Consider the following 112,998-nt stretch of genomic DNA (forward strand, 5'->3'; position numbering starts at 1 on the left):
TCACTCTGAGAATAAGGAGAGAGTAGTCTCCATGACCCATTCAGTCCTTGGCCCTCATGGATGGATCCTTAGTTACTTTAATGTTGTTTCTAAGGATTTTTGTGATAGGGACAGGACATTTGCCCACTAGGAACTGGACTCAGACCACCAGATTTCACATGCAGCTCTCTGAGGCTGTTCAGTTTGTTGTTCTAGACACGGGTGGGACAGAACTAGTTTAGAAATGACATTGAAATGGTCTCACTGCCACACACTTGAGTGACCTCAGTTCCGAACAAATAGGTCAGGTGCTCAACCTGTGTAAGTCAGTATAGCAGTAGTGAAGTCATTGCAGTTCTGCTGATTTACACTAGTGGAAGGTCCAGTGTTCTTTTGAGCCTTGTAAATGAGTCTGCAGCACCATCAAACTAACTGGAGATATTAAGAGTAGATGGAAATGTTTTGAACAGTTCTATCAAATTCACTAATTTGCTATTTTTTAATCTCAATGATTAAAGGCTTTTTTTCCTCTCAGATCTTCTTGAGAAATTTTCCTTTTGTTCAAGGAATTTTTCTGTGTTTTCACAAATATCAAAAACCTCAAAATGTGAATTTTTTTTTTCATTTTAAACAAAGGAAATATCTATGTTGGGGGTGGGGAGGTTGTGTTACTTTTTTTGTTTTTTTGAAACCCTGGTATACCCCCAAAACACTAAAAAAGTGTAAAAGTGAAGATTTTATTTTCTTCAATAAGTTTTATGGAAAATATAATATATTTTTGACTTGCTCTGGTAACAGTTGAGAGAGATTTGCAATTATTATAACTGGACTGAACCCTCAAACCCTTCTTCCATTGCAGAAATACAAAAATTTGAAACACAACTAAGCTAACAATGGTAGCCATACCCCCCTGTGTTGCTTTAAATCTACCTGGTGTATCTCGTGTGAGGCTTTAGGGCTAATGAACATGTAAGTCAGCATTGTCTCATTACTTACACATTTGCAGAAAGGACGGTCGAAGAAAGCACCTAGGGGTGGATGTTATATGCAGAGATGGCTCAACAGTGTATGCTCCTTTCAGTGGCATGATTGAGAGACGAATTAACCCCCATGGAGGGAGCAGTGTCATTGATAATGGTGTCCAACTTCGTGGATCAGGTAACTGAGCTCCCATACACTAATATTTAAATATTTAATAAAGATTTGTCATTAAACAAGATTACCTTCTGTTCTTAACCAATTGGAGAGCTACGGTAGAAGCACAATCTAAACAAACTTAGACGGTAAGCAAATCATAACTGTGTAAAGTAGGCCAATGTCAACGTTTCACTCAAAACTATCTGGTCCTATATTTGAATACAGGTACAACTCTAACTCAAACACAAGGCAGGCCAAATTCTCCAACAAAAGGACCAGCACCACACTCCTTTTCCCCTCTAGCTCTCCACCCACTTAGACAAAGGAACAAAAATGAGGGCCTAAAGTGAAGGAAAAAAAGATGAAAATAAAAAGGAGCTTGAAATACATGGTAGTTTGGTTCCGTAAGAAAAAAATTCCTCCCCTGACCTCCCAAAGACACCAGTCTAATAACACCAACTTCATGAATACTGTTAGCTGGACTGCACTAGTACTCCCAGCAGTGCTAACACCAATGACAGTACAAGATTGGAAGATAATCAGAAAATTGTCAGAGTAAAATCAACCAAGGAGATCAGATGATGATCAAAGTTTGATGTTTCCTTTATCCTTCCTAAATCTTTTTCCCCCCTCTCCTCCTCCTCTCAAGGTTTCTGTGTCCAGATGTTCTATATCAGGCCTGTTAAATACAGAGGTCGGATCAACAAGGGGCAAACCATTGGAGAAATGATGCCAATGCAGAGAGTATATCCTGGTATAACATCTCATGTTCATGTCCAGAAATGTAACCGCTTTAATGTCACTCGCTACTTATAAATGGAAATGTATATTAAATGGAAATGTACAAAATCCCAAATAAAATCATCTGAGCAAACAAAAGCAAGTTTCTTCCGCCCCCTACTCAGATAGGGTAAATTTAAAAAGGTAGTCCATGGGAAAAGACATTTTATACATACAGCAAAATAAAAATGTATATTACTCCCGGGGAAATTCTGCGCCACTGCACGCCCACAGAATTCATGTCCCCCACAGATTTCTTTGCTTCCCCATAGAAAAATGACTTTCTGATAGGAAAGCAAAGGGAAGCCACAAGAGCAGTCACACGTGTCTCCCCAGTGAAGAGGTAAATCACTTTGGGGGTGGGGATGCCGTGGCCAGTGGCTCCTACCCTGCGCTGGGCTCAACTGCTAGATTTGGCTGGGCTGCAGGGGGAGGGAGGATGATGGGATGTCCTCTTTCCCTGCATGAAACAGCCAGGGCCAGGGGCTGGGCCTAAACTAAAATATGACTTAATTAGCTTCACAGAGACTTAGAGGGATAAATTTTGGGGTGACTCAAATATTGGAATAGAGCAGGATAGTTTTTTTAAGAAAGACAGGCAGGAAATAAAGGAAGGAGGGGTTGCATTATACAACAAGAATATGTATACTTGTTTTGAGGTCCAGAAGGAGCTGAGAGGCAGACTAGTTGAAAACCTCTGGGTAAAGATAAAATGTGGATGTTAGGGGTGACGTTATGGTAAGGGTCTACATCAAATCAGGAAGAGGAGGCGGATGAGGCATTTCTAAAACAAACAACAAAAATATCAAAAACAAATGACCTGGTAGTTACAGGGAACTTTAATTACTGAGGCATCTTTTGGAAAAGTAATAAGGCAAAACATAAAATTTCCAATAATTTCTTGGAATACATTGGGGAACACTTTCTGTTTCAGAAAGTGAAGGAAGTAAGCGGGGAGACAGCCATTTTAGACTTGATTCTGCCTAACAGGGAGGAATTGATTGTGAATCTGAAGGTAGAAGGTAATTTGGGTGAAAGTGATCATGAAATGATGGACGTCATGGTTCATGCTGTTAGTCTTCTTGGCAACAAGGGCACACTGTTGACTCATATCCAGCTTCTCATCCACTGTAATCCCCTGGTCTTTTACTGCAGAACTGCCGCTTAGCCAGTCGATTCCCAGCCTGTAGCAGTGCATGGGATTCTTCTGTCCTAAGTGCAGGACTCTGCACTTGTCCTTGTCATCAGATTTCTTCTGTCCCAATCTTCTGCCCCAACCTCATCAGATTTTTTCTGCCCCAATCCTCCAATTTCTCTAGGTCACTGTAGCCCTACCCTCCAGCGTATCTACCTTTCTCCGCAGCTTAGTGTCATCCACAAACTTGCTGATGGTGCAATCCATCCCATTATTCAGATAATTAATGAAGATGTTCAACAAAACCAGCCCCAGGACCGACCCCTGGGGCACTCCACTTGATACTGGCTGCAAATTAGACATTGAACTGTTGATCACTACCCGTAGAGTCCAACGATCTTGCCAGCTTTCTATCCACCTTATAGTCGATTCATCCAGCCCATACCTCTTTAACTGGCTGGCAAGAACACTGTGGGAGACCGTGCCAAAAGCCTTGCTAAAGTCAAGGAATAACATGTCCACCACTTTCCCCTCATCTACAGAGCCAGTTATCTTGTCATAGAAGACAATTAGATTAGTCAGGCATGACTTGCCCTTGGTGAATCCATGCTGACTGTTCCTGATCACTTTCCTCTCCTCTAAGTGCTTCAGAATTGATTCCTTGAGGACCTGCTCCATGATTTTTCCAGGGACTGAGGTGAGGCTGACTGGCCTGTAGTTCCCTGGATCCTCCTCCTTCCCTTTTTTAAAGATGGGCACTACATTAGCCTTTCTCCAGTTGTCCAGGACCTCCGCCGATCGCCATGAGTTTTCAAAGATAATTGCCAATGGCTCTGCAATCACATCCAACTCCTTTAGCACTCTTGGATGCAGCGCATCCGGCCCCACGGACCTGTGCTCGTCCAGTTTTTCTAAATAGTCCTGAACACTTCTTTCTCCACAGAGGGCTGGTCACCTCCTCCCCATCCTGTGCTGCCCAGTGCAGTAGTCTGGAAGCTGACCTTCTTCGTGAAGACAGAGGCAAAAAAAGCATTGAGTACATTAGCTTTGTCCACATCCTCTGTCACTAGGTTGCCTCCCTCATTCAGTAAAGGCCCACACTTTCTTTCACTTTCTTCTTGTTGCTAACACACCTGAAGAAACCCTTCTTGTTACTCTTAACATCTCTTGCTAGCTGCAACTCCAAGTGTGATTTGGCCTTCCTGATTTCACTCCTGCACGCCAAAGCAATATTTTTATACTTTTCCCTGGTCATTTGTCCAATCTTCCACTTCTTGGAAGCTTCTTTTTTGTGTTGAAGATCATCAAGGATTTCACTGTTAAGCCAAGCTGGTTGCCTGCCATATTTACTATTCTTTCTACACATTGGGATGGTTTGTTCCTGCGTCCTCAACAAGGCTTCTTTAAAATACAGCCAGCTCTCTGGACTCCTTTCCCCCTCATATTAGCCTCCTAGGGGATCCTGCCCATCAGTTCCCTGAGGGAGTCAAAGTCTGCTTTTCTGAAGTCCAGGGTCCATAACCTGATCTGGAGTGCACTGAAGTCTAAGAATAGGCTTCAGGAGGCTTTAGATGAGGGCTGCATGGAAGAAGGGGCTTGGAGCTGCTCGCTTCTTTCCTAGCAATAGTGGAACACTTGCAAACTGCAAATCCCCAGTTGTTATTCATTATTTATATTACAAAAGCACCCAGGAGTCCCAGTCATGGGCCAGAGCCGCATTCTGCCGTGGGCTGTACAAACAACAGACAGAGATTCCCTGCTCCAAAGATTTTACAATCTAAGTCAAGCATGGAAATTCTTTCAAAGTTCTGTAAGACAGACTTGGTGGTTGGATCAGTTATTCCTATGTCAGATAATATCAAAATCTTCTCTTCCAAAGTATGTATTCTACTTAAAAGTAAAAGGAAAGGGGACATGAAAGGAAGAGGGCTGAGAGTACATCCACCATGTCTGAAAGTCCCATAATAAAATTATATGTGACCTAATTTTTCTCTTCCCCCCCTCTTTTTTTTTTTTTTTTTTTTTTTTACAGCTAGGCCATTTGGGAAATAATAACTCCCTAAAGGCATACCCCTGGCAGAGGAAGAGCCAAGAATACAAACTTAGCTCTCAGTCCTCAGCTATCAGCAATAGATCACATTCCCTCCCTTCCCCAAAATAGCTTCAGTTTGCCTTATTCATTACTCAGTGGTCACCTTGTGAAGTACATAATTGTCCAAGTAGCTGAATTTCTCCCCAAAGGGTGTAGGGGGGGGGAGCGGTGTTTGTCTGCAGACCTGCCCAAGTAGCTTTACAAATCACTTTGAATTCTCTTCCCACCTTCCATCCAATTAAATTCCTGATTTCAGAAAGATAACTACAGACTGCTGAGTGCAGAGAAAGATGTCTGCCATTTGTCCTTGAATTCTCCCCTTATTATTTTTAAACCCCTTGTTCAGTTGTTAAAAACACCCCAAACAAGTTAATTGCATTGCATTCTCCTATACCACATAAGTACTTTTGCCAAAGGGTTTGGCGATGCCACACTGTTTATTATCTGCCCTGCTGGGACACCACGAGAGAAAAGGCTCTGTTCCCAGTCAAGATAACTGACGCTCCTTAAATTTCCCTGATAATGACTGATTGGCTCGGAAATGAGACAACAACCTCTTTTGGAGTGCATAAATTGAAAGCAATGTATTTTAGATCCTTCACTTGAAACCACAACTCTGGTGATACAGACGAAGATGCTCATCGTCAGAACAATCATTGTTGCCACCTTGATTTCATCTGGTAAGTCAAAATAATTTTGTAATATTGCTGATTTTAAACTAGAATTTTTTTGCTGGAAAAACCACTCTTCAGGAAGTAGGGGCAGATCCGGTCTTAACTGCTACTTGTGCTTTTGAAAATCAGCATCTTAATTTTGTATAAATACTTTAACAGCAAAATCCTTAGAAGTTACTGAAAGATTACAGTAAAATAAAGTATTAATCTATGTCTATCGCATAAGAGAGACTATAGACAGGTAACAGTATATTAACTCCATCAGCAATTTGGGGTTTCTCCCAAAAGCCTCTAAATGGTTTTAAATAATGACAAAGATCGAAAGGCTTAGACCATTTTAAACTGTTTCTCTATCTGCAGTCCTGTAAGGGCCAGAACCATGGAAGAGGAAACATTCTCTGTTTTTAAATGAATTGCTGTCATTAAATGTAAGTCTGTTGGGTGTAATTACATTTATGTATTTTTCAGTTACTACTGTATAAAGGGCCTTTCCTCCAAGTGATCAAGTCCTATGCAAGAAAACAGGTTTGAGTGAAATATACACTTTTTACCCCAACATTTGCTCTATCATAGAATCACAGAATCATAGAATATCAGGGTTGGAAGGGACCTCAGGAGGTCATCTAGTCCAACCCCCTGCTCAAAAGCAGGACCCATCCCCAATTAAATCATCCCAGCCAGGGCTTTGTCAAGCCTGACCTTAAAAACTTCTAAGGAAGGAGATTCCACCACCTCCTTAAGCAACGCATTCCAGTGTTTCACCACCCTCCTAGTGAAAAAGTTTTTCCTAATATCCAAACCTCCCCCACTGCAACTTGAGACCATTACTCCTTGTCCTGTTCTCTTCCACCACTGAGAATAGTCTAGAACCATCCTCTCTGGAACCACCTCTCAGGTAGTTGAAAGCAGCTATCAAATCCACCCTCATTCTTCTCTTCCGCAGACTAAACAATCCCAGTTCCCTCAGCCTCTCCTCATAAGTCATGTGTTCCAGACCCCTAATCATTTTTGTTGCCCTTCGCTGGACTCTCTCCAATTTATCCACATCCTTCTTGAAGTGTGGGGCCCAAAACTGGACACAGTACTCCAGATGAGGCCTCACCAATGTCGAATAGAGGAGGATGATCACGTCCCTCGATCTGCTCGCTATGCCCCTACTTATACATCCCAAAATGCCATTAGCCTTCTTGGCAACAAGGGCACACTGCTGACTCATATCCAGCTTCTCATCCACTGTCACCCCTAGGTCCTTTTCCGCAGAACTGCTGCCTAGCCATTCGGTCCCTAGTCTGTAGCTGTGCATTGGGTTCTTCCGTCCTAAGTGCAGGACCCTGCACTTATCGTTATTGAACCTCATCAGATTTCTTTTGGCCCAATCCTCCAATTTGTCTAGGTCCTTCTGTATCCCATCCCTGCCCTCCAGCGTATCTACCACTCCTCCCAGTTTAGTATCATCCGCAAATTTGCTGAGAGTGCAATCCACACCATCCTCCAGATCATTTATGAAGATATTGAACAAAACCGGCCCCAGGACCGACCCCTGGGGCACTCCACTTGACACCGGCTGCCAACTAGACATGGAGCCATTGATCACTACCCGTTGAGCCCGACAATCTAGCCAACTTTCTACCCACCTTATAGTGCATTCATCCAGCCCATACTTTAACTTGCTGACAAGAATACTGTGGGAGACCGTGTCAAAAGCTTTGCTAAAGTCAAGAAACAATACATCCACTGCTTTCCCTTCATCCACAGAACCAGTAATCATAGAAGGCGATTAGATTAGTCAGGCATGACCTTCCCTTGGTGAATCCATGCTGACTGTTCCTGATCACTTTCCTCTCATGTAAGTGCTTCAGGATTGATTCTTTGAGGACCTGCTCCATGATTTTTCCGGGGACTGAAGTGAGGCTGACTGGCCTGTAGTTCCCAGGATCCTCCTTCTTCCCTTTTTTAAAGATTGGCACTACATTAGCCTTTTTCCAGTCATCTGGGACTTCCCCCGTTCGCCACGAGTTTTCAAAGATAATGGCCAACGGCTCTGCAATCACAGCCGCCAGTTCCTTTAGCACTCTCGGATGCAACTCGTCCGGCCCCATGGACTTGTGCACGTCCAGCTTTTCTAAATAGTCCCTAACCACCTCTTTCTCCATAGAGGGCTGGCCATCTATTCCCCATGTTGTGATGCCCAGCGCAGCAGTCTGGGAGCTGACCTTGTTCGTGAAGACAGAGGCAAAAAAAGCATTGAGTACATTAGCTTTTTCCACATCCTCTGTCACTAGGTTGCCTCCCTCATTCATTAAGGGGCCCACGCTTTCCTTGGCTTTCTTCTTTTTGCCAACATACCTGAAGAAACCCTTCTTGTTACTCTTGACATCTCTTGCTAGCTGCAGCTCCAGGTGCGATTTGGCCCTCCTAATTTCATTCCTACATGCCCGAGCAATATTTTTATACTCTTCCCTGGTCATATGTCCAACCTTCCACTTCTTGTAAGCTTCTTTTTTATGCTTAAGATCCGCTAGGATTTCACCATTGAGCCAAGCTGGTCGCCTGCCATATTTACTATTCTTTCGATACATCGGGATGGTTTGTCCCTGTAACCTCAACAGGGATTCCTTGAAATACAGCCAGCTCTCCTGGACTCCTTTCCCCTTCATGTTAGTCCCCCAGGGGATCCTACCCATCCGTTCCCTGAGGGAGTCGAAGTCTGCTTTCCTGAAGTCCAGGGTCCGTATCCTGCTGCTTACCTTTCTTCCCTGTGTCAGGATCCTGAACTCAACCAACTCATGGTCACTGCCTCCCAGATTCCCATCCACTTTTGCTTCCCCCACTAATTCTTCCCGGTTTGTGAGCAGCAGGTCAAGAAAAGCTCCCCCCTAGTTGGCTCCTCTAGCACTTGCACCTCTATGTTCATTGTGAAGGCCTTTGCAGAACCATTAGTAGCTCAGACATATTTCTCACATCTCTTCTTTATTACTGATTCAGTGGATGTATCCACTTCTGTATAGCCGTTGGATATCGTTGTCACCACCGTAACACCCATTTAACCATAAATTGCTTTATTAAATCTAAAGGCCAAATTGTATTTGTGCAATTGCCCCAAACATGTTTAAAAGCTTAAGCAGTAAGCAGTTACATCCATACAATAATACACATCCGTAAGTATTTGATCAGAATACTCATGAAAGGATCAGTCTCGGGATAACTCTTGCATCCTGGCTTGCTTCAGCATGTTTGGATAGGATCTGATAAATACCCTTAGCAATCCTGGTTCCTTTATATAGTGCAGCAAACAAGTGGCTGTTACTGTATAACATGTTGCTGTTACTATCCTAGCTAAAACCCACATTTTGGACTGTTTGGAGTCATTACTGGTTCACTACGCACACGCCTCCTTTGTTGTTAGAACCATCCCGGATAATCTGGACCTTTTCCAAGGACTTTTCCTCTTATGTTATCAGTTACCTTTTAGGTCCAATTTTTCCAGTTAAGCCACATTTCAAGCGCAGTATTTCCAACCAAGAGTAACATTTTTCAAGGCCTTCCCATGACTGTTAACTGCAAGCTATAATTTTTTTTAACCAAGCTAATTTAACCCCTTATATACCTATATAATCCTATAGTACCTATACCTACAGTATCTCTCTCTATAATCATTTTTATCAGGAAATAATAAATGCTCTTGGAAGTTCAACTGGATTCTTTGAATAATTGTAGAGGATTTAAAAATACAATTAAAGTGTGAAACCATAGAACTGTACTCTCCTGTGTGTAGATAAAGGCATGTTATTCTTTTCCATACATCAGCTACATGATTTCTAGGCGTACTCATCATGGACATGGCATATATGATTAATTTGTTGTGAGTATCAGATATTGTAACCTTTTTCCTCTTCTGCAAATAGTAATAACATGGCTGAAGAGGCATCATTCCATTCAGCACAAGAATATGTCTATAGGTTTGTTTCTCTATTAAATTGCGAAGGGGCAGATTCTGCTACCTATACTCACATTGAAAAATACATTATTCCACAAAGAGTCCATAAAAATAAATGGAGTATATCTGAATAAAGTACTGTTATGAGCTGGATGGAACCTTGTTAAACATAAAACTGCCACCTAGGACAAAAGGACCGTGAGAAACCGCTAGGGAGCTTTTGCCTGAGTACTATTTTGGACAGCTGTGCAGTACGGGGCAAAACTCGGAATATGAAAGAGAGAGCGTGTGCCTAAAGAACTAGGGGTCCCCAAATGAAATTAATAGGCAGCAGGTTTAAAACAAACAATGGAACTCCTTGACAGCGGATGTTGTGAAGGCCAAGACTATAACAGGGTTCAAAAAAGAACTAAGTAAATTCATGGAGGATAGGTCCATCAATGGCTATTAGCAAGGATGGGCAGGGATGGTGTCCCTAGCCTCTGTTTGCCAGTGGCTGGGAGTGAGTGACATGGGTGGATCACTTGATGATTGCTTCTTCTGTTCATTCCCTCTGGGGCACCTGGCATTGGCCACTGTCGGAAGACAGAATACTGGGCTGAATGGACCTTTGGTCTGACCCAGTATGATCATTCTAATGTACTTATGTAAAGAAGTATCTGAAAGTGCAGTGGCTGACCCTTGCAAAAAATCGGAGAAAGGTTTCTTGAGTCAGGGAGCTGGCTGAAAAGGGTGCTCCTGCTGTTTCCTGCTATTCGATTCCTTCTGTGTTCAGAGACACAGGACTTTATACACTCTTTGTAAAGAAACAAAACTGCATCAGAAAAAATACCAGATCCTATCAAGTTCTACTTCCAACTGGAACATCCCCGGAGCCCCGAAACTTGGACTAGCTGCTTGGGTAAAAAGGGGTAACATTGATGCTAGGAGCAGGATCTAGCTTCTAAGGAGAGAGATTGTGAACTGGTATTCTTATTGGACCAAGATGGAACAAATAACGGAGGCACCAGCAGAATTGTATTGACCTTCTTTAGTGTGGTCAGTAGATGCCTTTCCCAACCTGCACAAATACTATATATAGATTCCAAACTCATCTCCTTGCTGGGGTCTGCCTTTCTTTAAAAAAAGAGAACAGTAAGGAGCAGCTCAAACCATCTTTCTCTGATTCCTCCCTCAGGACTGCTTTCCCTAGACAGAGCTATGCCCACATCTCTTCTCTCTAGGTGGGATAACAAGTCATTGCCCACTTACCCCTTTCCCAGCAGGGTAATAGGATGATATGTTTCAGGCCAATGACAGCCTTTTACAAGGATCTTCAAGGACTACGTCATATTGCAAGTACTGTGATGACATAGTTACTTATTGACCAAACTCCAGCCTCGGATATGCCCAGCAGTTACTTCAGTGGGTGCCGCACATGTATCTAAAGGCAGAATTTATTCCTTATACAGGAAAGAGACTCCATAACGATATTTATTTCTTCATATTATTAGTTCTTATTCTACACATTCACTCACCTCTTCATTTCACCCATTTTGTTCTTTTATCTGAACTACAAAGGAGTACGAGAGCTGGGGAAAAAAACAACTTTCTGGACACAATTTTTTCTCCCCCCAAAAATGCAGACTTGGGTTGTCATAAACATACAGCTAAGGGTAGTCTAGAATTCCTCCTTACCTGTAAGGGATTAAGAAACTCAAATAGCCTGGCTAGCACCTGACCAACAGGACCAATGGGGAAAGAAGATACTTTCAAATCTTGGGAGGGGGGGAAGGTTTTGTTTGTGCTCTTTGTTTTGTGTGGGGGTTCTCTCTTGGGACTGAGAGGGGCCAGACAGAAATCCATCTTCTCCAACCCATCCCCATCTAAGTCTCCAATATTGCAACCAGTAGAGGTAAGCCAGGCAAGGTGGATTAATTTATCTTTTGTTTTTCTTGTGAATTTTCCCTGTGCTAAGAGGGAGGTTTATTCCTGTTTTCTGTAACTTTAAGGTTGTGCCCAGAGGGGAATCCTCTGTGTTTTGAATCTGAATACCCTGTAAAGTATTTTCCATCCTGATTTTACAGAGATAATTTTTACCTTTTTTTTTTTTTTCATAAAATCCTTCTTTTAAGAACCTGACTGATTTTTCCATTGTTCCAAGACCCAGGGGTTTGGGTCTTTGATCATTTTGTAACCAATTGGTTAGGATATTATTCTCAAGCCTCCCCAGGAAAGGGGGTGTAAGGGCTTGAGGGAATTGCTGGGGGAAGAGGAACTCCAAGTGGTCCTTTTCCCTGGTTCTTTGTTAAATCACTTGGTGGTGGCAGCGTTAGTTAAACCCAAGGTACAAGGGAGAATTTGTGCCTGGGGAGTTTTTAGCCTCAACTGGTAGAAATAAGCTTAGGGGGTCTTTCATGTGGGTTCCCAAATCTGTACCCTAGAGTTCAGGGTGGGAAGGAAACCCTGACATGGTGGTAGCTGTGGGATCATTTTGAATCAGAAGCACAGGGGGTTTAAACAAAACTTTTCTCTCTCTCTCTCTCTCTCTCTCCTTTTGGCTGCCTGGAAGCAGAGAGAGGTTTTGAGCTGAGAGCAGCTGGAGTTCTTCTCTGCCTAAAGGCAGGGTAGTTAACCTCCTGCAGGGAACCCTGACAGGTTGACTGAAACATTTCAGGAACATATGATGAATTCACAGAGTGGTTTAAAAAAAAAAGTTCCATTTTGACATTTTCAGAACTAAATTTTTGAGTCCAAATTATTTTGTTTGGAAATTTACTGCAGTTTTATTTAAAAATAAAAAATTAAAAAGTTTAAAAAAATGTTAATGGCCAGCAAACCAAAAATAAAAAAAACAGTTACTCTCTCAGCTTTAATCAGCACATCCCCCTACATGTTTCATAACAAGATTTGTGCAACCTGGAGCTCCACACCTCCTTCCCTAGAGGCTTACTAGAGAAGATCAATTTTTCTTGTATGTAACCCTTCCAAAATGTTGGGGCACACCTCCTGTGCTTGACGCCAATTTTCAATACAACCCTAGTTGCTAGTTAAGCTAGTGAGAGACACCCTCAAAATTTGCATACCTGATTTCTAGGTCAATGTTTTGAAGTTAATCAGGGTTAACCCACACACTCAAACCTGCATCAGAATTTGCAATAAAAGAAAACAGGACACCACCATTCCCATGATGCACAAATAGTATACAGTGGTGGCTACCCTGAAGAAGCCTGCTAAGAAGTATGGACAGCCTGACTATAGTTCAGCAATGCAACTAGATTGGCATACATGACTGTTGGCATCTCCCTGGTCACTGACAAAGGCCCTTGCAAGACTCAGAGCCTAAATATTTTCATTTGGATGGGACTGAGCGATCAGTAGAAATCTTCCACAAGTCAATGGCTGGGAGTATGATAGCACCAAAATGTATGACTGATTATGGATATTATCTTCAGAAAGAGAGAATGAGAGTAAGCGTGGATCAAATTTAAGCTCCTTGTTCTTGCTTTCAGGGCAATGAACAAACTGGACTCTAACACCTGGTGTGCACACAGTTTTTGTACCAATATAACTATGTCAGTTAGGAGTGAGATTTTTTTTTTTTAATTGAAATAGTTATACTGGTACAATCTCTAATGTGGATGCAGTTATACAAGTATAATGGTGCCCTAAACAAGTATATCTTATTCCCCTTCCTCTACAGGAATGCCTATAAGCACCATTATCGTTTATATGAATAGAATTACACCTGTACAAGAGGGTTGATACCCATTTAATTACACTGGTTACTTTTAGGAGTAGACAGGCCCTAACACTTTGCTTTTTTGTCTTCCCACATGCCATACTCCCCATTTATAAAAATCCACCACTTTCCTGTTGACGGAGACCTATGTTCCCTTCACCCGGTAGCTAGTTTAACCTACTGAATACGAGCATATAAAAACTCCTTCCCCATTCTGTACAAACGACATGGAAGTACAAAGCGTGGGCTCTGTTGCACAGCTTTTCAGTGCTCCCTTTCCTGCCGCTTGGTTTGTTTGTATGTTGTCTGTTAAATGGCAAGCTCACAGGGATAGGGACCCTTCCTTCTTACCTAACTGTAAAGTACTTAACATGCTGCTAATGCAACACAAATAATAGACTAGATGCTTCACCCTTTGCACTGCTCTGGCCTGGAAGCACAAAGGACACAGAAACCTGGTTTAATCAGCCAGTTAGGAAAACCCCTTGGATAGGAACACCTGGAGGGCACAGTCAGCTCCATGCCACCCCTTCCTGCTCCCTGGTCCTCCAAGCATAAAAGAGGTTCTGAAGGGTTAAAACAGACTCTGTTGAGAGAAGGGGCCACCAAAAGTCAGTTTCACACTCCCCACCTCCTCAGCTACACCAAGCAGAGCTCAGTCCCACAAAGTGTGATCCTAACGAACTAAAGAACCCCCAAATGGAGCAGTTGAAATCAATATTTTCATCAGAATAGGGCCTGACCTTCCGATTATACTCCCCGGAGAAATGGAGGTTACAAACAACGCAAATACTTGGCAGTTCCAGAGTATATTATAGCTTCATATGACTTGTGAGCAAATGCATTGGCTGGTAAACTGAACAATGAACGCAGCCTGCTGGTTCCTAATGAAAACTACAATAGAAGTAATTGGTGGTGCAATTATGCAAGCTTTTTGGACACAGCTTATTTAGTCCTCTATTGGTCTTCATCTCTGTTCACCTCTATCCTAGCATTATTGGAACTCTTGCAAGCTGCAAATCCCCAGCTCCACGGGTCCCCTGCCTTGAGGGTCAGGGCTAGGAAAGCTGGAAAAGCAGAAAAAATATTTACATGTGATCTCATGAAGCTGTCAGGCAGCTTCTCAACTTGAAGCTACAGAGGAATATACTTCTGTTTTCTGACTCTCTCCATGAGCTAAGCTGATATCAGAATAGATCGCCTGATGGAAAGCCAACATCCATAATCACCTAGGACCTCATATGCGGCACTTCTACTTCAGAGTGAAATAATGCCTTCAAATCCTTGACTATCATTAATTAATTTGAATTGAAGGTGTTGGGTAGTCTCTGATCCTTAGCTTCAGTTGCTATACACTATTTGTATTGCAGTAGCAGCTAGGTTCCCTAGTCATTGAGCAGGACCCCACTGTGCCAGGTGCTGTATAAACATAAGATTGGAGCAGGGACCGACTAACAGTTTATGATCTAAGTGGAGCACGGGAATCCTTTTAGAGTCCTCTAAGGAAAACTTTTTTGTAGGATCATTTACTCTTTATGACAAAAAAATATCAAAATCTTGTCTTCTGAACAGAGTATTCTACTGGAAAGAAAAATAACCCACCATTCTGCTTATATTAACGCAAAGAAATGCAGAGCCATTAGTTTGTGGGATGCACACAAGCAACGTGTATGGGAAAGTGACACATTTTAACACAGATTACTCATGAAATTCTAGAGTCCTCCTATAAACTTCATTAGTTGCACAGCAAACATTTTCTATATAACATTTCTGTCCTGTTTAAGACTAGAAAATTTGCTTCACTTTTGTATATTCCATTTGTTTTTAAGTTGCTGCAGGGAGAGGGATAGCTCAGTGGTTTGAGCATTGGCCTGCTAAACCCAGGGTTGCGAGTTCAATCCTTGAGGGGGCCATTTAGGATCTGGGGCAAAAATTGGGGATTGGTCCTGCTTTGAGCAGGGGGTTGGACTAGATGACCTCCTAAGGTCTCTTCCAACCCTGATATTCTATGATTCTATGACCATGGGGACAGATATGTGCTGGGAATCCTAGGAACAAGACACGGGGCTGTGACAGATTTGGCTGTGGATATTATGGGAGTATACTGACAGCACTTTTTGTGAAGGGGGCAGGACATTTGTCAAATAGGAACTGGACTCAGACTACCAAATAATTGTATATGCAGTTCTTTGAGGCTATTCACTTTGTTGCTCTAGACATGGACAGAGCAGAACTAGTTAAGAAATAACATTGAAATGATTTCACTTCCACACACTTGAGTGACCCCAGTCCCCAGCTCAGAGGTCATATGCTCAGCTGGTATACATCAGCATAGCTGCAATGAAGTCACTGGAGTTACACTGCTTTACACCAGTGGAAGGTCCAGTGTTCTTTTGAGCCTTGTAAGTGAATTGACAGCCTGCAGCACCAAGAAACTAGTGAGAGATTTTAAGAGTAGGGCTGGTCAAAACATTTCGATCCATTTTATTTATTCATATTTAATAAAAAAAGGCTTTTTCCTCCCATATCTTCTTGAGGAAATTTCCCTTTTGTTCAAGGAATTTCTCTGGGTTTTCACTGAAAAATCAAAAACCTCACATTCTTTTTTATTTTTCATTTCCAGCAAAGGAAAACATTTCCACTTCTGAGGTGGTTGTTGTGCGTGGGGGTGGGCAATATTTTCTTTTCCTTTGTTTGAAATCCTGGTATACTCCAAGAAAATGTAAAAAGTTTAAAAGTAACAACTTTTTTCCCAATAATTTTCTTGAACAATTAAATGGAATTTTTGACCAGCTCTGATTAAGAATTGAGAGGGATTTGCCATTATTACAACTGGAATGAAACCTCAAACCCTTCTACCTCCACTGTAGAAATACAAATCTGGAACCCAACTAAGCTAACAATGGTAGCCATAGCCTCTGTGTTGCCTTAAATAATCTACATGGTGTATCTAATATCAGGCTTTAAGACTAATGAATATGTCAATCAGCATTGCCTCATTACTTGCACATGTACACATTTTCAGACCTAAAGGAAGAAAGCACCTGGGGGTGGACGTAATGTGCAGAGACAGATCAGCAGTGTATGCACCTTTTAGTGGCATGATTGATGGACAAGTTAAACCCCATGTGAAGAATAATGCCATTAATAATGGCATCCAACTTCGTGGATCAGGTAACTGAGCTACAATATATAAATCTTTGATCAACTTTAAAGATTAGTCATTGAATAAGTTCACCTTCCATTCTTAACCAACTGGAGAGCTATGGAAGAAGCACAACCTAAATGAAGTTGAGCAAAACATAACTGTATAGAGGAGGCCAAGGTCCATGTTTCACTCAGAAGGGTCTGGTCCTGTATTCAAATCCAAGTACAACTCATTCACTCTTAAATACATAACAGGCCAAGTTATCCATCAACAGAATCAGCAAACCACTCCATGTCCCCTACAGCTCTGCACCCATATAGATAATGGGAGAAAAATAAGGGTCTAAAGTGAAGAAGAAAAGAGCCGGGGGTTGAGGGGTGGGGGGGTGGAATATTTAAAGAGGGAGCTTGAAATATACTGTAGTTCAGGTCTTTAAGAAAACATTTCTTCACCTCTTCTTCCCACCCCATCCCCCGAGAAAAGCCCCAGAAATGCCGGTTTCATGAATGAGTCCTGTTGGCTGGACTGCAGTAGTGATGGCAGCCCTGCTAGCACAATGGCAGTACGAGACTGGAAAACAATCTGAAAATTGCCATAGTATAACCAGCCAAGCAGACCAGATGATCAAAATTTGATGTTTCCTTTATCCGCCCTGTGACCAGGGTCCTAGCGGGGAGCCAGCTGTGGTCACCCAGTTAGGGTGAACTGCAAAGAATGGGGCAGACAAACCCCATAAAGCTGGTGGATATTCCAATACTTCGATTTACCAAGCCAGCATAAAACAGCTTCTTTATTACCTTACTGGTTACTCAGAAGTCCAAACAACACAGTTCCCTGAAAGTGAACCAGCCGCAGGCCTCCATCCAGGTATCCACATCAAATATGATGAAAATTTCTGTAAATCCTATTTCATCATATAAAAGAAAAGGTTCTACCAATCCCAAAGGATTAGACACATGACCTCCTAGGTTATTGAATATTTTTTTTTTGCTTTTGCTTTTTTCCTTCAACTACATCAAATTCAATCTGAATGGCACCCAGGGGGGAAAACGCTGACAGACTTTTGAGAACGTTCTCTTGTAAGCAGGCAGATGCTACGGCAACCCCCACTATGACCAAGTATGCAGTGGTTGTAAGCAGGCACAGGACTGGTATCTCTCCCTCGAAAGAAGTGAGTGCTGAAGGACTGGTGAGGTAGGGCAGGGGAGCAGGCAGCTGTCAAGGTGTTTCTCACATGATGTCACACCTCAACATTCATCAATCCCATAATGGCCTGCTTTTAAAGGAACAGCAGAACTATTGCTGATGCCATAAGCACACCAACTTGTGTTTCAAAGTTTGCTTTTGCTTTCTAACATTTAAAACTCCACATTAACAGTTTAGGGAAATTTTCCTAGACCCATTTTTTATTAATAATAAAGCTTTACAAGTTTAATGTTTCTTTTGGGCCAGAGATTATACATGGAGAAAACAAACTAGTTTTGGGTATTTTAGTGTATAAAGGAGCATGGGTGTGAGACGGGAGAGGTGATTATATTTTTAATTAGAAAACACCCTTTTCATAGAACACCTACTAGAACCAAAATATTTAAATATTGAAAAAAAAGAAAATGAAAATATTTAAGAGCCTTTTCTCCAAACCAGCCCTGACACTGTAATGACGGACGATACTCGGGGGAGGAGGGGAAAGATAACAGAGATCTGACGTTCTGTTCTGATAAGCATCCAATAGCTCTAATGCTTGTCCAGATTCTCAGAGCTTCAGTGCATCTATTGTATCCCAGGCTCCGTCTGGTAGCTTCAATACCCTGCACAGTACACTCTTCAGGACTGGGCCAACTAGCACATGGGAGTTTCTCTCACTAGTGACAGCATGATGTTTTGGGAGCAGTTTGTCCATATGCTCAATAAAACAGGAACTGGAGCCAATGCAGCTGCAGGGGGAGTAAAAAGGGGTCCAGTTAGGGCCATACCTCTCCCTGCAAGGATCCCTTGAACCCAGAACAAACTGTGCGGGAAAGACACCCACCCACCCACCCACGAGACATTAGGACCCAAGCGGTGCCTCCCCTCCTCACCACCACCTGGTCTTCTTGGAGAACTGCGAAGAGCAGCCAGCCAGAGATGCCAGTCACAGACTCCAGCTGTTACCAACAAGAACAGCCAAAGCAGGGACCTTCAGACATTTCAGGAAAAACTGCTGCAATTTTTCTACCTTTCTCTGCCCTGTAACTGTTAGCTCCAGCCCTCCACTGACAACAGGGTATGTCAACACTGTAGTCAGGAAGTGTGACTATAGAGACATGCCCAAGCTAGCTCTGATCTAGCATGGTAGCTGCATGGGCTAGACCCTCCTGCCCAGGATACTGGGTAAACACTCCCATGGTTGCTGGACATGTTGCAGCGGGTTCAGTGCCGTTGTTACTTGAGCTACCTTTGATCTAATTAGAGCAAGGCTAGGTCAGATATGTCTACGCATGCTGCAATTACACCTCCCAATTTCAGTACAGACACATCCACAATCTCTTCACCTTCCCTTCACTCCACATCAGGTCATCCCACCTCTCCTGTCCTGCCCTCTCCCACTCAGCCCCTTTCCTTTCCCTTCAGCGGATCCCTTCTTAAGTAACCTCCCCAAACACACACACACAAATCATTGAACTAAGACGTTGTTTGCCACCATCCCATTGCTCACGCTGTGTGGTATTCCCTTTGCCCCAGCCTGTCTCTCTCTTCTCTACCTAGACAATATTCTCTCTTGGTCACTTTGTACTCCCCTGCCAATCTGTTGTCACGTCTTATTCTTGGATTGGAAGCTCTTTGGGGTAGGGACCATCTGTTTGTTCTGTGGTTGTACAGCCCCTAGCACCATGGGGTTCTGCTCCCCAACTGGGGCTCCTAAATGCTACAGGAATAGAAGTGATTAATAATAATGACAAGGATATCCATACAACACAGTAAGCGACCACCAGATAAACTGCATTTATGCAGGTTTCATCCTGGTACGTTGCCAATGCCACATCAACAACGGGTTCTCTTATTTCCTTCCCAAACGACAAGCTGCTTCAGATAAACTGTCATGAGTTTCTTTCATTTGTTCTGCTGCAGAGAAGCAACAACCGCCCCTTGCTTGACTAGCCCAGGGGAAGTTAGAGAATGTGTCTTCACTCTTGCCTTTATATTTGTCATTCATTGATCTCAAAGCCTTCAGCCTTCTTTGTGGTTTCAATATTCACATTCCACAGATGGGGAAAATGCAGCCTAGAATGGTGAAATGATTTACCCAGGTAACAGCTAGTGAGTGACAGTGTCAGGGATAGAACCCAAGGCCATCAGGTTAGTCCGGTCTCCACAGGAGCATGCTGCTCCTGATGTTGAAATAAAGCATGGACTTTTTCTTTTAAACACACAGGACTTTCATTTCACTGAACTGTTGGCAAAGTTACAATATAAAAATACTTTATTAAGAAGATGCAGGTACATACAACGGCTCTTCTGTGGAGGCAAAGAAGAAAACTGCCCAACCAGCTTTGTTAACATTCAATCAAAAATGTGGTGTGAACTGACCAACTCTGATAGGATGAGGCCAATGGGGTTAAAGGCGTTTTCATGTTATAAAAGCTTGAAAATCAGTGTTCATCAGAGTAAGAATTCCAAACCTATTCTTAGCACAGTCTAGAGCTGAAACAGGGTCTGATGTTTAGTTTTAGGGCACAACAAAGTCTTGAGATATTTTGTCACTTTGTGGGGTTGTTTATGAAAATACTTAAATATACAAAAAAGTCTAAACCAGGACTAAAAATGAATGCCGGTGGCTACATAAAACTCAAAACCAGCTAAACATAAATTCCCAAAAATGAAATTAATAAATCCCTCAAAACTATGAAGGGTTGTTTCTGGAGGTTACAATGAGGTCAATAGTTCTCAGCTTTACAACAGTTAATGATACCCCTAACTGCTGTCAAATAAATCTCTTCATGACAAAATTTAGTGCAAAATATAAAATGAAATTCTACTTAGAAAAGTGGCTAAGTAAATATGCAGCCTTCTTACTTCACAGTTCTGCTCCCTTGGCTTCTTCAAAACTGCTTATTTCACAGTGATTATTCCTTTCCTCTTCCCCCACCCCCACCCCCAGGGGTTTTTACTCCTGTTAGCCCAGCCATCTGTAAGAGAGTGAACTGAATTCTAGCCTACTTGTGTGCAAAGTTACTAAGTTTCATTCACTCATACTTGTAAAAAAAACACAAAAGGTGATGAATTTGGACCAGTATTAGTCAGGCATAATCTAGTGAGCAGAAATTGTACTCTTGTAACTAAGGGCAGAATTTGGCCTGTAGATTTGTACAGATTTGCAATGATATTTAAGAATGCAGCTTGATTTTCACATTTGCAAATTCCACCTGTGATCTGGGGTTAAGAAACATCTTTCATATCTGAACAAATTTAGTACTGGAGCCACACTAACTTTATTTTTAAGTGACTTTAGTAAGTTTTATTTAGACCCAGGACATGCAGAATTTGTTGCTGTTAAAGTTATAACCCTTCTGCCAGATGGAGTTGGCAGCAACAAAGGCCAGGTTCATTATTTAGGTGTTCCTCTTAAAAATACAAAACAGTACCAGCTCAAGCCCCCATCCACTAATCAGGGAAAACCTAACAAGACCCCATGGGTTCCTCTAAGAGGGAATACTTCCCCACTTGTGAGCACTGAGTCAGTGTATAAAAAAGCGAACTATTATTAAAAGGGAAAGGGAACCAAGTGTTAATCTGGGAAAACACCAACCACATTCAAAAGCACATGACCGTAAGCAAACCTGATCCCACAGCGCATTGGGCAGTGTCCTTTGCCTTAGTTCCCCACTTTGCAGAGGGCAAGTCCCATGAATTAATGGCCCTTTAACACATCACTCCCCTATCCCTCCACGGCACCCCATTCACAGTTGGCTGGCCTTGGTTAGTGAAGACCCAGAGTTCAGAGTTGTCATCAGAATAGGGCCTGGCCTTCTGATTGTACTTCCCCGAGAACAGGGAGGTTACAACAAAGCCAAACAATTCCACAGCACATTATAGCTTCAAAGTGACTTGTGACCAAATCTAGTGACTGGAAAACTGATCAACGAGGGCAGCCTGCTGGTTCTTAGTGAAAACTACAATACTAACTGCTGGTGAAAGTGCACAAGCTTTTTAGACACAGCTTATTCAGTCCTACATTGGCGCTTGTCTCCTCTTCATGGGTGGGGGGAGGTGGAGAAGGGGACAATCAACGAAGTCTTGGTCCTTTGATATTTCACAGTGGCTCATTTGGTTTCAATGGGTCTTGTTTGCAGGACCAACACTATTCATTAATTAAGGCTTCTTTCCTGGTTGGTGGGTTACACAGTTACAGAATTCAGAGTAGCAGCTGTGTTAGTCTGTATTCACAAAAAGAAAAGGAGGACTTGTGGCACCTTAGAGACTAACAAATTTATTAGAGCATAAGCTTTCGTGAGCTACAGCTCACTTCATCTGATACATTCAGTGGAAAATACAGTGGGCAGATTTATATACATAGAGAACATGAAACAATAGGTGTTACCATACACACGGTAATGAGAGTGATCACTTAAGGTGAGCTATTACCAACAGAAAGAAAAGGAGTACACACTTCTCACAAAAGCTTATGCTCAAATAAATTTGTTAGTCTCTAAGGTGCCACAAGTACTCCTTTTGTTTTTGTGAATACAGACTAACACGGCTGCTACTCTGAAATCTATTACCAGCAGGAGAGCGGGGGGAAAAAACCTTTTGTAGTGATAATCAAGGTGGGCCATTTCCAGCAATTGACAAGAACGTCCGAGGAACAGTGGGGAGTGAGGGGGGGGGAAATAAACATGGGGAAATAGTTTTACTTTCTGTAATGACCCATCCACTCCCACTCTTTATTCAAGCCTAAGTTAATTGTATCCAGTTTGCAAATTAATTCCAACTCAGCAGAGTCTCGTTGGAGTCTGTTTTTGAAGTTTTTTTGTTGAAGAATTGCAACTTTTAGGTCTGTAATCGAGTGATCAAAGAGATTGAAGTGTTCTCCAACAGAAGTTTTACAATGCAAACACTCATGAGATACCATAGAATACAGATGTTATAAGTGAGACCAATACATGCATTTCATCAACTCTAAACACATTCTTATAAACTGAACTTCTATTTCAGCAATGCTAACATGCCAGTGAGCCAGACTGGTTTCCAGCTGTGCATTTGTCAGTGCTAAGTGAGGCCTTGGGGCCTTGTCATGAGCTGGCACCTGGTCTAGCAGTGTCATATGGGCTACTTCTCCAAACCACTAGCAGATGGTTGCAACCATGGAACAAAGTATAACAATAGCTTAAGCCTTGCTCTTCAAACAACCACATATAGGTGATCCCTATGCTCCAAGCACTGCACTGGGAAAGAGGAAACGTAATTAATTACTGGATATAACCAGGCAGCCACCACCAGTTTCTCCACACCATTTATGTGCCATGCCCCAGCACCAGTGGAAAGGATGAGCAACTGGCTGGCCAGAATAATGGCATTTTCCATCTAAAAGTTGCAGAATATCTACAGAATTTTTAAGTGCAGTTTTATACTAACCCAACCAGCAATAACTTTGCCTGCTATAATTTCTGTGACCCCACTGAAAGGGTTATAAGGAACACACACATCAAGGGAAGGCAGCAGTGGTTTAGTAGGAGCAGTAGGAGCAACAAGTAAAACAGACATATTGGCTGTGCATAAAAGACCTAGGACATTTCACTGCATTTGGCTCCTCTCTTCAACTCTTGTGGATCCTCAAGGCCCGGGCAACATATTTCTAGTACCGCCCCCGCCCAGCCCCTCTCTGCAGCTCTCTTGGCCCCAGCTTTTGCAGCTGGAGGAAGATGTGGTATAACTGTACCTCCTCAAGAGCTGTGCTATTTTTGAGGCCGTTGTTTCATTTCCGTTTGCTTTTATGTTGCAAGGGGCTAATTATTCCATTTCACAACTGGACACATCAATGCTTATATTTTTTCTTGACATCAGAGTTGCGTAATCTGAAAATTCTGCCTTCTATAGTTCTAAACTCTAATTTGCTGGGCAAACAGACTCAGCCTTTCTAGAACATATAAATAGCAGAGACGTTGTATATTATAACTTTAATTTGGGCAGAGAACTCCGGTGAAACATCTGCAAAATGTTCCCACTCAAATTGATTGTTTTTATTGCCTTGGTTTCCATTGGTAAGTTAAGATTACTATTTCATTCATTTTCTTGAGTCTTGTTTTCAAACAGACTTTTTAGCAGATGGTGGAATATCAGCTTAATATTCTTGAAGCAAAATCCATCCTTTAAAGATTAGATAATTGACAAAATATAAAATTATTCATGTGCATCTATTTTAGCAGCAATTTGTAGTGACTACTATAATACACTACATGGTTTAAAGGGGGTAGCCAACAGGTGGACCGCCACACAAATCTGGACCACCAGACGCTTTTGAACAGACCGTGAAGTCTTATTTACTATCATCATTGTTATTTTTGTATTATTTTCTCTGAAGTCTAGACTTTGATTATAGCTTGACCAAGAAATTTGAACCTTGACAAAAAATAAATGATTATCCCTGGCTTAAAGTAACACCACATTAATTTCAAAATTAAGATGATTTTAAATTAGTCTTAATAGGTCTGAAAACTAGAGTATATGCAATCACTCAAGTTATTAGCTCTACATTATTTCTAGAGGAATTTACCTTTTACTGTGTCTTTGTAACACGATATTAGAGAAAGTCATATTGAGCAACTAACCTTCAAAGGTTGAAGAGACGTGACCCAATTCTGATCTCACTTACACCAGTGTAATTTCATTGATTTTAAACAGAATGAGATCAGAATCAGTCCCAGAGTCTCTGGTCTTGTCTGCACTAGGTTTTTTCTTCTTAAGACTTCCTAGAGTTGGTTCCATTGGGGCAGCTAAATGAGTGGCAAACTCAGGGAGGAGTACTACTTTAGACCAGCTAACAGCAGCGGTTCGCATTTTAACCACCCTGTCATCTAAATTCACACTGGGCTAGTTAGATAACAGGAGGTAAAAACACCAGTGACTGCTCTACACTATCTCTTCTGCTGTTCCTACCGCTAGTAGAAGTAACCATGGGAAATATTAGGAAAAATCTAGCACAGATGGAACCTCTTTGTGAAAAATGGGGCTGGGAGAAACCAGAGCCTGAGAAGGTTTTTTTGCTGGCACTCAGCAGCTTTTTCTAAGGATTGTGTTTCCAATGAACGAAAGTTCTTCCTCTAACTAGATAAAACATACATTTCAATTTCAACAACGCTTGGCTGTCTAGATCCTACATCCTGTTTGCACTGGATGAAATTTATATACTAAATACAGTACTCCAAGTATTCCTGCTTCCAAGTGACACTACCATCTTCTGAATTACGGAGTCTGGGTTGTCCATCTCGAAATAGAGAACTGAGTAAGGGTTGAACAACAGCCAAGATGATGGAAACAATGCTATTTATGTTAATATCTGCTTATGAATATATGTATTCTCTATATAAAAAAGATCTTTTCTTCTTAGATGTCTGTCAGATTCCCACCAGCCTTCAATAACTTCTCCATTATCAACATACACAAACAAGTGAAGGAGGAAATAGGTTCATTTTAACTCAGTACACTCAAGTAATTTACTTCTTTTCAGCCTTGCCAAGAACCTGATCTGGAGTGCACTGAAGTCCAAGAACAGGCTTCAGGAGGCTTCAGAAGTTGGGGCTTGGAGCTGCTCGCTTCTTTCCTAGCAATAATGGAACACTTGCAAACTGCAAATCCCCAGCTCTGCAGGTTAACTGTCCTGAGAGTCAGGGTTAGGCAAGCTGGAAAGGCCAAAATATTATTTATACGTGGTCTCCTGCTGCCCTGAGGCAGCTGCTCAACTTGCAGCTACAAAGGAGAATTCTTTCATTTTTTGACTTCATGTGCTAAGCTTTCCTGTGAATAGGTCAGCCTGATGGAAAGCCAACATCCATAGCCTCCTGTGACCCCACGTGTTCTCTTCTACTTCAGAGCTAAATAATGCCCTCAAATGCTTTATTACCATCATTAAATTTCCCCAATCAAGGAGGAGGATAGAATCTGATCCTTAGCCTCAGTTGTTATTCATTACTTACATTACAGTAGCACGTAGGAGTCCCAGTCATAGGCCAGGACCCCATTGCACTGTGGGCTGTTCAAACAACAGACAGAGATTCCCTGCTCCAAAGATTTTACAATCTAAGTCAAGCATGGGAATTCTTTTCGAGTTCTGTAAAAAAAAAAAAAAAAAAAAAGGGTTGGTTGGATCAGTTATCCCTATATCAAATCTCAAAATCTTCTCTTCTAAAGTAAAAAACACCACTATGCTTACATTAAAGCAGGAGTCCCAAACTAGGGGTCGGGACCCCTCAGGGGGTCACGAGGTTATTACATGGGGGGTCGCGAGCTGTCAGCCTTCACTCCAAACCCAGCAATGCCTCCTGCATTTATAATGGTGTTAAATATATTTTAAAGTGTTTTTAATTTATAAGGGGGGTTGCACTTAGAGGCTTGCTATGTGAAAGGGGTCACCAGTACAAAAGTTTGAGAACCACTGCATTGAAGTAAAGAATGACAGAGCCACTAGTTTCAGGGACTCACACAAGCAATTTGTATTGGAAAGTGTCACTGTACAAAGCAGATTACTAATTAATTCCAATGTCCTCCAATTTTATCCCATTAGTAGCATAGCAAATACTTAATATGTAACTTTCTATCACAGAAAAATAGAAAATATGCTTAAATTTTCTATATTTTTTTAAGTTTTTGCAGGACCATGGGGACAAATATGTGCTGGGAATCCTTCAAACAAAGTAAGGGGCTGTGATATCAAAGGATGTGGAAATTACGGCGCTCCAAGGAAATCAAGGTAGTATACTTATTAACACCTTTTTTGGCAATGCATTTTTTTCTTGGTTCATTGTTGTTGCTAAAATAACTAAATGTTCACTTAGAACAAAAAAATCTGAGTTTAGCAGCCATCATTTAAAGCACTTAAGCCTTGTGAAGTGTGTCAGAATGACACCACTGTAGACCAACTGATGAAAAAAGAATGTGTCAATGTCCTTCTTCTGTGCAATAACCCTCATGTGATAGACTCACACTGAGCATGGGAGATAGCGGACTCCATGACCCATTTAGTCCTTGACCTTCATATCGTTGGGACTTTCAAGAAGGATCCTTACATACATTAGTGCTACTTCTAAGTATTTTTGTGATGGGAACAGGATATTTGCCCACTAGGAATTGGACTCAGACCACCAGATGATTATACACACAGCTCTAGACATGGGAAGGACAGAACTAGTTAAGAAATAACATTGAAATGGTCTCAATTCCAAGTGCTTGAGTGATCTGAGTCTCCAGCTCATAGGTCATATGCTCAGCTGGTGTAAGTCAGCAAAGCTCCTATGAAGTCAACTGGAGTTCCGCTGATTTGTACCAGTGTAAGGTCAAGTGTTCTTTTTAGCCTTGTAAGTGATCAGTCTGCTAGCAACATGAGGCTAACTAAGGATATTAACAGTAGAGATGGTCAAAATATTTCCATCAAATTTATTTTTTTTTAATGACAAAAGATTTTTCCTCCCATGTCCCTGTGAGAAAATTTGCATATTGTTTATACATTTTTTCTGGGTTTTCATATAAAAACAAAATCCCCTAGGCATGGGTTATATTCCACCTCCTAAAAAATGTGAAAGTGAATATTTTGATTTTTAAAATATTTTGCATGGAAATTGAAACCTATGGTTTTTTTTTAAAAACAGATCTGATTAACTTTTGAGAGTTTTTCAGCTATTGAAGCTGGACTGAAGCCTCAAATATTTCTACTTGCATTACAAAGCTACAAAATTAAAATACAACTAAGTTAATAATAAAAAGCTGCAGCCCCAGTGTTGCTTTAAATAATCTACATGGTATAAGATATCAGACATTATGGCTATAGAATATGTAAATCAGCAATGCTTCATTACTTACACATGTGTACATTTTCAGAGATGGCACCATAAGACGACATCTAGGGGTGGATGTTGTATGCAACGATGGATCAACAGTGTATGCTCCTTTTAGTGGTACTATTGAGAGACAAGTTATCCCCTATAAAATCAATAATGCCATTAATAATGGAATCCTACTCCGTGGATCAGGTAACTTAGCTACCATAGTATTGATCTTTGATAAACATTAAATATTTCTCATGAAATAATTTTCCCTTCATGATTCTTTACCAATTGGAGAGTTGTGGAAGAAGCACAACCTAAACACAGTTGGATGGTAAACAAAGCAAAACTGTACAGAATAGGTCAAAGCCTGTATTTCAATCAGAACTGTCTGTTCCTGTATTTGAATCCAAGCACAACTTATTCACTCTTCAAAACATGACAGGCCAAGTTCTCCATAAACAGGACCATCAACACAATCCTTTTCCCTTATAGCTCTCCACCCACTTAGACAATGGGACAAAATGATGATCTAAAGTGAAAAAAACAAAGAGGAAAAACAAAGTATTAGAACATGGATCTTGAAATATACTGTAGTTCAATTCTTTTAGAGAAAATTCTTCCCCACTTTCCATCAAAGGACAACAGCCCTGAAAACCTCAATTTCATGGATACTGTAGACTGGACTGGACTTGTGCTGAAAGCACTTTTAGCACCAATGAATAGTACTAGAGTGGAAGATATTTTGACTCTGGCCAGAGTAGAAACAGCCAAGGAGATCAGATGATGAAACGTTGACGGTTCCTTTATCCTTCCTTAATCTCTCTTTTATTTTTGTTCCTCCCATCAAGGTTTCTGCGTAAAAATGTTCTATATCAAGCCTGTTAAATACCAAGGCCAGATCGCAAAAGGCAACAAAATTGGAGTAATGCTGCCAATGCAAAGAGTGTATCCTCGTATAACATCTCACGTTCACATTGAGAACTGTAACAAATCAGATCCTACTGGTAACTTATAAATGCAAAGTTACATGAAATGAAAACGTACAAAATTTCAAACAAAATCAACTGAGCAAACAAAAACAAGTTTCTTTCCTCCTTCCCAGAGACACTGCCAAAAAAATGTAATCCACGGGAAAGGAAAAGATGTATTATGTATACAGCAAAATAAAAATGTATATGTCAACCACAGTAGCCATGTGTCTCACTGCCAGTTTAACAGGCTAGTGCTTATCTGCACATGACAACATTGTAATCTCAGGCTCAGCAATAAACTATCCCAAAATTACCAGCCCATCCAATTGCAACCTTTTTTGGTATCAATACTTGTTTTAATATTGCATCTTTGTCTAATATGTAAACTGTGAACTCTTCATTAGATGCATGGACTCTTGATGTGAAATATTAGAGAAGAAAAGTGCTCGCTCTCTATTTCTAAATAAGTCCAGGTAATAAAACAGGCAGGACAACCTCTTCATTCAGTAGACAAGCAGAGAGAATAGTGGAGTCTAAGAGAATAGTTTATCCATAATGGGAACAGAAAGGTAACATTTCCTTTATCTTCTCATTGTGACGGAAATTGATAGAATAGCCCACAAAACCTCTTACACCCCATATGTGGCAGACATGATTTATATTCTGTGTTCTAGTGGTTCTCCCCTGGGCTTTAATAGGATGTGTTTTACTCTGTCTTCACCTAAGTGTGGTGTTTAGATGTTGCTTGTAATTATTAGAATTGGGAGCATTGGCTGTTGGGAGTCTGAAAGGACAGGAAACAGGAAGGAGCGGGGAGGAGTTGAGAGGCTGGGAGAAAGCTACAGAGGGCGCAGCAGCAGCTTGGTAAAGAGGTTTCCACTTTGAAAATAAAGTCCTATTGAAGCTTGTTAGTACCTTGCCTGGTTGACACAACACGAAGTGGATCTGAATTGTAGCCTGGGGGAAAAAACACTGACAGACTTTTGAGAACACTCTCTTACAAGGCAGATCCCATAAAGGCCCTTTTCTATTACTCCAGTTTAGAAGGTCCTCCAGATCTTCTTGTATGATATTCTTGTCCTCCTCCATATTGGCAATATCTCCCAATCTTGTGTCATCTGCAAATTTTATTAGCACACTCCCACTTTTAGTGCCAAAGTCATGAATTGGTCCCAAGACCAATCCCTGACAAACTCCACTAGTAACCTCCTTCCAGCCTGACAGTTCACCTTTCAGTACGACCTATTGTAGTCTCCCCTTCAACCAGTACCTTATCCACCTTTCAAGTCTCATATTAATCCCCATCTTCTCCAATTTCACTCAGTTTCCCATGTGGAATTGTATAAAATGCCTTACTAAAATCCAGGTAGATTAGATATTTGTCTAAAAAATCTGTTACCTTTTCAAAGAAAGATCAGGTTGTTCTGGCACAATCTATTGTTTGTAAAACCGTATTGTATTTTATCCCAATTACTTTTTAGTTCAATGTCCTTAGCTATGCTCTTTTTCAAAAATTGTTCTAAAACCTTGCATACAATTGAGGTCAAACTAACAGACCTGTAGTTTTCCCGATCACTTTTTTCCATTTCTTAAAAATAAGTACTATATTGGCAATTATCCAGTCATAGGGTATGACCCCCAAGTTTACGGATTCATTAAAAATCCCTGCTGTTGTGCTTCAAATTTCATACGCCAGTTCCTTTAATATTCTTGGGTGGAGATTATTGAGACGCTCCTTATTTGGTCTCATTAAGTTGTCTGAGTTTCACTTCCACCTGGGATGTGGAAATTTCTCCCTCCATATCCTCATTTGTCCCTGCCATTACCCCATAGCTCCCCATTATGCTTATTAAAAGCTGAGGCAAAGTATTCTTTTAGCTGTTGGACCATGCCTAGGTTATCTTTAATCTCCAGCCATCCTCAATGCTCAACAGTCCCACTTCTTTCCTTGTTTTCTTTTTGTTGATATGGTTATAGAACAGTGGTCCCCAAACTCTTCATGTGTCGCCCCCGCTAACCCCTGTCCAAACCCTCCCCTCCCCCTGGGAACAGACAGGGGTAAGGGGGCAGCGGCTGGGCCCAGAACCAGGAGCTGAGGCCAGGGCCACAGCTGGGGGCAGGTCTGAGGCTGAGAACAGGACCAGGAGCCAAGGCTGGGGGCAGGACCGGGGACACGGTCAGGGCTGGCAGCAGAGCCATGGCCGGGGGCAGAGCCAGCAACTGGGACCATGACAGCAGCTGGGAGATGGTGCCACCGCTGTGGGCAGGGCTGCAGCAGAGCTGGGCGGTGCTCCCTCCCTGCCCTCCACGGGGGCTGGCCCAGGCCCTACTGCACCCCCTGAAACATCCCTCTGCACATCCGTAGAGGGGCATACCTCACAGTTTGGGACCACTGGTATAGAACCTTCTACTATTGATTTCAATTTCCTTTACAAGGTCCATCGCTGCCTGGCCTTCAACAGTTCTCACTTTTTCCTCTATGCTTTCTGACCTCTGAGAGATAGCTTTCCTTATAGATCCTTCACATTCCTTGTAGGCTTTCTGCTTTCCTCTCAGTAACTTGTTTCAGATGCTTGCTCATCCAGTTTGGCCAGCAATCCTTCCCTATGAATTTTTTCCCCTTGCTTGGGATGCAGGCTTCAGATAGCTTCTGCAACTTCGACTTAAAATAATTCCAAGCCTCCTCCACATTCAGATTTTTGAGTTCTTCAGTCCAGGCCCCTTCCCTAACTAATTCCCTTAATTTTTTTTAAGTTTGCCCTTTTGAAATGAAAGACCTGGTTGGAGACCTATTTAGTTGAAACTGAATTAGCTCATGATCATTTGAACCAAGGCTTTCCTTTACAACCAGTTTTCTACGAGGTCCTCACTACTTATTAATCTAAACGGTCATCACCTCTTGTTGGTTTAAGAGACTATTCGGTGAAGAAAACGGTCAGGTATCACATCCAGGGATAGCTGGGCCCTACCATTATTAGTAGTGCTTGTCCTCCAACCTATATCTGGGAAGTTAAAGTCTCCCATAATCACACAATTTCCAGTAATATGTATTTCATTAAAAATATTAAAGCAGTCTTTCCATATTCAAATCAGATTCTGGGGGTCTGCAGCAAACCCTAAGCACTATCTCAGTGGAACCACTGTTAGTTTTCTTCCCCAAAGTGATTTTGACCCAAACAGATTCTGTTTTATCCATTCTGTCATTTCTAATTTCTTTCCAGTCTACCTCATTAATATACAATGCTACTCCATCACCTTTACTTTTATTTCGGTCTTTCCTGAACAGCACATACCCTTCAATACCTGTACTCCACTCGTGACTACTATTCCACCATGTTTCTCTAATCCCTATAATATCTGGTTTCAATTCCTACACTAGTAGTTTTAGTTCCTCCATGCTGTTACCCAGAATCCTTGCATTGGTATACAGACAACACCTTAGTTGTTTCTGCTTGACTTCACCTGATTAGGTACAGTCATTCCATTGCCAGTATCGTCTACCTGACTGTCACCGGCATTAGCATTATTTTTCCTTTGGACATCCATTCTCCTCCCCTCTGTTGTTCCTCTCTCCATTGTTGTATCCCCTCTTACTTGATTCCCCCCTCCACCCTCCCACACACACACTCAGTGTTAGAATCAGGCATGGAGATTACATGAGCATCTCCCAACCATCTCTCCTGAATTCCTAGTTTAGAGCTTTTTTAATTAGTTGTGCTAACCTCCGTCCCAGAAGTCTATTTCCCTCCCTCGTCAGGTGGAGCCCATCTCGGGCTAGTCCTGTCACCACAGAAGCATGCTGCTTCCTGATGTTGCAGTAGAGTATGGACTTCAAAACAACAACAAAAAACACAGGACTATCATTTCACGGAACTGCTGGCAAAGCTGAAAGATAAAAATACATTGTAGGTACATAAGTAAGTTAAGATTACTATTTCATTCATTTTCTTGAGTCTTTTTTTCAAGCACACTTTTTAGCAGAAGGTGGAATATACATTGTAGGTACATAAAATAGCTCCCCTGTGGAGGCAAAGGAGAAAACGGCTCATCCGGTTTTGTTAACGTTTAGTTAAAAATGTGGTATTAGCTGACCAACTCTGACAGGCAGAGGCCAGAGTGATTACAAGTGTTGCCATGTAACAATCCCTTGAAATCAGAGTTCATAAAAGCAATAATTCCAAAGCCTTTTTTAGAACAGTCTAGAGCTGAAACAGGGTCTCCTGCTTAGTTTTAGGGAACCACAAAGTCTTGAGATAATTGGTCCCTTTTGGGGGTTCTTTATGAAAATACTTAAAAATATTCAAAAAAAGGTCTAAATCAGAAGTAAATATTAATGCCTGTAGTTATCGTGAGTTACCACACACAGCATGAAATACAGCATGTTGCTAACAAATGAGTGAGTAGGAGGAATTTTAGAGGTAAAAGTTTGAGCAGGTTCCATTTTAACACATTTTTTTCAGATTCAGGGTTTGAGGCACTCCCACCCAGCTGCTGCATTGCGGGCAAAGAATGGTGGAAGCAGAGAGTGACTAAAATCCTACAGTATGAGAGTCAGCTCTTTCCAGTCTCCCCCCACAAACAACTTGGACATTTGAGATCAAATAGAAGGTGTGGAGTTTAAGGATGGGATTGTATCCAGGTTAATTTTCCAAACATCCATCCAGTTGCCATTACTTCAGAAGTCTAAGGAACTCAGCCTTTCCCTGTAATTTCACTGCAGCCCCAACAACAAACCAAATTTCTTCCCTTTGGTTTGTGCATGTATGTGCTGGCCTGGGGGAGGAAAGGAATGGAGACGGACAATAAATGGGGGAAAGCCAGCAATTAATTAAGCAAGAATATCAATTACGTAAGACTGCCATCACCCCTGTCTTGGCAACATTCTTTATCTCAGTCCTATCCTGGCTGTGCATGGCTAATGGGTCAATGCATGGGACCATCATCCACTGCCCTGCTCCCTACTTACAGTTTGTTGTCCAAGAAAGTTGGGCAGGTCCATCTCCAGCCCTAAGGGAAGAGCTGCCTGGACAGCTCTGAGGGCTCTACCACCTCCCCCAGCTGGAACCATTGCAGTATTGATTGCTGGGGAAGGAGCCTGCAAGGAGTCCCTCAGCAAGCCTGCTGCTGCTGTCCAAGCCATCTCAGTGATGCCTCTGTGTCACCTGCTACCTCGAAACTGCAGCAGCCCAGCGCCATACACCCCCTCAAAGCTGCCTCAGTCAGCCCAGCCCTGTCCACTGCCTCCGTTCAGCATGGCCCACTGCCTCAAAGAAACCTCAGCTCACCACACAGCCTTAGCTCTGTGCTGTTTCTTCAGAGATCCATCAACCCTTTCCCCTTGCTCACCCACACCTCTGGAGCCTCTTTCTAGCTGGAGTTCTAAAGCAACTCCGGGCTGTTCCTCACCCTATTCACACACCGGTGTCAACAACCAGCTCCCTCCCGCTACGGCTTCTGATTTTCGGTTTTAACCAACACACTGAGATTTAAAAAGGGAAATTAGAATTTAACAACATAAGGCTGGAAGGGACCTTGAGAGATCATCAAGTCCAGCCCCTTGCTGTAATGCAGGGGTAAACAAACCTCGACCATCACTGACAGGTATTTGTCCAACCTGTTCTTAAAAACCTCCAATGATGGGCGTTCAATCTGTGATTCATTATAATCCCCAGATCCTTTTCGGGAGTACTACAAGCTAGCCACTTATTCCCCATTTTGTAGATAGGCATTTGATTTTTCCTTTGTAAGTGTAGCACTTTGCTCATCTTGATTGCACTTTATCTTGTTGATTTGAGACCTATTCTCTAATTTGTCAAGGTTGTTTTGAATTTTAAATCCTGTCCTCCAGAATGTTTGCAACTCCTCCCAATTTGATGCCATCCACACATTTTATAAGCACACTCCCTTATCCAAGCCATTAATGAAATATTGATTTGTACCGGATCCAGGGCCGACTCTGGCAAGTTCCCACTATAGACTCAATTTGACAGTGAGCCACTGATAACTATTCTTTGAGTACAGCCTTTCAACCAATTTTGATCCACCTCGTAGTAATTTCATGCAGACCACATTTCCCTAGTTTGAGTATGAGAATGTCCTATGGGACTGTGTCAAAATCCTTAGTAATCCTTACTTACAAAATCCTAAATAAAAGCAAGATATATCATCTTGACTGCTTCTCCCCCTATCCACTAGGTAACCTTTGAAAGAAGGACATGAAGTTGGTTTGGCATGATTTGCTCTTGATAAATCTGTGCTGGCTATTCCTTAAAACCTGATTATCCTGTAGGTGCTTACAAATTGATTGTTTAACGCTTTGTTCCAGTATCTTTCATATTATCAAAGTTACACTGTCTAGTTCCTTGGATCCTCTGTTCCCCTTTTAAACAGAGTTTTCCTTTTTTTCCTCTGGGACCTCACCATCCTCTGTGAGTTCTCAAAAATAATTGCTAACAGTTTCGAGATTGCTTCAGATAGTTCCTTAAGTAGCCTAGGATGGATTTAACCTGACCCTGTTTATCAAAATATTCTTTAATCTGTTCTTTCCCTAGTTTGGTTTGTGTTCCTTCCACCTTGTTAATGTTATTTGTGTTGAGTACTTGGTCACCATTAATCTTTTTAGTGAAGACTGAAGCACAATAGGTATTGAACCCCTCAATCTTCTTGATGTCAGTTATTAGATCTCATTCCTCACTAAGTAGAGGCCTATTGTTTCTTTCATGTTTCCCTTACTCCTAATGTACTTAAAGAACTTTTTCTTACTGCTTTTATATCCCTTGCTAGCATTGATTCTACTTTTTCTAGGATTCCTTTTTGATTTTCAGGTCATTAAAGAGCTCCTGATGGAGCCATATTGGCCTCTTCCTATTCCTCCTATCTTTCCTTTGCATCAGGATATTTTGCAATTATTCCTTTAATATTGTCTTCTGGAGAAACTCTGAGCTCTCTTCAACAGCTTTGTCTCTTCATATTGTCTTCCCATGGGACCTTACTGTCCAGATTTCCGCGTTTGCTAAGGCCTGCCTTTTTTTTTTTTTTTTTTTTTTTAAGGTGACTGTCCTTATTCTGCTGTTTTCACTCCTTCTCTTCCTTAGAATCAGGACATCTACCATTTCATGATCACTTTCATCCAAACTGCCTTCCACCTTCAGATTCACAACCAATTCCTTCCTGTTGGTCAAGAATCAAGTCTAAAATGGCTGTCTCCTTGGTTACTTCCTCCACTTTCTGAAACAAAGTTATCTCCAACACATTCCAAGAAATTACTGGAAATTTTGTTTTGCTGTATTACTTTTCCAACAGATGCCTCAGTAATTAAAGTTTTCCATTACTACCAGGGCTTTGGTCAATAATCTGCTTTAGAAATGCCTCTCCACCTCCTCTTTCTGATTTGGTGTAGACCCTTACCATAACATCACCCCTAATATCCCCCTCTCATCTTTACCCAGAGACTTTCAACTGGTCTGCCTTTCACCTCTTTCTGAACCTCAAAACAAGTGTATATATTCTTGCTGTATAATGCATCACCTCTTCCCTTTATTCCCTGCCTGCCTTTCCTAAAAAAGCTATCCTGCTTTATTCCACTATTCCAATCACAAGATTTATCCCACCAAGTCTCTGTAAAACTAATTAAGTCATAATTTAGCTTAGGTACTAATACGTCCAGTTATTCCTATTTATTCCCCATACTACTTGCATTAGTGTATAGATATCTAAGATATTGAACAGATTCCCCCACTGATTTCCCTCTTGTTGCTCCTATGGCTCTACTGTAATTTTCCACATTTCTCTCCCCCTTCTCCCCTCTCCCGTCACCCAAAACACCTAGCCCTCTGTTAAGGTTGCCTTTTTAATGCTTACCTGTGGGCTTTTGTCACCTGCCCCCTTTGAACCTAGTTTAAAGCTCTCCTCACTAGATTGGAGAGTCAGGGCACAAAGATGCTCTTCCCCTTCTTGGTCAGGCGGACCCCATCTTTTCTCAGCAGTGCTTCTTCCCAGAACAGCATCCCATGGTTGAGGAAGTCAAAATCCTTCTGTCAACACCATCTGAGAAACTGTGCATTCATCTCCGGGATGCACGTATCCCTGCCTGGGCCTTTAGCCTCAACAGGAAGGATGGGCGGGAATTCCACCTGTGCCCGACTCCTTCACCCGCACTCTCAGAGCCCCGTAGCCACTGATGATCTGCTCAGGGTCACACCTGGCAGTATCATTAGCACTCACATGGATGACAAGCTCAGAGCAGTTGTCAGAGGGAAGGTTGAGCCTCAGCAACCTTCCCATAACATCTCCATTGTGGGCTCCAGGAAGGCAGCATACCTCCCTGAGACATCATGTCAGGTTGGCGAATTAATGACTGTGTCCCTCTCACAAGGGAGTCCCCAACCAACAGAACCCTAAGCCTCCTCCTCTTGGGTGTGGTGGCAGCGAGAAGATGACACTTCCTTCAGACCTCAGCCATAGGGGTCTGCTCCTCACCTCCTGTTCCCGGTGCAGCATACTGCGATGGTTGGGGGACCTGGGTGGAGGGTGGAGCACTGTCTACTGCCTGAGGTGACCAAGAGCCACCTCCTCCCCATAGAGCAACAAGTTCTCCTTCCTCCTCTGGTGCCTCTGTAGTTATGGATAGTTGGCTAGCGTCCTCCATCCCAGATATTTCCATGTGTGTCCTGTGAATTAAGTCCTCGTGCTCCCAAACTGTGTAGATGAGCCAACTCCTCCTAGAGTTCTCTTGCCTGCTTCCTGAGGGATTCCACCAACATACACCTCTCATACCGGGTGGTCTCCAGCATGGCTTTAGTCAGCAGGGACATGCAGGCTGAAAACACCAGAAAAAACACCAGAAATGGTTACTTGATCTAAGGGCTTGTCTCCATAAAGCAATGTAACGTGCATTATGGGGTGTGATTTCTAAAGCACACTAACATGTTTCACATTAATTGGTCCATGTAGACTGTTGGTGCACACTAAAGGTTCCCTACTGTGCTTTAACTTAGTGCTCTTTGAAACAGTACTAAATTAAGACGCACACATTACAAAGAGATTACTCATGACAGAATATAATGTACATATATACACACACACATTATTCATTATAGTATATACAAAGAGAAAGTTCTGAAAAACCCTGATATTGTGGCAGCTACATAAAACTCAGGAACAGCTAAATATAAATCCCCCAAAATGAAATTAAGAAATGCCTCAAAACTATGAAGGGTTGTTTCTGGAGGTTTCAATGAGGTCAATAGTTCTCAGCTTTACAACAATTAGGGGTGTCATCAACTATTAACTGCTGTCAAATAAATCTCTTCATGACAAAATTTAGTGCAAAATATAAAATGAAATTCTACTTTGAAAAGTGGCTAAGTAAATACACAACCTTCTTACTTCACAATTCTGCTCCCTTGGCTTCTTCAGAACTGCTTATTTCAGTGATAATTCCCCCCAGGCTTTTTACTCCTGTTAGCCCTAGACTGACAGCTACCACTATAAGAGACTGAACTGAATTCTAGCCCGCTTGTGTACCAACAGAACTGTTTACTAGGTTTCATTCACTCATACTTATAAAAAGCCACTAACAGAACTGAATAAGGACAGGACAAGTATTACTGAGGCATAATCTGGTGACCATGGGTTGTATCTTTGCAACTCAGGGCAGAATCTGGCCTACAGATTTTTAACTGGTGATGATATACAAGACTACAGTTTAAATTTCATGTTTGCAAATTTCACCTGTGATCTGGGGTTAAGAAACAACTTCCACAGTTGAACAAATTTAGTATTCGAGCCCCACCAACTTTTGTTTTTAAGTGATGTTACAGAGTTTGTTACTGTTAGAGTCACACACTTACCCATGGTCAAAAAACAGTCACATTTACCATAGCCACCTCAACATTCAGCTACAAGACAAGTGTATTTAACATTTTCATTCAGTTGCACAGTTTTTCAGTGCTCCCTTTCCCATCACTAATTATGTTGTCTGTTAAACTACAACCTCTCAGAGGCAGGGACCTTGTCCTGTTACCTACATTTACAGCATCTAGCAAAGAGATAATGCAATTAATAATGCTGGTCTAGATCCTTGGCCATTTGCACAGTCCTGGAAGCACAAAGGATATAGAAACCTGTCCTAAAGAGCCAGCTAGGAAATACTCTTGCACAGAGACAGAGACAACACTGCAAATGAATACAGAACATTTCTTTCTCAATCTCATAATTACACAAACTTCAAGAATAAACTATTTTATTGCCCTAATGAGAAGAACATAAATGGAAAAAACCTCAAATTGTTTGATTCTATCAGAGAAGCTAACAATAAAGTGACAGATTGTGAAAAAAATTTGTTTAGGGCTATTTTTCAAAACCACCAGCTAATAACTGCTGCCATGGAATAAGGTAGACCAATAGCTTGAGCCCTGCTCTTCAAACAACCACATTTGGTGGTCCCTATGCTTCAAGAAGTGCACTGGGAAAGGAGAAAGGGAATTAATTACCTGATATCACCAGGCAGCCACCACCTGCTGCTCCACACAGTATACATGTCACCACTGGAAAGGAAGAACACCTGGCAGGCCGGGATAATGGCACTTTCCCTCTGAAAGCAGCAGAATATCTATGGAATTTTTAAGTGCAAGTTTATACAAATCCACCCAGCATTTAACATTGCCTGCTACATTCTCTGTGATCCCACTGGAAGGGTTATAATGAGCAGACACATAAAGAGAAGGTAATAGTGGGTATAGGAGCTACAAAGTAAGAGAGACACATAGGTTATGCGTAAAAGACCCAAGGTTTGGCTCATCTGCTCTACTTCTGATGGATCCACAGGGCCTAGGCAATGTGTTCTTGGTACCCTTCCCTTTTCTGCACTTCTCTTGGTCTCAACAGACGTAGCTGGGAGGACATGTCACAACTGTAGCTGCTCAAGAGCTATGCAATTTTTCAGGTTGTTGTTCAATTTCCATCTGTTTTTATGTGACAAGGGGCTAATTATTACATTTCACAACTGGACATACCAACGATTATCTTTTTTCTTAACATCCCAGTTGCCTAATCTGGGAATACTGCCCTCCAAAGTTCTAAACTCTGATTTGCTAGGCAGAAAGACTAAGACTTTCCAGAATACATCAATAGCAAAGAGATACTGTACATTATAACTTCAACTCGGGCAGAGAACTCTGGTGAAACGTCTGGAAGGTGTTCCCACTCAAAGTGATTGTTTTTGTTGCCTTGGTTTCCATTGGCAAGTTAAGATTACTATTTCATGCCTTGTCTTGAGCTTTTTTTCTAACAGACTTTTTAGCAGAAGGTTCAATACCAGCTAAATATTCTTGCATCAGAATCCATCCTGACGTATTTAGTTTTTGAAGAGTTAATGGAACATATCATATTCTCATGAACTATTAACTGACAATATACAAAAGCATCCATATGCATCTATTTTATCAACTATTTGGTGTGACTATTATAGCTCACTATGTGATTTAAAGAAATGCCATGAAAACTGCAAAGTTAAGGTGGTTTTAAATTACTCTTTAGAGGTCTGAAAATGAGAGTATATACAAACAAGCAAATTACTAACTTTGCTTGGTTTCTAGGTGACTTTGTAATCCAAGTGCTACTGTACAGCAACAAGTCACATTGAGCATTTAATCTTCCAGGTTTGGAGAGAGATGACCTAATTCTGACCTCCCTTACACCAGTGTAATTTCACGTATTACAACCAGCATGAGATCAGAATCAGACCCAGAATCTCTACCTTGTCTGCACTAGGCTTTTTCTTCTTAAGACTTCATAGAGTTGATTCTATTGTGGCATCAGTGTTAGACTCTGGGGGGATGAGAGTTTAAACCAGACAACAGCTGCTATAGCTATTGTAACCATCCTGTCATCTGGATCCACCCTGGGTCAATTAGATAATAGAATGGAAAAGGCACCAGTGACCGGTCTACACTATCTGGTCTGCTGTTCCTACCACTAGTGGAAATAACTATGGGAAATATAAAGAGAAATCTAGCATAGATGGAGCCTCTTTTTTTGAAAACTGGGGCTGGGAGAAACCAGAGACAAAGAAGGTTTGGTGAAGCAGTCAAAGGTTTGTTCTAAGGACTGTATTTCCAATGTAAGAAAATTCTTATTCTAGCTAGAAAAACAAACAAACATATTTCAAGTTCTATAATATTTCACTATCCAGATGCTATGAAAGTGTAAAAACTCCTGTTTATATTGCATGTAGATTTATATGCTACATTCAGACTGCAGCAGGTTGAGTAGCTCCTCCTCCCCCAAAATTAATATAATACACATGGAAAAGAAACCTTTGCTGGAGTTCAACATAATACTGGGACTTGCTCTTACAAGTTTAGCATGTATTGATTCCAGTCTGTCAACCAGTCATCCTACCTCCCACTGAAGTTGAACTTCTGAGGCTGCTGTTACCGTTTAGAGCTGCACCAGTTCTCTGAATGCCCAGCTCTGGAACATGGTGCTGGGTGCAGCTGACACCAGCTCGCACACACAGGCAATGTCTTCTGTACAGATAATCCTACTGAAGGAACCAACCAGGGAAAGGGAGAGCAAAGTACTCTGAGGAATGCATCTCTTACTCTCCATAATCTTCCGAGTTATGGGTTCTGGGTTTTCCATCTCTAAATAGACAGCTGAGTAAGGCCTGTATAATAGCAATGGAAACACCACTACTGATATGAGTATCTACCAACGAATATAGATCTTTTCTAGATAAAGAGATTTTGTAGGAACAGAGGGCTCTGCTTCACACCACTTTGATAATTTTCCCTCTATCAACACACACAAACAAGCGAAGGAGGCAACAGGTTCTCTTTTCCTCAATAAACTCAGGTAACTTACTTTTCTTTTTGGCCTGGCTCAGAACCTGATCTAGAGTCCATTGAAGTCCATGAATGGGCTCCAGGGGAGTTTAGATGAAGGCTGTATAGAAGTAGGGACTTGGAGCTGCTTACTTCTCACTTAGCATTAATGAAACTCTTGCAAGCTGCAAATCCCCAGTTCCGCGGGTCAACTGTGTTGAGAGTCAGGGCTAGTAAAGCTGGAAAAGCAGAAAAGTTATTTATGTGAACTCTCATGCTGCGCTTTGGCAAATTCTCAACATGCAGCTACAGAAAACTATTCTTTTGTTTTCTGACTCCAACAGTGATATAAGTTGACATCTGAATAGGGCAGCATAATAGAAAGCCAACATCCATGGTGTCTTATGACCTCATATGTGTACATTCTTCTACTTCAGAGTGAAATAATGCCCTCAAATCCTCAACTGTTATCAATAAATTTGCATTGAAGGTGGAAGGTAGTGTCTGATCCTTAGCCTCACTTACGGTACACTATTTGGATTGCCGTAGCATCCTTTTAGAGTTCCGTCAGGAAAACTTGTTGGTAGGGTCAGTTACTCCTACCACACACACAAAAAAATTAAATCAATCTTTTCTTCTGAACAGTGTATTCTACTTAAAACTAAAAACCAGCCATTCTACTTATATTAAAGAAATGCAGAGCCATTAGTTTGAGAGAGTCACACACGCAACGTGTATTGGAAAGTGACACATTATAACACAGATTTCTAATAAAATACTAGCATCCACCTAGATTAGCTTCATTAGTTGCACAGCAAACATTTTATATAAACATTTCTGTCCTGTTTAAGGCTAGAAAATTTGCTTCACTTCTGTATATTCCATTTCTTTTCAAGTTGCTGCAGGACCACGGGGACAGATATATGCTAGGAATCCCAGTAACAGAATAAGGAGCTGTGACAGACATGGCTGTGGACATTATGGAGCTCCGAGGTGGTATGCTGAGAGCCCTTTTTTTTTGTGAAGAACGGGATGTTTTGTTTGTTCATTGCTGTTGCTAAAATAATGAAATGTTGACTAAGAACAAAAACTTCTGAGTTTAGCCATCATTTATAGCACTCAGGGCTTGTGAAGTGTGTCAGAAGGACACCACTGCTAAACAATTCGCTGAACATGAACCATGGCAACATCCTTCCAATGTGCATTAATCCCTCATATGATAGAATCACATGGAGAATGGGAGAACTCTGATTAAGAATGGAGAGAGATTTGCAATTATTACAACTGGACTGGAACCTCAAACCCTTCAATCTCCATTGCAGAAAATACAAATCCGAAACACAACTAAGCTAATGATGGTAGCCATAGCTCCTGTGTTGCTTTAATAATCTACATCAGAGGTTCTCAAACTGAGTTGCACTCAGGTGGTCCATGGATAGTTCCCTCTAAGGTGCATGCCTGGGCAGCTGCACACAAGAGAATGAAGGGTCACCCACCTAATTAGCGGAGTCACACAGGCGTGGCTCCACTAATTAGGTGCCTGGATCCTGGAGAAGATGCACATTTAAGGTGAGATGCTGGCTTTGAGGTGAATATGGGGCAGGTGGGAGGGGGCAGTGAGGTGAGAAGAGGAGGTGGGGGGGAATTTGGGACATGCAGGGCTGTGGCGGCCAGAGAAAGAGGTGACTTTCTCCAGCTCCAGGGCTGCGGCTGCCGGGGAGAGATGACCCTCCTTCCCAGCCTCAGATCTCTGGTTGCTGCGGTGGGGGAGAGAGGGAGAGACACCACTCCTTCCCAGCCCAAGCTCGGGGGCTGCCATGGCAGGAGAGAGAGGGCACATCCATCGCATTAGAAAGGTAAGACTACTGATATTAAAATATGAGTTGTGTGCTTTTATTTGTAGAACAAAAAACCCAATTATTATTAAGGTGTTTTTTAAATATAGTGCTTTTCTCCAAAGCACTTTACAATAGTTAGCTAACGGTACAAACAAAATTTGGAAAGATCATTAAGTGGTCTGCCGAGACCCTCAGCAATTTTCAAGTGATCCGCGAAAAAAAGAAACATTGAGAACTGCTGATCTACATGGCGTATCCAGTATCAGGCTTTAAGGCTAATGAATACATGAATCAGCATTGTCTCATTACTTGCACATTTACACATTTTCAGACTTGGAGGAAGAAAGCACCTGGGGATGGACGTAATATGCAGAGACAGATCAACAGTGTATGCACCTTTTAGTGGCATAATTGGGGGACCAGTTAACTCTTATAGAAAGAATAATGCTATTAATAATGGCCTCTTCCTCCGTGGATCAGGAAACTGAAGCTATCATATCTAAATCTTTGATCATCTTTAAATATTAGTCATTAAATACATTCACCTTCCATTCTTAACCAACTGGAGAGCTATGAAAGAAGCACAATCTAAACGAATTTAAGCAAAAGAACTGTACTGAGTAGGCCAAGGCTTGTGTTTCACTTAAAAGGGTCTGGTCCCGTATTAAAATCCAAGTACAATTCATTCACCCTTAAAAACGTAACAGGCCACGTTCTCCATCAACAGGACCAGCAAAATACTCCTTTTCCTCCATAGCTCTCCACCCACTTAAATAATGGGAGAACAATGAGGATCTAAAGCAGGGATCTCAAATTCAAATCATCACAAGGGCCATGTGAGGACTAGTACATTGGCCCGAGGGCCGCATCACTGACACCTGTTCATATAAAGGTACAAAAGCCCCCCACTGCCTCAGCCCCACCCGCCCCACCCCTTCGGCCCTGCCCCACCTCTTCCCACCCCTTCCCCGCCCCCATTCCAACCCCTTCGCCAAAGTCCCCACCCCAACTCCACCCCCTCCCTCCTCCTATTCCAACCCCTTCCCCAAATCTCTACCCCTCCTCTTCTCTGCCTCCTCCCCTGAGTGCGCGGCTCCCTGCTCCTCCCCACTCTCTCCTGGACAGTGCTGAGCACCACCAAACAGCTGTTTGGTGGCAGGAAGCGCCTGGAGGTAGGCAGAGGAGCGGGGACGTGGTGCGCTGGTGGGGGAAGGGGGACAGCAGGTGAGGGGAACTTGGCAGCCGCAGGAAATAACTCTGGAGGGTTGGAGGGGGGTGCGAGGACCTTGGCGGGCTGTAGCAAATAACTCCATGGGCCGTGTGTTTGAGACCCCTGATCTAAAGTGAGGAAACCACAGAGGAAAAAATAGCACAGGGGGAGGAGCATGAAAACATGAAGCTTGAAATATACTGTAGTTTGGGTCCATAAGAAAAAAATCTTCACCTTTTCTCCCTCCTCAAATTGCCCCGCTAATCCCAGTTTCATGAATGCTGTTGGCCAGACTGCAGTAGTGCTGCCAGCACCCATGGCAGTATGAGACTGGAAGACAATCCTCAAATTGCCATAGTACAACCAGCCAAGGAGATCAGATGATGATAAACTTTGATGTTTTCTTTACCCTCCCTAAATCTTTTTGTTTTTCCTCTGCTCCCCTCAAAGTTTCTGCACATATATGTTCTACATCAGGCTGGTTACATACAGAGTTTGAATCAAGAAGGGGCAAAAACTTGGAGTAATGCTGCCAATGCAAAGTGTATATCCTGGTATGATATCTCATGTAAACCCCTCTCACAATTTATAAAACGGAAATGTACATTAAATGGAAATGTACAAAATCCCAAATAAAATTACTTCCCCACCTCCCCAGACAGGCTACATTACAAAAGTATAGTGCATGGGAAACAAAAAGATGTTTTAGACATACAGCAAAATAGAAATGTATATGTCAGTCACAGTAGCCATGTGTCTATCAGTTTGGCTTGCTGGTGCTTATGTCACTATAATCTCATGCTCTGCAATAAACTATGCCAGAAATACCAACCTGTCCATTGCAACCTTTTTTGATATGAATACTTGTTTTAATGTTGTATCTTTGTCTAATACCTAAACTACAATTGCTTCATTATATGCACGGACTTTTGGTATGAGCTCTTTAAGAAGAGAAGTGCTCTCTCTTTTTGCATTTCTAAATGAGTCCAGGTAATAAGAGAAGCAGGACAACCTCTTTATTCCGTTGAAAGGCAGAGAGATTTGTAGAGTCTAAGGGAACAGTTTATCCATCATGCGAACAAAAAGATAATATTTCTATTATCTTTTCATTGTAACTGAAGTTTATAGAGAAGCCCATAAAAATCACTTACACCCCAAGCCAGGCAGTCAGGATTTATATCCTGTGTGTTCTAGTGGTTCTCCCCTGTGCTTTAAAAGGATGCATTTTCCTTCGCCTAATTAGATCAAGGCTAGGTCAGGTATGTCTCCACATGCTGCAATTACACTCACAGTCTCCTCACCTTCCCTTCACTCCACATCTGGTCATCCCACCTCTCCTCTCCTGCCCTGTCCCACTCAGCCCCCTCCCTTTCCCTTTAGCTGACCCCTTCCTAAGTAATCCCCCGCCTACACACACCAATACCACATCAACAACAGGTTCTCTGACTTCTTTCCCAGGCTACAAGCAGCTTCTGTCAAACTGCCATGTGTTTCTTTCATTTCTTCTGCTCTAGAGAAGCAACAACCACCTCTTGCATTGAGTAGCTCAGCAAAGATTAAAGAAAGTGCTCTCACACATGCTTTTCTACTTGTCATCATCAATCTCAAAGCACCTGAGCCTTCTTTGTGCATTCATTATCTCCATTGCACAGATAGGGAACACGCAGCCTGGAATGGCAAAGTGATTTTCCCAAGCTAACAGATGGAGCCGTTTACAATCAATATTTGCATCAGAATAGGGCTTTGTCTTTTGATTATACTTCCCTGAGAACAACAGTAAAACCAATAAAGCCGAACACTTACAATTCCAAAACAAATTATAGCTTCAAAGTGACTTGTGACCAAATCTAGAGGCTGGAAAACTGATCAACGAGGGAAGACTACTGGTTCTTAGTGAAAACCACAATACAAGCAATTGGTGTAACTATCCAAGCTTTTTGAACACAGCTTATTTAGTCCTATATTGGAGTTAAATTTCATTTAGTTTAGTTTTATTTTTGTTGGGTTTTGAGTTTTATTTTTTCTTATTGTTTCTCCTTTTGTATTTTATCATTCTACTAAATCCTAATATAGGAAACAGAAATCACTAAATCTTGTTCTAGTAGCTGTACACATGGTTAGATATTGAGCCCTAATTATTTTTTTAAATTCAACCAATTCACTTTTAAAGGTACAGAATTGAAAATTTACCCTGTGTGATCTGTGCATGGGTGCAATGAATCCTTCTATAAAATCTATTGCTAAAGATAACAAGCTTCCTATTGAGTAACTGCTCAAGACAGAAGCAGCCTTCACAAAACCCCTTTTCATGGGAATCACCTTTTTTAAAATTCTTAAACCAGATTAGGAAAGCATTGAATACAGCTCAGAGGAAAAGTGGTGCTCAGAATCAGTTTCTGTGCCACACTAAACACATTTGACTTACTATCATGAGGTAAAAATCAATACACGCTTCAAAATGTTTAAATCTCCACAGAAGATGGCATTTGTTAAATAACCTCACAAGCACTAGAGGCTTGTTACTAGGGTATCAAATCAAATACCTTCAGTGAAGTGGATGTGTAGGTCTTGGAAGTTATGTTGCATCTAGTAAAGAATAAGGTAAACTCTTAGAATGGCTGTGAACTCTTATGAACTGGCCAGATCCTCAGGTGCTGTAAATTGGTGTTGATCTACTGACTATCCACATATGTAAAGAAGGATCTCAAAAAAAATTCTCCTCGGGGCTGAAATCAAACCAGCAGGCTGGCATTCTAGTCACATTACGTTGTGTAGATTGGCTGGTGTGACTTTGATGAGCTATGTCAGGGGTTGGCAATCTATGGCACGCGTGCACGCTGCGGTCTGCCGGGGACAGCAACGTGCCATTAAAAATCCGGCCCGGCCCGGCCCACTCTTCTCCGCCCACCGTTCTCTCCTTGCAGGGCAGGCAAGCTTCCCCCTGCCCCCGCCTCTTTCCCGAGCCTGCAGGGTTCCTGCCCCTCCTCCTCTTCCTCCCTGCGGCCAATCAGCTGACGGCCCTTGCTACGGAGGGGGAAAGGGCAAAGCGGAGCCGCAGCGGGCTCTCTGCTCCGGGGACCTTAGGGAAGGGGGTGGAATCGGCGTATCCCCTCCAGCCCCCTGCCGTGAGCCGCTCAGGGCAGAGGGCTGGGAGCACCCCCACGACCCCTGCCCGCACCCCCAGCCCTCTGCCCCGACCCCTCCTCACACACACCTGCACCCCCCCACACCCCAGCCCCGTGCCTGACCCCTGCACCCCCCCCACAAACCCAGTCCTGACTCTTGCACCCCCCACACATAGCCAGCCCCCCCACACCCCATGCCCTGACTCTTGCACCCCCCACATCCCCACCACCAAATGAGAGCTCCTGCACACATACACCCACATTCCCACCTCCACCCCTCGCACCAAATGGGAGCTGCCTAGGTAAGCGCTCCACACCCAAACCTCCTGCCCCAACCCTGAGCCCCCTCCCTCATTCTAGCTCCTGGCCAGACCCTGCACCCCCAGACCTGTTCTCAGTGCACTCCCACCCTCATCTCAGTGCAGAGAGAGGAAGAGAATGGGCCAGAACCAGGGAGAAAGTAGGTATCTACTCTATGTGGACAGGGCCGGGACCCCAGACCGGCAGCGGGCTGAGCAGGTCTGGCAGCCGGGACCCTGACTGGCAGGAACTGGCGGACGGAACCCCAGACCGGCAGCGGGCTGAGCCACTCAGCCCGCTGCCGATCTGGGGTTCTGGCTGCCGGCCCCTTGCCAGCCGGGGTCCCGGCCACAGGCCCCACTCAGCCCGCTGCCGGCCTAGGTGAATGGAACCCCAGGCCGGCAGCGGGCTGAGCAGGCTGGCGGTGTAAGATCAGCATTTTAATTTAATTTTAAATGAAGCTTCTTAAACATTTTGAAAACCTTGTTTACATACGACAATAGTTTAGTTATACAATATATAGACTTACAGAGAGAGACCTTCTAAAAAACGTTAAAATGTAGTATTGGCACACGAAACCTTAAATTAAAGTGAATAAATGAAGACTCGACACACCACTTCTAAAAGGTTGCTGACCCCTGAGCTATGCTAATATAGACCAGCTGAATGTCTAGCCTATAACTAATAAAACTGTGCCAGTCAGCGTGCATGCTTTACATGCTCCTCTTCTACTTCTTTTATTTATGATAAGCCAACGTCATTACACCATCTCACTACCCCACTGCCCTCTTTGGTGGTCTCTAAGATAAAATAGACAGACCATATTTTGCGCTTCATTGCCAATGAAGTCAAACTAGACCATTTAGTGAAACTATATTGATATTCTGCCAGTTTAGTTTCATGCGGATAACCCACACACCTCCTGGGTGTGGTGTTCTGTCCCATCTAGTGGCACCGAGACCACTTAGCTAAGGCTGTAGAGCAGACTCATTAATCTCTCTCTTAGAGCTGTAGGGTTTTTAGTGCACGTAGTAGAAGCTCATGCACTAAGCTCCAGAGGTCCCAGGTTCAATCCTGCCTGCCAACAACTGGGTCTGTCAGTGTTACGCAGACAGGATATTTTTTATTAGGTCTTTCTTTAAAAATGTTGTGGCTTCAAGTATATGTAATTTTCCCTCAGCTATGACTGACAATTGGTCTCGGAAAAGAAAACAAAGAGACAACACTGCAAATGAATACAGCACATTTCTTTCTTAATACCACAACTACGAAAGCCCAACAACAATCTATTTTATTGCCCTAGTAACACGAATGCAAATGAAAAAGAGAAGCTAACAATAAAGTGACAGGCTGAAAAAAAATGATTTAGGGCTAGTTTTTGAAAACCAAAAGCAGATGGCTGCTGCCATGGAACAACATAGAACAATAGCTTGAGCCCTGCTCTTCCAACAACCACATAGAGGTGATCCCTAGGCTCCAAGCACTGCACTGGAAAGAGGAAATATAATTAATTACCTGATATCACCAGGCAGCCATCACCTGCTGCTCTACACAGTATGCATGTCAGTGCCAATGCACCACTGGAAAGGAAGAACACCTGGCAGCCCGGGATAATGGCACTTTCCCTCTGAAAGCAGCAGAATATCTAGGGACTTTTTAAGTGCAAGTTTATACTAATCCACCCAGCATTTAACTTTGCCTGCTACATTCTCTGTGATCCCATTGGAAGGGTTATAATGAGCACACACATCAAGGGAAGGCAATAGTGGGTATAGGAGCAGCAAAGCAAGAGAGACATATGGGTTGTGCATAAAAGACCCAGGATATTTTATTGGGTGTGAGTCATCTGCTCTATTTCTTGCAGATCCTCAGGGCTTAGGCACTATATTCTTGGTACCCTTCCCTTTTTTGCACCTTTTTTAATCTTATCTGTTGTAGTTGGGAGGACATGTCGCAAATGCAGATGCTCAAGAGCTGTGCAATTTTTCAGGCCCTTGTTCCAGCTCCGTCTGTTTTTCATGTTGCAAGGGGCTTATTATTGCATTTTCCTTTCACAACTGGTCATATCAACAGTTGTATTTTCTCTTAACATCCCAGTTTCTTAATTTGAGAATTGCTTTACATAGTTTCAAAGCTCAACTCATGTGTGAATGGGTAGGCAGACAGATTAAACCTTTCTAGAACACAAATAGCAAAAGACACAGCGTACATTATAATGCTGATTTTAAGAGAGATTTCTGGTAAAACAGCTGCAAAATGTTCACACACATACTTACTGTTTTTTGGCTAGGTTCCCATTGGTAAGTTAAGATCACTATTTCATGTATTTTCATGAGGGTTTAACAGACTTTTTAGCAGAAGCTTGAATATCAGCTAAATATTCTTGCAGCAAAATCCATCCTGATATATTTAGTTTATGAAGAGTTAATGTAAAACAATATTTTAAAAGACCTATTAACTGACAAAACATAAAGCATCCATGTGCATATATTTTATCAACTATTTGGCATGATTAAATATTTTTTGAATATATTATGTTCATTGTGCTGCATACTTTCATTGTGTTTGTTTAAAGAAATGCCATGAGAATTGCAAAGTTAAGGTTGTTCTAAATTACTCTTAATAGGTCTGAAAACTAGAGTATATACAGCCAGCCAAGTCATTAGCTTTGCATCTAGAGGATAACTTGGGGTGGGGTGGGTGTGGGTGTCGTCTGTGTACTGAGAGGGATATTTGGGCTCAGTCCCTGAAAGTATAATCTAAAGAGGTTAACAAAGTTCCAAATGAAGCCATTTTAAATCAGTATTGGGAAACAATAGAGCCTCGTCTTCTGCTTATCCATGTGTGATAACAGTGAGGTTACTATAAAACCAAATACTTTGAAGATACATGCTACAGAACTGCCAATAGTGACTTGCAACCAAATCTATCAGCTAGCACAGCCTGCTGGTTTGTAATGAAACTACAAGAAATTGTTAGTAAATCTATACAAGCTTTTCAGACAAAGCTTATTAAGTTCTGTATTGTAGTTAAATACATTTAGTTTATTTGTAATTTGTCATTATTTCTCTTTCTGTATTTTATCATTCTAGTAAATCCTAATACATAAAACAAACAACAGACTAGTGGTCATACACAATTGCACACTGAGCCCTAGTTACTTGTTCTACGGTTAGCCAACGCACTTTTCAGATACAGAACTGAAAACTACATTATGCTCTCTGTGCAAAGGGGATGCATACCCTTCTATACAAATGACTCACTAAACAATTTGGTTCCTACTAAATAAATACTAAAGATAGTAGCTGCCTTCACACTATCCATTTTCATGACAATACCAATAGACTGTCAATGGGATTTTGGCTCCTAACTGCCTAAATCACTTTTGAAAATGAGATTCAGGATCCTAAATTAGTAAGGAAGCTGAGCACCGCATTCAGAGTCTGTATCCAGATGCCTTCCACATGCCTCTGTTATGCAAGCTGAGCAACTATATTTGCCTTCGTTGAACTATGGGTATGAATTTAGGCACCTGATTCCCACTGAAATCTATGGGAGCTAGGGGCCTAAATACTTTAAGGATCTGCAACCAGCTCACTACCCCATTTCTCTTTGGTTGTCTCTAAGATTAAATATTGTAGATCATATTGTGGACTTCATTACCAATGAAGTCAAGCTAGTCCATTCAGTGTGACTAGACTGCCATTGTATACATTTTGTCTCATACCGGTGGAGAATTTTTTGAGCTCCTGTATATTATAAAAATACAAGACTTTTTAATTTTCCATCAGCGACTAATTACAGTTGGTTTCAAAAGGTGACTGCTAAATGGACGCAACGCTGCAAATAAATGCAGTACATTTCTTTATCTCATAACTGTACAAAGCTCAAAGCACAATGCATTAATTCTCTTTCACTACATCCTTGGCACTAGGGAATCAAAGAATGTCAGTTTATCAGAGAAGCTAACAACAAAGTGACAGACTGCGAAACACCATTTGGGGCTTCTTCTGAAAGCAACCAGCAGATTATAGCTGCCACAGAATGAGGTAAAACAGCAGTTTGAGCCCTGCTCTCCGAAAACCAAATGTTGGTGATCCCTATGCACCAAGCATTGCACTGGCTCTAATTTCATGAATGTTAATAGCCAAAGTATGCAGCACAATGAAAGGCTTAAATAACTCAGCACCAGTAGAGCTGAGGGAATACCTATTGACCTACACCCCTACAGAACAGCGGGTAGGAAATCACCAATATTCCTGAAGTGCAATCCTGACTAATCACGCCTTTGCCATGGAAGGCCCATGACTTCTGATCCATCGCTTCTCCAGGCACAGATATACTTTTGTGACATTTCTCGCTACAAACTGACAGTTTGTGTTCATTGTAATTTGTGGACTTGTTGCACATACTGCACTGTACAGAATGCACAATAGCTGGGAACATGGAGGGGAAAGGTAATTGTCCCGTACCACCATGCTCCACACAGTTTACATGCCAGAGCCACTGAACCACTCTTCTATTTCTCATGAACCACAGGGCATAGGCACTACTTTGAGTTCCACTCCCCTTTCTGCCACCTCTCTTGGCACAATTACAGCCCCTCATCACAAGCTGTGCAATTTCTCAGGCTGTTTCATTTGTCTGATTTTATGTGGCAAGTAGGTAACTATTGCACTTGACTTTCAACAGTTGTATTTTCTGTTAACATCCTAATTGCCTAATCTGAGAATACTGCCTTATATCGTTTCAATACTCTACTCAAGTCTGATTGGCTGGGAAGACAAACAGCCTTTGTAGAACACACAAATAGCAAAAAGACTATACATTATAACTTTGATTTGATAGAGAACTCTGGTGAAACAGGTGCAAAATGCTCACATTCAAAATGATTGTTTTTGCTGGTTTGGTTTCCTCTGGTAAATTAAGATTATGTCATACATTTTCTTGATGCTTTTATTTCAAAACAGACTTTGTAGTAGAAGTGCATCAGGTTTACTATTAACTAAATATTCTTGTAGGGAAATCTATCCTGGAGTATTTATTTTATGAAGAGTTAATGTAAAATACAATGTTTTAAAAATCTATTATCTGAGAAAATAAAAAACGTGTGTCAGTGATATGGAGTTAGTGATTTGACACACTAAGTGGTTTAAAGAATGTAAATTAGTTTTTGAGACCTAAGAATACAGGTATATACAACCATCCAAGTTATTAGCTATGCAACATAATAGCTATGCTGTTAGATAAAATCACATTGAGAAACTCTTGAGATTTAGAGAAATGACCCAGTTCTGATCTCACTCCAGTTTAACTTAATTGATTTATAACCAGAATGAAATCAGAATCAGGCCCAAAATCTCTAGCCTAGTCCACACAAGGTCTTTCTGTAAATTTCCTACAGTGAACCCAGGAGAAATTCCAGTAGTAGAATCAGGGGGGTTCAACAATAGCTGCATTGCATTTTAATCACACTGTGGCTAGAGCTGCCCTTGGCAAAGTTGGATAACAGGATGGTTGGAAGACCAGTGATCAGTCTACAGTAGCTTTTTTGCTGTTTCCAACAGTAGTAGTAACTGTAGGAAATTTTAAGAAAAATCTAGCACAGATAAAGCCTCATTGTGAAAACTAGGGTTGAAAACTAGCAAACAGCCATAAAATGTTTTGTGAAGCACTCTTCTGAAGGTCAGCATGATGAAAACCCAACATCTATAACCTCCCCCATTATATACTCTTCTATTTAAGAGCTAAATGAGGTCCTTAGATCCTTGATTAACATCAATACATTTCCACTGAAGGCGTCTGACCCTTAGCCTAAGTTAATTATTTGTATTGAGGTAGCAGCTAGGAGCCGTAGTAATGGACCAGGATTCCATTGTACCAGTGCTGTACAAAACAATAAAAAGTTAGTTAAGGAGGCAACAGTGAAGCATGGTAACCTTTTTAGGAGTCTATAAAGAAACTTGTTGGTGTCATTTTTTTTTTTAGGTGTAAGAATAACTAAATAAATAAAAAAATCAAAGTCTTGTCTTCTGAACTGTGTATTCCACTTAAGACAAATACATCTGCTTCCACTAAGTTAAAGAAAGAGCCACTGTTTTGTGCAAGACACACAATGTGTATTGGAAAGTGACACTAACAGATCACTAATGAATTTCAATTTCTTATTTTTAATCAATTATTTGCACAGAAAATATTTAATATGCAACATTCTGTCCTGTACAAAAATAGAAAATGCACTTACTTTTGTGCATTCCATTTCTTCTTGAGTTGCTGCAGGACAATGGGCACAAATCTCCAATGGGAATCCTTGGAACAGCATAAGGGGCTCTGATAAGTATCGCTGTGGATATTGTGGACCTCCAAGGTAGTATAATTTGGACACAGGGTTTTTGGTAATGGCTTTTTGGGGTTGTTCATTGTTGCTTAAATAATAAGAATGCTAATAGAGAACAAAATAGACTAGCGAGCTTAGCCGTCTTTTCCAAGCATTTAAGGCTTTTGAAGTGTTAGAATAACACTGCAAAGCAATTGACTAAAGAACAGAGTGAATGTCCTTCCAATGTGCAGTAGACCTCATCTGGTAGAATGGGAGTAGAAGTTGTCTTCAGATTCATTCATTCATTGGCTTTCATTGATGAGGCTGTCAAACAATTGTCCCAAACTACTTTAGTGCCACTTCAGTTTATTTTTGTGATAGGGACCGGACACTTGCCCAGTAGGATCTGGTCTGGAACCACCAGATAATTTCCCTTTTCTGTTGACTGTTGCTATAGATCTGGGGCAGAACTGAACCAGTTAGTAAAAATGATATGGTCTGTAATCTCACTTCCAATCAGCTGAGTCACCTCAATCTCCCAGCTCATGGGTGAGATGATCAGATAGTGTAAATCAGGATAGCTTCAATTAAGTTCCTCATTGCATTTACAGCAGTGAAAGGTCTCACTTCAAGTGTTCTTTTTAGCTTCATATGTAAGTGGACAGACAGCTAAAATCTCTAATTTCATGGTGCTAACGGCCGAGATGGTCAACTTTCCATAAAATATTTTTGTTTGTTTTAATGAAAGATTTCTTTGCCTCACCCCTAACACAAGCGAAAGAAAATTTCCATTTTGTTCATAGATTTTTTTTCCTGGATTTTCGCTGAGAAACAAAATCTCCAAAGTGTGATTTTTGTTTGTTTATTTTGCTTTTTTTCAGTTTTGACAGAGGAAAATATTTCAGTTTAGGAGTTTCTTTTTTTCTTTGTTTAGAAAGCTGGGAAAATGCCACACACAAAGATTGAGGGAACATTTAAAAACAATTCATAATAAAATCCATTTTTTACCAGCTCTGCTTAGTAGTTGAGAGTTTTGCAATAATTTAAACCTAGATTGAAACTTCAAACTTTTCTACTTCCATTACAGAAATACAAATTTTAAGTGTAAATAAGCTAAAGCTAGTTCATTTTGCTTTAAAGAATCTACCTGGTACATTGTAACAGGCTTTATGGCTGGAGAACATGTCAATAAGTAGTGTCATTACTTACATATGTCCATATTTTCAGAAATGGCAGAAAGCACCTAGCAGTGATCGTTAAATGCCAGGATGGATCAGGAGTGTATGCTCCTTTTAATGGCCTGATTGTGAGATGCATTAAACCCTTTGGAAATAATAATGCCATTGATGATGGAATCTTACTCAGTGAAGTAAAAACAGGTAACTGAGCTACCATAGATAAAAGTCTTTGATAAACTTTAAATACTGGTCATTAAATAATTTTACTTTTCTAGGCAATTGTAGACCTATGGAAGAAGAACAATCTACACAAAAGTTAAAAGCTAAGCAAAGCATAACTATAGAGTAGGCCAAGGCCCATGTTTCACTCAGAACTGTCTGTCCTGTATTCAAATCCAAGTACAACACATTCACCCTTAAAACAGTACAACGTCTCCATCAACAGGACCAGAATACACCCCTTTCCCCCTATAGATCTCCACACACTTAGATGATGGAACAAAATGAGGACCTAAAGTAAGGACAACCTTGTAGAAAGGGGAAAGTAGTATGAGAACAAGGAGCTTGAAGTATGCCATGGTTAATTTAAGGGGGGGAAAAGTCTTTCCCGCCATCCCTCAAAAATACCAACCCTGAAAATCTTAATTTTATGTATGCTGCCAGAGTAGACATAGCCAAGAGGATCTGATGTCTATCAGAACGTTGACTCTTCCTTTATCCTCCCCTAAAGGTTCTTGCATAAAACTGGCCTTTATCAGGCCATTGAGAAGCAGAGGCTGGATCAGGAAGGGATCTAAAATTGGAGTAATGATGCCAATGCAGAGTGTGTATCCTGATATATCATCTCATGTTCGCATCCAGAACTGTGACCACTCAAATCCTACTGGCAACTTATAAATGAAAACTTACATTAAATGGAAGTGTACAAAATCCCAAATAAAATCTGAGCAACCAAAAGTGAGGTGTTTTTTTTTCCCTACCCCCCATAGAAAATCTACCTAAAAATTTCGTCCATGGGAAGGAAAAGACATTAGCGCACACAGCAGAGTAAAAGTGTACATAGTGTGTGTAACACGGCCTGTAGTGACTCAAAGAATGTACCAACCTCAGGGCAGACTTAAGAAACAGGGCACATACCCAGTGATGAGCTGCCAAAATCTTAGCAACCGGTTTCCTCCTCACCACATGAGGGGGTCCTGCCCCATCCAAACCCCGCGTTCCTTGATGCCCCTCCCAGGACCTCTGCCTCATCCAACCCCTTCCCCTGTCTGCCCCCAGAACTGGGCAGGAGGGTCTCGTGGGCCACCGTTGTGGGTGCCCACCCCACCCCGCCCCTAAGAGCCAGAGGGACCTACCAGGGGGCAAGCTGGGGAGTCCCAGCGGCACTTATCTGGGGCAGCTCCCGGGAAGCATCCGGCAGGTCCCTCTGGCTCCTAAGGGTGGGGTAGCGTAGCTGAGGAGGAGCAGGGGGAGCGGCTGCTTCCCCTACTGATCACATCAAAAGTGGCGCCTTAGGCACCAACTCTGTGGGTGCTCCGGGGCTGGAGCCCCCACAGGGAAAATTTGGTGGGTGCAGAGCCCCCACCGGCAGCTCCCCGCCCAGCCCCAGCTCACCTCCACTCCGCCTCCGCCCCTGAACGCGCCGTCCCGCCCTGCTTCTCCGACCTCCCGCGAATCAGCTGTTCGCGCGGGAAGGCCGGGGAAGGCTGAAAAGCAGGCGGTGGCTTTGCGCTCAGGCCCAGGGTTATTCACGTAGCTGGAGTTGTGTAACTTAGGTCAACGTACCACAGTAGTGTAGACATCACCTTAGAATTCACCAACCAATTATCAAGTGGAAACACTGCATGCACTGTAACAGCCTAACCGTGGAGTCACGGACAGTCTACTTGTGTATGCCAATCTATCTCGCTACCCAGAGGAGCGTATTTGTGTGATACCTGGCCACTAACACCAAGAATCACAGCAACATTCAGGTTACTCCCAGCTCCAAAGGAGCAGTCACTTACCCCAGTCAATTGCACCTTAGATCTCACATCAAAGGCAATGAATATAAAGATTCATTAACTAGGAAAAGGAAATTAGAGTGTTATTTACAAGGTTAAAGCAGGTAAACGTGTACACAAATGGAGTTACAATTTAAGTTTCAAAAGGCAATAGAAGCCTCTATATTCAGCGAGCTCTATATGTCCTTTAGGGCTAACTCAGGCTAAGCAACTGGGGATCTCTTGTTTATGCCTAGAAAATCCCCATCCCCACTTCCCCTGAGTCCAAGCACAGAGATTAATCAGTTCCTTCAGGTTAGGGTTTTTTTCTCTCTCTCCTGCTACATGCCCTGAGCTGCAAACTCCCAACAGGAGGAATCCACTCACAAGACTCGTCTTCATGGGGGAGGGTAGAACACACATCGTTTGTCCTCTTTAATGCCCCACAGTATCTATGTCTGGTGTCAATGGACCTTTCCTGTTGGGCAGAATGTAACACCTTCCATTGCATATCAGTACCTCACTTTAATTAATGTCCCTCTTCTGTCTGGTGATTTACATAATCTCAGAGGCTCACAATATAACCGCTCAAATATTACCTTACAATATAGGTGTGACATTCTGTACCTCATGGGAACACCCCACACCACCATGTTCATCCTTATAAAATGATTGTGTGGTATCTAATGCAAAGTTTGTCGTGTCGTCTGTCTTCGGAAGGCTCATGATGCACGGAGCATTGTTATTATAGTGATGTTATAGGTTGTAATTTCATGTATATTGTTATTAGGCTGAAAATGTGTCTTCATGGCTTAAAATAAGCTCAGGCAAAAACTCTCCAAGAGTAGAGGGGCAGTTCACACGTCATCAGGGCACGTATGGGACAAACCCAGCCCAGCCTCACAGGAACAAAGGACACTGGTCTAGGAAGCAACAAAGGATCTGTTGGCTCTCGAGTGAGTCACCCCCTTTTCCTTGGTCCGACAGGCACTACGATGAGGTAATGCTCACCTGACTCCGGGGGGGGGGGGGCACGAAGCCAAGAGAGAAGAAAAAACATGATAAAAGGGAGAGACGTTTGCCATGCTGTTCCTCTCTCTTCCACCTCCATCTACAGACATCGCCACCAAGCGACTGAAGCACGGATCAGAGGGAAGAGCCTGGCTGAAGGACAACCAGCCAGCCTGTGGAGAGAAGCATCTAAGTTTGTAAGGGCATTGAAAGCATTAAGATCAGCTTAGAATGCGTTCTGCTTTTATTTCATTTGACCAAATCCAACTTGTTATGCTTTGACTTATAATCACTTAAAATCTATCTTTGTAGTTAATAAATCTGTTTGTTTATTCTATCTAAAGCAGTGCATTTGGTTTGAAGCATGTGAGAGACTCCCCTTGGGATAACAAGCCTGGTGCATATCAATGTCTGTGTTATATTGACAAACTCATATGAGCTTGCAGCGTCCAGCGGGCATAACTGGACACTGCAAGACGGAGGTTCCCAGGGTTGTGTCTGGGACCGGAGACACCGGCTAGTGTTATTTGGTTGTACAATCCAAGGAGCAGCTTACATGCCAGAGGCTGTGCGTGAACAGCCCAGGAGTGGGTTTCTCACATTTCAACTGGTTCACTACTTCAGTCAGGGTGGCTCGATCTTGGGCTGCCTGGTTCATCAATAATTGGTTAGTCTCCTGTTGGACTCTTACTGCCTCTTGGTGGGTCACCATCTGTACCCTGGTAGCTTCTTGTTCGGCCGCAGTGGCCTGTACCAACGCCTTTGCTACATCCTCGATTTTTTTTTTTTTTTTTTTAAAAACCCTGCCCTGAGATGGCTTGCCACCGAGCCTTACTCACTCACTATTCCACTTCTGCCACCTCGTGTGGCAAAGTACCTTGTTCTCCTCAGCAGACTCAGTCCTTTTTAGCCTTGGAGACAGCGGCTTGGGCAAAGTCACCAGCCACATTTACTGAACTTTACAAGTTCAATGTTTCTTTTGGGTCAGAGAACAACTTTCAAATTATACATGGGGAAAACAGGCTAGTTTTGGATATTTCCAGGTCTAAAATAATACAGGTATAAAGGAGGGCAGTGTGCTTTTATTTAAAAGCAATATTCAAAGTTTTTTATGTGTGTTCACTTATAATACTAAGTGAAATCAAGATTTTTTTTAAATGATGCAGAGAATTAAATATACCTACTAAAGCCAAAATATTTAAAACATTGTAGAAACAAAAGCATGGAAGTATGTAGGAGCCCTCTCAAAACCAATACTAACACTGTAAAAACTTATGATTCTTGGGGGAAGAAGGGAAAGATAAAAGTTTGAAATTCAGTGTCAATAAATAGTCAAAAGCTCTAATGCTTGCCCAAACTCTGGACTTGGATACATCTACCATACCCCTAGTTCTCCTATAATATTCCTTAGAACAGGCTCTGTTTGGCAACCCCTAACATCGTCCCTGTTGTTTTGCAGTAGCCTACTATCATCTGTTACTTCTAGATGGCATATCCTTTGTCCTCCCACTAGACTCCCTGGGACTTCCCATCTTATTGGTCCCCAACTTTCTCTCTTCCCATAAATCCACCAGGAATTGCACATGCTTTCCCTATGGAAGATATGATAATCTTTAACTAAAAATATATAGCATGACTTATTTTATGAAATACAATTCTTTTTTTTAATTGTTGAAAGCAAGTATAGCTCCATCTTGGCCTAAAATAGAAAACTAATTCATATTTCAGAATCAACATATTTTTAGTTAAAAAGTCTTCATAAAAAATAGGCGTGTGTGTATGTCTCTAAACTCCAAAATCAACTCAAAGGATCAATATCTCCCTTTTGGCTGTGGGGACAGTATCTAAGATAAATATGATTCAGCAGGGTTTTTTCCTGTGGCACTCAAGGAAAGGTCAGTCAGGTATTTCAGTTAAAAAGATCTAGGACAGATCCAACTAACATATGGTAGTTGTCTCACCAGTGAGATTAGGATACTTCAGTGGGCATGTTCAGCTCCACAAAAACCGTCTTGTAGCAGAGTGTGTGCGCATGTGCGTGCAGAGAGATGTACCCAATATAATGATTAGCATGTCCACGCAACACACTGCACAACCATTTGATAAACTGCATGTACACACGTTTGATCGCAACTAACCAACAATTCATTACAGATGTGTTCTCTTACTATTCCAAACTGCAAGTAGCTTCAGTCAAAACTGACTTTTTTTCTCTTTTCTTCCTGCTGGAGAGAAGGTACAATCCTCTCTTGAATTTATTAACATTTGGGAAGATCAGAGAAAGTCTCCTAACACTTGTTTTGATACTTTTCATTCACAGATCTAAAAGCACTTGTTCCTTCTCTGCAGTTGCACTATCCTCATTTCACAAATAGGGCAACTGCAGTCCAGGGTATGTCTACACAGCTAAGAAAAACCCACAGCTGGCTCATACCAGCCAGCCTGGGCTCATGGTGGTTTCACTGGTATGTAGACTTCCGGGCGTGGGCTCAGGCCCAGGCTCTAGCACTCTGAGTTTGGAGGGTCCCAGAGCCCGGGCTCCAGCCTGGAATCTACACAGCAATGAAACAGCCCCACAGCTTGAGCCCTGTGAGCCCAAGTCAGCTGGCAAGTGCCAGCTGTAGGCTTTTCTTTGCTGGGTAGACATACCCCTACAATGGTAGTCATTAGCTCAAGGTGACATCAAGTCAGTGAGCGCACCAGAGACAGAACTCAGGTCCACCATACTATTCCGATATCCACAGGAGTATGCCTGCTTCCTTATGATGTAACCAAGCATGGGCAGTTTTTTTAAACATTTGAGACTATTATTTCATTGGATTGCTGGGAAATTCAAAAGATAAAAGTCCCTTGTTAAAAAAAGATATAGGTACATAAAACAGCTCTTTTGGGGGAGACAAATCTGAGGTCTGTTTAACCAGTTTTGTGAATCTTTAATTAAAAACATGTGAGCTAACCCACTGACAGATTGAGGCCAGTGGGGTTAAAAGCAGTCATGTTACACACCCTTGAAATCAGAGTTCACAACAGCAATAATTACAAACCGCTTTATTAGAGCAGTTTAGAGTTGAAACAAGGTTTCATGTTTAGTTTTAGGGAAAAGCAAAGTCTTGAGGTATTTCAGTTACTTTTTTGGTGGAGGGGTAGTGGACGAGAGTTATGAAAATACTTAAAAATATACAAGTAACTCATTCACTTGCATTAATATTTACTGCTATTGTAAGTGCTTCTATGCTGCATAAAATAACATTAACAAAGGTTCAACTTTGAGCAAGCTCCATTTTAATATATATATTTTTTCAGTTTCAGGATTTGAGGCACTCCCAGCTGCAGTACTGTAAGTAAAGGAGGAAGCACAGGGTGACTAAAACCCCACAGTGAGAGAAAGTCAGCTCTTTCCAGTCCCCGAACAACTATGGCAGACGAGGAAAATAAAAAATGTTGTTAATTTTAAGGATGAGAATGTACCCAGATTGACATTTCAGCTAATAATGCAGTTATAACTAACAGAGAAACACAGTCTTCCCTTACTATTAACCCCCCCGATTCCCTTCCATTTGTACTCCTATGTATGTTTACCTTCACCTGTCACTTATTCTAAAATGTTGCCCTTTAACTACTTTCATTAAAACCAATAGAAAATTTTTCAAAATCAGTGGGCAAATTAGATCAGTTTATTAAATTTACAGTTTAAACAAAAATTACAAAAACCTTCATTAAAATAATATTTGGAACTAATTTAGATTATTAACTTACCACTTATGAACTGCTTGGTTAACAAGTGATATTACACAGTCTCTACTACAATATTTGTCTTGTATAGTTTGTAAAAACTCACTATTGATCAATTCAAATACATTTAGTTTGTTTTATCCCAATTAGCTCTTATTTTATGTTGTGTCTAACTGTTCAAACCATTCTGTTTGAAGGAATGGAGGAGTTAGCCAACACCTAACCCAAAATTATTTGTACAGCAGAGAAATTAGATTAATGAAGGAAGTAACTCTACTTGGCTTTTACTTTGATGTGACAAACCTAATACAGATTAACCAAATGCACACATCTCTGATTTGCTGCTACAAGCAGGTAGCTAGACAAACTATGGTACAATGCACTACAATTTACAGTAGTGTATAAAAGTGGATCACAAAAAACAAACACATGATCTGCTTTGTACTAACAACATTTACCCCATTTCAAGTAAAAGAAAGATCGCCTTCACCACAGGATTCTTTAGTGTGGATATGCAACAAGTCAATCCTGCAGTCCTTACACAGGCAGGACATTCATTTAGGTTGCAACTTAGGGCTTGGCTACACTTGCAGATGTAGAGCGCTTTGGGTTAAACCAGCCTCATACAGCGCAGTAGGGAAAGTGCTGCAGTCTGTCCACAGTGACAGGTGAAAGTGCACTGGGGGGGGGGCACATTTGCAGCTGCACTGGAAGTGGTACATTATGGACAGCTATCCCCACGTTCAAGTGGCTGCAGTGTGCTTTTCAAAGGGGAAGGGGGTGGCGTGGAGTGTGTATGTGGGGGGAGAGAGTGGGTTTTTGGGGTGCTGAGAGTGTGTCAGCACACTGTCTTGTAAGAACAGATCCCCCTCCCTCCCCCGCCTCTCTCTCTCTCTCTCTCACTCAAAGCAAACATTAGCTGTTTGTTTTTTTTCCTCAGAGCTGATAAGCAGCTGGCACTCCAAAACGGAGCTTTGCAAGGGCCACTTCCACATTCCTGCCGGAGTTCAGAACAAAGACAAGAGAGGCCACTTCAGTTAATGGGATTATGGGACACTTCCGGAGTGCAATCAGGGCGCTGTACCTTAACTCCTCGTTCACACTGACGTTGTAGCATCTCACCCAATATGCAGCAAACCATATCCCTCTTGGGGAGGTGAGGACTCTAGCAAGGGAGTCAGAGCGCTCTACGTGCCTTGCCAGTGCGGACAGGGAGTGAGTTAGAGCACTCTGGGCGGCTTTATGACGGTATAATGTGCAAGTGTAGCCAAGGCCTTAATGAAAACAGGATCAGCCCCCGACACTCACTATAGGAGGACTTAGTGGTTATGGCAGAGTTCTGTGAGGCACAGCTGAGGCTCCCCAATTCCCAGGGCTTAATGGGGCCAGTTTGGCCCCTAGCATTAGAAAAGCCTTGCGTTGCTCTAAGCTTTTAATTTTATGCCAAGTGGGGTAAGAACTGGATCCAGGTGGTACACCCCAATCACACTCTCCTCCCTACCAGCATACTTCTGTGCTGGTGTTGCTGAGATATCATAGCAATCCCTACACCAGGAAGAGGAACAGAACCGTGACCATTTCGGGACATCTTAATAGACCCTTTGTGAAGGGAGCATGGGACAGAATCCTGACAGTTTAGTATTTAAGATAAAAAAACTGGTCTTAAAGATAAAAGTATACACTTTATCAAATGAAAGAGCTACTATTTCCTATATACAGTTACCAAAGTGCTTCACTGCTTAGCCAAGAACTGAAACACCATGAATTAGGTACATCAATTTTAACAAGGTTTGTTTTTTTCCTGTACAGGTAAGTCAGTACATAGGAAGAGAAACAATGAATTATACAACACTATCTTTATGGTATAACTTACTGATAAAGTAAAAATTGAGTACAGAGTTAAAATAAAAAATTTTCTTTATTGCGGCATAAGTCCTTAATTTGCCACAATATTGAAACACATGTATACAAGCACATTAAAACAGATTTAATTAGCTACACTATTTCAGATTGCTATTATGATACAAAGTATTTGTTCTGCATGTTCACTAATAATTTTTTGATGAACAAGTGGATAAACACTGCAAATAATAGTTTACCTGAAAGTTCCATTTAACTCCCTATCAAGCAGGCTAGCTTCAGACTCCCTTTAACCACATCAGAAAGACTAACATCACAGAACATCTTAAAAAACTTTGCACTAAGTGTGTTTAATGGAACAATTTAATTTAACAGAGGCCAAATGAATATGCTTAATTTAATTGGAGGAAGAAACATCTCTAACCCACAGACATCCTTTCAATGTATCTATTGTTAACTATACGAGCTTCTATTTTCTAATTTAATGTAACACTGTCACTCAAGCACTTCGCTTTAGCCTATATGCAGTTTATTAAACTTGAGAAATTTAAAATTAAGTTTTGATGCTTTATTTTACAATTTCTTATTTGCATAGTAAGCAACATCTTGATCTAACCAGTTTTAACCATATAGTAATACTTTCTATAGCTAGTTTACCAGGTAGGCATCATATCAGGGAACCACATTCTTCCAAGGTGTTTCGAGACTTCTGAATGAATTTGATCCAGGTTGTAATCATTATCTGGAATTAGTACCTCCTCCATAATAGAAAGCTGGGTGAGCCTCCCTCCACACATCTTTACAAACTCAATAAAACCTCTGCAGGTAACCTCACATTCACCAAGGCCCATCGCTGTTAGGTTCTTACAGCGTTCAGCAATGCAAATGAGTTCATCATCCAGTGGCTGAAGTCCATTAGCACATACCACCAATTCAATCAACCTCGGGCAGTTCATTCCAATACGACCTAACATGGCTTTGCTTACTGCACGACCAAAGTAAAGGTGCGTAACAGGAGTTTCTTCTCTGAAAAATGCATCAAATTCCTCTTCATATAAAAAGAAGTACATCACAATATTGACTTTGGGGGAGTGCTTAACAAGTGCATCCCAACTTTGCTTTTTAATAGTATGAAATTCAATTTGTCCAGGATTTTCACTCACAACATCTATGCGAAGATGTTCAAGATTAACATGTTTCTCACTAGAGAGAGCCAGCAGCAGTTCATCACTTAGTATGTAATAATTCAAAGCCAGTTCCCTAAGGCCATGACACTGGTCGGCAACACAAAGAATTCCTAAGACAAAAAAATGAAATACATAAATTGCATATATTTCTTTTATAAACTACAATATATATTTGTATACTTAGCTTAAATTAAAACATTTTATTCAAACTACAAAACCGTGTGGGTTTTTTTTAGTATACCCATATCCCAGAACAATGTCTAATATTTCCAGAAAAGCAATGATAATAGAAAGGATTGTTTTTATAGGTTGGGAGGAAGTTCAAAGCAGTCAGCTTTACAATAGTTCATATTTGATGGCACCCCTAAATGCTGTCAAACAAATCTCTTCATTTAAAAAGTTAGTGTAAAATATAAAATGAAGCTCTACTGTGAAAAATGGCTAAATATGGAATCTTCCTACTCTGCAGTTCTGCTTCTTTTGCGTGTTCGTATCTGCTTATTTTAGTGATTATTTTCCCCCTACTGCTTTTTTACTCCTGTTAGCCCTAGAATGCTCCTACATCTGTAAGAGAGTGAACTGAATTTTAGCCTATTTGTATACCAACAGAACTGCTTACTAAATTTAATTCAGTCATACTTGTAAAAAGCCACTGAATGCAATGAATAGGGACGAGTATTACTGAGGCATAATCTGAAGACAACCAGTTGCACATCTGTCACTAAGGGAACAATTTGGTCCACAGAAGCTTTAACTAGTAATGATATTTAAAAATGCAGTTTGATTTTTAGTTGTGCAAACTGCAGCTGAGCTGGCATTCAAAAGCCTCAGTACACAACTGAACTCATTTAATATTTATGTTGAGAAAAACAGAGCCTCACAAACTTCTTTAATGACAGGTTTCAGAGTAGCAGCAGTGTTAGTCTGTACCCACAAAAAGAACATCGGATGCATCCGATGAAGTGGCCTGTTGCCCACGAAAGCTTATGCTCAAATAAATGTGTTAGTCTCTAAAGTGCCACAAGTACTCCTAAACTTCTTTAAATCACTTTAAGACGTTTTTAGACTCAGAATATGCAGAGTTTGTCATTGATAAAGTTATAATGACCATACATAAATGCATAACATTTATAATAATACCTTACATAATTCAGGAAATTCAATGTTATCTAATTTCCCATCACAAATTTGTATTAAAACTTCTTTTGCACGGCATTACTTGATTTTAAACAACTAAGCCACATAAAGTTATGGTTTTTCAATGAACAGAGATACAGGTACTGTACATGCTCATGTTATCTTGAGTATATTATGGAACACAAGTTGACTAGTTTAGAAAATACTGTGCACACTATGAGCAATTCATGAATTTGAATACTTACAACTCCATTATTTCAAGCAAAATTTCTTCACACAGCAAGGGTCTCGTCCTTTATACTTATGTTACAGACAGAGACAGTACTATATATAAACAAGTACTTGCCTTCATATTGGGCTAAGTGCATGGAAGGTTTAAATTTTTTTTTTTTAAATCTAAAATTTAATTCTTTACAGAAGTAAAACAAAGCATTAGAATGACTGAAACAGCACGGACGAATCCCAGAAACAGGAATAAAACCAGAAATATTTAAAGTCATATGAAAGGTATATCAATACTATTCTGATGCTTTCCTTTCACTTTGATTACTCCAAAAATGCTTAACATTAAAGAGGACATTTTCCCACGCTCTAGACAACTGAGAATAGCTAAGTGGAAGGTTTAAGTACCACCTCTGAACTGAGAATTTGCATGAAAGATTTTAAGTGGAAGAATAATTTATTCCAAATGTTAAGTACCTGAAAAAAGGCTAACAGAAATGCATCCCAACAGTAACTATTGCATTACTACTTCCTTTTTAATCAGATTTACTACTCACCAGCAGGTGACACATGAGGACAGCTGCTCATTTTTAGCAGTTTTAGAGTATCGCTATTGTTAGCAACAAGAACCTTCAAAGATGGATCATCAACTGGTGTGTCATCAATTTTGATGGATGATAATGACTTGGAGTTTACAAAAACTACTGTCAGTGCTGATGCAAAATGAGCCTGTTCAGAGAAAGTGGGGGGGGGGGGTGGAAGTTATCCTTCAGTGGACATTTAATGTTGTTATATCCATAGCATAGTTGATTGAACCTTTGCCTCAAGGTAGAGCCACTAGTTGTGTGTTACATGGGCCGAAGGGGTAAAATAATTATTCTATTATAAATTATAAATTTATATTTATAATATTTATAATTTTTATAATTTATAATATAATTATAAATTCTTATTTAATCGATCCCCTAAGTTATGTAATAAAGAATATAGTACTTACTCTCAAACTAGGGGTTATTTTAATGCTTACAGTGAACACAAACAGTTCTGCGCTTTTCCCCATTTCCCCTCTTTTCAAAGAAAAGAAAGTGCATACAATGAAGAGCTTGAAGTAGCTACAGAATACCAGTAAGTAAAAATACCAAATTAAGAAAAAAAAATTTTTCATCAAGAAACTGAACCGAGACCTCTCAGGACTAACATCTGATGGAGTGATAATTGTGCCCTAGTTCATTGAGAGAGAAAAAGGAAACGATATACTTACATATGTAAAATTAAGTACTGTAGCACCTCACTTCTGGAGATCTGATTCATACCACTACAATTTTGGAATCTTGAATAGGGCTGTCAAGCGATTAAAAAATTTAATCATGATTAACTGCGCTGTTAAACAATAATAGAATACCATTTATTTAAATATTTTTTGATGTTTTCTACATTTTAAAGTATTTTGATTTCAATTACAACACAGAATACAAAGTCGACAGTGCTCACTTTATTTATTACAAATCTTTGCACTGTAAAAAAAAGAAAAAGTATTTTTCAATTCACCTAATACAAGTACTGTTGTGAAATCTCTATCACAAAAGTCGAACTTACAAATGTAGAATTATATACAAAAAAACCTGCATTCAAAAATAAAACAAAGTCCAATTAACCCTATTCTTTGTTCAGCCAATCACTCAGACAAACAAGTTTATTTACATTTGCAGAAGATAATGCTGCTTCTTGTTTATAATGTCACCTGAAAGTGAGAACAGGTGTTTGCATGGCACTGCTGTAGCTGGCATCACAAGGTATTTACATGCCAGATGCGCTAAAGATTCGTATGTCCATGGGCGGCAGGTATAATAGGCCATGGGAAGCTCTGCCTCCCCCAGCGCGGTCACAGCCACTGGACCCCCGGTTGCACAGTTTGGCAGCAGGGTTTTTGCTTTATTATACCCCATGCAGGTTCCAGGGTGGCAGAGGAGGCACATACCACCTCCCCAGCCACCCCAGAATACGCATGGGGCATATCAAGAAGTGTCTTCTACAGATACCTTCCCTCCTCGGACCCAACCCACCCATGACCCAGGGGAAAAGTGAGGCATGACTGCAGCCAGCCCCGAGCTCCTCCAGACGGGGGGAGGCTTCGCTTGGGGATTCAGCCCGCCTGGCCTGGGCTCCTCTGGGCAGGGGGACGTAAGGGGGAGCTCTGGGCTGCGGCTAGCCTGGGGTTCCTCTAGCCGGGGGGGGGGGGGGGGGGGAAGACACACTCCGGGCTACAGCTAGCCTGGGGTTCCTCCGGGCAGGGGGCACACAGGGAATCTCATGGCTCTGGGTGGAAGGGGCAGAGCTGGGGCTAGCCTCCCCAGAGTGGGGCTCCACCGGCCGCCTATCATATGTCCCTTGATGCTTCAAGCACCATTCCAGAGGCCACGCGTCCATGCTGATGAGAGGTTCTGCTCGATAACGATCCAAAGCAGTGTGGACCTATGCATGCTTATTTTCATCATCTGAGTCAGATGCCACCAGCAGAAGGTTGATTTTCTTTTTTGGTGGTTTGGGTTCTGTAGTTTTTTGCACCAGATTATTGCTCTTTTAAGACTTCTGAAAGCATGCTTCACATCTCACCCCTCTCAGATTTTGGAAGGCACTTTAGATTCTTAAATCCTGGATTCAGTGTTGCAGCTATCTTTTGACAAAATGCAAAGAAGATACCAATGTGAAATTTCTAATTTGCAGTGAAAGTGTTCTTAAAAACGAACAACATGTGCTGGGTCATCATCCGAGACTGCTATAACAAAATATACAGCAGAACGTGGGTAAAACAGAGCAGGAGACATACAATTCTCCCCCAAGGAGTTCAGTCATAAATTTAATTAACGCATTTTTTTTTAAACGAGTGTTATCAGCATGGAAGCATGTTCTCTGGAACAATGGCCGAAGTATGAAGAGGCATATGAATCTTTAGCACATCTGATACGTAAATATCTTGTGAAGCCAGCTACAACAGTGCCATGCGAACGCCTGTTCTCACTTTCAGGTGACATTGTAATTAAGTGGGCAGCATTATCTCCTGTAAATGTAAACAAACTTGTTTCTCTTTGCGATTCGCTGAAAAAGAAGTAGGACTGACTGGACTTGTAGGCTCTAAAGTTTTACATTGTTTTGTTTTTGAGTGAAGTTATGTAACAAAAAAATACATATGTAAGGAGCACTTTCATGATAAAGAGATTGCACTACAGTACTTGTATAAGGTGAACTGAAAAATACTATTTATCATTTTTACAGTGCAAATATTTGTAATAAAAAATATAAAGTGAGCACTGTACACTTTTTATTCTGTGTTGTAATTGAAATCGATATACTTGAAAATGTAGAAAAACATCCAAAAATATTTAATAAATTTAAATTGGTATTATATTGTTTAACCGTGTGATATCATAATCATTATTAATTTTTTAAATCACGATTAATTTTTTTGAATTAATCGCATGAGTTAAGTGTGATTTATCGACAGCCCTAGTCTTGAGCCATGCATTTGCTTCCCAGATGTTCCAAGTCTGGATTAATAACCATGCTTCAGCACAGTCTTAAGACTCATTCAATCAATAGGACATAAGCAAATGCTTAGATACATTCCCAACTAGGGCCATAATCAAGGCCACATGACCTAGAGTTGTGGATATATAGTTACTAGTTTTATAGAAGCCAGTATCAGTGGGGCAAAAAGTTCTCTAAGAACGGAGTGTTGTCAAATGTAGGTCATACTTCAAAATACAAACATGAAAATGAGTGTTTAGAGAAATATATGGCAAGAAATAGAATTTTGTGCATTTGGGTACTTTAATGTTAAAGTCTTGGGTTTGTAAAAATTACTTTTCTTTTTAATTCAATAATAATATCTACATAGTTTAACATGCTTAGATATTAAATGATTTGTTACACTATCAAGGTAAAATTTGTGAGTCCATAGGACATTACCTTGGAGACGTTCATAAAACTTGGTTTTGCTGTTGAAATCAAACCTAATGTCTTGATAGAACAATTCACCAATTGAGAAAGGATGTCACAGGCAGCTTCTGCAGACTCAGTACTACTATCAACCTAAAAGACAATTTGAAAACCCTGAAGTCATTTTGTATTGCTTCCTAGAAAGTCAACAGCATGATAAAATATATTTAATATCCAAAATAGAGTAGCACCAGTTTTTTTTAACTAGTAGATTGCACTATACCAACTTTTATTTGCTCCAAGAAAGGAATGTGAAACTTATTAAGCGGTTAATAATTTGAAGGCAGCAAAGAGTCATGGAAAGTACTTGCCTACAATACTTATTACACTGTGTGATTATCAGATAAACCCTGTTCTGACAGTCCTGATAACACCAGACATCTTAAGGTTATCCATCTATCTTTGATTTGCCTCATCTCTGCATTTCTTTATCAACAATTTGGACGCATGACTAGTACTGAATTGCAGGTTAATGTATAGCATAATTCCATAGCTGATGCCTCCTCCTTCATAATTATCAACTGCCAGACTTTTGGGGTTTATTCTGGTCTAAAAACAGGATAAATAAAAGTAATCCAGCAAAGTGGCCCACATTACACGCAGTGTAGCCTAGAGAAACTTGGAGACCTGGGTTCTATTCATGACTCTGCCACTGTCTGCTGGAAGACCTTGGACAAGCCTCTTTACATCTGTATTTCAGTTTCCACATCTGTAAAATGGGGGTGATACCTACCTCCTTTGTCAAGAGCTTTAAGATATGAGCTACATATTGTTATCTAGATCACTATGCAGATGACATATTAAGAAGCAAATCAGTTGTACTACGTGAAGTAGCTACATGTACTTAAAGTAACTGATTAAAATGTTAACCATGGACTGCTACAGAACTGCATCAGAAGAACTCTGAAGGCAACTAAAAAACAAAATTACTAATGACAGTGTTAGGAGAAAGAAACTTCTGAGTTTAAACCTGACTTTGACATCAACTCCCCCTCTGTGGTGTTCACAAACTTAGGGCTATTTTACACTAGAAATTCACCCATGCAAGGGGACCTGATAACATTATAGTCCCCACATGTAATTAAGACGGTCTTCCAGCGTAGATTCTATCTACGTAATTGCTATACTTTGAGTGGTGTATCTCCAAGACAAGCTACATTAATATCATCTGAATGGTCTAACACCCGAATAAAGGGAGGACTACGTTAAGGTGGTACTCTAAACATGAACTTAACACTTGTGTGTGTAAACATTACTGTGCTGTTTCTTGGATATTAACATTTCTCAATATTCATGTGCAGCATATAAAAAGTTTTGATATATCCTTTAACATATGTAGTTAGATATACTATTTTGATTACATTTTCTTTACCTCTCTGCTTTAAATTGCTATGTCTAAGAGGTAGAAAATACTACTTCCCTCCTTCCCTCCCAGAAGCTGAGAATTAGTCGGTAGAGAACTTAGTTTAGTGCCACTATAAGAAAAACTGTGGATAGGATGTCAATCCTAGTCTTACAGAATACTTCCACTAACAATACTGGTCTTGTAATTTTTAAATACAAAAGGTAAAATAGCTACTATTTAAAGTCAAATTTACTACAATGTTGTGCAAAATAATTTTTTTAAAATAGTACGCTAAATTATATACAACAGGCTATGAAAATCATGTGAACTAGATACTGTGCATGTACAGGAAGTACATAATTTTAGCAAGTGCTTCCTTTTGAAAAAAAATTGCTGGAAACATCTTGGAATATAACTTTCCATGCATTCAATAAAATAGTCATACCAATTTATCCTTAAAAAAAGAAGAAGTTTTTGGATGGAGATGCAATACAATTTACAGACATCCAAACACCACCGTCCTGTAAAATGACAAAACAAGCCTCCACTCCTATCTTTACCTTGAAGCTGACATACTGCAGATCATCAGCATGTCTCTTGATAATTTGCTGAATCAGATCGGGGTGAGTAGACTTTAAATAAGAAGTAGCTGGTTGGTTAAGCTCAAATTCAAACTTCCTCCACAGGTCAGGAATATGAAAAACTTCATTCCACCTTCGGCAAACAGAAGATGCCCGTGCTCTATCTACTAAAGGCAAGAACTGAAAAATATGTAAAATTACATGGAGTGGCAGGGTTCCCCAGTCCATCAAGGTTTGCAGGTGAGACTTGCCAAATGCTGATCCATAGAAAAATGTTTTCTGCTTTTTTGATCTTTGTGGTGCTTGGAGAACAGAGTTCTCAGTTTTAACAGTCCGCCTGATTCTCTTCATTTTGAGAGCAAACAATTTCAGGTACTAGAGTGGTGTGATGTAATGAAGGTACAAAGCTTTCTGTACGTTTTCAAGTACAATAGATCTCTAAAAAAAAGTACAGAAGATCAGTAAAACAAAAACAGACATGTTATCAAACCCTATCATACAAAATGTCTCTGCACTTGATACAATGTACACACAGTAGTAAGAGTCTCATTTCCATACATAAGGTATGCTCTGTAATGTAATTAATGAAACCAAATTTCCTAGGTCCAGATGAGCTACCCAAGGACAATTTCATCTGCCAGTATTTCATGTAAGCGTACCACCAACTGCCTTCTAAAAAATAAAAAAAAATATATAAAATAAAATAAAAAAGTTAACTATACGCATAAGTTTCCACTGCAAATAAAAATATGGGATTTGCTACTAGGTTTAAGTAAGTAGGCTCGAACTAGCGGGTCCATTAGTAATTTCTAAGAGCATATTTGTCTTTGTTACAGTTTAAGATACACTGTCAATGCATATTTTTTCCCAAAGTGATGGACCTGTGAAATGCCATGCCACTTTTTGTCTTATTCTTTTAGCCAATATGGCAAAATAGGGCTTGTCTACATAGAGATTTAGCAAAAATTAATCCAAATTGATTAAAGGTGTGAATTTAAAGTGGATTAGTTAAACCGCATTGAGTAAGAGTGTCCACATAGTGTTTAGCATTAAAATGACTAATTCAGTGAATTAAGCTAAACCAAGTTAAGATCACTTTAACTCTGTGTAAGTGTCAAGACAGGATTTACTGTGGACCAATCAATCCACTTTAAATTCACTTTAGTTCATCTGGATTAAGGCTTGTCTACACAGGAAAATTAAGTGCCACTGAATTGTGAAGTCTGAGGAAGAATCACCCCCACACTGCCTAACAGCTTGTCCAGGTAAATCTAATTCAATGAACTTCTGAATACCTACTTTCACCCATGTTCCTTTTTAGAAAAAGGCAAAGGCACAAAATATTATTGCACATAAAAGCAAGGCAAGACACACTGATCAAACTAAGTGGATGAACCCACAGAAGAGTTTTTGAATCACATAACCTAGAACTTCAATGCTTTTGAAATACTTCACTTTTTTTGAAGTGGGGACAAGGTATAGTGCATAAAAGATGAAAGATGAAAAAAATAAACAAAAGATCTAGAGTTTATTTTACACATTTGCAACGTTTATCTAGGTTACAGACATTTATCTGAAACTTGCCCCTACAGTGTAAGGAACCTACTTCAGCACGCTGTAACTTCACAAAGAAACTAGTTTATTCTTGACCAAGCTTGTGAGACCTTACATAAAACTGGATGGCATTTCCATGTCTTTAATATGGTAACTTTTAAGTGCTGCATCAGATCAATTCCAGAATTTTCAGGAATGTTAGGTATCAACTGTCAGAACTCTCTTAATTTGGGGTACACAACACCATCTGTACTGAACAGCCACAGCTTCAAACCCCTCTATATAACTGTCGTCTATCAATTAAAGAACTGGTTATGGAACCCACTAACACCTTCCAGCATAACAATACCCCTTGTATCATCTCTTCTCATCCTCCCAATATAATTTTATGGCAATACACCGAATGTCCTATCTTTCAGATAAAAAGATGATAAATAATGGTGGGAACAGAGCCCGTAGCATAAAGGGAGGGAGGAATGGGCATGCAGAGACCACGTGGGCTGGTAGAATGAGGGACCCTGAAATGGAGGGCAAATAGAATCCCTGGGGCTCGAGGGAGACTGGGGACCCTGGCATGGGAGGAGAAGCCGAGGGGGGGTTGTAGTAGTTCCTTAAATAGAGAGGGTTGGAGAGTAGCAAACAGAGTGCTTATGGAAAAGAGCAGAGAAATGCAAGCAGCTCTTGGTGTATGCAATGAGTTTGGCCTAAAAAAGCAACAAAGTGTTGCAATCCCCTCCTTTTATAGCACACAAAAAATGTACTATATACTTCACAAAAAGACATCAGCTTGTAAATTTGTTGCAAGGTTAAATTTAGTTGGGCAACAAGGAATGAGGATAACAGCCAAAGAAAAAACAATCAAGTGATAATTCATCTTAGGCATGTGCATAACTTCATGGTTTCAGGGTTGCTTTTAGAACTCTAAAAAGAAAGATACTACTGACTCATTTGTTATGGGTAGTGAGCTTTCAGAAAGGATATACCTTATGTTAGAGGCTTGCTGTTACGAATTCCACAATCACAGGGCAGCATACATAAGGCAACAATACATTTGTGCCTGTTTATGGGTTTAAATCTAAATTGCTACAGCATATGATCCAAACACAAATTAGTTTTATTAGCAATGAAAAAGAGGTCTGCTATTTGCCTACCATAAAACTTACCCTAATTTGTTATGTCTTTGTAGTTTTGTACTGTCTAGTCTTGCACTTTGACAAAATGTAAAAGTGCATAATTCTATTGGAAACCCTGTGATGAGTGCCATATTCAGAAGCCTATACAATCTTTTTGTAAAATAAAATAAAAAATTAACCACAAAAAAGAAATTAGGTTGGTCTAAAAGGACCTATTTAATTGTGATTTGTTTGCATTTTACATTTTCACAATATGTAACTGCATAAAGGCCATATACATATTGTGGCTAGGTATACTTAAGAACCAAATTATGACAGCATGAACATGAAATGGAAGTGTCATGCACAGATTATGTCCCATTTCAAATTCCTTTAAAGGGACCTTCCCACTTTCTTGGTTTTTTTCCAGTGCTAACCAATTCTTGAAGATATTATGGCATTTTGTCAGTTTCCAAAACTAGTTCTAGACACTAAACAGATAAAGCACTCACAAGTCAAGCAAAACTCGTTAAATAATTTAATCAGCCTTGATGCATCTTTGGAATTAGAGGGAGTTCAATTCCCCACTTTCTCATGAAAATGGAACTATTCAAGGCGATGTTGAACTTTATGGACCAGACTTCAGTACATATTACAGTTTAAGATACACATAGGAGTGTGTAAATTAAACAGAATACAACCAAAGCATGTTAATCCAAGAAGTCATTAATACAATCTCTAGAGGGTTTATCAGTATGCCACAGATAAAGCATACGGATTGAATGTCAACTCTTACTTCTCTACAAACAGAATGTCTATGAAAACTAAACAATTCTCACCCAACGTTTTGCAGTATACCGGGTACTATAGAAACCTGAGACAATTAATCTCAATGATGAAAAGCCTAACTTTTTGCTTGTTTTAGGACAATATCTGAAAAAACCAAAATCCCTTTCTTACAAAGACAGGGTGAGGTAATACCTTCTGTTGGCGAGAGAGAGAGACAAGCTTTTACTGCACAACATAAATCGATCGAATAAAAGATATTACCTCACCCACCTTGTCTGCCTAATATCCTAGGACCAACACAACTACAACAAACCCCTTCCTTGTCCTTTTAGTCCATGAACTTTATAAGAAGTTTTTTTTATCAATTAAAATATGGAAGGTAACTCTTATCCCAGTAAGCACCTTCTATATATTAAGGGTGTTTCAAAATTAAAGCCAGTACCTCTCCCAAACATCCAACCACATCTGAAATACCGATGTACTTTCACCTTTTCAGGAACTTCCAGGTTTCTGATATTACTGTCTTATATCTCTCTAATATCTCTATGGTTTGGAGATAAAGAGGGAGATTTTCAAAGGTACAAATGGTAGCTGGGGCAAGCCAATAGGAGTTGGATGCCTAAATTCCCAGCTGCACTAGAGCTGCAGCTTCATGTTGCCAAGCAGGGGGAAGGGAGTAAAATTTTGCATGTACCCCCAATCTCTGAGGAAAGTGGACTAACAGTATAGGCCTAAATGAGTTGGCAGTCAGGTCTAAATCTTAGAAAATCACATGCCCACATCATAACTGGCATCCTTGTTAGCTACATTAAAAGAGGCCAGAGACAGAATGAACATGAAGGCTTTAGATTTGATGGAGCTTCATCAAAAAGGAAGGATCTTAGATGGACACATGGTCAACGTTATAGGCAGTTCCTGCTACACTGAGGGCTCTGAAGATTAAGAATATGACTTTAAATTGGCAACAGAAGCAGACTGGGAGCAAACAAAGACTATGACACAGAAATGGTGTGTTTATGGTATCCTAGTCCACTGAGGAGATGGGTAGCTGTATTCTCCCCAATATAGTGTGCCTGCAAAGCTTTCATACTTAGTATTAGAATTAGTTTCTGGAATCTAGACTATGAAAAAACTAAAGATCTGGCTGCAGTGATCCATATTCTGAGAGGAAATGACAGTTTTCTAGAAAACTGAAAGATGACATTTTCCACAACTGATGCTACCTGATTTTCCAGGGTTAGTAAGGAGCTGAACAAGACTGAAGGTTCACACCACTTTGAAGAACTAGAAGTAGGTATGTTCAATGCAAGGGAATACCAGTGGGAAAGACAGCATTCTAACTAGTTCTATGAAGAGATACCTCACTATGACCAGCATCACTGCTCTCTGTTTTGTAGATAGAGGACTTCAATCCCCAGGGAAATTATTCCAGCGGCTTTCAGAAGCAGTAAATCCACTTTAAAGATTATGGTGAACTATGATCATATTTATATGGCAAAAAACAAAGAATATGAGACAATACACAGAAAGTTAAGGAACTCCTCAGAAACTTTGAATGAGTAATTCAGAAGTATTCTCACCCACCCACCCACCCACTCTTCATACTATAAGTATTACAAGTTTGAAAGGTAATTAGGTCCAAGAACAGTCTCATACAGCTATTTTTTCTGACTACTATAACAGAAAGATGAGAAAAGAATTCTGCTCTTTGTATTAGCAGTTTCACTGTACTTGTTTCCTGTTGTGTAGTCTTCACACAGCAATAAGGAGATGAAAACCACGTTAAAAAAAGAAATTGTGACTAAAGTCACAATAAATTGGGAGATTTAATAACTGAAGTTTTGTCTTTTTAACTGACTAAATAGTAAGTTTTTCTGATCTAAATGAAAAGAGTGTTTCAAATCTAATCAAGAATTTGATTTTTACTAATTTAAAGAAGAGCAGCACACTAGCTTATGTTAATATACACTTAATGTGTTGCTTCACTTTTCAGACCATTTTGTCAGATAGTCATCTAACTGACCAATTTAACAACTGTTCAGAGAATCACTAAATGGATCTGCAGTAGAACATTAAAGTTAGTATTCTGATATTACAGGCAGAGTTGGTAGCTTCCCATTATAGACTCCGTTTTTGGTTCCTTGTAACTTTGACAACTTTAAACTGCCTGGGATGAAATTTTCCATGCCAGAGGTCTTCCTCCGGCTGAATTTTTTGAAAAAAATTCCATCAGCCAAAGTAGCTCAGCTATTTCTAAGAATAAGGTATAGGGAAAACATGCTTTCCCATGTTAATTTCTGGCACTATCTTCTTTGATTAGCAACCACATGCTTTGCATGAGGGACTTTCATTTGGCAGGGGGAGTCTTTTATTTCAAGGATGTGCCTCATTATTTCCGTGAAAATCTGCCCAAAATTGGCCAAGTTATAAACCTTTGACACACTACATCTTACACAAGCTCAGAAGAGACTTGCTAGAGCTTCACAGCTAAATGTCCTTAAGATTTTGATTGCATGCCCCAGCTTGGAGCTGAGCAGGACTTTCCTTGAAATTGTTGCACAAGATTGCTGCAGGCCAGGCTGGACAGCAGAACTGAGAGTTGGTCTCCTGTGCTCTCAACGACATCATTGCTGGGCCCAGGAAGGATGGAAGAGGAGATCTCAGTTTGAATGCAGAAGGACAACAGCCAAATTAGGTGGGCTAGATTGTGACTGGATGAGCGCCAGTGTGCGGGGAGACTAAAATCCAAAAAAGCATTGGAGAGACAAGACACATACTAGATGAGGAGCCTTGGGAAAGAGACCATGGGGATAGGGAACATAGGTGGTGCGTGATGAATGGAGGCTGGGGGGATCTGGGACTGGAAGTTCAGAGGGGTGAGACTAGGCCTGGCTAGACTAAGACTGGGATAAGAAGCCTCAGGAGTGGAAACTGGGGCTTGCTAGGTAAGGAGAATGGGACTAGGAACCATGACTGGCGAAGAGACAGGGCAGAAGGGGTCATGGCTGGGGGTAAATGGGAAGAAGAGTCTGTGCCCAAAAGACGCCTCTCCAGAGAGAGTCTCACCATTCCTCTGCCATCAGCACATATGGAAAAAATGTTGCACATATGCATTACAACGATCACATAAGGGGGCCAAATTAAGGTTACATTGGCAACCTTAATCCTAGCATTTCCAAATTTTGAGTGCTTGCCCTTGCAATATTATGTTTTATTGCATCTTTTTGCATGCAACGTATTATCCACTTCAAAATTTCACAAACTAGTACACCCTGCTAAAATTTTAATTCTATTCCTATGACTCTAAATCATCTAAATGATACAACTATGAAAACTGTGGATACCCTTTCTCTAAACATAAAGGGTCAGTTGCTCAGAAGCAGACACTTGGCACTCAGTATAGATGAGGAGATAGTGCGCAGAGGCTTGCTGTAAACTGCGGCTGCTGCCATTGGTCCCCAAGGATTGGTTGGGCAGTTGGGAATCATGAGACTGCAAGAGTGTGACCACACCCCATATGCGAGGGTGAGGCCAAAGAGTGGTATAAGTAGTATCTTGTAAATGCTGAATATATATGGTACATGAAATGCAGACTGCAGGTTGTCAGCCATAAGAACAAATTATGGTAATTATTACATTAACTATCATATTATTTTAGCTTAGCTATTTTTGAGTCTGATATAGTTTTGGTATTCTATATACTTCTATAATACTTTAAAACTCTTGCAAAGTTGCATCACAATGTTACGTGATGCCAAATTTAGAACCACAATATGAAAAAAAAAGTTTATTGCTTATAGATCATGGACAATCACTATAAATGTAGATTTTTTTTTAATTTTCCTTTTATACATAGGTGTTCACAGAACCTTCTGTTCCATTCTGGCATTAACTAAAATCTAAAATAAGATGTATGTCACATATACAGCTATTTCTTAAAAATAGTTTACAATATATTCTCTACAACTGAAGTTAACTACAGTCTAATTTTCACGTGATACAATCAAGGTAGCCTTGAATCAGAGGTGCACATGCACACATACCTCCAAAGAATGTGGAAGTTCCTGTCTAACATCAGCACCTTTCAGGTGTTTGAACATCCATCCCATTGCTGAGTCATCCTGTATGTATGAAACCAGAAGGCAGGGAGGGGTCCCAGAAGATGAACTGACCTGTGAAGTCATCGACCAAAGACAAACTGACCTGCAAAGTCTGGGAAACCCATGAGGGACTTTAAGAATTCTTTAAGAATTCTAAAAGTATTTTAATTAAACGAAGAGCACTACTGAAGAAGCTAGTCTCAAAATGTTCGCTCAGCAAACAGTTTTGTAACAGAACAGTGATCTCCAAGGTGCATGGCTCTAACCTTGTGCCACTTTATACCTTCAGAATGCACCCAGTTAGCATTAGTTGCACAACTATAGGGATTGAAGTTACACAATCAATACCATATTATTAAACCACCACCACAACTATATCATTCCCCTCAACCAAACAAGTCTGTAAAGGGATACACAAGCTTCCATGTGTGGGCAGGAAAAAAGGTGCTGCTCAGCTCACACAAGAGAATCTAAGAGCTGGGGAGCTGTACTTGCCCGATGTTAAGCAACCAAAACACAGGACAGAATCTGTAGACAGCATCCAGAGATTTTTTAACTTCAGTGTCTCTCAGCTATAGTAATCTTGTATTACTTGTACATCCCACTGTTACACGATGTTCCTAACAAAAGTTTGTTTTGTTTTGTTTTTAAGTTGACTGTATCCTTGATCACTGTTGGTTGTTCTGCACCTGCACCACCTTTCTGCAAGAATGTTATTATTACAGTATACAAGAAAACTGACAGTAAATAATATATTAGTAATTACACAAATATACTATGCATAAGACCACAACTGAAAACAAAGCAAATGTGACATACAACATGCACAGATATTTTACAACTAAAGTTATAGAACCAACATAATTAGATATAAAAGACCAATTTTGAAAGTTGTATAGGACAGTCTGAGACAATTTTCTTACCTAAAGAAAGCTTCCAAGTTATGGTGGGTAGTGGACAAATGAACTGTGGTAGCCGCGGCCATGGGGCATTCACCAGCATCTGTCTGCTTTCACTTCCTGACTAGATAAAAATGCGACAAAAAACATTTAAGTTTAAAAATTAACGCTGAGATTCCATCCAGTATAAGAATGAGTGAGTTAAAAAGGAACTACAGTCACCTCATTAGCCTTCACCTTCCCTACAGACGTTTATACAGAGAAATTTAGCATCCCTCAGCATAGCAAAAACAAGTTTGGTTGTGTCAGCCCAATGTCATGTAGATGTTTTTCCATACTGCAAATACTACAGACAGAATTGGTAGTCTTTGCTGAAGATAAGCATGAAATTGAAAGATGAGTGTTACAAGTTAAGAGTAAGTGTATTGGGCAAATTATATGAAGGAGTTTAAACAATTGTTCTACTGATCCAATGCTACTAGTCATGTGTTGCCGTGAGCACTGAGCTAAAAAAAAAAAAAAAAAAAAAAAATCACTACCCAAATTAAGTATTAATGTAATCTAAAGTCACAGAAAACACTAAGTATATTAAAGAGCAACTATATAGGCTTTTCCTTGTTTTTTCTGTGTCAAAGATTTATTTCCTTTATCACGTTATGATACTATATAAGGAGCTCTCTGGATCAATTTCATCTGTTTTAAAACAGCATTAAGAATCTCTTTCCCATAATCAGATCAGTAAGGTTATTTTTGTGAGAGCATAGAGTGGATATTAATGCGGTACTTCAGTACTTTTTGGTATTTCTGGAAAATACTAAGAGAAGGCTCACTCATCCCATCTGTCCTATTTTCAGCACTTTGGTATTTCTTCCATCATTGTTCAATTTGAGAAACTATAGTCTAAGGCAGAGGTGGGCAAACTAGGAACCGCAGGACCGTCCTGCGCGGCCCTTGAGCTCTTGCCCAGGGAGGCTAGTCCCCGGCCACTCCCCTGCTGTCCCCCCGCCCCTGCAGTTACGCCACTGTGCGGACAGTGCGCTTGTGCCTGCCCACCTCCCAGGTTTTCCAATAAGCCAGTCATGCTGGTCTAAGCGGCATGGTATGGGGGCGGGGAGGTTGGATAAGGGGCAGAGGGTCCCAGAGGGCAGTTGGATAGGCATGGGAATCCTGGGGGCCTTGTCAAGGAGCAGGGGGTGGTCAGGGAACAAGGAGCGGGGGGATTGGATGGGTGAGGAGTTAGGGGGTGAGAAGTGGGAGGAAGCAGATGGGGGCAGAGGCCAGGCTGTTTGGGGAGGCACAGCCTTCCCTACCTGGCCCTCCATACAGTTTTGCAACCCCCATGTCGCCCTCAGGCCAAAAAGTTTGCTCACCCCTGGTCTAAGGCAAGAATGCTATTTGCAGTCACCTTCTACTTAATTATCTCAAATGCCACAGCTTTCCAATATCATCTTTGGTGATTTGTTTATTATAACTTTGACCAATAGCACACTTATGAATCTGAACATGCCAAAAAGTAGGAGATGCTTCTGTGTTTCATTAAGATTTAGGTTGGGGTAACTATAACAGCTAGTTATTTAAGATCATCATAATTTACAATTCACAGTTAAATACGTTCCTCTTACTTTTCCTTTTCTGAATATGCTTAGACGGTCCCAGTATAGATTTATACAGTAAATCAAACAGGTGCTTCTGTGTTTCACAAAGAATCAGACTGGGTAACTATACAACAGTTGGAGACTTAAGCTAACCACAAACTATAATTTGTAATGAAGTAGATTTCTCTTACCTTTTCCTTTTATTGAAATATCAGAAGTTCATAATACAGATTTATACAGTAAATCAAGCAATTACATTTAATCTAATAATGGTTTGTGTTTGCATATGACAGTATTGATTAAAATTTTGGAAGACATACAGAAAATGTAAAGAACGAGAAGTACTTGTGGCACCTTAGAGACTAACAAATTTATTTGGGCATAAGCTTTTGTGGGCTAACACCCACTTCATCAGATGCCTGGAGTGGAAAATACAGTAGGAAGATACACACACAACATGAAAAGATGGGAGTTGCCATACCAACTCTAACAAAACAACTTTAATTGATCTGTCTCGTTAGAGTTGGTATGGCAACTCCCATCTTTTCACGGTGTGTGCGTACGTGTGCCTACTGTATTTTCCACTCCAGGCATCTGGTGAAGTGGGTCTTAGCCCATGAAAGCTTATGACCAAATAAATTAGTTAGTCTCTAAGGTGCCACAAGTTCTCCTTGTTCTTTTTGCTGATACAGACTAACACGGCTACCACTCAGAAAATTTAAAGTTACCTAAGGCTTTCAGAAAAGAAGCAAACTCCTGCAGTATAAAGAAATTTCCTTAATGTAATTAAGACAAAAATATTGCACATAGTGCAGACAATGCCATCTAGTTTAAAAAGAAATGTAATAATAAATATGACTAATAATTAACAAAGGTATAACAAGGTATTTGTTTCTTATTAAAAAGGTACTCCACTTATGCGGAGAAGCCAATGTGAAGTGAAAGTTTAAGATAAATCTAACCAAATGTTATAAGAGCTAAATAACCATAAGGTCTGTCCGACGGTATAACTAGCAGTTGCACATAAAGCTTAACATAAGAAGTGATCCTACCAATCTTGTCACTGAACTGTAGGGAATAACCAAGTATTTGTACAGTGTATAGACAGCTGCTTTGCCTTATTGTTTAACTTACATCCTATTGGTGTTTGATCAAGCAAATAACTTTATACTGCTGCATGATGAACTACTAAACAAGTACAGAAAACAAGGAATGTGAAGAGACTTTACGTAAAGATACTCTAGCTTCAAAACAGACATTTCTTTAGGCATCTAGGAGTGGTGACAGAAACTGCAAATTGGAAAAGAACAAAGAGCTATGCAAGGGTGGCCAAAGGTTACACCACAAGAGAGAGGGAAAGAGTCTGGAGAAGTATGTTGCTGACTGGAACTAAAATAACGGGCAGCTGTTAAATGATTGCCTTGATAAAATGTCTCTTGCAACCCATTATGTCCCAAGAGGTTTTGCACAAACTGGTGAGGTCTAACATGTCTTACACAAACTTGATAGCATAAGATAACTGCACCTAAAGATTAATAAACTTTCCTTGAAGTTCTTGATTCCAGGACTGAATGGTAAACAGTTGAGAAACAAAAATGCAAATTGTCACTCGGGAAAAATTCATGTTCTTTGTCAGGATTTTTTTTATTCTGAAGGAGAGAATTGCTGAACAAAACCAGGCTGGTTTTATACAGTTTCTGATAGGTGTTGAAGGTGTTGAAGGCTGGTTCCTCTTCTTGGTGAAGTTATGTGGGCAGGTCAAAAAGTGACCCAGGCTAGTGGCAAAGATTTGAAACATCCAACCGGCATAGGAGTTGAAAGCAAGACAGAACACCCTGACCAAAAAACATGTAATTTTGCTCAGCTGGCAACTTGGCTATTAAGCTACATGCTTCTTAGAAAGTACATACTTAAGTTAAAGTAACTGTAAATAGCTAAATACGTATGATGAACACTTGTGTTTCACCAACAACTTTGATTTAACATGTTTTCTAGACAACTAAGATTAATAAGCTATTTATAGTTTTGAAGCCACAAAAAATTATAAATGCTGGGCCACGTTAGTGTAACGAGACACTGCTTAACCCCACTAAAAGATAACTGAGAGAAGCCTTGAATGTTTTCAAGCCTTGAATGTTTCAGAGATCAATCTAGAAATCAGAAATTTTGTGATAAAAAGTTGACAATTTTCCAAAGATGAAAAAGCTTTGACCTGACTTGTAAGTTTAAGATTTTTTCCCCTTATTTGAACAACTGATTGAAGTGACATTTAGAATATATAGTAGTGGTGAAATTCCACAGATATTAGAATAGTTTTCAAATCATTATGTGCATACTGTATTTGGGGGTTAGAGTGATGTGTGAGGAAAAACTGGAAGAGCTTGGCTGCAAGTATCACCTTGGCAAGGTAAATGAGTTGACATTCGTAGTAATTAAATAACTGGTTTAAATTTCTAAAATGCAAACTTTAGTGTTTGGCTGGACTGCCACAGGCAGTCCATAATTTAATTGACACACTGACATAATTCTGTATTTAAGAATGCATAGTTAAAATGCATACCTGGTACCAAAATCATCTGTCTAGAATAGTAAAGAATTAAGAAAGTTTGCCTACATAATACGAGTGTGAGAGATCTTTAATCAATGTATTATATTTATTGCCTGACAAGTTTTAACATCCCATATTGTTAACATCGTATGCTGGTGTCATTCTTTTAAACACTGTAAATACTAACTAATCATTCTTATCTGGTTTCCTGTAATTCTTATTCTGCAAAATAGAATTTAAAGCAAATAAATTTCAAATAACTCAGCAATCTGTACTTTAGCTAAAGCCTAGAGAACTGTGAGAAACCTAATTAACCAACTCTCTCTCCCAGATCTATTTAATGTGTGTTTTTATAATGTCTCTCACAAGCCCGATGCTCAGGATTCCAATAGAAAGTTTTTAAACTAATACATTACCCGCGGTGTGTGCAATGCAAACAAAGCTGTTTTGTGCTTGTGAACAAAAACCAGAGAGAAGTGAAGACACTAAAACAAGCAAGACTGACAAGCCTAATTAGCACAGAAAGTATGCAAAGACAGAATAATAGGTGAAAATTCAATTTTAAAAAGGTGTTCATTTACAGGAATCTAAAATGTTACCCATAAGAAAGCTGTCCCCGCTCCCCCCCATCCTCTTTAGCCAAGATCATACATCCCAAAGAAAGCAGTATTTGCTTTGAATACTATTATAAATAAAAACCCCAGCTCAAGCCATGGGGCTCAAGCTTTGGGCTTCAGCAGGGCTGGTCTTCCAAGGCACTGTGGTCAAGATGCAGAATAAGCACAGGGTGCATGGCTGTGGAAGCGTTGGGGGGAGGGAACAGCAGGGCCCGGGGGGATGGTGGGGAGCCAATGGGGGTTTGGGGGATCCTTGAGGACTAAGAGAGGCAGCAAGAGCTAGAGGTGATTTGGGGGTTGGGTGCCAAGTGGAGGCAGCAGGGGTCAGATGCACCAAAATACAAGTACATTATTTTTTGTTATTGAGTCTGCAAAAAACCAAAAACCTACATAAATCAATTACAATGATTTGGAAACATATATGTGCACATTCATTTGTTTTTCCTAAAGTATTTTAAGAACATTTAAGTAAATTAAGAAAATTTAAGAAAAAGCAAGAGTCGGTGGCTGCACTGAGGCCACCAAAAAATTTGTTGTGAGAACCACTTCAATGGAGTTTAATGGCTTAGTGTCTGCTCCCATTGCCTTCACTGAGAGCAGCATCAGGTCCTAAATAAAGGGAAAGTCAAAGCTTAAAGAAATAAGAGTGAAGTCAGTAATAGGAAACTAATTATACTCAATTACCAGTTAAGATGGGACTACTGTTATATCAGAGGAAAGAGACAGCTTGACATTTTTGTAAGATAAACACCACCCTGGTCAGGAGATGTTTCATTGTGTGAAACTCTGTCCTCTAAGTACTGACAACTGGAATACACTTACTTCAGAATGCTATTTGAATGTAAAAAGATAAGCTCTCTTCATAACAACTGATTGTCATTCCTCCCTCCTTCAATGTATGTATGTATGTCAGAATGCGTGTGATGACAGTTACTTTAAATATGAAGGTGGGTGCCAGACTTTCAAAAAGGTTCTAATCTGTTAGCCCAAATAATTTTAAAAAATAAGTTATAGAATTTGTTGCGTACTTTTACCCATGACTTTAATCTTTTGTTTTTCCAAGTAGTAAAAAGCAGTTACTCAGAAATCCTGTTAAACTTCTGTTTGAAAAGCAATCCCCTTTTTCAGTTTTATCTTAAAGCTGCTTCTTTTAAATCTCCTTATTACATAATTTATTCAGTGCTTCAATGAAACACTTTAAAGGCCTCCCTACAGTATTTTTACCTATCACCTCTCCCTATTCTTTATGGAATAACAGAAATTAAGATGCTCCCTACAGTGTTTCCTGAAGCATTTCACCCTAATTTTAAGTAGTATTCTGTGCACTCCAAATTAGAAAAATCCTTCCTTTTGAACCTGACACTCTCCTTTTTAAAAAAAAATTGCAGAGACCAACAACTATGAGAAGTCTTTTGACCGAGCCCCCAGTTCAGCTTCAGCTACAAACTGAAAGGTGACAACAACCCAGCCAAGCCTAACAGAGTATCACTGAAACACTTGTTCCTTTCAGTTAATGTCAATATTACCTCTGCCTACTAGATACCAGGATCTCCAAGTCTCTCCCCTGAGAAGAGGTGTCCAAATGAGTTTAGTGTCTGATGGAAGATTTTGCTTAACAGCAGTGGAGATGTCAGGGATATTTCACTTTTATCTCCTCTCACTCCGAGGGCACCAGTCTGAAAGAGCCCAACCCGAACGGGGGAGGAGACCATAATAACCTCAGCAGCTGGGCCGCTGTTTATAAACAACCACCGGAGACACGCACACGGCAGGACGGACGTCAGGAGCAGAAGCAGCTTTGGGGCTCAGAGTGAATTAAGGTCTAAGAGGCCAATGGCCACTTGCTGCGGCAGCTCCTGACGGTGCGGGTTAGGGCTCCATCCCCCCGCCCCCGTCGACAGCCTGCAACACCCTCAGCCCCCCGCCACCTCCCCCGTCGCTCCCGGCCCCAACCCCGCCCACCCCTCATTCACGTCCACACCGCCTCCTCCTCGGCCCCAACAGCGCCCCCCGTCGGCTGCCCCCGCGCAGCCCGACAACAGCGCCTATCCCCCGTTCCCAGAGCTGCTGCCGCCGCTCGGCCCGCTCTCAGGGCCCTATTGTGCAGGAGCAATTCCCCCGGGCGCGCCTGCCGGCCACCCCCCAGGTCCCTCACACTCACCGCCGCGATGCCCCCCGCCGGCCGACTGAGTTGAGGGGTTCGGGGGGCCGGGGGGGGTCAGAACCTTCTAGGCCAACAGGGAGCCAGCAGAGCCACCGTCCGCTGCCGTGCCTCGGGGGGGGGGGGGGGGTGGAGCTTCTTCCCAGACTCCCCAGCCAAAGGCACTCCCTGCAGCGCATGCGCTGCTCGCTCCCGGGCACCTGTGACCTGACGCATGCGTCGTCTGCGCGTTTCTGTTCTTCCGCCGCTAGGTGGCGGGAAAGTCCGTTCTAGCGTCAGCTGCCTCTGCTGCGCCGCAAGGAGGCGGGGGCTTCCGGAGCGCGTCAGCTTGTGCTGAGCGGTTCGGTGCTTAAAATGGGGATGAGGGAACCTGCTGTGTCGGTTCCCCTGGCCTCGGTGCCAGACAAAGGAGCCCACGCAGAGAAGCTCAATGTGATGAGCGGGGGGGGACCGTCTCCCTCGTCTCCCCGCCTTGCAACCCACTTAGCCTACCCCATCTCCCTCACCTACTGCTGAGACCCACTGTCTCCTCATCACCGTGCCCAGCAGCACAGCCTGCTACTGTAGGGGAGCGTCCAGTCTGTGGCAGGCGTCGAGGGGCTGCCCCCCCCCCCGTGTTGAGGACCCAAACACTCTGCCCTCCTTCCCAGGGCCTGCTACAGTCACATAAACAATGGGAAGAATAAATTGTCTCTGTTCCCCCCCCCCACCCCCGATGGAAGAACAGAGGAGAGTGGTGTAAAGGTGGCGTTAAGCTACCGTATGCTCCCTCCACCTAGGACCAGCAATGGACCAGGCTGGTTTCTGGGGTAAGTTAGAGCAGCCTTGGGACTACTCCACACCCCGCGGCCGGTGACCCCGAGAGGCAGTTTTAACATCGAAGCTACATCCTTTTTGGGGAGAGCTGTGAGAGGGTAGTATAGAGTTACTGTGTAGGTATATAGGTCAGCCTTTGGTGGCCAAAGAAGCAGTCCCTTTAATTAAACACTATATAAAATAATACCACGCATTTTCCCTTCCTTCTCTAGTTGCCTCTCCTTTGGAAACAAGATTTTCTATAACTGGCAGCTGGTACCATCAGGGCCTAGACATGTTGCTGGATCTTTCTAAATAGACCTACTGTTGCATGAAAAGAACATCAAGAGAATACTGAGGAAAAGTACATTTTCAATCCTTATTGAAATGACCTTATCCTTTTATTATGTACTAGAAAACATGTAATATCAATTTATTAGGACTGAATCCTAATATTTATTTTATTTTGAGAGTTTAAATGAGACAAAGATTAATCATAAGAACAGCCATACTGGGTCAGACCAAAAGTCCATCCAGCCCAGTACCCTGTCTACCGACAATGGCCAATACCAGGTGTCTCAGAGGGAGTGAACCTAACAGGTAATGATCTAATGATCTCTCTCCTGCCATCCATCTCCACTCTCTGACAAACAGAGACTAGGGACACCATTCCTTACCCATGCTGGCTAATAGCCATTAATGGACTTAACCTCCATGAATTTATCCAGTTCCCTTTTAAACCCTGTTATAGTCCTAGCCTTGACAACCTCTTCAGGGAAGGAGTTCCACAGGTTGACTGTGCGCTGAGTGAAGAAGAACTTCCTTTTATTTGTTTTAAACCTGCTGCCCATTAATTTCATGTGTTGGCCCCTAGTTCTTATGGGAACAAGTAAATAACTTTTCCTTATTCACTTTCTCCAGGTATATGATTTTATATACCTCTATCACAGTGGTTCCCAACTGTGGTCCACCGCTTGTTCAGGGGAAGCCCCGGGCGTGCTGGGCCGGTTTGTTTACCTGCGGTGTCCGCAGGTTCGGCCAAATTCGGCTCCCACTGGCTGCGGTTTGCCGCTCCAGGCCAATGGGCGGGGCGAGGGATGTGCTGGCCGCTCTTCCTGCAGCCCTCATTGGCCTGGAGTGGCGAACCGCGGCCAGTGGGAGCCGCGATCAGCCGAACCTGTGAACGTGGCAGGTAAACAAACCGGCCCAGCCCGCCAGGGGCTTTCCCTGAACAAGCAGTGGACCACAGTTAAGAACCACTGCTCTATCATATCGCCCCTTAGTCTCCTCTTTTCCAAGCTGAAAAGTTCTAGCCTCTTTAGTCTCTCCTCATATGGGACCCGTTCCAAACCCCTAATCGTTTTAGTTACCCTTTTCTGAACCTTTTCTAATGCCAGTATATCTTTTTTGAGATGAGGGGACCCCCTCTGTATGCAGTATTCAAGATGTGGGCATACCATGGATTTATACAAGGGCAATAAGATTAATGATTCGTAACATCCTGTTTACTTTTTTGACTGCTGCTGCACACTGCATGGACGTCTTCAGAGAACTATCCACGATGACTCCAAGATCTTTTGCCTGATTAGCTGTAGCTAAATTAGCCTCCCATCATATTGTATGTAGAGTTGGGGCTATTTTTTCCAATGTGCATAACTTTACATATATCCACATTAAATTTCATTTGCCATTTTGTTGCCCAGTCACTTAGTTTTGTGAGATCTTTTTGAAGTTCTTCACAGTCTGCTTTGGTCTTAACTATCTTGAGCAGTTTAGTATCATCTGCAAACTTTGCCACCTCACTGTTTACCCCTTTCTCCAGATCATTTATGAATAAGTTGAATAGGATTGGTCCTAGGACTGACCCTTGGGGAACACCACTAGTTACTCCTCTTCCTTGTGAAAATTTACCATTTATTCTTACCCTTTGTTCCCTGCCTTTTAACCAGTTCTCAGTCCCTGCAAGGATCTTCCCTCTTATCCCATGACAACTTAATTTACATAAGAGCCTTTGGTGAGGGACCTTGTCAAAGGCTTTCTGGAAATCTAAGTACACTATGTCCACTGGATCCCCCTTGTCCACATGTTTGTTGACCTCCTCAAAGAACTCAAATAGATTAGTAAGACATGATCTCCCTTTACAGAAACCATGTTGACTTTTGCGCAACAATTTATGTTCTGCTATGTGACTGACAATTTTATTCTTTACTATTGTTTCAACTAATTTGTCCGGTACAGATGTTAGACTTACCGGTCTGTAATTGCCAGGATCACCTCTAGAGCCCTTCTTAAATATTGGTGTTACATTAGCTATCTTCCAGTCATTGGATACAGTAGCTGATTTAAAGTACAGGTTACAAACCATAGTTAATTGTTCCGCAATTTCACATTTGAGTTCTTTCAGCCTGAGGTTTACAAATTACACAGGAGAGAAATTTAGCTCTACTTACCTGATCACTTTTAAAATAGACTATTTGTGAGAGTAACATATAGGAAGGTGTTTACACCAATCTTGATGGTCTAGGTGGATTCTGTTAATACACAAATAACAATGAAAATACAGGCGTGTGTTAGTGAACAAGACTGCAGTGTGGGCACTAAGAGAATACTTGATCAACATCCTGCATAGATTTCAGCAGTTAACAGCTGGTCTGTTCTTGCATGAGGAAAACAAGTGTTTCTCTATGTTTATATTTATTCATGAACAGTCTGTGTTCATTACCCACTGCAACCATACACTTCTACTAGTGCCCATGGATTTCCTGGCATTTGCATATGACAGTAATTAGCTGACCATAACATTTTGCCGTATCTTAATATAGTTGTAGACATATACAAAGTCTTTAACTGTGGGATAATTAACTTTATGTACATTTATTATATGTTGCCAGATTTATTTTTTTGTATGTACAGGATGGCTTTTACTTTTGTTTTGACCTGTAAAGGTATTATGTCAGCATTGGTGTAAGTGTAAGAATTGGTTATGTTCCATGATTTTCAAACGTGAAACTTTTTTTCTAGAGGAAATCCTCATTTGATTAGAATCCAACTGCTTGAAGTACATCTGTGAACTAAGGAAATGTAGTAAAGAGCTAACAAGAAAAAATTGAAGTAAATATGCATTATACTATTTTCATTTAATCTTCAAGTTATTATATAATATAAAAAATAAGAAATCAGTTTATTACAGAAAATCACAAATATATTCTTATCTATAAAGTACTTGACCGCATTATAATCAACACTTCAAGAAAGAGAGAGAGAGAGAGAGAGAACAAAACCATGGTTCAGTATCTGTTCTTTGTTGTACAAAAAAAAATTACATGCACAATTTCTCTTTAAATAAACTGTTATTAAAAATACCAGACACGTTTGGCATTACTGTTACTCTCTGCAGACAAGAATACAAGGTAGATAGTAAACAGAGATGAATGGAGATTTATAACTGTTGGCATCCAAATCTACCAGTCATATGCTTATCCTTGGTGCACTGCCATTAACTATTGGAATACTATAAGGAATAGGTCTGATTACACTTAAGTGATATTCAGATTGTCCTGTCTTTTGTTACTCTTTCTTTGTAGAGAAGCAAGTACATGGTTTTCTCTACTGAGGTTGCAACAACTTACATATGTGCTTAACTTTACACACTGAGAGAAATCCTGTTGTCTTTAAAAAGTTAGGCAAATTTGTGTTTGCAGGATGAGAATATATGTTTTGTAAAATGCTGTATATTAAGAATATTAAATATATTAAGAATAATAGGAGTCAGATATGCAGGTAGGGGAAGGGACAGGACTTTTTCAAACTCTAGCCACAATTCAAGTTCCACCAACTCTTGATGGAAATGTCATTCAAAATAGATCATGTAGGTGTTCATAGTATGATCATCCTCCTTCTTTGTGTGTTTTGATCAGCTTTGACATTGACACGATTATCATTAGGCTTCAAAGTAACTATCCCCTCCCCCTCCACCCAGAGATTAATAGAAACAGTTCACGCCTTTCCTAGCTATTACTTCATGATGCCTGCACTGCAGACTCTGGCAGGTAACCAATACATTCATTTTCATTTGGTTCAAATTGTGAAGATTAGTTTTATTTTTGCAACTGTAAAAGCTAGAGATGAACACATTAAGATGTTCACTAATTTTTGGGTGCCTCCATTTTTGGGGGGCCAATCTGAGACATTTTTTGCTTGACTTTCAGAGGCTGTGTAGACCAGCAGTTTAGTTACCTGAAAGCTAGGTAAGAGAATAGAAAGATGAAAGGAGAAAGGGAGGAATGGACGAAGAGATGGAAAAAAGAGAATAGAAGGGAGGAAAATTGAGGTATAGATTTCTGGTGAGAGTATTGGTATAGATTCATATTGATGAATATTCCTCCAGAGAAAGTGGAAGAATTTAAATTACAGTATAGAACTTTTCCTATGGAGTCTAAGCTAAGCTGCCAGATTTGTACCCAGACCTAAAGGAATCATTCTGAAAGAGGCACCATGATTTGGCAAGATCATTTTCTGAAGCATCTGTAACTTCATTTGCATTGGCTGCTTTAAAAAAAAAAGTTTTTAAACAGAACCTAGAAAAATTGTCACAATACATATTGATACAAAATGAAAAAAACTAAGCAGATTCTTATGGTATTCCAAAATATGGCAAGCACTTTTAGCGACAACCACAATATTACAGTTTATTAGTTATTTATTAGAGTTTATTTAATATCAAACATGTTGCTCATGAAGACAACAGCTGTAATTGGCACCCACTGAACCAGCTTGATATATGATATCTTGCCCTGGAATGGCAGGATTTTGCTTTAATAAAAGCTTCTGGCATCCTTTCTGGGTAGGTGCTGCTGTCTTCATTGAACTGATTTTCTGGCATATTTTCATGAGCCTCATGGTCTTCAGTACTTCTTTCACAATGCTTGGAATTCAGCTTAATGGTATCAGAAGAAGCACAGTTTTGCATCCCTGCTATAATATTTGCAACCACTCTAGTTTTCAGAAGATATTCACTGACTAGCAAAATTTATTGTAAAACTAACTTTTTCTGAAATTATGCTCTCTCTCAAAAAATTCCTTTAAACCAACCATTAACAAGTAGGGCAGCAAATAATACAACAGTCCAGTGGTTCTTCTTTCCTTTCCTCAATTTGTTTCTGATCATACTCCATTTCTTCTCTCCTTTGTGTTTTTATAATCCACTTTAGCAGAATTTTGAAATTGTTTAAATTAGAATTTAGAAATGCAATTACAGCAGTTTCTCTTCCAAAGGTCTTCCCTTATTGGCCCTGAACACATTGTCAAAGAGCAGCTAAACTATGGATTCTGCTAGGTGGCCTTGATGCTTTTTGATTCAAGAGAGAGTGGTGAAGGCGTGGGCAAGAATACTCATGTCCCTGATTTCACAATCTCCTCAGTCATTTTTATGCATTCACCTAACTAAACGTAATTAATTTGTGATTTATAATTCCATGTGATTTATTGTGCTTTGTTCAGATAATTCATCAAAGCCTAAAAGATGATGTAGCCTCCTACATCCCTCCTCTCACTAGCCTGTGTCCCGGAGCATTCTCATGAAGGTGGGCTGCTAGGAGGAGTAGCATTTCCAGTCTATCCTTGGGATATTTTTTGTCTGCAAACAACTTTAGGCTGAGATTTTCAAAGTCATCTATGGGGGTTAAATGCACAATGTTATCAGAACAACACAACTTAAATCATCGAGGTGTCTGAAAATTTCAGCCCAGTCTCGACTGGGGGATCCATCGGAACCCTGTTGACAGAGACTGCAGGGAAGACGTGCTGAACAAATGTATCCCTGGTACTTGGTGACCTTTGTTAGAGGAAAAGTTATGGGTGCCTAGCATGAGAGCTATCCCCTGGTGCACACTCTTCCACCAAAGTCTTCAGTAAAGTCTGGACCAACAGAAGCTGATCCAGACCCTGAGTGAATTTGGCTTTCGGCCTGTGTATGCTGTTTTCATAAAAATATAGATCTGAAGTACACCAAACATGCAGTCTTAGCAATGTCCTGCTAAATTCTAATACCAATAAGCTTTCATGCTACATCAATAAATGTAGCTATTAATTATCATAATCATTAAATGTTTATATTAGGTCAGTGACCAGAGGCTCCAGTCAGAACTAGGGCTCCATTGTGCTGACCAAAATCTAAGTCCCTGTCATGAAGAGCTATATTGTAAGTATTTCACAAATACTACTGTAAATGCAATGACCAATTTTGTGTTGTCATTCTTTTCTTTACAGCAAAATAGTGAAGCTATTGTATGATTAGACAGTGCAGCTCTAATGGCTTGGAATTACCAAGGAGACTGAATGACAGTAATACCCTGGAAATGACAATAATAGCCTGGAAGTAGGTTAGCATGTCATGTTTGGTGGAGGCTTGCTAGCAACTCCACTAGGCAACAGCTGTTTTCAAGGGCATGTGACAAGAAGAAACCTGCTTTAGTAAACATGTAAGTTTCCAGATTTGTTTGTTTTTTTTAAAAAAAACATTTAAAAAAATAGCTGTAAACTGTCATTTAAATTTTTAACAGCTATTTTTTAAAAATGTCTTCCTTAATAGTTAAGAAAGAGCAGGGAGGAGGTTTGAGATGTTCAGATATTTTTAAATGCTATAGTCAGGCTTGTAAAAATGTATTAACATCTTCTAAAATTACTGACTCCATAAACAAACAGTAAGCATGATTTACTAAGCAAGTCATCTGAACTGTGGTACAACCATACAAACCATTCTTTCCCCCTTATTTGGTCTGTGAGTTCAATAGGTGGTATATTTCAAAATCATTTATTTATTATGTCAGACACTGAAAACATGCCTTCCAGAAAAATCTAATAATAGGTGCAGGTCAATAGCATTCACTGAATTGCAAAACAAAAAAAGACAAAGGACTGGTCACTCAGTGAAATATTAACACTGGCTGCAACTTTCTCTGTAAACAAGCAGCTCGAAGAAACATTTTAGCAGCTTTTAGTTTTTCTGAACACATATACATCTGATTTTTCCAAAGTAACCCCCTTGTTTCCTTTTCTATTAAAGAATACTAAAATATTCATCTGGCAAGTCATGGTACTTTAGTGGCAACACTGCTGGGAATCCTAGGGTACATAAGGCTCCTGAAACAGAAAGTTTATTTTTCTGTATTGCACCATCAGACTCTTAATGTTTAACAAATGATGTGCAGTAAAAGTGCCAAAACACTAACACATGGTGACACGAGGTTAAATGTAGGCTAAAAGTTGATGAGATTACTTGAATAGAAAAGATTATGACTGTCATTTTGAAAGAATGCTTGTCTCTAAGTTCAAAAGTGAAAAATATTAAGAAAATCAGATGTGGAATGTAGTTGAGATTTTCTATTTCTCTGTTATCCTGTATGCTGGGTATTAAATCTCTTAAGATCAGTGTATTTTAGTCTCTAAAAGAAAAGTAGGAGCCATCCTTCGTAATAATTCTGATTAATCTCTCTGCACATTAATTTTTAAATTGAGCTGTAGCTCACGAAAGCTTATGCTCAAATAAATTTGTTAGTCTCTAAGGTGCCACAAGTACTCCTTTTCTTTTTGCAGCTTCTGACAGGTTACTCTGCCCACTAATTATCCACAAGGTATGGGCTACTTGCTATTAAGACTAAATATGTTCTAATGATCATAGATATCAAAGTTGCCAGCAAGCTTAGAAGTTTTCTGCTGTGAAAAAAAATTGTCAAATATATAGTTGTCACTTTTGAAAAACAATTATATTCTCCAAATCAGAATATTTATCACACACACACGTCATGGATGACTTAGAAGTGACAAGTTACATACAGATGGCTCACACATACTTGAATTCTGATTAATACCTTTAAATAGGGGGAATACATAATATATACTTAGCTCCTGTGTCATCCCTAATATATTTACAACTATAATTAGCACCTTTAACTAATGGATGTCACTGCCACAAGAAAACACAAAAACATCAGGGCATGTATGGCAAAATCCTCCCCTGCGGATTAGTCCTGTGTAGAGAAGAAACTCATGAGGCCAGATCTTGCCTCTATTAATTCTTCTTTGCACAATTCCATATACACAAAGCTGATTTAAAGATGGCCTAGGTGGCCATCTGAGGATTGTATTTAAATAGGAACAACTCCTTGTGAGTTACTGCAGCCTGGAGTAATGTAGGTTATCTAGTTCATGCTGGGGATTGAACTCTGGCCCTCAGCAGCTCCAGAGATTTAGTGGGTAATAAAGATGGCCCACAGCTTGGTCAGACCCAAATATCAGTCCCTCAAAAGAAGGAATTTGAACGAGTGTTTTCATTAGTTTCCTGCTTTACTAACATCTGCTAAACATTATCAGATTTATCTTCCAATTAACTGGATTATGGAGAATCTTCTCAGAAATGTGTGTTACATTTCACCTAGTCCATGGGGAGAAACTACAGACCTGCCTCAAAACTTTATTTTGATAAATCCTTAACCAAAGCCATTTATCTAGCACAGTAACTCCATTTTGGACATCTGTAAAGTCACAGAATGAACAAAATTGAAAAGCCATAATCTTAGAAAATTTGAGAAATGGGAGATGCCAAAATCTTGGTTCATTTGAAACTACACTTGAGTCTGCTAGATTTTACAGTTTATCAGCACATCACCATAATGTTGTGGAATTAGTTTATTACCATGAATCTAACTCTTTTCTAGTCAAGCTCCACAAGCCTAGGCTAGATGTTTTCTAATTTGGGAAAGCTTAGTTTTTTGTTGTGATCTATTCTTCAAATCTTGCAGAAAGAGAGCCATATGTTAGGAAGGTTTCAGAGTAGCAGCCGTGTTAGTCTGTATTTGCAAAAAGAAAAGGAGTACTTGTGGCACCTTAGGACTAACCAATTTATTTGAGCATAAGCTTTCGTGAACTACAGCTCACTTCATCAGAAGGATCACCTTTCTAGGAGCAGATTTACACTGATGTTTGCAAACCAAACTTTATCTTCTAATTTTGCAGAGGAACCTGAATGCAGAATAATTTCTGTTCTGAACGGTCTTCAGCCTTGCTTTTTAATGCTACCCTCTCCTGTTCTCATTTGTCTTTTTTTTTTTTTTTGTACTAAATCTGCCCATTTATTTCTTTGTTCTCAGGATCTGAGCAACTTGTTGCTTAGGTGGATCCAATATCAATGCCTCTTTCTTGCTATCTTGTTGCATAAATTTCTGATCTTTCTTGGGTGGGTATACACATTAAACCTGCCACACTGGTAGGTTAATAGATAAATGACCCAGATATACCCAAAGCATTTGGTTCTGTTGTATATTTTCAGATGCAAATGTTTTTGAGCAGCTCTGAATTTTTCACAATACATCTTCCTATTCTTATTTTCTTAATGGGGAGAGAGAGGAGGGGAAAGCAAAACACACTGTAGGCCAGTTTCATTCCTTGCGCAAGTCCATTGACAGCAGAAGGATTGTGTAATATGCATGTTATCTTGTGTAACGTTGCAGCAGGCAACAAGCAATGGAAAGTTGTATATTATATAAATATTACTCATACAAGTTTGTTGGAGTACACACTTGCATGGCAGGTGTAAAGGAGCACACAAGGTGCAAGGCCATAAGGACAATCAGGCCCTTGGAGTTGTAGAGTACTGGTTGCAATTTAAAATCCATCTGAGTTCTAGAACTGTATACATTCAGAGCAATATCAATAACCTTTCAGTTGATATAAGCAATGTGGAGAAATATTTATTTATTTAACCTGCAAAAGTGGCATCATACCTTTATATACTATATGGCAATGTCCTTGTATTGATTTTGATAGAATTTGGTTGTTTCATAAGAGTGCACGTCTTTATTCTGGACTAAATACTCCTGATATCCTTAGTATGACAAAAGATTTGGAAAGTGGACACTGAGAACTTTCTGTTACTTGTTGGTAAGAGACAAATCAGTTTCTGGTGTTTTTTAAAATCTTTCCCCCCCTCTGTCCAGTAAAACAATGTGGGCCCCAATTAAAACGAATAAAATATTCTGTAATATTTAGTCTTGTACTAACATCCTTTTAGTTATATCTTCCCATTGCATTTTTCTGTAGTGTTATTACAAACAATAGAAACTCCCTTTCTATCACAGAAGGAAGAGTAGGAAAGAAGGCAAAGTACAGTGACCAGTTGTCTCTGAAAAAACAGGGGTGTTTCTGTTGTCAGGACTTGTCCTTGTGTCACCATCAGTTTCACCAAGGACAGTTTTGCTGTGCTTTTTGTAACCTCTGCATACAGACTGCCTGCTAGCTGGGTCAGTGACATTGACAACAGGCCATCTGAGAATATATGCATATCAGGGACCTCCCCAGCAGGCCTGTTATATGCTGATACCTTGCCCTTTAGGGTAGAAGGGGGGTTGCTTAGCTGACGAGCAAGCATCATGTTCTTGTTCACCCCCCATGCACACCTCTTTGATGTCTACTATAAATATCCCCTTCATACTACTGTCCTCTCCTCCTGCTCCCTGACAAATGTTCTGTTTTTTCACAATCAAATCATAGAATATCAGGGCTGGAAGGGACCTCAGGAGGCAATCTAGTCCAACCCCTGCTCTAAGCAGGACCACTCCCCAAATCTGCTCCCCTAAAGGCAGCACATCTCTTGAAGAAGGAAGGGCAGCAACTTTTGGGCTCTGCAGTGTTTAATGGTTATGCCCCCTCCTGTAGCCAGGAGGCTGTCAGTCTCTTGTCCACAAGGGGAGCATGTGATGGAGATAACACTTCCGTAAGTGTTTTTAGCAGTTTTCCCTTCCTGTGGATTTGTCCATGTTGCCCAGAATTGATGCATGAACAAAAGAACCATTTTAGTAGTCTTGAATTGTCTAGGATATTCCATGGTACCTTTTCTTCACTAATTCAAATGTATGACCTCTTTTAACGAGAGAGGCATTTGTTCTCTCTCATTCATTTTTCTGTGCCATATCCAATGCCCTACAATTCTCTAAAATATTTAGATCAGTTAAGCTCGATTGCCCCATTACATCTAGTTTCTATATAGAAGCCTACCTAGTGAACAAACAACTCAGAACTAACTGACTTTCTACTATTTGAGATGTGGTTCCTTTGCACAGCACTCCAAAGAATGGATTATTGCTGCATGAATCCGCTCGGTTTGGTGTTACTTTAAGAAGTTGCAATAGCACCACTCTGTCACAAGAGGGAGCTCACATTACTCTAGTGCAGTGGTTCCCAAACTTTAACAACCCGCAAACCCCTTTCACTAAATTGTGAAATTTCGTGAACCCCCTCCTAAAAATGAATATTTCCTGGGATTTAAGTTTAAATTCACTCAGCACTCTGTGGGGCTCCTGTTGCTGGACCCTGTTGACCGCCCTGGTCAACTGAGCTCCACTGAGCTCGGGCTGCAGGTCCTGCTGACTGCAGGGGCTCAGGCTGCCAGCCCCAACTGCCCAGCCCCACTCTCCCTGGGGCTCGGGCTGCTAGCCCCACGTTGAGCGCTGGGGTTCGGGCCACCGGCTCCCCTGCTGACGGGGGCAGGGCTCGGGCTGCCAGCCCCATCTGCCCTGCCCCAATCTCCCTGGGGCTCGGGCTGTCTGCCCTGCACCCGGGTCCTACCTGCTGCCTCCAATGCCCGGGGTCCTCTAGCTGCCATGAGTGAAATTTTTCTGGCGAACCCCCTATAACATTCTGCGAACCCAGTTTGGGAACCACTGCCCTAGTGACATCTCAAATAGTAGGAAATCAGTTCTATGAAAGCATCAGGTATTAGCTACTGCCAGAAGCAGGATAGCTAATACCTGATAGGATATTATCCTATCAAATACATTTATTCTTAAAAAATGGTAATTACAAATCGTATGCCATTGGTCCAATATCCTGCCTCTAGCAGTAGCCAACACCTGATGCTTTCCTAGAAAAACCCCAGCACCACTTACCAAATTTAGTGTGTCAATTCAATGGTACAATACTGGGTGTTTCAATTTCTAACCTAGGAACTTAAATGCCAGAAGCAGCATTAACTCCCTTCTACGCTTCCCCCACTACTGGAGAGGGTAGGTAGATCACAGCCACAAGGGACAATAACCCTAGAAAACAGAGCAGAAGGCAGGGCCCAGGACCCATAATATTAGTTCTGTTTTCCCTATGGATCTGCAGGTTGATCCTCTTTCCACACATCTTGTCTGCACATCTACCCCATTAGAGGTAAATATATCAGGGTGCAGAGTCAGAGTAACAGTAATCCAACAATCCCTGTCCAGCAGAGGAGTACCCCTAAAGGATGGCTCTAACCAACATAATTTAGAGCAGCCCATAGGTTCAGCCCCCAGTTAAGCCAAGGTTCACGTTTCACTCCCACCATGGATCCTCTGCTAAATTCAGTTTAGCTATGCCCTGAATATTGCCCAGAATTCCTAATATTATATTTTATCTCTAATTCTTCTTTATCACTATTAATTCTATGCATTAAAAAAGGAGAACAAAACATAAATAAAGGTCACCCTTCTCCCAGCTGCTAATGGCAGCTATGCTGGCTGGGTTTACTCTGTTTAGGGGACTTTTTTTGAAAATAAATAAAAATATGGTTCAAGCCCACACCCAGAGCCCTACTCCTACTTCTATCTCTGAGAAACTGAAATACAGCTTTCCTGGTCACCTTTCTAAGTGATTCTTTCCCACTTGTAAGAACTCAGAGTCCTTGGGGACATAGAATCAGAAGTAACTTTTATTTGGGGAAACGGGGAAAACTGTAAAAAGACATATGAGAACTCTCTCTCTCATATTCAGCAAGCTGAACAACCCAAATCAGTGCATCAGGAGTTAGGTCAACCCCAGTTCCAAATAATAATGGTCTGACTTACAGAGGTTCAGAATTTAGTCCCACCACAAAACCCACTCATGGGTACAGTTAGACTCAGTAACAGTTAAGGGGTAATTGGCCTCTGCCAGACTGCTCCAGTTCAGAAAGAACCACTCTGCCAGGTCCCACTCCACTGGGGCTGCCTGGTCCAGTTCTGTGATATCAGCTCTGATTCCACTGGTCTGGTGAATCAGGGTGAGGTGAAGTCAGTTTAAGCACTGCCACAGCAGGAGAGTGAGTTTGTGTGTGGGGGGGGCGGAGGGTGAGAAAACCTGGATTTGTGCTGGAAATGGCCCAACTTGATGATCACTTTAGATAAGCTATTACCAGCAGGACAGTGGGGTGGGAGGAGGTATTGTTTCATGATCTCTGTGTGTAATTAATGTCTGCTGCAGTTTCCACGGTATGCATCCGATGAAGTGAGCTGTAGCTCACGAAAGCTCATGCTCAAATAAATTGGTTAGTCTCTAAGGTGCCACAAGTACTCCTTTTCTCTTTCCACAATCTGTTGTATCACTGCATAGTCATCTAGGCTTTGCTGCTGACCCAGCCAGGCTTCACTGTGCAGTCATCTCTGCATGGCTGCTACCACTACTCCACTCCTGCAGATTCACTCCACACCAGGCACAGAATCTCCAGCTGGGGAACCCAGAGCAAAACAGGACCCTTCATCCGAGTCTCTGGTTCTCGGAATAGACCCCCTAGTCTCTGGGACAGAGCCTTCCCCTTCTGTATTAAGCCTGAGTTTTGTTGTTACCAAACCAAAGTCCACTACCTGGAAAGTCATGTTAACCCGTTTACTCCAGAACACAAATTCCTTTGCTCTTTCATCAGAATAGTATTAATAATAGTTATTTATACAATCAGAACAAAACCCAAGCAAAGAAACAAAACTCAGTAGGTGGAATTACTGGTAAGCAACGTTATAACTGCTGTAAATGAAGGTAGCCCCGGCTGGTTTCTTCCTTTTTTCCCCTACAGAGGGAACAGAGAGTTCCCGCCCTGTCTTCTGGCTCTGGGGTTTATGGGAGTAAGAGAAGAAAGTTACACAAAACCAGTCTAATTAACAATGCCACACCTGCATGCCAATGTTTTCCTTAACTCCCTGTTTAAGTTTGTGACAAGACTGTGTAAACAAACTTGTGTCAATCTATTTTAAAAGCTTCTCTAATTCTGAAAGTCTGGGCTTCTTCCAGGAACACTAAATATAACAAAGTTGGTCCCCAAGCCAGGTGTGCAGTTGTAAACATGTCTCAAGCTGTTAGGACTCATCAGCATGGTACAGTAACCTGGAAATGTTAACAGACACACTCAGAAAAGGCCTGGAGATTAAAATCCTGTCTAACCTATAACTTTTAACTGAGTTTGAAACCATTCTAAGACATGGTCAACTCTAAACTTGGTTTGTGTCCTCAAACAAACACACCTAATGCTTGTTTTGCACTTGCTGGTGGCCTAGGCTAGCATGCAGGTGTCTTCCTGTAACAAGTTCAGCCCACTGTTTTTTGCAGTTTAGATAGGACCCCCTATCTTAGTGGCCTGGTTGGTACTTTTTGGATATGTGGAGGACACTCCAGAGTACATTGTCCCACAAGCTGCTGATGTTATTTTATGTGCTCCAGGGACTTTACTCTCTGATGAGGCAATATGAGATAGCTACTCAGATTTTTTCAATATACATTGATATAAGCATGATTAGTAAGCTAGGTGTGAATTCACAGTTATTACATGATCATGTTGTTTTGAAAAATAAAGTAAGAGAAGTACATTCATAAAACTCAACTGTGTTTCCAGGAGAGATTCTGATGAAAACAAAAAAAGGTTTCATTTTTACTGAAATTCTTCCAAAATTTTCAGATTTTCACTAAAAAACCCTGAAACTTGAAAATAGAGAAAGTTTTCAGCTCCTGAAAACCAGAACACTTTTAGTTTGGGGGTTTTTGATGAAAACATGAAAATTTAGTCAAAACTGACATTCTGATGAAAAAATATTTTTTGTCAAACACATGTTTAGAATGAAGTAATTCAATTAGCTCTAGTCACAAAACACAGTTGTACTTGCAGTGTTAGGGTATCTAAAGAGATACTTCCAGGTTAGATTGCTCTAGGTTAGTAATGAACCTTAACAGCTGTTTCAGTGAACACTCTTCCAATGTGAAAAGATACTTTACAAAACAACACTGGATATAGGGAATTATTAACAAAAATTTCGACATTCATTTAGATGTCAGTACTCAATATTCTCTCATGGATGTATCATAGCAATACTATCTAATGTAACAAAAAATTTAAGTTCACCTTGACTTCTTTATACATTTCAGTACTGTACTTAACAGCTGCATTTTTCATGTGCAAACAGACCCTCCACATATTCCCCCCTCTGTGCTTACTTTGTTCACCTCGTGCCAGTCACCATCATGTTAAGCTACACACCTCCAAAGGACATTAAGGTTGCAAAGTCAAGCACTCCAAAGTTAGGAAATGTCAGAATTAAGGTTGCCTGTGCAATCTTAATGCAGCCTCCTTGTGCATATGTATTATGGTACAGTCTCTGACTACATGATCACATACTGCTTTTTCCTGACAGCAGCCTAATGGTGACACTTGGAAATCTTGGGTTCCATTCCAGGCTCTGGAAGAAGTGTGGTCTAGTGGGCCCAGCCTCCTCTGCCTCTTCCTCCCAATCTTGACTTCTGCCCAGACCCCTCCAACCTGTCCCCATCCCAGTCCTGTCTTTTCCCTATCTCTGGATCCTTGTCCAAGTCCTACTCTCGTGACCCAGCCAGTCCCAGTCTCCCACTCCAGGCCTGCTGTCTTAATCCCAGTCCCCACCATTACTCCCAGTTTTCTCTCCTTCCCCATGTTCATTCCTAGTGTCTTGCCCCACTGGTCCCAGTTTGCCCCTCCTGTCCGGCCAGTCCCAATTCTCCCCACCCAGTTTCTCATCCAATCTATCTTTCCTCTCCAACCCACTGATTACTGTCTCAGTCTCCCCCCATTCCTAGCTACTTGTCCCAGTTTCTTTGCCCAGCCAGTCCCTATTCTGCCCCTGCACCACAACTCCTTCTCAGATCTCTCTCCACGCACCCCCATTCCCACCACACTGGTCTTAGTCCCAGTCTTTGTCCAACCAGTTCCAATCCACCTCCTTGCCCCACTCCCCCAGCTCCTTAACCAACCAGTCCCAGTGTTCCCAACCAGTCCCAGCCTTTCCCCAGCCCTGGCTCCTAGTCTCATTGTCCAACCAGTCCCACTCTCCCCATCCCAGCCACTAAGCCTAGTTTTCTTGTCCAACCAGCCCCAGCATCCACAACCCTTCCGGCTCCAATTTCCAGCCTCTCCCAATCAGCTCCCAGTCCCAACCTCTCCTCCCCCCCTTTAAATTCCTAATCCAAGCCTTCCCACTAGCTCCCAGCTCCCTTACCCAACTAGTCCCAGTCCCTCTTCCCACTTCAGCTCTAGTGTCACCAGACTCCTTGCCCCAATCTAGTTCTTTCTTTACCCCTGGTCCATCTTTTGTCCTCTCTGCATTCAAATCAGATGGGTTCTTCCTTCACGCTACTTGGCCAGCAAGTTGGGAAGTGTCACTAAGAACACAGTAGAGACAGGCTCTGATGAAAACAAAAACAGTTTCTGGACCAAGCCTGGAGCAGCAACTACTGGGAAAGTCCTTCTGAACCCTTGTGATACCTGAGCTGAAGCATGCTCAGTCACTCTGTGAGGGTAGCACGTGCACAGTTGAGCCACATATAGGAGCTATGAAGGAGGGATGAAGCCTGCTCAATGAGGACAGAATCTTTGGAGAGTTTAAATGCTAAATATCAAAGAAGTCTTTACTGGGCATGTGGGGCTACCATTTTTCAAAGGCCTATAACCTGGCCAAATTTGGGCAGATTTCCATGGAAATAAAGGCACAGCCTAGACATAAAGGCATCCGTCCCCCATCACATTTCAAGTCCCTGCTCCAAAGCATGAGGGCCCTACATCTGTTCAAGAAAGGTCAAGAATTTTTTTTTTTAAACATGGGCAAAAAATGTTTTAGTCCCTAGCCTCATTCTTGGATATAGCTGAACCATTTGAGCTGAAATTTTCCAATAAATAATCAGCCTGAGGCAGACAACCAGCATGAGAAATTTCAGCCCAAATGCTTAAAGTTTTAAGCAACTGAAAACAGGGTCTTATAATGGGCCAACCTTAATAATAGGAGTGCTACCAGCCCTGCATATAATACCTAAACTCTGGTAACAAAGGTTTGGGGTATGCTTGTGTATGAATAGGATTCTTTTCTACATCATTTTACTTCTTCCTTAAGGGGCCTCATCATCCTCTTCTTGTTTATTCACACATTATTCCTTGACCATCTACAGATGTCCCTTTCTTTATATTTTTTTTCTCCTTATTCTTCTTTTGCCCTTTTTTTGATATCATTGTCCCCCCTCTCACTTATTAAACCACTCCTGCTGCTGGGCCTGTCTCTTTGTCTGTTCCATATGGTTGTCCTACCCTGAGCAATTGTTCTTACCATGAAGTATGTTCCATTGTCACTCTGGAAGAAAATTTAAGCATAATTTAATCCAGCACGGCAGGCATCTCCTACCACCCATCCCTGGAGAAATCTTTGAAGTTCCACCAGCTGGGGAAGTTACCTACTACAGGACAGGCCCAACAAAGAAAATAACAGAAACAACAGAAAATAATAACAAAATAACAGAAAAATAACAGAACACCACTAGCCATCACCTTCAGCCCCCAACTAAAACCTTTCCAATGCATCATCAAGGATCTACAACCTATCCTGAAGGACGACCCATCACTCTCACAGATCTTGGGAGACAGGCCAGTCCTTGCTTACAGACAGCCCCCCAACCTGAAGCAAATACTCACCAGCAACCACACACCACACAACAAAAACACTAACGCAGGAACCTATCCTTGCAACAAAGCCCGTTGCCAACTGTGTCCACATATCTATTCAGGGGACACCATCATAGGGCCTAATCACATCAGACACATCATCAGAGGCTCGTTCACCTGCACATCTACCAATGTGATATATGCCATCATGTGCAAGCAATGCCCCGCTGCCACGTACATTGGCCAAACTGGACAGTCTCTACATAAAAGAATAAATGGACACAAATCAGATGTCAAGAATTATAACATTCAAAAACCAGTTGGAGAACACTTCAATCTCTTTGGTCACTCGATTACAGACCTAAAAGTTGCAATTCTTCAACAAAAAAAACTTCAAAAACAGACTCCAAGGAGAGACTGCTGAATTGGAATTAATTTGCAAACAGGATACAATTAACTTAGGCTTGAATAAAGACTGGGAGTGGATGTGTCATTACACAAAGAAAAACTATTTCCCCTTGTTTATTTCCCCCCCTACTGCTCTTGTCAACTGCTGGAAGTGGCCCACCTTGATTATCAATATAAAAGGTTCTCCCCGCTCCCCTGCTGGTAATAGCTCACCTTTCCTGATCACTCTTGTTACAGTCTGTATGGTAACACCCATTGTTTCATGTTCTCTGTGTATATAAAATCTCCCCACTATATTTTCCACTGTATGCATCCGATGAAGTGAGCTGTAGCTCACGAAAGCTTATGCTCTAATAAATTCGTTAGTCTCTAAGGTGCCACAAGTACTCCTTTTCTTTTTACTGGTTGTAGTGCTTTCCCTCCAATTTGCATGCATGGGGCTATTCTGGTAGCTGGGGATTGCTGGAGTGCATATCATTTGCCCCCCACTCCCAACCCTGATGTAAACCCCACACTGTTCGACACCACTGGAAATTTCCCCTGTGCAGGGTGGATCCTCAGTTTTCCACTTAGGGCAATTTAAAGACATTTTGCACTATCAGAAAAAGTGGGTGTGGACAGGTTGTCCCTATGTCCTGGTATTTCCAGTTGCTGGAACAGTCTCTGGGGACCATTAGTTTATAGTAGTGTTGAGGCTTTTCTAATTTGTATTGAGGGACTGGCCTAGAAGCTGAGCCAGCCAAAGATTGTGTGTGGGGTGGAGGCACAAACAGCATCTTTGGGCCCTATGGTAAAGGACTGTAAATAGGTAATACAAATTAAAGGACCATCTGCACTTATCTTTCCCTTAGCAACTAACAAAGTTTACTTCTAATTGTATTGCTATTCTGACAAATGTCCTATGGCTTCCAGGAATGTTGCAACTTTCACAGTCTGATAGGATACTTTTTTTCCCCTGTTGTATTCTCCTCTTTTATTAATACGTGATTAAGGCTTTGGAAGCTTGCAAAGCAAAATCAGTTTGGTGGGAAATGCTTTTTCTGACACCATGGAACATCTATATAGCCAGATGACTGATTTATATCCTGCCTGAAGTCAAATAAAACAAAAAACTTATCTACTCTCCCACAGGGTGCTTATAAAGTCAGAAGTAGACTGATTATTATCTGTACCTCAAAAGTCATGATTTCCCTTAATATTTCACTCTATTATAATTCCATTGTATTGGGGAGGCAGGGGAAACTCCCATCACTCCTGGGTTTTTTGTTGACATAATATCTGGAAATGAATATTTGATATGAAAGATCACAGATGAAAAAAAAAACAATTATTGACTCAATAAACAAATCTAGCAAAGCTATTTTCCTGTGCAACCTGTTCCTGCTGGTATTCGTCCGCTTGCCTTTCAATTTGTGACAGTAAGATACTTTGCATTGTAAAACTACCAGAAGTTTAGCATTTCATTTACTCTGTGTGATGTTACCATTTTTTTCTAGATTACAGACTGATACAAGCTTAGTATTGTTTTCTTTCTTGATACAATACCAAATTTAAGACACCCAAAATTATACTAGTACTGAGAATATTTGTGTGTGTGCTTGTGTGGTTCAGTTTTTAATGCTGTGTATATTTCAGAAAAAAATTAACTCTGATGACAAAGATCAAGTGGGAAAGTGGTAGCATGAAGTGTTTAGTAGGATTTGCAACCTTTAAAGCTGATAGGGACCACCTGATGAAGGCAAGTAGGGTCCAGACCTGTCACTCTTCAATCAACAGCGAAGACTCGTCGCTGCTCCTCTGCTGAATATGCCTGTGCAAAGTGGGTGTGATTCCCTCTTGCAAAGAAGATAGTCCCTGTACTTAACATCACCTGCTGCTATATTACAGGATACCTTAAGCCTACTCACATCAACAGCCTCTACATCCTTGCAGGTATTGTTCCTCCTGATATACGCCAGGAAGCTGCTATTAAAGCACACAAGTCTGTGCACAGATCCAAGACATCCGCTATATGATATGATCACCAACGCTAAGTTGACTGAAATCACAACAAAGTTTTCTTGCTATCATTAAACCACTAACATTCTCACCCAAACAGACAAGGGTTCAATTATGAGAAACAAGAGTAGAAAACAATCTTGTTACCACTGGTGCAGATCAGCACTGGACGGCATGCTGTTGCCTTAATCAACTCTGCACTGAAGTTGGCTGGTCTAGAGAGGCAACATCATTGGCCACGATTCTTGTGACTGCAGAAGAGAGCCTCAAAATATGAAGCATCACCTGCTATGATAGATGATTGAGCGCAAATGCACTTCCAGTGACCTGGTGAAGTGCAACTTTCTTATGTTTGTGCTCTCTGATTGAAATGAATATGGGAAGGCAATGTTTAAAAGTGTTACTGGTTAGAATGCATCCGATGAAGTGAGCTGTAGCTCATGAAAGCTTATGCTCAAATAAATTGGTTAGTCTCTAAGGTGCCACAAGTACTCCTTTTCTTTTTACGAATACAGACTAACACGGCTGCTACTCTGAAATTGTCTGTTGCAGGACATTGTCTGTCTAGACAAGTAATCTTGTATGACAAGCATTTAGCCTACTTTACCCTGTTCCACTTCCTTTCAAGCAGAGAGTATAACATGACAGACTGTTTTAGTGAGATTACTAGATAAAGATATTGGAGATAACAGAAAATGTAACTTTGTTACAGTAACAAATGGATTACTGTATATGCAAAGCTTGTTTTCTTTTGGCAGCTATGCAGTGGTGGGGGGCAAATTGGCGAGAAAGAGAAGTACCACAGAGAAAGTAGAAGTTTCTCAGATCTGCACAAGAGAGGCAGGTAGGAATATCCATAGCTGTGAAGTAGAAGTGGAATACACTCCTGTACACAGAGGCTTAGAGCAGAGACAGCCTTCCCAACAGGGTTGTCTCCAGGCTTGCAAAGTGTCCCACTGACAGAGTGTTAGGATCTGCTGTGAAGGTGTAATTCTGCCACTGGGGAAGAAGCAGTGTGAGGACACAGGATTAGATTTTGTGCTGCATGCCTCAGAAGAGGCAACACTGAAGGCACAGCCCAGGAAGAATGGGTTATACTGGTAGGTGTCTGTACTCATCTTGGTTGTGTACCCATTGCAAATGCTGGAGATTTTGGTGGTTATTATTGCCCTTGCCATGAGTTGCACTATGATGCATCTGGCAGAATTAGAAAAGATCCTGCTCCATCCAACAAGTTCCATATTATGTATTTGCTTCTGATTACTTAGTTGTGGTTGGTTAAATAGCTGGACATTTGTCTGCTTCATCTTTTGCTGTATGAACATTGTGAAAAAGGGTTAATATTCTGGTGTGGTAAAAAACCTGAATGATTCTAAAAAATGTACCTAAGTCACTCTTATCAAGAAGTATGATTTAATGCTTCCCAATAAAGAATCAAACTGGAGGGGGGAGGAGGGGGAAAGAGCAGTGGCAAAGGGGACTTGACATCACCTTTGTGCTGCCTGGAAGCTGGATTGCTGTGGGAACCGAAACTGCCCAGCATAATTTACAGCAGGCTCCTCATAGCTACCTATGGAAGCCTGGTGGTGCTCAGCACTATTCAGCTACACCCTTTATGTTCCCCTGTCATTTCTGGGCCTACTTCAGTCCTACACTACTCCTGTACTGTGAGAATTCTTTGGGGTTCCTTCAGGGCACCTGTACACAGAGTAGTGTATAGGGGCCAGAATCCACTCCAGAGTGTGTAGTTTGAAGTAGTGCATTTGAAGAGCCTGACATTTGAGTTTACCTATCTCAGTATGGAGGAATTTCTCAACTTTCATGAGCTCCGTCTGAAGGAGAAATAGCCTGGGTATCCAGCAAGGGTTAGCTTATTGTAAGTGATAATACCACCTTGTGTAAAATTGCTCCTATCACAATGGTGTCTTGAACCCAAATAAGATCACTGGTAAAATTTTCAGAAGTGCTTAAATGACTTTGGAGCCTAAGTCCCATTTTCCAAAGTGACTTAGGTGCTTGAGACTCTCTCTTTGAAAGTCACTTAGCTGTTTATGAAAATTTTACCCACAGCTCCATTATACAAAAACACAAAGTAAGAGTTTGTGTAACTCTTTTGTAAACTCACCTACCCAGATGAGTTTACAATCAAATCATTCAAAAAAAGACAGAGGATGGAGAAAAGGAAGTATTATCCCCATTTAATAGATGGGGAAGTCATATGCAGAGTGATCAAGTGACTTGCCCAGTGTCACACAAGAAATCTGTGCCAGAGTTAGGAATTTAACCTCAGTCTAATTTTTTCCTCATCAAATGCTTTAAGCACAAAATCATCCTCCCTTTCATAATTGTGGCGTATGACTAAAATATTGCAAGCTGAGATGAAGGAAATGTATATCATAGAATATCAGGGTTGGAAGGGACCTCAGGAGGTCATCTACTCCAACCCCCTGCTCAAAGCAGGACCAATCCCTAATTTTTGCCCCAGATCCCTAAATGGCCCCCTCAAGGATTGAACTCACAACCCTGGGTTTAGCAGGATAATCTCAAAACACTTGAGCTATCCCTCCCCACAAAAGTAGTAGAAATCTTACAAAACAGACACATTTTGCAGATTGCTAAGTATTTTTCCTCCCTTTTTCCTCTCTCATTATGATGTTACAAAGGTAACTTTTCTTTGGATGCAGACTACATTCATCCATTGAATAAATCTGACAGTCAAAACTAAGCTTACCAGCTGTAGCTTGTGATAGGTACAGTTATTGTGAAATCATATGTCTGAGTTCTAATCAAAAGGGTTGTGGGACCAGAAGTGTCAGAGTGTATTCCCCCCCCCCCACCTTTATTAAAATAAACAAGTTTTAATAGTGTATCTGCAATCTTATGATCCCAGAGATCTTCCAGTCATCTATAAAAGTGCATCATTGTTTTGATTTTACATTTGGTTTTATAGAACATGCACACAAAGTGCCACAATAACAGCGTGATGGAAATGTTAAAGCAGTTTAGATGTGCAACTGGAGATACATCCCAGGAATCCATGTATTAGCAGCTAGGTGAGCAATACGCAGCTCTGCTCAGGTTCTGACACTAGACTGGAGGCCTGATTTGCACGCTATCTGACAGCAGTGGAACTACTTATGTATTTAAAGTCAGATGCATGTTTAAATATCTTGCTGACTCAGGGCTTGATGGGTGAATTTGAAAGTGGTTAATTTGGACTAGAATCCAAACCATATGGATGCTTAGTTAAATGTAGCCAAAGCTGTTTGGTATAAAATGTATAGAACAAAGATTTTGTAACTTCCTGATTCCAGCTGTAGTGGGAATACCACAAGAAAAGAAAAAAGTCTCTGTTGTGGTATTTTGCTACTCTTCATCTTGCCTGAAACCCAAAGGCAAAGAAACCCAAAACACACACAAAAATACATTGCATCAAGAAGTGTACTTGATCTAAAGCGTATCCCATAAAATGCAAAATACATTTAACTAACTGTACAGGCATATCAAGTACATTTTTCTATCTGTAATTCCAGGCCTGTTTGGTCATGATTGGTATTTATTCCTGTACAATGAATAACTGAAGGATATCATTCCTGCCACCATGCTGCACTGGGTTCCCAGAGACATGCCCAACCTCACTACCAGGAGGCTTTATTTTGAAAGAAAAAGAAAAAAAAGGGGTGGGGGGGGACTATATCTGTGTATGGGACTCTAGGGCTAGTAAAGCCTCTGTAAGGCTCCAGCTGAGATGGTGAAGAACTGACTTCCAGGAGACTTTTCCAAGCTTCTTGAAACTCTGGAGGCCCTGGATCAGATTTGTGGTCCCACTCCACCTCTTTTGCTCCAATTTGAATACAGAGGGGGTCAGATTTCATCCCTCTCTCTCCTGTTTGGGATTCCCCAGTGGCTGGCAGTAAGGTGGCATAGCTGGTTCTTGGGTCACCTTCCCTCCTGCCCTTGATGAAAGGGTATGTTTGGGCTGGTGAGGTCTGCTGAGTGGAAGCTTGGTGCAGCAGAGAATCTGGCCCTAGTTCACCCTCAACTCATGCAGGATAGAAATAACTCACATGAAAGTCAATGGGAGTTATATCCTGAGAAGGAACAGGAGGGCTCTTGGTTGGAAGAGCAGAAAAGGCCACCTCAGACAAGGGCAGTTCTCCTAACTTGTGCCTAGGATCTGGTTCAAAGTTCAATGAACTCAAAAGGAGTCCTTCCATTGACTTCAATGGGGCATTGGATCAGAATGTAAGTTGTGTTAATTGCTACT

The 112,998-nt window shown here is 41.0% G+C and overlaps 3 protein-coding genes and 1 long non-coding RNA gene across 8 annotated transcripts; 2 read left to right on the top strand and 2 right to left on the bottom strand.

Moving 5' to 3' along the window:
* The first annotated feature begins 23,729 nt into the window (after positions 1 to 23,729).
* LOC140915602 (leukocyte cell-derived chemotaxin-2) lies at positions 23,730 to 28,902 on the top strand. The gene is made up of 4 exons (XM_073355510.2): positions 23,730 to 23,841; positions 26,441 to 26,546; positions 27,671 to 27,822; positions 28,467 to 28,902. Exons 1-4 carry the CDS (start codon positions 23,796 to 23,798, stop codon positions 28,631 to 28,633), a joined length of 471 nt encoding a protein of 156 aa, XP_073211611.1. The 5' UTR covers positions 23,730 to 23,795; the 3' UTR covers positions 28,634 to 28,902.
* LOC140915603 (uncharacterized) lies at positions 27,837 to 40,630 on the bottom strand. Its single transcript, XR_012160215.2, has 4 exons — positions 39,083 to 40,630; positions 36,450 to 37,407; positions 32,312 to 32,474; positions 27,837 to 28,147 (listed from the first exon to the last, which is right to left on the bottom strand). It is a non-coding gene; the product is annotated as an uncharacterized LOC140915603 (long non-coding RNA).
* Positions 40,631 to 40,893: 263 nt separating this feature from the next.
* On the top strand, positions 40,894 to 56,283 carry LOC140916433 (leukocyte cell-derived chemotaxin-2). The gene is made up of 8 exons (XM_073358082.2): positions 40,894 to 40,957; positions 42,313 to 42,409; positions 43,586 to 43,676; positions 44,970 to 45,032; positions 50,180 to 50,189; positions 54,160 to 54,256; positions 55,436 to 55,577; positions 56,050 to 56,283. Exons 1-8 carry the CDS (start codon positions 40,894 to 40,896, stop codon positions 56,281 to 56,283), a joined length of 798 nt encoding a protein of 265 aa, XP_073214183.2.
* Positions 56,284 to 63,773: 7,490 nt separating this feature from the next.
* LOC140915604 (F-box/LRR-repeat protein 21) lies at positions 63,774 to 87,957 on the bottom strand. Of its 5 annotated transcripts, XM_073355516.2 has the most exons (8): positions 87,815 to 87,957; positions 87,180 to 87,329; positions 80,918 to 81,017; positions 79,938 to 80,066; positions 72,419 to 72,877; positions 70,484 to 70,606; positions 67,075 to 67,246; positions 63,774 to 65,268 (listed from the first exon to the last, which is right to left on the bottom strand). In XM_073355516.2, the coding sequence occupies exons 5-8, from the start codon at positions 72,788 to 72,790 to the stop codon at positions 64,625 to 64,627; spliced, it is 1,311 nt and encodes a 436-aa protein (XP_073211617.2). In that variant the 5' UTR covers positions 72,791 to 72,877; positions 79,938 to 80,066; positions 80,918 to 81,017; positions 87,180 to 87,329; positions 87,815 to 87,957; the 3' UTR covers positions 63,774 to 64,624. The 5 variants fall into 5 exon arrangements, with proteins under 5 accessions (XP_073211617.2, XP_073211614.2, XP_073211613.2 ...); XM_073355513.2 differs by lacking the exon at positions 87,180 to 87,329 and having other exon boundaries at positions 80,918 to 81,013; XM_073355512.2 differs by lacking the exon at positions 87,180 to 87,329.
* Positions 87,958 to 112,998: the final 25,041 nt, after the last annotated feature.

The sequence above is a fragment of the Lepidochelys kempii genome, chromosome 8 (assembly GCF_965140285.1).
Source record: "Lepidochelys kempii isolate rLepKem1 chromosome 8, rLepKem1.hap1, whole genome shotgun sequence".
Lineage (NCBI taxonomy): Eukaryota > Metazoa > Chordata > Testudines > Cheloniidae > Lepidochelys > Lepidochelys kempii.

What these genes read in the sequence shown, in the direction of transcription:
- LOC140916433 (XM_073358082.2), top strand. Translation starts at nt 40,894, where the DNA reads ATGGAAAAGAAACCTTTGCTGGAGTTCAACATAATACTGGGACTTGCT. An exon ending in GTGGCATAATTGGGGGACCA is followed by an intron (nt 43,677 to 44,969) that starts GTTAACTCTTAT and finishes GTTTGAATCAAG; the next exon opens with AAGGGGCAAAAACTTGGAGT. An exon ending in ATGGAATCTTACTCAGTGAA is followed by an intron (nt 55,578 to 56,049) that starts GTAAAAACAGGT and finishes GTATGCTGCCAG; the next exon opens with AGTAGACATAGCCAAGAGGA.
- LOC140915602 (XM_073355510.2), top strand. Translation starts at nt 23,796, where the DNA reads ATGTTCCCACTCAAATTGATTGTTTTTATTGCCTTGGTTTCCATTG. An exon ending in TATTGCCTTGGTTTCCATTG is followed by an intron (nt 23,842 to 26,440) that starts GTAAGTTAAGAT and finishes TATTTTTTTAAG; the next exon opens with TTTTTGCAGGACCATGGGGA. An exon ending in AATCCTACTCCGTGGATCAG is followed by an intron (nt 27,823 to 28,466) that starts GTAACTTAGCTA and finishes CCTCCCATCAAG; the next exon opens with GTTTCTGCGTAAAAATGTTC.
- LOC140915604 (XM_073355513.2), bottom strand. Translation starts at nt 72,790, where the DNA reads ATGAAGAGAATCAGGCGGACTGTTAAAACTGAGAACTCTGTTCTCCAA. An exon ending in TGCAGTATGTCAGCTTCAAG is followed by an intron (nt 70,607 to 72,418) that starts GTAAAGATAGGA and finishes ATTGTCTTTTAG; the next exon opens with GTTGATAGTAGTACTGAGTC. An exon ending in GTTTTATGAACGTCTCCAAG is followed by an intron (nt 67,247 to 70,483) that starts GTAATGTCCTAT and finishes TTCTCTGAACAG; the next exon opens with GCTCATTTTGCATCAGCACT.